Source organism: Buteo buteo, chromosome 1 (assembly GCF_964188355.1).
Source record: "Buteo buteo chromosome 1, bButBut1.hap1.1, whole genome shotgun sequence".
NCBI classification, from domain to species: Eukaryota; Metazoa; Chordata; class Aves; order Accipitriformes; family Accipitridae; genus Buteo; species Buteo buteo.
In genome coordinates this window covers 83,623,116-83,765,707 of record NC_134171.1, presented here as the reverse complement: position 1 = coordinate 83,765,707, position 142,592 = coordinate 83,623,116, and the positions used below count along the sequence as shown (strand labels likewise).

General features: G+C 46.0%; 2 protein-coding genes and 1 long non-coding RNA gene across 6 annotated transcripts; 1 reads left to right on the top strand and 2 right to left on the bottom strand.

Annotated features, from left to right (window-relative positions):
* Positions 1-76,844: 76,844 nt before the first annotated feature.
* SHROOM3 (shroom family member 3) lies at positions 76,845-129,238 on the top strand. 4 transcript variants are annotated; one of them, XM_075038885.1, is made up of 10 exons: positions 76,845-76,858; positions 95,050-95,178; positions 106,030-106,161; positions 109,187-112,448; positions 115,560-115,636; positions 119,164-120,081; positions 121,157-121,672; positions 122,528-122,678; positions 126,732-127,004; positions 127,660-129,238. In XM_075038885.1, the coding sequence occupies exons 3-10, from the start codon at positions 106,103-106,105 to the stop codon at positions 128,017-128,019; spliced, it is 5,616 nt and encodes a 1,871-aa protein (XP_074894986.1). In that variant the 5' UTR covers positions 76,845-76,858; positions 95,050-95,178; positions 106,030-106,102; the 3' UTR covers positions 128,020-129,238. The 4 variants fall into 4 exon arrangements, with proteins under 4 accessions (XP_074894986.1, XP_074894977.1, XP_074894967.1 ...); XM_075038876.1 differs by lacking the exon at positions 76,845-76,858 and adding an exon at positions 94,387-94,457 and having other exon boundaries at positions 121,154-121,672; XM_075038866.1 differs by lacking the exons at positions 76,845-76,858; positions 95,050-95,178 and having other exon boundaries at positions 105,924-106,161.
* Positions 127,916-135,512, bottom strand: LOC142036019 (uncharacterized). Its single transcript, XR_012652036.1, has 3 exons — positions 131,403-135,512; positions 129,246-129,510; positions 127,916-128,093 (listed from the first exon to the last, which is right to left on the bottom strand). It is a non-coding gene; the product is annotated as an uncharacterized LOC142036019 (long non-coding RNA).
* Positions 135,513-138,653: 3,141 nt separating this feature from the next.
* Positions 138,654-141,368, bottom strand: LOC142036011 (16 kDa beta-galactoside-binding lectin). The gene is made up of 4 exons (XM_075038897.1): positions 141,242-141,368; positions 139,649-139,728; positions 139,378-139,549; positions 138,654-138,861 (listed from the first exon to the last, which is right to left on the bottom strand). The coding sequence occupies exons 1-4, from the start codon at positions 141,248-141,250 to the stop codon at positions 138,715-138,717; spliced, it is 408 nt and encodes a 135-aa protein (XP_074894998.1). The 5' UTR covers positions 141,251-141,368; the 3' UTR covers positions 138,654-138,714.
* Positions 141,369-142,592: the final 1,224 nt, after the last annotated feature.

Genomic DNA, 142,592 nt, shown 5'->3' with positions numbered 1-142,592 from the left:
CTCATAGTACTTTAAAATCTGCAAGGAATTACATATACATGTAGTATTTTGGTGCCTAACTCCATACTGATTTCACCTGTGTGCGTTTAGGGACTTGGGCCTTTATTCTGCTCTGCATTTATTTCTTCTCTGTACTTCCAGAATTAAAGAAGCATTTATGAGACTATGAGAATATGAGATACTAGAGTATCTCAAAAGGCAGCAGACACCTAAACATGTTGTGAGCATTTGGGCAAAAGCCATTGTTTCAAACAATAGTTTTTAAACCAAAGCAGTAGGGTTGCAGATTTGCCAGAGTCTTAATTCTTTATTGGGCCAGGGAAAAACCATATTTGAAATTGTAATAAACCTGCAGGTTATCTGGCAGTATTTCAGTGTGCCATATCAGTCAAACCGGCATTTGTCTTCCAGTTCCAGAAATGTTATTGTGATGATGATGTGTGAAATGGAAACAAGACAATTAGTGTTTCAGACACGCCAAGCTGGCACTCAAACCAACTTACTCTAACTCAAAGGGAACAAATCTGACATGGAGACCATTCAGTGTAAATAGCAGCTACAAAAGAGCAGTATGCCTTTATTTTCTGATCACGGTAGGTTAACAACTGCTTGTTAGTCCCAAGGTGTTCTCTCCTTCCCCAAGTCCATTACTTTGGAAAAGAAATGGGCTTTTCCCTTATTACTCAAATTAAGGGTTTTGGTAATGAATCTCAGTAAGTGATGAAGCATGTATTACGAGCTATTACAACTTTACTGGCAAGTGCCTGGGCAAAATTGTATAGGGACTGTGAGCACAGGAATGGATGATAAGAGCCTTTTCATTTATTAGTCACTTCAGTTCACATCTGAAACTCAGCCAGCTGAAAAATAACCAGCTCTGGAGAATGGGCACATAGAGCAGGACACGGTCAGCTCATAGCTCGGTCATGACATCTGCATTTTACTACTTGTACTTTAGGAGGATATGCCAGGTTTAATGACTCCGGACAATGCTGGGAAAACATTCATTATATGCAGAAGTTTATTAGATTAACTGACTAGGAGACATTTTTTGGAGAAGTTCAGTGAGACACTGCCAATCCTGATACTTCACATTTTAAATTGCATATTAAGTGTTTTCAGTTTAACTACAAAAAATACATCACCAGTGGTTGGATGCTGAAGCTAAAAGATGATTAGAAACAAGGGGTAGCTTTTTATTTGTGAAGGGCCATTTATCAGTGGAACAATTTACCAAGCATCTACAACAGCAGCTTCTTAATCCTTGGAAATTTTAAACTGAAGGTGGGATTTTAACACACCCCCCCCAATGTTTCAGATTGGTTTATGCAGGAATTAATTAATCATGAACCTGTGTTACTATGCTGAATGTTCGCAACTGCTTTTTCTGGCAGCATCACCTAGAAATTTATCTCTTGGGGCTTATGGGGTTTACAAACTTGACTAACAAACTGCAGGAAAATTGTAGGAGTCATTTATGTTCTTGCAGAAGTTGTTACAAGCTCACAAAGCAAATGGGATAAGCCTATGACCACTTTCTCAGAGTCACAGAAGTTAAAATCTTAGAAAGGTGGTACTTCAAAGACTTTCTGTGGATATATTTTCAAGTGATTTGCACTCACAAGTGGTTTGTGCTTGCAAGATTTTCTAAGAGTTGCTCAGCACCCACCTTACTAGTACTTCTGGGCAGGCAAGTGGTTAGCTGTGAGAACTCAGCACCAGGATTCAGTGTTGAGTGCTGCCAGGTAAGGTTGGACTTTTTCTGACAAAACCTGTTGTAAAGTATTTGTTCATAGAAACTGAATAAGATTCTTTTCTGGCTTCCTACCATACCTCTAGCTATCTTGGGATTGATAATGTCTGCTCTCAGTATCTTGCAGAGAAGGGAAGGTAAGATCAGGAATCAAACTGTTAATCTGTTTGAGAGGTGAAATCAGAAACGTTTAAAAAAATTCTTATTGTACACTCACATTTAATTTATAAAACTATCTGTGCAGTGGCAAGGTGGCTGTATTTAGTGCTATGACTGTTACTGCTAAGAGAGCGTTTGCTCGCAGGAGAGCAGACGGGAGCATGATTTGCTCTCAGGAGCATCTTGCTCTAGGCAAAACCAAAGCACACAGCAAGAGACAATCCTGATCACAAAGAATATGTCACTTAACTGAAGGGATGGAAGAGAAAGCAGACACAGGAAGTAATGCTCTTTGGTTTGTAACAGAGCTCATTTGATACCAATTCCATCGTGTTAGCCTCTAGATGGTTCCGTTTCTTACAAAAAGTGTGTGTATTCAGGGATTTGGGCTAGACAAAGTTGCTGAAGGTTTTAACAGCTGGACTGTACTCTGGGTTTGCTGATATCTGAGACTTATTTATTTGTTTGAGGGCCAACAGAAATAGCTATGATTGCTTTTAACACCTTTTTAGCTGTCAGACCCTATCCGAGTTCTAGAAGTCTTCAAGACTTAAATCCCCTGTAGCCCATGGAAGTGGAGGAGGCAATATATATCTTCGATAGACTGATGGACTGGATAGTTGATGCTGTGAAGCATGTAAACTCCCACAGCCTGATAAGAGGAATATGTTCCTGTGGGGAGAGGAGTGCATTTGCAATCACATCCAAGAAAGCAGTTGGCAGATACTGATCAGCCACACAGCTGTCCTTGTACCAAGGTTACCCTTGCTGCTACTTGGAGTGGAGTGAGAAGGAGAGGATTTAAAACATTTTTGTTCATTAAAGTATGACAAAAGACCTTATTCTGCCCAGGCGTACAGCCCACAAAGCTGTTTAGGGACTGAAAGAATCAATTGAGGCGATCCAGCAGTAGCAGAACAAAAGATCTCGGCCAGTGTAATTAGCTAAGTACTACATGCTGTTCCTTCAGTCCCTACTTAGTTAATCAATCAGGACACTGAGTGATGATACGTATTTCAGGCAGACAGCTGAGTGAAAAACATCTCTTCTTCTCATAGGCAGGCTGAGATCGTTACTCTGGCCGGGATCACCTGGGCTCCTCTGAAAGCCACATCTGGGTTGTGGTGTTCATATGCATACATTTTATCAACAATTGCAACCAGCTTCCCAATAGCTGGACATCCAAAATGAAGGCAGTTCTCATGACAAATGGTGGCAACACAAGTGGCAAGTGTAGAGGACCGGTTTTGTAAGAGCTCTGTAGGCAGGGGATGTCCTGTGAAGTGAGGGGTGTCTCACTGGTTTATGCCAGCCGAGGTGCTGCCTGGGGGAGACTGATGGCAGCATGCTCTGTGCTGAAATGTAGTCACTTAAAAGGACCCTTTCTAAAAGGAGTGGGGAAAAAGGAACTGTTTCCTAAAAGGTGAGTTGGAGTGAGCTACCAGGAACAGATTTGGTCCTTCGGGGTGCAGCAGAAGCACTCAAAAACGTGGACTCCTTCAGTACTTAGATAGCAGAAAGCTGAGCGCTGTGGCACACATTGTCACGTGCCTCTGTTAGGCATTCAGGTAAACGTCACTGTGCAGCTGCACCAGCTATCCCATTGCAGCAGTCGTGAGCTAATGGCAGTGGAGAGCACAAGCATTATAAGAATCTTAATTCCTTGTCCTCAGAGCTGCTAGCTAAGCCAGGCAGACTCTGGTGCAATAAGGCCTATTAAAAGGCATCTCTTTGTCTTACAGATTTGGGGAGGAATTCTAGTAAGGAAGAGAGGAGGGCAATTTTATTATATCCAGCTTCTGATTCACCAAGACTGGGCTTCCTGAGTGAATTTCTAAGGCAAAGAAAAGATAAGCAAAAGGGCAGCCTGGAAGCTAAACCTGGAAGCTGAACATTGGGCTAGGACTGAGGAATGTCTCGGTTCAGTTTTGGGGTCAGTTGCAGGCTGTTCTGTGCAGTCAGCAAATCCCTCAATCTGCCCACACTTTCACCTGCGAAATGGACAGCATAGCACTCCATCCCTGTCTATGCTTTGCATGTTTTTTAGCTCTGTGAAGACATATACAAGCGTACTGTTGCAGCTGTGATTTTGGTAGGAATCTCTAGGACCCACTATTGTGCCAACAGTAAGTCAAGAGGTTACCACTGTCACTGTGCTGTTTTCATACATAGTGAGAAACTCCATATTTTGGCTATCCATGTGATTCAGGCATTAATCCTTGCCCTAGAAAGGGCCAAAATGCAGGAAAGAATCAAACTGCTAAGCCTCTGTTCCAATCTGGGGGTCTGTCTTGTCAGCAAAAGGGAGATTCAACAAGAAGAGGGTCAGATGGCTCTGGCCCTAATTCATCTTGAGGAACAGATGCTGGGATTTTTGCTGTAACCGTTGCTCTGTGCAGCTTTAAAAGGGCCAGCACTGTACATTTTTAGTTATTATGTTGGCAAGGGTGAGAGCAAACAGCAGCAGTTCAATAACAGTGTTCACAAAAGTCTCTGCTGGAACAGCTGGAAAGTCAGACTTGCAGCCCTAAGGTTTGTTGTCCCATTTCCCTGTGGTTTTGCTCTTCTCCTGCCAGGCCCTTTGAATGTGATCTGAAGCCTTTAAAGCTCATCCAAGCTTTTCACATGTTCAACACAGTCTGCTTTGATACTGACCTTACAGGGCCTGTTTTTAACTTACTAGGTTAAACGCATTCCCTCTGAGAGAGGATATCTTTAAAATTATTCCCACCACGAGATACCCTGCCATTGACCTAGTGGATGTGGGTCCAGGGTCACGTCACAGGCCTTGCTGCTCTCACTATGTAGTACCTTGCTCTCTGGGTAGTGCTGGTGGAGAAACATTGAAGGGCTGTGGTGGTGCTTGGTATGAAGAAAGCTGGGAAAAACCTTACCCAAGATTTAGATCATGATTTAGGTTCTGGAGGTTAATGCATAGGGTCATTGGCACAGCTGACAGCAGTAGTTAGTCTTGTGAATCACTGCTCACTGCTTCTTGGATTAAGCCCGGCCTAGCACGGACAGGGCTTGTTTTCTGAGGTAGTGGATCAGGCTGTTATAGAGACGGTGCTGCAAACATCGGGGTTCAAAGTGTGGATTTGCTTTAGATTTGGAAGCCTTGAGGAAGGGTTGCTTCTGGCCATCTTCAGTCACAGCAGAGTGAAATACCCATTTCAAGCCCTCTTACAGTGGAAGGGCTTTTCTTCTGAAAAATACTTCTGTATAGGCTTCATCCAAACCCTATTAAATGGAAAAGACATATACTGAATTTAGCAATGCTTGGTCAAGTCCCCAGAAGGATGTTAGTTAAACTAATTCCAAACAGCCTGAGCAGTGTCTGCCACAATATTTCTGCCCTGAGGTTTTGAGTGTACTTTTTGTTCTTTCCTCTTAGAACTTTTATGCAATCTTAAGTTTTCTGCAGCTTGTTTGACTCAAAGCTGTTGTTGTAAATTTGTTTGCCAGAAGGGACATTTTCATCATTCACAGGACCTATTTTTAAATTCCGCAAAGATTCCTTAAGTGAGAATGATATCCCAGAGAACTGTACAGGATGCTGTGGGTACAGCGGCTGATCTCCGGGACGCTGTGGAGCAACCTGGAGCTGAAACAATTGACCATATTCATTGAAGTGATGGTGAGACCGTAGGGAAATGTAATGTAGTTACCTTCACTGGAATTTGGCCAGTGTCCCAGCTACCACTAATGCCTCTGCTCTTACAGGAATGCCCTGGGATTTTCATTAATGTATGATTCAGCTTATAAAAACATGTGCCTGCTGCCTTAGCCCCTGGAGCTATGGCAATTAAAGAAATGCTATTTAGCCAATGTGTAACAACTGGCTTTAGCAGGCACATTCCCTTCCTTTCTAGTTATTTCTGCTCCCCTCCCCTTCTTTCTCCTCCCCATCCCCAAGATGCAAGAGTAAAGTTTCCAATGCATTGCATAAACAGCATGTGCAGTGAGCCCCTGTGCCCCATTCAGGTAGCATTCTGAGCGTACGGTCTTCACATAGCTGCATGGTCACAACAGCATGCTCTGTAAAATCAGTTGAATGAGTATCGGAGGGGAGCCATCTCTGAGAAGGCCTGAACCTGGCTGTCAGACTGACTTGCCTTCTGCCAGGGAATGAGGGCCCCGTGGATGCTCTTGACTGCTCCCATCGTGTGTGAAGCAGGAATACGATTTTTTGGTGCTTAAGACTGAAGCTAAGGAAATGGAAAAGGTTGTGCAATATATGGATATAAAGTGCTCCTTGTACCCCATCCAGCTAAGCCTATACGCATTCATACATCACCTTCTGTCTTTAATGCTGATACCTCCAGGACCCAGCACTACATCCAAGAAGAGAGAAGACCAGCAAATCAAATGGGCCTTCTCATGATGCAGGAGTTAGGTCACTTTTTGTGTGCTGCCCTAGTTTATGTATAAAACTGGAGTAAGCCTAGCAGTACTCATGGAAAACATGCCTTTGTAATCCAATTCTTTCCTGAGATCAAGGGCCTCTCACTGCTGATAGCCAAACAGGTCATTTCATATTGCCCTTGTTAGTGGGAATCTCGTAGTTGTTTGTCCTATCAGTTTATTTTCAATGACATTTTTGAAAACAGAAGAGCAGCAGAAAAAATGGGAGAACTGTGAGAAACCAGGAAATCGTACCAAGTGGAGGAGAAGGCAGGAAGGGAATACATGTTTTCAGCTTGTATTTGAGACACTTGTGGTGGACTTTTCCCTGGCACGTATGGCAGAATGAGAATTTGAAACCCTTACTCTAGAAAGGCATTTACGTGTCATACTGGTGGGTGTAAGCCCTGCATTTTAGATGCAGGGCAAGATGTAAATATAAGCATCCACAAAGTTAGCCGCCATCTGGACTGAATATTGAGGTTTGTGTTCACACAAAAAAAGTTTCAAAAGACAAGCTTAAGAGCAAGAGTTCTCTGGCATGCAGGAAGGAGGAAGGCAGTGGGCAGTGTGCCTACTGTTTTTACAGGTATGTTTACCTCATCCATCTCTACGGCACCTGACAGCAGCACTGGCTCTGAAAACTTGGACCTGCCTCAACCTGAACTGCAGCTAAATTCGTTTAGGTGTCCACTGCAGCTAAAAATAGTTTTGCCAAAAAGGGTTTGGCTTGATAAATGAATAAGCTTGGAAACACAGCAATAAATCCCCTTCCCTAAAAGAAGGCCTTGATAAAGTAGTTCCAGGAAAGATGTGGCTACTTCAGAGGATTCAGGCAGGGAGAGGCTAGGTGCTGTGCATATAAGTTAATGAACTTGAGTGCTGCTAGTACTGCTGGGACAAGGCAAAAGAAAGCAGAGCCTTACTGCCTGAGCTGTTAACTTGATTTTCTGGGGCATGATCTGGAATCTGAACTCCATGCTCAGCTCTGCTGCTGGTGATCCTGAACTAGCTAACTGCAAAGTCACCCCTGCACATCCATATGATCTGCAGCGGTTTGGGAAGCTTGTGTCTGCTGAGAGATCTGTTGAGCAGGGGAAAAGCTGCTGCCCTCTTGAGAGGATAAAGGCTGGACTTTAGGAAAACAGACAGTATACTTTATAAGGACTAGGAGCTCTTCCGATGCATCGTCTGTCGGGATACCTGTAAAAGAAACACAGAGAGCTGGCACTAGCATCTTTGCTTTTACTGTTGTGAGAGTGGCTTTAAGGAGTACCCTTCCCTGTCACCCACATCTGAAGGGATTTTTTTAAGGTAGAAGAGAACAAATGCACTTCCTCACACAGCCTAGCATTTTTTGCATTATTAGAGTCCACATCTGAAGTGTAAAATTAACAAGAAAGTTCCTGGATTGCTATGAAGTGCCTTGCTAATCACTGGCTAAGCCTGCTCTTACCATCTTACTTTCAAAATTGCTCCAGCATTTTCTTGAGCTGGTGGAAAAAACCCCTGCCTGTGCAGGTTGGAGACATTTAGGCTGACACATGGGCAGGGAACTCGGGGGTGCACTTGGCCTCTTGGACAGTAGTTAAAGAATTGACACAGAGCACAAAATGAATTCAGTGCTTATTAACATGAATGTTATCCAATGTTTAGTAGCCTAAGGTGCTTTCAGGACAAACTGATAGGGAACATACTCTGAGCCACAAGGTTAAGGGTACTATCAGCAAAAATGTTAGAGAGCTGCAGAGCAAAGACACCATGGAGATCATGGCTGGTGGAGCGGGAAGGATTGAAAGATGTCAGCCAGACAGGCTGAAGAGGTCAGGACCCGTTTTCTCTCATTTTGTAATTAGGCAGAGGATTGCAGCGTTCCCTGGTGAGTCTGACTGGGTTTTCAGTATCTAAATTAAGAAATAAGGTAAATGCCACTGTTTAACAGTTTATTCTTGCTTTTCCACACCATAAAATTTATTCATGCATCTGCCTTTGAACCTTTGGGATATTCACTCTGGCTTAAGTGCAGCAACTGCTCTACTTTCACAACAGTAATAAATGAATGGCCTTTCAAATTAATTTGCCGCTTGTGCCTAACTCACGTTACTGAAAACAGAACTACCCATAGGTTTGAAGGGTGAAATTCAGACTTAGGATTGAGCTAACAGGGTTTCATTCCTTTTCTCATTAACACTACATGAGCTGCTCTTTTAGCCCATCGTTAGAAAAGAATCCCTCACGGTTTGAGTTCCACCAGCTACAAACGACTTAGCAGCGCAGAGAAAAGCAGTTGTGCCTTGAATTTCGAACCGCCGCATGGTGGCAGCAGGGGACAAGGATAGTGACTGCAGGGTGAGGGATTTGAACAAACCGACCAAAGTTGTGTATCTCCCTCGTAGTTTATTGCTCCTTCTCCCAGCTGCTCCCAGTAAGACCACGAAGCCCTGCAAAACATCCACAAGGCCTGAGCAAGGACAGGCTTTTCAGTTCCCGTGCTCTCTTCCATTTGTATACCCTGGTAGAACCCTGTTTAGGAAAATGTTCGTGCACAGCTAAGACCGCACACTTTCACACGGGTTCGTGGTGTGTAGGTTCTCAAATGCTCAGCCAGCCTGTCCTGGCACAAAGTCATGCGATCATGTGCGTGTGCAAGTAGATCTGCACAGCAGTAGGTGGATGGTGGTCAGAAGTACACGGACACTTTGATCTTTAAGATATTTATTCTTCCTGTATGAAATCGAAACTGATTGCTCCACTCCCTCCTGTTTTTTCGATCATTTCTGCATATTTGATTGTGATTCTTTACTATTTGGGGTGTCAGAGAAAATACTGCCAGGGAATTCTTTTCATGGGTCGATATGAGGTGAGAAGACTCTCATAGATGATGCTGTGAAGTGCTCTTCACATGAACACCGGTCCTGCAGATGGCCATGCCTTTGTACGATGTGCTCCCATGCTCCAGTGCATGGGGGACCAGAAGCAATACATTCTGCTGCACAAATGTGCATTTTTTCAAAATAGCTGCTGCACTTGGATGTGTGGAGCTGACCATCTCAGAAGCAGCACTGAGGATCTCAGAGAAATAGTCTTCCTTTTATCTCCAAGAGGCTCTTTCTTCAAGAAAGTGCTAAAACACCCTGGAGGTGCACTGGGTAGAAGGGGGCAGGGAGGAAGGGTGACAAGCTGATCTGTAGGCAAGGAAAATTAATCTCCAGGGCTGTGAGCCTGGCATCTTTCAGGGGCACTAAATTCACTTGAGAAGACTTTTTAATAATTATAGAAGGCTGGGGGAATAAAGAAAGGGTTTGCCAAGTGTGATGTGATGACAATGGCTTGGACCATGAAATTCCTCTTTTGTACTGGCACCGTCACTCTAAGCTGCGCGCTGTTGCCATTATCTGGTCCGAGGAGAGTTCTTGCTGCGTTATTGTGGAGTGTGTGTGACCTGGCAGAGAGTCAAAATGCATCGAGCCGCCGTGCTGTGATGAACCAGCCCAGCGACTTCTGGAAAGTCCGTTAGCATTTCCTTCTCATTACCTAGGGACGCCAGCAGCACTGTCTTGCCCTAAAGGACACATCTCTTGATGTTGAGCTGTGTTTTAATTGCTGTTGGCTGCTCTAAGCTTCGATCTTCAAAGAGTCCCTAAAAATGTTGATGTCTGATTCTCATTAAAATGAGCGAGAAGTAAATATCTAAATCCCTTAGGCAGCTGTTGAATGCCTGGCAAAAGCTCCAGTCAGTTCATCAAGCATGGCTCTGCTGCATCACCTGTTTTTTTTCCTCTCAGATATAGACCATTTAGTGATTATAAGTTTGTATTAGTAGGCTCAGGGAGGAAGGAGGATCATGATGAAGACGGGAATATAGGACAAAAGAAAGAAAGGGAAATGGTAGCACAACGAGGGAGAGGACAACCACAGCAAATAGAGAAGAATGAAAACTATAGAGACAAGTGGGGAATGAGAAATAGAGATGGAAGGGCATCCAGTAGCAGTTCCTCTTGATTGTAGAAAAGGGAAAATCACCGTGAGAGAAAATGGTTTAATGCTGGGGACATGGTAGAAATATTAAAGGGGGGAGTCTCGTTTGGCATCAGTACAGCGTGACCTGGCAGTCAGAGTAGAGAGTGCAACTCCAGTGCTAATGTGTGATTCTTTCTGTGACCCTGGAAAAGTTACATAAACATTGCTTCTGTTTTTATTCCTCTCTAATTTAGGAACAATACTTCCTGCTGTCTTCCCATGGTGTTGAAAGGTCAAATTAACTAATGGAAAGAAAGTTCCTGGGGATCGTTACTACTGTTGTCATTACTATTATTATTGCTATTTATAACAGGTGTAATGGAATTGTTGCTATTGGGGAAGGGAAATATGGGAAAGAGAAGTGGCAAACCTCAAAAGCAGTAACGGGCCATGCTGAAGCCAAAGATCTGTCTCCAGGAGAGATAAGTGCTACCTGTTCCAGTAGCCAGAAAAAATCCAATAGTTTTAGGTTTACCTAATTTATGGAATTACCTGATTGCAGGGCAGGTTCTCTTGACATTTCTGTTTTGAATTCATGTGAGCAATGTGCCAAGACAGGAAGTTCACTGTCTAATCATGTGGTGAAAAAAAACCTCAACAACTGTATTTTGAGAGCCTGCTGGTTGTCTCCTTTCTTCTTCGAACTGATTACAGGTGCATACATCTCAGCTGTATTTTCTTACGTGGAAATATTTTTCACTTACCCCAAAAAGACACAATGCAAAGAAGGTCTCATGGCAGTTGATCACCCTGTCAAGCTACAACCTCTAGGTTATAAGTCATAACAGCAAGTATAGAAAAGTAATACAAAAGTCAGGGAAGACATGTAAAGCATCCTGTAAAAAAGGGCACAAGGCAGTGCTATGTAACAAGGGTTGAAAGGCAAGTTCCAAATGTCATTTGCTCCTTGTTTTTAGAACAGATGGAAGGGAGATTAAAGAAATAACTAGATTTCCTGCTATGGCAGTTCCTGTGATGCTAGGTTTGGCTTTCCCCAGGCTTGAAAAATTGTCCTTGGAGTAGGTCACAAATATAATTTTGCACATGCATCTCCAACTGGTTTGTTTTCCTAGATGGCAGTGACAGGAGGAGGGAGGGTACGTAAGGTCATGCTGAGAGAAGAGAGCATGCAAAGCAAAAGAAACTGCCAACAGCAAAAAAATAATAACATGTTCCTATGCCTATCCATCTGCACTCAGTGCAAAAGGTGACATTTCTTGAGGTGGGCCAGTCCTTGCACATTTTACATTGTGGTTTGTGAGCAAGCGTTGGTCCCTGACATCCCACGATTTGAAGGATACACTGCAACCACCAAGCAGGGCTGTTTGGAGATGGTATGGGGGGTCTGTACAGGTGCCTGTGGAAAGGATTAGGGAGCAGCTGATGTCATTGACTGAAAATCCTAGGGTTTGTAGGGTTCAGGCAGTCCCTTAACAGTACCTTACCTCAGTTTTATTAATTACAGCTGTTACCACAGGCCCATCTCCAGCTTTTTCTGGGGCATGGCACTGGGTGAGAAACATTAAACGCTAGGCTCAGTTCATCTCTGTGGGTAGGTAAAGCTGGTGCATGCTGCATTGGCTGCTGCCACAATGATCAGGATAGAGACAGTGAGGAGGATGATGAGTAGCACCCTGCACACCAGGAACACCATACGAAGAGGAGTGGCTGGGGAATGGGAGTGTGTGAGGAGACGTGGGTTTGCAAGTGATCTTCAATTGCTGTGCTCTTCCAAGCTGCCCTACTGCGATGGACTCAGTAGCCGTGCAGTAGCTTTGAGGCAGTGCTGTCTCGTGTGTTGGGTGGCCACATGTTTGATAGCCCCCTGCCTAGACTGTAATGGGCTCACTGTCTAAAAGTCATAGGAACTGTGTTTTTAATTATTGAAACCTTGTAAGAAATGTGAGAAAGGACTGTGAAGTCAGGGACAAGATGGCAAAGCAGCGTGAAAAGAGGAGTCCTGAGTGCGGAAACCTTGGGTGTGTTTTGGGCAGAGCAGAAGACCTTTCCAGCAGACTCTTTGACAAACAGCTATTTTTAACTCTTACATTGCAAAGCAAATATTAACTCTCAGACATGTGCAGTCACCGACTTTGTGTGCTCTGGAGAGGGGCGAGCTGTATCAGATACAACAGAGTAACAGGGAATGAGTTCTTGTAGCCCCTTGAGCTGATATAGCCCTGATAATCGCTGCAGACCAAAAGGTATCAAGTTAACGTCCTCCAGGCCCCAGTGTTTGTATCACCTGGTGATATACCCTCTGTGGCATTCATGGAATGGATTGTTTGCAAAAACCAAACAGCGAACAAAGAAGTAAGGCTCTCCGATTCCCACGTGTGCAGGTAGGGTGTATTCTGCAGGCAAGACTGCTGGGTTAAAAGCTGGCCTCATGCAGGAAACAGAGAAAGAGGAGGAGAAAGCAATCCCTCAAGTTTTAATGCTGCAAAAGGGTGAGCATTACGCTGCACCTGCACAGGCATCTCTTTTCTGTAGTTGCTCTGTCTGTGACTCAGGTGCACACTGATGCTTTTTTTCCTTGCCTTGCCCTGTTGCTGTGTGCTGTGAACAACAGGAGGGAAGGTAGGAAGAAGCATTAATGACATTTGAGATACTGGCTCCCCAGACACCTTGACATGGGACAGCAGGCAGCTGAGTGCTGGGAGAGCCAGGAAAGAAGCCATCTCCTGTCCTCTAACCACCTTTTTCCTGTCTCTCTGGGCTAGCAGGAGAAGGACTGTTTGCTGCCACTGTAAAGCATGTCAGAATGCTGTTTTGCAGTCGGTCCCCGGGCACATCACAGCTGGTTTTCTGCTGACTGAAAACGAGCTGATTTTTCCCGTCCTGCAGGTGCTCTTGCTTCTCCTTGCCTCTAGGTTCAGTCCGTATGTTGCAAATGTCACCATGTAGCTGAGAGCGGGCTTCGCTGCTGTCTTTCTGCTTGCTGTTGTCACAGCTTTTCCACACCTCTGTTTCCTGTCCCTCTGTTTGTCTAACCTGTCCATTTATACTGTAAGGCTTGGGGCAGCAACTGTCCGTGATAATGTGTTTGTACCATGCCTCTAAAAGAGGGACCTGATAAGGCTCTAGGCGTTACCGTAGAGCAAACACATGTTAGTTCCTTGTCTTGTATATGGTGGAGAGGGTGGAGAAAATTTATTGTTAGGTTTGCCTCTTGTTACAGAAAAGATCCTGAAGGCTTCTTGAAGGTCTGAATCAAAGCTGTAGCATCGGTCCATCTTTGTGCATTAGTTGAAAGAAGACTTGATTTCCCCTGCCCCTTCCACTTTTAAATGTAAAAATCTCTGTGGGAGCCTAACAGTTCTGTGCTTAAGAAGGTGGAAAATTATCTTAAGAGCTAAGCTGCCTTTCCTCCGCTGGCTTAGGAATTTAGAGTCACCAAGAGGAGTCAGATGCAAACTCATCCAAGTATGTCTTCTTATCTCTTGTAGCTGAAGCCAGCAATCTGTTTTCCATTCACTTCTTGCCACTTTTTGCTGAGGGGCTGACTGCTGAGATTAACCTTACTCCCAGGACAGGAAACAATCACGCAGGAAATGGAGAAGTGTGGAAGTGTTGGAGCCTGCAGGGTAGTCCTAGAAATGACCTTGAATCCTCACCACTTGTCAGTAACTTGTATCCACCCTGCATGGATCACAGTGGCATTTCTGCAGCTGGATTGCTGCTTCGGTGCCCACAGCCACTTCGCTTTGGTGTCTGCCCTCGGTAAATCCTACTGGAAAAGATCTTGACCCTTCAGGGAGCCTCTGTCTGCGCTGGCGCAGGAGCGCTCCAGTATATTGCCTGCACTCCCAGTTTCCAGATCATCCAGGTTTGGAGGCTGCGGGAAAGCAATCTGGCTACTCCTTTGCTCCTGGGCTGGGTTTTCCCCTGAAGTGGGAACAGCCAGGTGTGCAGCCAAGGCACCGTAAATGGCACAGGGTCAGTGATGCTCCCTGCTGTCCTGTGGTAGTGCAAGTGCAGGCAGGGAGAGAAGGGGCTCTAGAGAAGGGGTGGTGCTCAGTCATCAAGGGGTAGCAGGCTTCCATCTGGATCCGTAGCACTTGGCAGGGAAGAGGCAACACTTTGCTGCTGCTGCATGTGCTTCATTTTGGCTTTTGGGAATACCTGTAAAAGGTGAGGTCCTGGTCCCCTTTGTTATCAGAGGCTCTGTACCATTTTCGCTCAGCATCCTGTACAGATTCCAGTTTGGATAAATACAACTCGCTTGCCTGAAATCCTTCCTCTGAAAAAAACATGAGCAGTTCCTGCTCATTTCAGCTTTCATCAGCTCCAGCCTTAGGCACAGACAAAATAAGGATTGCCTCAGGCAGCAGAGCAGGGGAGCAGGAGAGGAATAAAGCCACGGGGACTAGGAGTGATTTCTCCAGACGTGTCTTGAAGGAAGCTCCTCTGCCCCGCTGAGGGATGGATGGCCTTTCTCACTGAGCAGCACCTACCTTTGGCCACCTGGATGTGGGGAAAGCAGCTTTGACAGCAGAAGTGTACCCTGGCAGTGGGGAGGGGAGAGGTAAGGGCCTGGGAGCTGGCTGTGCTCCTTGGTACCCCACTTTCCTTGGGGCTAGCTGTACCACTTCATCTGAAGCCAAGTGTACCTGGTGCTGGCAAAAGAGCTGAGAGAGGATGCCAAGCTCTTGTGCTTGTCTTGGCCTCCTCAACTACCTGGGGAGGGCACAGCACTGGGGAATGCTCTCTGCCACAGCCTTGACATTGAATTTTGCCACTTCTGAGAATCAAGGCAGCGTATTATATATATATCCTTAGAGGATGAGCTGATTGATACAGTGGAGGGGCAGGTGAGCTGATTTTGTCCTCACAGGTAGCAAATAAATGAATCTGTCCCCAGAGACACATACACGTGCGCACACACACACGGTGCAAAGAAGCCCTGAGCTGTCTGTGACAGTGGTGCAGCCCTGAGCTCGTGACTCTTCTCTGTATGGGGTCAAATACTGCTGAGTTTCTCTGATGTCGGCTACAATGCTAAAATCAGTGCTGGTGACTGTCACTGCTAACATGGTGAGTAGATGTCCCTCTAGACTTACAGTGGTGCCTCTCTGCTGTAGTATCTGGAAAATAAGCCTGGGGATGGCAGAAGTGTTAGAGTCGTGAATGGTAGGGGCTGGAGTTCTTGCTAGGTGTCTTGCTCCAAGCCAGGTAAGTGTATTCATTAACATGGTTCAGGCTGAGTGTGGGAGAAAATATGTTGTTTTGCCTGTGTTAAATAACAGATATTTTTTTTTGTACCAGAAAGATTTCTTAGCACTGCTAACCCTTCAAAACTGTGTAGTTTAACTTGTTCTACTGAATAAAGTTCAGCCTCTCAAGGCAAATTCATTCCATGTGAAGCTTCTATGACCACCTGGAATAAATTAGTCTCTCCACTACTATGCTTTGAACTTGGGAGCAGAAATGTTACTGTGGAACAATCCCGACCACTATGAGAAAAAAAATCTCTTCTTTGCTTCCCTGAAGAATAAAACAATAACTAATTTGGAAACACTTTCTTTGGCTTGGAGTAAATGTCAATAGCTAAATTCTCATGAGATGCATGTCTGCATCAGGGATGGGGAAATCCAGCAGAGACATGGCTCCATGGGGAGACCTTTGACTTAACTATTTTTTGATTGAATTGTCTTAACTGCTATGTCATGCTGGCACAGAGATTGGGGACAATGGAGAAGAATTTCTCTCTGCTGCATGGGAAACACTCGCTGCCCCCAAGTTGTGACATGGCATTAAGTCTGAATGAGGGGAGCACATATTCTCTGGAGTCATTCAGCAGCTCTGCAACTTTGTTTTTAGGCTTGAGAACCATCTCTGAACTCCACAGGGGCTTAAAAATCTCACATCTCCAACACGAAGCCTAAATCAATCAGCTGCTCAATGAGTTTACTGAGCAAGCCAAATTTGGTCCAGTGGGCCTCTGCATGCACTGTTTTGTACTGGGTGCAATATGTGACTGGTCTGGTGTGGCTCTATTAGGCCTAATAGTGGACAGGTAAATGAAAGACCCCAGTCTTACCTGTTCAGTGTTCCAGTCTGGGCACTGAGAATTGATTAAAACCTTGACTGTTGAATTTGGAAACAGATACAGTCAGTTTTCCTCTGTTTTCTCTCAAATGTGCAGCTGGCTTAACCCTTTCCCCCAAGTTGCACCAGTGCTAATGACCTCATGAGGGATAAGTAAGAGATGAACCCCAGTTTCACTGGAAATGGATTGTTCCACTGGAAAGAATGAAAATGGTTCCAGTAAAATATTTGAAAATGAGGTCTAAAGCAGAGAACATTTTTCTGTAATGCTCCTCCTGGACAAGTCACGAACTCCTTGCAGCAGAGAAAGCTACCTCTCTCAATTCCTTCGTGGAGCAAAATTCGTTCCTCTCTCACCCTGTCAGTTCCTGTAAAATCTTTTTCAGCAGCTCAGGAATTCTGGACAGCCATCTCCAGCAGTTCATTTGTGATGCTTCCCTTCCCATCATTATAATATCTGACACGAAAAGGGCAGTAGTTTGTCATTTCAATTGCTGCTGCTTCTATTAACACCCAGCTATGCTGACTTACTTTTTTTTCCAGAGCATCTCCCAGTGTCACCCAGCAGTCGTACTAACCTGCTGTGTGGCACAGCTCTCACTTGTGTAACTGCATACAGTGTGCATACATATTTGCTTGCTTGCTTTTATTTTATTGAGAAACTTCAGCAACTAAGTTTACAGTTTAGGAATCACATGTACCATTAATAATATAAAGGACACAAAGATAGAATAATCCATCTTAAAAGCTACAGAGAATTTGTTGTTACAAAAGCTCCTCAAAGAAAGGGAAGAGAAAAGAGGAATAAATAATGAAAACTTCTTTAAAATAATCAAGAAAGGATCTCAGTTAGACAGCATTCTCTGAACCTACAGTAACCATAGCGAACCAAACAAAAGACAGTAGTAATAAGTCTTATGTATCCTTGGTGATCTGCTTAAGCAACTTCTTGCTTTTACAGTAAGCCAAAAAAAGGGAGAACAGATGGGTTCAAAGTCTGCTGCAGGATCTATTGAATGACAAGAAGCCTCCTCTACTGCAAGAAAACGGACTGGAGTGTTAATGCAAAGCAGGACCAGGGGTGGCCTTTGGGATTTTCAGGAAGGGGCAGTGGGCATGGAAAGCTTTACTGCAGGAAAGACAACTGAAGGGACTTGAGTTTGCGTCAGCAAGAGTAGACTACTGAGGCATTTTGAAGTGGGTGTATTTGTATTTGTATTTGTATTGACCTATGCTAGGTTCTGTAGCTCACAGCAATTACATTTTTGGCGCAAGTGACTGTTGAGGGTGATTTGACAATGCTGTGGCTGCCCAAACTACTCCAGCACAACTTGCACACTTAAAACAACAGACTGTATTGCTGGCTCTGCCCTTGCTGACTGACAGCACTTAGAACGACTTGAGATTTAGGGAACAGTTGAAAACTTGCCTTCTCATTTCCTCTCGCTTGGGACCTGGTCCACAGAGTGAGACAGGTTGTTCAGAGAAGGTAACCACACGCAGTAGTGGCCTGCCTTCATATTATTTGCCTGCTGTGGTGCACGTAGATTTGCAAGCATCTTCCATCCTTAACTGCTCAGTGCATCACAGATGCAGCAGAGACCCATCGTTGACTTCGTTCAGCCTCGTCCAGTGAAGCAGGTGTTCATTTAAATAGGTTACATGTACGCTGAGGTTTGTTTGCTTTGCTGATAATTATTACACTGGGTAGAGATAGAACTTTGTGTTTATAGTGCAGCTTGTTTTGTTTGAATCATTCAGTCCTTTTCTTGAAATATCACCACTCCTTAAACACAAATATTTTCAGAGGCATTCAGAGAGAAGAAATGAACGTGGAGCATCTGAACCTTGCTTTGGGAGATAGTGCCTTGTTTCTGGACTTCTGGTGGAAACTTGGCAGTCTTTTTGCCTCTTTTGACTCTCTGAGTGGTAGTGCCATGTCACAGGCCTGTTGTGAATGTTTTCCTCCACGAATTTTAAGGAATTTGCATCCAGGGAGTCCCAACTGAATGGATGGCACAACTGTACCTAAGCAATACACAGATAAGGAGGCTAACAGATTATTAATACATGAGATAACTATGTAAACAAAAGATCAATCCATATTTCCATTTATATTCTCTCTAGGTACGTGAGTAATATGGTTTTGATGATGCCATCAAAAGCTTCTAATCACAAAAAGTAGGTCTTGTTTTAGGTCTTGCTTGTGGATAGTTTAAGTACACGGGAGCAAAGCAGATCATTCTCAGCCTCTGGAATTACTTGCAGATGACTTTGTACTCATGCTAGCAAACTTTCCTTAAAGGCGTTCTTTACTGTGGTACTGTGGCTGGCTACATGGCCTTACAAGCTGCAGTTTAAGAGCCTTTGGCATAGGCATAAGCTGGAACACATCAAGGTTTGAAGAAAGATTTCTTTAAGAGTTGTTCATAATGTTAGCAACCTTATTGGAAGTATTGTGGGGTTTAGTGTTTCTTTAAGGTCTTTGATTTCACATTATTTATAGAGGTGATTATGGAAGAATCCAAATTTCCATTTTCACTAAAAAGGAGGAGAAGAAGAAATGTCTAGCCCATGTGGTTGCAAAGAGAACCTTAAAACAGTGATCCTGTGGAGTGAAAAAACTAGGATACATAAATACAATTTAGATTATTAGAGGATGAAGGATATTTTTCCAAGAATGCCTTTTCTCCATTGTATGTGATCTAATGTAACAAACCAAAACCAAACAAAATCCTTTCTCTTGACTATATCACAAGTTTATCTAACCATAGTATCCCACTCTATTGTATTTCATTGAAATGACACCCACCTGTTTTCCTTTACAGCAGCAACAAACTGGAGCAATACTGCACTTTTAGTTTGTCATTTATTTATGCTGGAAGCAAGGTCTAATGTTTCATCTCTCACCCTTCCTGGTAATTGTGATACAAGGCTCTTTATATGAAGTCTCATTCCTGTGGTTTTTACCCATTCTTAAGAAGAAAAGAAAAAACTCATTCATCAGTGGAATGACTTCCTGGTAGGATGAATGACAATGATTTTTACCTACCTTTGTAGGGGGTTCAGAGCATTTATTAGCTAATGTTTGTGGAAGTCAGATTTTAAGGTTTAGAAGGTACATGAGCTGCAATACTATTTTTCAGAAGAACAGATCAGCTTTGCCTTTGAGAAATCACCATTCAACACTGAAACTAATGTTCTGGTAACAATCTGGGTAATACATCTATATGTGCTGAGTTACATGTCTGGGTTATGGCTCAATTACACTTTGCCTGGCATGACTTGAAATAAAAGTAACTTCCAGAAGTGTTTGTGCAATTTCACTGCTTAGAAAATGGTACTCCTGCAAATAGCAGCCCTTCCCCTGGCTGGATCAGAATCTTAATCCAATTCAGACACATTTATTTGTCTCAGTATGATGTCTGGGAAGGTGAAGGCCTGAAGGAAGAGGTTATACTTCTAATGTGCCATGAGATGTTATACTTAAGTGTGGGTTGCATGACAGTTGCTAACACAGGTCACAACTTCTGTTGAACAGGGACTGCCAGGTGCTTTGAATATCAGATTTTGTGGTGGTAAGTTTTGTAATAAAAGCTGTTATCAGTTGCAGTCTGAACCAGTGGCACTCCTGAGTCTCCAGAAACTAAGGATTTGCAGTGCATTAACCCGTATATAACCTGGCCCTCTGCTATGCTAGTATGCCTTTGCAGAGAGGTAGTGCATTAGTGTACAAGGCTGAGATTCAGAGATTCTGGGCCAAATTTTCTTGTCCTCTGCCTTGTCACTTATTTTTTTTGCAGACTTGGTGTATTTCTGCTGGCACACTGATGGAGAATCAATGTGCATGAAAAACTACACAGTGTATGTGATGGACCATGCAAAACAGAGGAAAGTGCCCTAGGATTCTCCTTCTAGCTTTGCCACTACATAGCCTTCACCAGGCTGCTTACTTTTTCATAAAATTAAAATAGTTGTCTACTTGCTTTAAATCCCTAGCTGAAAAACCCCACAGAGGTGCTGCATGTCATTAACTACATACACCTATGTGCATCTGCTTTGTTGCTGGCCAGTAAGCAAGAAGCTGTTGTTAATCAGCCAGCTGGATCACAAAGAGGAGCTTGAACAAAAAAATCACATCCAAGCTCTTCTAATCCCAGCTTTGCCCTTGGGCTTGTGCCTGGGTACTCTTATCAGGAGGCGTTCCATGGCTCTTTTGCTGGCTTTTACTGCTTCCAAATACCAAAGACTTTTCAGGCTTATTCAAAACAATGCTTCTTGGCAGAATTAATTTGGCTGCCAATCCCCAGCTTCCATCTATATGAAATGTAGGGGAGGCAAGCACAGACCTTTGAGGAAGCTGGCTGGCAAAGGGAGACAATGTTTCTTAGTCAGAGAGCTCAGGTTTGGGGCTGGTAGACCTAATTCCTTCAACAGAAATGCATGCTTAGCTCTGCATGTGATAGCCAAGCTGTGGCAAGCATGCCTCACCATTTCTTTCTCCTCTCTTTCCTGTGCAGATCGAGGAGGGAGGTAAAGCAGACTCCCTGCCTTCCAAGCTGCAGGCTGGTGACGAAGTGGTGAACATCAACGAGGTGGAACTGAGCAGCTCCAGGAGAGAGGCCATCTCCCTGGTTAAAGGGTCCTACAAGAAACTGAAGCTAGTCGTCCGCAGGTAGGCAAGATCCAACACTCCTTCCCTCCCTCTCTCCTGCCCTGCAGGGTGTCGCACCCATTCCCCTCACATCTCTGGCTGAAAGCCTATGACTTGGCCTGATCTTGGCAAAAGCCTTGTTTTAAGCACACAGGCATGAGCCCAAGGGCAAATGTTTGTTCTTTTCAGCCAACATTTCTATGACTTCTTTGTCACTGATAGGCCCAACCAAGCATGTGAAATACTTATCCAAATCTCTTCCACTGCTCCCCTGCCACATGACAATCCAGGATTCCTGTTCAGTGATTTACAAGCAGTCCCGTCTTCCTTCAAAGTGCTTGGGGCTCCCTGTGAAAGGGTGGCAGTTCTGTACGTAGCTCTTGCCTCATTTGCTGCATGTTATCACTGTTGCTGTGACAGCAGAAAGATTTCCACTGGCCTCAGCAAGATTTGGAGCTGTTTTGTGTTCTGCAGGTAAGCTATGGTGTGGCTGTGCTGACTATGAGCAGTCTTACCAATATTGTACCCAGGATGTGATCTAGGGGGAAGAGCAGCCACCTCATCTGCATCTATTAAGCCACAGCCTCTGTGCTATCACTGAATGAGTGCTCTCTCACATGTTCTGTGTCGCCTGTTTCCCTGGCTGTCAAAGGCCTTGTAAATGGTAATGAGTAGCGATGCCAGCGTGCTGGGTTTGATGGTGTGCTGAGCGTAACTCAGCTGACCAAATTGTGCCGATCCTCTTTGGTGACATGAATAACAAGTATGTTTGTCTTGGGGTGAGGACACAGAACTTGAATCTTGATGTGCATTTTGAATCAGAGGTGTTTGGATCTGGAATTGGGGGTGGGGTGTGTTTAAGACCTTAATAGAGACGCTTCCTGTATGTTTTTTTACTGTGGGCATGTGCAAACATTTTTTTCTGTGCCGGTTAGGTGGTAGCTGGTATCACTTTATGGAGTGCTCTGTCCTGAATTTCCACACTTAGCCAGAAAGGAATCTGGGGCAAGATCAGCATAGCAGAGGAGCTGTCATTAGCCAAACAAAAGGTGTCACCTTGGGTCGCTAAGTTGGAACAACTGACTGACATCTGAGCGGTGATGTCCGAGTAGGGCAGGTATGGACAGCTGACACCGTCCTGCTCCCTGCAGTATGTTTCGTGCTTTTGCTGGCTATATTCTGTTGTTTACTTAAAGCACCTTTAGGTACTGACAATGACTTTATGACAAACTCTGAATATTCATATACAGAACTGTTAGGTGGTTTGTGTAGCCATTGGGAGGATATTTGCAAAAGTAGTTCATTGCAATTTGAGTGTTTACCAAAAGTAAATGGCTTTTATTTAAGGCCTATGTAGATTGTAGTCCAACTGTATTGACTGAATAAAATGTTTAATTCAAACTAACTTAGCAAAATTGTGAGAAGAGAACCCTTCTGTCGCAGTTTAATTTCATTTTGCCGAGATGAACTATTAAAATAACTGGTTCTGTTTGGTGTAAATTGAGAATTGTTTCTGGTGTTTGATCTGTCCACCTAAGAGGTAAAAAGAAAAGGAAAGAAGAAAGGGTAGACAAGCAAAGCCTGGAGTCCCATTGCAGTTCTTTCATCACAGACTTTTTCCTCTCCACTTCACTTAGATATTTTCATTAGCAACATTTCTCTGGTGGAGACTAAAACCTGCTCATGTTGTGAAAAGCCCTTTTGCAGCCTACAAACTGGAAAAAGTACATTGGGAAGATCAATTCCTGTGTGTCTCAAACTGGACACCAGGATTGAATAAGCACTCTCTGCCTGGATACGTATGCGCACACACATACACACACGTGCACACATGCACATATATGTATGCATGAATATATGTCTTTATACACAGAGAAGTGATGTACTCAAGGTCAGCAGTGTCATAGCCAAGGCAAAATGCAGCAGTTCCTAATATTTCCTTGGGAGGTGCCTGACTCATGGGACCACATCTCTTAGAAAGCTTTGAGGCCTCTTTCTTCAAGCTAAAAGAGAAAATGAGCAACTTTTAAATTTCCTTGACTAGTTTTTCACAGACAGTAGGAATCATGAGAGGCAGAGCAATCCCAATGGGCCTCAATCACATGGTTCTCATTACGGTTGATGAGTTATTGAAAGAGGAGGTGATCCACCTCTGAAAAAATTGACAATCAGACAGCAGTGTTTTATGTTCCAAAATTACACATCACAGTGTAACTCAATAGTTTCTCTCTCCATTATTTTTAAGTTCCCAAGACCTTTTCACCTTTTCTTCTCCTTTTTAATGCAAGTATGCAAGAGTATTTGATGAGTATTATAATGAACTTGAAGAAAATTTGGTTTGGAGCCTTTCATGGTTTCATTTCATCACCACTAAAAAGATCAAGCATGTTAAGAGGTATTACATTCACATACTATTCCCTTGCCAAGGTACTTTAAGCCCTGCGTGCACATTTAAAGCTCAGTGACAATCCAGAAACTTAGAACTGCAAAACTGGAATTAAGAGCTAAGACCCCAGCCTTCAGTTCGGGTAATTTGACACAGTCCCGGCTGACCCTGCAGTCCTGGCATGAAAGCAGCAAAAGAACAAAAATGTGAGGTCCTGACTGCTTTGTGGGCAGTGGGTCACAAGTTTTTCTGTATTCTCTCCATCACCAAAGGTGGCAAGACTCAGCACTCTGGCCAGCTGGTGACAAGGTAGAAGTCTGATTTTGTCTCCAGTGCTAGAGGGAAAGTGGATGAGAAGGGATAAAAGAAGGATCCCAGAGGAGAATGGTGAGAAAGAGGAAGGCAGTGAGGGGAAAGTGATTTCTGCATTAAATAAAAGCTTCCAACAATACGAAATTAAATGAGGCAAGATAGAAAAGAAACAAATTAAGGAAAGCAGCTCAGTACAGAACCTGAGCCACATGGAGCCTTCATCTCAGCTAGGGGGATGCTGCTGGGCAGGCAGCACATCTGTGTGATGAAATGTGAACAAACAAAGGTTTACAAGCCAGACTTGAGTTAAAGCTACAGCACCAAGGATGTGGAGATTATCTTCACCCCAGATGTAATGAGTTTAGCCATTAAGACTGGTAAAGGAAGCACTAGTGTGCTTCCCACTTGGGATTGTTTTTTGTTGTGTGGACAAGAAGATGATGTTTTGCAGTACTACATCATCTGAAAATAAATTATATTTGGAGTGGATTAGGGTTGCTGGCTGCAAATACCAGCAGTTTGAAAACTCACTGACCAGTCATTTGTGACCTGAATTTTCAGTCTGTGATTTCAGTACTCATGAGAGCTCTTGCTTAGGGAGTGACACAAACTGACACTGACATGGACTTTACCCCTAAAAAGTCATATGGAAACAATAGCAAAGTCTGCTTGGTGTATGTGGTTTTGGTTCTTTCCAAAGCATATTCAAGGTCAGCGTGTTTTTGAAGGTTTGATTGTTTGTTTTTCAAATTAACAACTCAGGAGCTTTCTATAGCAGTGTGATAGTGACACCGGACATCTCAATGGACAGAAAGTGCAGATTTTTTTATTCAGATGTATTGTAGTGAGACCATCAAACAGAGGACCAACAGAATACATTTGTGTAGCCCATGAAGCATACTCAGATTGCTACCTGATCTTGGTTTTTATTTTAGGGCAAAGGTAAGCTTTTAGTACACGTGACAGCAGATTAAGCCTCTACTGTTAAATGATTTTTCATGGATGCTCTCTAGCTGCATTTTGTTTGTCTCATCCTCAGCTCAGGAGCCCTCAAGGGCAGTTTTCAAATGTTCAGCTTTCTCTGCTTCTTTAACAGCGCTGCTCCTATCTAACTTGTTTAAAAGGCTGTTCCTAAAGCCATTTCCTTTCTTTCCCCCCTTTCCTTGCTACCTCCCTGCACTTGTTTTGCCCATTCATTTCCAATACAATAGACTCAGACATGTATGTATTTGTTCATTCGTGTAGACCTCAGGTCTGTAACTGGTGTGCTGTGAGGAAGCTTGCTGATACTTCACACTTCATTGTGCTGAAGCCAGAATAAGCCAGAGTAAGAGCTACTCTGCATCTCAGAGAATTAGAAAGCCTTACTGGGTGTACTTTAGGTGCATTCTCCAGTCCCTGCTAAGTCGAGTTACAATTTCCTGCCTCACATACCCTGCTGCTAGTATCTTTTCTGTGCTTGCTGCTGGCAAGGTGGATTTAGCTTGGTGGTCCGCTCTAGTCCTTCTGCCATCTGATTCTTAAGATGCTTAGAATTGTGCAACAAAATTACCTGTTTTCTCCTTCCCTGATTTTTAATACAGGGCTTTTCAGGACACTGTCCTCTGCTGGCCCAGAAGAAAGCATATTCATTTCATTCTGATATATTTCATACCTAAGCAATCAGGCAAAAAGCATACTGCTGCTTGAGCATTCAGTCCTGCTAGACAGATCAAATTGCCACAGGTAAACAGAGTGAGCGAAGGGAACAGCCTTTAAAATTATCACTGGGCAAAGAGACAAGATAGCATTGCGCTACAGGGAAGAACAAGCAAGTATCGCTCCACTGGTGACAGGCTATAGGAGTGAGCCAAGAAGCTAGGTTCTCAGAAGAAAGGTCTCCACAAGTATTTCCCATTATAGTCTTCAGTATGTCTACATCACTGCTGGTGACAAATGTCTCTCACTGTGGGTATGAGCAGACCCAGTTCCATCAAGCCTGAGGAATCCACAGGCTGATGCTGGGGAGATCTTTTTGCTCATGGTTTGCCAATTTGGGAACATAGGTTTGAATCACTATGAGAAACTGGAGAGGCCAGTTTGTTTAATTTTGTAGCGGAAGGCTTGCCTACTATCCTCAGTAAACCACCTTAGATAGTTTTTGGTACTCAGTTGATCTTTAACCAGCTGGAGGAGACTGAGTGTTTGAAAGGTAAACCTATAAGCCACAGAAATAAGGCTTAGCTGTTTAATTGTGAAAAATGGGTTCTATTTTCCAACTTGTTTTTTTCTGTCATTTCCTCTCCAACTTCAGTGTCTAAGCAGAGTTGGGTGCAATTAAAAAAAGACCCAGGCCTTTTCAGTGCTATCAGTTTGATCTAATTGTGTCGTGCATGCTTGTATCGGCTGAAGATAAGGCTCAAAATGTGGGCATTGCCTTGTCTGCTTTACAGCGACCACAGTGGCCTACAGCAGTTGCCAAAAATAGACTTTTCCACAGGTCAGTAAGCAAGAATGGCTGTCAGAGCGTCACACTGTTTACATAGTTTTACATTCAACATGTTCGTAACAGCAGCAATTAGATCACTGAGGCATGATGGCAAATGTAGCTGTTCTGCGAATATCATGCTGAAGGGAACCACAGTCACAGGGACAACAACTCTCAGACACCCTTTCTAACACAAACACTGTTTGAACTAAGGCCTCCTACAAGCCATTCCTTAGAGTTGCTGTGGCATTCACTGTTGCCTGGTGCAGGGAGGGCAGAGGTGAAAACATGAAGTCATTCTTGTTGAGACGACAGTATGTTGTGAAGTGAGCTTGCCACGGGCAGTTTGGTCCATGTTCTTGGTGGGTGTAAAGCAGCTCCATTGACTTGAATGGAGTACAGATGGGTTACCTCAGGTCAGAATTTGGTCCTTCGATTCTTTATACTCTGGGATCCAGCATCAGTCTTGGTTAATGAATGCAAAGCTCTATTAAAATTTGCTAGTGGAACAGCAAGTAAAAATTTTCTGCGGAGAATTACCAATGTTTTAGGCCCTTACTCTACACGCTGACATGCAGGAGTCCTGCAGAGCTCTTCTGGGGTGTTGTTTTTAGGATTCAGGCCAGCACATAGGTTCTGACTTGGGATGTGAGGAGCTCTGATGGTGACCCTTCAAACCAGTGAGACCATGTGAAGTACTAATCTCAAACGAGCTGTGGTTTACAGCAAAACTGCATACCTCCAATACTCGCAACATGTGTGTTCCTAGCATATATTTGATCATAGAGGTATAAGTGACCATAAGAAGCTTGCTCAAGTATTATTTATGTGGTATATACAATATTATATCAAAGATGAAGTACATTCAGTTCCTATAGCATATAGTTGCCCTAACGTTTTGTTGCACTCTTGAGGCTCAAGGCACGCAAGCTTAGTGCTTCTGAGGCTACCACAGTAAAAGCCACCCCTCAGCCTTGCTCTTCTTCAAAGCCGCCCATGAGCAAAGCCTCTGCTCATGCAAATCGGCAGTAGCTTGAATGGAGATGTGATGTTTTGGGCTCGGTGCTAGCCACCACTATTGAGATAGATACTGCAATTACAGTATGTGGCTGCTGCTGCTCCTGATACCTGCTAACAGCTTTACTAACAGTTTTACCCATCCCAAGGGTATGCGTTTGCCCCGTTCTCATGGTATGTTTTATGTAGAGTGAAGGACATTTGACTGTGTCACCTCTCTCTTTCTGGGGCAGCTCTGTAGTGAGGTGTAAGTAAACAAAGAGATACAAACGTAGCAAAGATCTGTATTCAAGGCAGTTGGTTTTCTATTTTCAGTGTTAGTGGCTGGTGGTTTGTGTCTGCCCCAAGCTTAGCAGTGCCTGCAATTCTTTTCCACCTCAAAGAGCCTTAGACTAAAAATACAAGTCAAATAAAGGAGGAGTGGGGATAAGAAACATTATCCTCATTTTCCTGTTGTGCTAAAAACTGTACAAAAAGAAAGGATTAAGCTTATCCTTGGCTATAACCGTAATCTGCGTGTTCGTTTTCATGCTTCCCTACAGATTCCCTGCGTCACTTGGGTTATTCAGCTTATTCTCTTGGCACATCCCTGTCCCTGGCCCCCCTTGCCTGAATGATGAGACCTGGGGGAGATGCTGGGAGAAGTACGCTACAGCCCTGAGACCGGGACTGTCAGAGGGAAGCTGGCTAATTCAGGCGCTGAGCAGACTGAGGATTCACCCAGGGATGCATCCCCTGGAAACACTAGTCCTGTGGCAGATGAAAACCTGCTGCTAAGTGCCAGGGGCCATCTCACGCTTACGCAGACACTGCTGGGGCTGGCAGGACGTTGGATGTGTGGGTATATTTGTTCTGCTCTTATCCTCGTCTTGACATGTCTGCTTTTGGGTGCTGTCAGGGAGAAGATTCTGGGCTACATGGTTCTCCGCTCTGCCACAGTATGGCCAGTGTTATGTTTTCAGACAAATCTGGTTCTGATCAACTCATTTAAAGACCTCTGTGGCAAGACCAGGAATTAAACCCAGACATCCTGACTACTTAGACCTATGCCATAGCTACAAAGTTGTTCTTCTTTTGGCAGCAAATTGCTGTAACCAAGGCTTTAAAAAAAAAAAGGAAGAAAAAGTCTTCCACTCTACCTGATAAAATACACTATCGAAGTGTCAAAGTGTGGGAGGAAGATGTCAGTACGACTGAGGCTCAGAGCCCATGGAAATTGGTGGAAAGATTCCCACAGACTCAAAAAGGCTTTGGCTCAGACCCTCACTGTGCAGTGATTTCCCTCATTGACCAGGAGAAAATGGGCTATTCCTAGAGAGAGGGGAAGCTGCTGGCATTTTTACAAAAAGACAAGTGCCAACACAATTCTTCAAAGAACTCTGTGGACTAATCCTTCCCTCTTATGACACTAATGTAATTTTGTGTCGTATTTGACAGTGTGCCAAAAAATTGCATCGAATAAATCCAAGTTTTGTGAATGAAATTAATTAGAATAGGCATTGGCTCACACCCCACTCTGTAGCAGTGCAGAAGTGTGTTTCCAAAGAGCTGCTGTACGGTGCAGTTATTTTTTGTTCAGTGATGATGACTCGAGGAACAGGAGAAAGGAAAGTTTCATGCACTTAGAATTCTTAAGACTGACAGCTGAGAGGCCAAAACTGGCATTAACACTAGTAGGGGGCTGGCAGGGTGGTCTTGTGACTAGCACTGTTGCATGTTTGGTTGTGAACTCCTCCACAGCATTCCAGTGCGCCCCTGGTCTTGCCTCCTTGTCGGCTCCCTATCTGCCAGGTGTCACTGATGCTCTCTTGCGTGAGATCTTGGGGCAGGGAGGGGCTCTTTTAAAGTGCATCTTTTTAACACTCTAAAAAAATGAGCCTGCAGTTGGAGTCTTACATGAGGAGGCAGCTCCTCAGCTGATGCACATGGGTGCAACGAGCCAAAGCCCATCAGGGTGCTGACCCATTGTTTGTATGGTGTTTCTGAGGTCTGTACAGCCTATTCTCAGGTAAGTAAAGGCTTTAAAATTTGCTTGTGTTGGTTCAAACTGGTAAGTCTTTAACTATCTCAAACATCAGTATTTTCATTAGAGGAGTTTTCTTTGCACTCATCAAAATGTTTGCAGTTCCTATCTCATTAGGAAGGGTCAATGCAAAACACAGGCCAGACAGCTAAGAGGTGAACAGAATTTAATTTTGAAATCACTGGCAACAGGCTTACTGTCTAGGATTTAATTAGCTACAGCTTAGGACTGCCAGGCTTTTAGGAAATTTCCCACAGTGCATAATAAATGTAAAGAAGATCTAGATACAATTTTTGAAAAAAAGATTTAGGCCACTGATGGGGACAGTGGGAAAATGCCTTGGAAAAAAAAAATGCCAGCCACCATAATGTGTTATCCTATATGAGACATTAAAGACTGACCCCTCACCTGAAACTGCATTAGAAACACAGCAATTTCTTGCCACTGCCACTCTGCATTAGCTGCTTCTTTCACCGAGTGCATTTGGATTAGTTTGCCTTCTTCAGGCAATAATCAAATTGGGGTTTGATTTGTCAGAAAGTGACATTGGAAAAGCTGGGAAATCTCTGCCAGCACCATACAAAGTGCTTTTTAGGGTGTGAATCTCCTTCTTTTGGAATTTCCTGAGGATTAAGTTGGAGTTGGATCAGATCATGATAGTATGAAAACTCGAACAAACAAGCATGTGTTCTTCGACTGATCTGTGCCTCACTTCTCTATCTGTGACTGTGTCTAGGCTGACCTTTAGTCAATAGGGCAAATACCTGGACTTGCGTGAGGTTCTGGTTACCTGTACAGGTGCAAAGGACTGCAGGATGACAGCTTCACAAGGCAGCTGCAGGGGGAGAACTGAGAATGACTGAATTTCATCATCTTTATTGTAAGAAGCTGCAGCGGCATGGCTTTCATTTCAAGAGCTGACTATGAATATTGATTTATAAGGGGTTTGTTAGTTGCATGGCATTGGTATGTGCTGATGTATACGTATCCTTAGCTGGGTTAAATATTTTTTTTGCTCAGCTACACTAGTTTCCCAGGAATATAAAACACTTTCTCAGAAAATTTTCCATGCTTTTCCTGCTTGATCCAAGGTTTCCTGTGAAAGCAAGGTAGGGTCAGGAAAGGCTAATGAACACTAACATAATCCTACTGATATAAATTGAGGTTGTCTGGATTTACTTCAGTAAAACAGATGTTAGGGTGTAGTGGTCACTGTAACTACTTTACATTTTTTCATGAATGGGCTTGTATGGGTCATCCAAATCCCTTGGTATTGTTTCTCCCTTGTGGCTGGATAAATGGAATATCTCAGTCAAAAGAATAATGAAGAGCAGAAACTGCTCTTTGATACAGACAGTATCAAATGGTCTTTTATATGCATGAATCTTCCTGTTTGTAGTGAAAGGCAGCCTAACTCACTCACACAAATGCAGGTGGACAAAGAGTATTCACGTGTATGCACCTGGCCAAAACACTGGCTATGCCAATAGCTCTAGAATCTAGAACTTTTTTTCCAGTACCACTTTCTTCAGCTTTCTGCCTGCTTTGACTTTGACGTTAGAAGGGAGACAGGGTCGGTCTTCAGTACATGTATGTAAAACATTTTCATGGAGGTTATACCTGCATAAGTACACCATAACTTTTTCTTGTATTAAAGAATGCCTAAGCTAATTAGTATCGGAAATGCTCGTTAAAAAAAATACATCCTTCAGAAGCTGAAAAGAGCCAGTTAGCTCAGAGTTACCTCTTAGTCTTCTGTGTCTACCAGGCTTTTAAAAATTATTGCTATCGTGATGTGAAATTGCAAGAGGTGAATGGAGGCAGTCAGTGCCATTCCCTGTCCTAGGGAGACAGGCAACTCCTCCAGTATGCCGGTGTTTGGCCTGGGGCACTAGGTTCGGTTCCTCCTGCTGATAGATATTTTTATGTGGCATTACTCCTTATACTTGCCTCCCTCATAAAAGACAGGTACAGCTCTCCTGCCTGTAGGGTGTCAGGAAGTTAACGGCATTGAAGAGGATGATGCATTCAGACTCTTGAAGTAAAGGGGACATTGAAGTGGAGAAAGTGGTAAAAAGTATGGGTGAGACTGTGAATACCGTATGTTTTGATCTAACAGCCTGACTGGGGAAAAGAAATACTTGGAGTGAAATGGAAGTGAAATTGTGTGTTCTGTTTGGTCTGAAATGAAACATTTTGCTCCTGGTAGGAAAAGCATATTAATTTGATATACATAACATGTATTTAATGGATGTTTTCAGCATTTTCTTGGATGTTAAGGTAGCCTGGCTGGGTAGAGGGTAACTGAACCTCCCTGGTTGCATCAGGCTGAGATCCTCTGTATCACGATGGGTCCAGTGTGTTGAGGGCGATGTACTTTTCTGTGATATTTCCACGGACTTCGTACAGAGCCACATGTCCACAGCTTTCTCCTCTGCCAGGGCTCAGGCCTGGTGCTTTGGTGCAAGGGAAGAGGCAGCGGGACCCTCAGAGCTGCTGGTTGGCAGAGGGGAACCGTTGTGGGTGTCTTTTTCAACCCTGAACCTGCAGTCAAATTGCTGTGCCCTAACTGGTGGGCCAGTGAGCAACAGGGATTGATGTCCCTGCTACACCTCTCCACCGTGGTTTTTTATCCACCACCCTTACTCCCAATTACATTTTTGCAATAAATTTTGAGTGGTGAATTTTGAGAGAAATAACAAATAAATACTTCCTGGCAGCTGAAAACACTTCTTTATTGAATACAGTTTCTTTTCTCCTCTCTCCCCCAAAAGCCCACTGTTAATTATAACAGGGGGCCAACCACCAATCTGCAGGGAGTCAGGACAGAGCTGGCTGGCACTTTCACTCAGCAAATTTCCCCTTTCCTCACGGTCTCTGCTCCTGTCTGTCAGGCCTGCTGACGACTGCTTGGTAGGAGGGCGGTAATCTGAGCTGCCTCTGCTGAGTAAACCTCCTGCTTTTTACTGCGGGATTAGTCCTGAGGTGCCTCTGTGCACAGCACCTGTATCTGCAACTTGTTATCTTAATCGCTATGCTCCTGTTTCTCCACTTTCCGAGGCGGTAGTGCCATTCCCTCCTCGGAGGACTGCGCTCACCAAATGGCAGGCTGCCTCCGTCTCAAGGATGGGAATACCTGAGACTTGGTCTGGTGTCTCAAAAGGTAAGCAGCCTCTCAACAGCTACAGCAAAGCAAGCCGGGCACAGCTTTGTGCCTTCGGAGGCAGTAGGACCTTGCAGCAGGGCTTTGGGAGCAGGAGGACAGGAGTCATAAGGACCCTGTTGGTCCCAAACGTCATGAGCATCATAAACTTCAGAGCACATGAGGGTTCACGCAGTGCCATGCGGGATTTTTCAGCTGCTGTTTTAAGCGCGCTCGCAGCAAATGGGAAGCCAGTGCCACACCACTGCTCAGGTTCTGTCACTGTGAAGCTGTTGAGGGGTGTAAGCAAATCTATTGGGTTTTAGGCTAGAAAAGTGACAGAAGCTCTTAGGAGAGGTGAACTTTGGAGAGCCTCCGGAGTTGTTCAGCATGTTTAAGGCCATTCCCTCCCTTGGTGTCAAAGGGGGCTAATAATGCCATGCACTTGGGACACTGTGAGCGGAGGATCTGACTCATATACACAGCACGATGTGTCGGGTGCATTTTACAGTTTTATAGTCTGGAAGAGTCTCTGCTCAAGTAAGTGGCACTCTTTTTGGCCTTCACCTTTTATAAGTTGAGAGTTGTTTAAAGTGGGTGTCAAACCAGGCCAATGCTTTGCGTCAATGTTTAATACAGATGGGCTAGCCGTACAGTCTGGGATATATTGTTGTTTGACTAATGCAGTAACATTGCACATAGCAGAAAGAACGTGAAAGAGACTGATTCTTAGGAGATGGCAGTCAGTATAGCTCCAGTATAGGCCTGCACAAATTTACATTCACTGAAGACCTGTCATGTATTATACACACCTATACGCCCTTTTAAGTTAGTTGTGAATCATAAAACTAAGTTCATTGAACTTTGATTTTGATTATTTCCTGAGACATTAACTCCTTTAGTAAACCCATTAACTAATCTTTAAACTCATTACCTGCTTCACTGCTATTAGGATATCTTTAACTTTAGGTTTGTTTGGGGGGGGGGGGTGAATATGGGCCAAACCTTTAGCTGTGCGCTTTAGCTGAAATGGTTGTAACTCTGTGTTTTTTCTACAATGTGATGATCCAGTCTGTTTAGTGAAAGTTGGCAGTGCAGGTGAAAGCAAGTTGAACTGGTGCTCGTGGAATACTGGAGTCTGTGTCCCTGTCTATGTAAAATGGAGTAATTTTTGGGTGTAGATCATCTGCTTAAGAAAATCAACTTAAACCAGCCTGTTCTGAAGTACAGATGCAGCCACAACTTGTGAGTGCAGCACGCTGCCTTGCCTAATACGCACTCATTATTCCAATATTTGAAGAGCGGGGAGATTTTGACAATAAAACTAGAACTGCTACAGTAACAAATTCCCAGTCACTTTAGGTTGCCCCAGATTTCCTCCTTTTGCCTTGCCTGAGCCAGCTCCTTAAAACCAAATTCAGAGAAGCATCTGGCCAGGGAAAGACTGTGCCTGTGTTGTCAGCTTCAGTCCTTAGAGCACCCCACTGGCTTCTCACAAGCCAGCTGTCCCATCTGAGGAAGAAGTGTGCACAGTGAGCGCATGTATGTTCCTGCCTCCATATGTTTGCCTGCTCTCAGGAGCACACGCTTGCTTAAGTACATGCCGTCAGGGGCAAAACTAGTCAGCATGTGAGTAGCCCGAGAGATTGCTGAGGCAGTGGAGCTGACAGAGATCCACAGCAGGTAGGAAGAGGCTGTTTTACAGCACAGATCCCATCACCCTGAGGCATGGCCTGATGCCTGCATCAGTGGTCATGTCCCCAGGCTGCAGTGATGTGAGGAACCTCCTGTCCTTTGCTGGAGGACCCATGTACGTACACCGTGAGGCTGCAGGGAGCTCTGCAAAGGACAGCGTCAGCTGTTTCCCACTTGCATGTCTCCCATACTGTGACTCTCTCCTGAGGGGGACTGCAGGCAGGCAGTATTGCAAACGAAGCGTTCAGCTATAAATTAGTGTGGACAATCATGTATGGGCAAGGGATTAGCTTGGGTCCTAATCCACTACCTGCTTGAGTGATTTGACATCTCCTGTGGTCTTCATATCAGAGTGTAGATGAGCCAGACATGTATTTCTCTCTGTTCCTGGGATCAATTTGAGCAGAGTGATTCAGTGCTCTCTAGTATATAACGTGAAGAAAGGTGATGTACGTAGTATCTGAAATTTGAAGAGATGCCTGAATTAAAGAGATTTGGTGGTCACCTCCTTCAAGGGAATTGAAAAAAATCATCTAGGGGTGATGTTACTGTTTTCTCTGGTCTGCTTAATAGTCTCTTAAAGATAAGTCTTTCTGAAGCCTTCAAAGGGTTGAAGGCAATACCTCATAGAAACCCAAGTGGCTGAAGAAGTACCAGATATTAACATTTACCTCAGTTGCCAAAGCCCAGACATTTCTTTCTGCTTTTTAGAAATCACAGCCTGCGGGGACCATTTAGCAATAAATCGTAGCAACTTGGCTGTTATAGGGCAACCCGTGTGCATAGGCACTTCAGGGCTGTGCCAGCATCTCCTTTGTTCAATAAAAGTAACAGCAGGAATTTGATTAAAGACTGATAGAAAAGAGAGGGAGAGAGAGGGAGAAACATAGGAAAGATTAAAGAAAGAAAGAGCCACCTGGAAACTTCATTCCTCCTTTATTTCTAACTTAAGCTCATAAATACCAAATCTAAACCATTGTGTGTGTGAGAGGGAGGGAAAATTTCCTGCATGCCTGCACAGAAAAGGCTGCGCATGCAGTCGCACAAACTGACTTTTAGCAAAAGTCATACTCTTTTCTCAAACTTAATGCTTGCTCCTTGTCTGCATCAGAAGAAAAACAAACCAGAAAAAAAACTTTATCCCCTGGTGCTTTGGAAGGACAACATTTAGGAAGGTAAGGCAAGTCACAGCCATAAAGGAGAGTGCCGAAGGATTTTGGTTGAACCTGCTGATGAGCAGTGAGCACATTTCCCAGGCTGCCTTGGAGCAGCCCTGCAGCTCAGGACAATGCAAATAGCCAGCTGCACATGTCCAGTGCTGCTCTTCGTGGTTAGCCTACAGCATCTGCCGCTTTGTCTCCACCATTGTTGTAACCCCCCCCCCCCCGCCAAAAAAAAGAAGAAAAAAACAGTGACTCCAGCAGCCAAATGCAAATAAGCCCCAAAGAGCCCTCTTATGTGTGATCAGCAAGCAACAGGCAAATCACATTCAAATTCCTTACTGCAGAGCCAACACGTCTGTTGTTTGGGTTTAGGAGACCAGAACGGTACGATTAAGTGTCAAACGTGCGTGCAGGAGTGATGGTGGATTGACTTTTCTTTAGCCTGGTTGTGCCCTGGGAGGTGGGAAGACTTTGCTGTGCAGTCAGAGGCACGCTTTGATTTTCGGGCAGGATTCTGCAGGATGCAGAGACGAAGGCTGAGACCATGAACTCCCCAGCAGCGGGGACTTCTCGACAGGGTTTTGCATATTTTGGGGGCTCTTGCAGGTAATCTTGCCCTACACTAGACCAGATGGAGAAGCAAGGCAGAATGCTGTACCTGGAATTCATTGCTGCTGCTTCTGTTGTCTCTATTCTATACACCTGGATATCTCTGCTGCTTATATCATGCTTTTCCCCACCTGGTACTTCTCTTACTCCATCTTTACATTGTTTTCCCTCTGTGTACCTTCTCTCACACTTTTTAGCTGTTAATAGCAGCCATTAGACAGTGAATCCTTTCTGGCAGTGACCATGGCTCTGAATTGTGCTCCCCTAAAGTGTTTTGGATGTGATGATGTCCTCTGCAGCAAAGAGGATGTCTCTGCCTCCGTCCAGCCTTCCTCACCTCAAGTCGTTATCCTGAAGGCTGCTGCCTCCTCCATCCAGGGAGCAGAAAGATGCACAGCCCTGGTCTGGATTGGGCCCTTAAGGGGCTGTTTTCTCTCTCACCCTGATTCAGACCAGTGCAAGGATGCAGGAATCGACGGTGGCCAGGACTGAGCCTCCCGTTAACAAACCACTTTCTCCCAGTGACTCAAACTCTCCAAAGATGAAGTACTGAAATTGTATATCGCAACTCAGTTGTGGGAAAATGCAGGGATGGAGAGGGACGGCAAAAGGCAGAGGGGGCGGGAGGACTGAATGTCGGCCTGCTGCTTGCATCCCAGCCCCACAGCTTGGTGCAGGCACCTTGAGGAGAGAGGTCAGCGGGACGTCGAGGGGACGGGCCGCCCTATGCCGAATCCACGGGACCGGAGGTATGTGAGGAATGCGAATGGTATGCTTGAGTGGACAGCTTCAGAGCGAGGCGCGGGGATGGCTCTTGCTGCCATCTGTTGTGAACCCCGCAGGCCCATAGCAACAGCGTCTCAGGAATGGGGCTGCCTTTTTTTTTTTTTTTTTTCATAAAGAAATTCTTCCTTGCCCTCTTCCCCGCTCCTGCATATGCATACTCATGAATAAGCGGGAATGGGGCTGGGATTCCTGCTACAGAGTGATGTGTGCTAAAGGAGAAAAGGGTCTTTTAGAGCTCAGCTTGTATTTGGTTTGGGGAGGCGTTTTCCCTTCTGAGCCGTGACATTCTAGGAACATGAGCCGATGTGTAATTTATCGTTAATTGCCAAAATCTCCTTCTATTCGAATCAATAGTGGATCTGTATTTGCCATGAAGTATATTCAGTAAAGTGGCCAGTGGATATGTAGCCACCCAGTTGTCCTTCTTGGTAAAACAGAGACCACTTCTGTCTTATTATTACAGATGCCAAAGTTATGACTGGTGTAAATAACCCCAATGTATTGATTTGTTGTGCCTATCATTTCCCTCAGGCCCCAGAGCACTTCTGTTCTAGCTAAGGGGCTTTGCTGCATAGTGAAGTGGTAAACAGGATTCTCGGAGGTTATAGATGGCTCAGCATCACTGCTGTTACTGAGAGATGCAAATTTTATGCCAGGGAAGATTTTGCCACATAAGAACTCTGCCTCCTAAAGACAACAGTGTTGAGACGGCATGCTGTCGGGAAGGGTTAAACACTGAAAGAGCATTTATTCAGGCAGCAGGGGTAGGAACTGTCTGTCTGTCTGTCTGCCTGTCTGAGTGAATGGTTTTACTCCTTCCTTTCCGCTGGAAACTCACTTCTGAAATGCAGATTTCTCCCCACACCTTAACCTTTTTTCCTGCTGTCAAGTAACTGTGGCCTCATTCCTGCAATTTACTCAACCTCTGCTGTGACTCAGCAAAGTGGTTTGTTTTTAAGCAAGTGTTTTAATTCCTTTAAGACGTGGAATTTTATGTTGGCGTTTTACATGAGAGTTTCAAAAGGTTTGGGGGAAGACATTCAGAAGTTAAGGCTATTTAACTTTTCCAAACAGTATATTGATTTCTTTAGTATTTCTGTGCCTAACAGCCTGCAATAAGTACAGAAACTTGCAGAGAAGCCCCCATAGACAAGGTGGGGTCAGGGAACTGGCAAACTGAAAGAAACCTCTCAGGCGTTTCATGCCATTTGGGAAGAGATGTCACGCAAGAGGAGAGGGAAGGAAAAACAGCCGACACCCCCCTCAGTGCTCAAGGCTGTGTTTGAAGCTGGGCACACAGCTATAGTGGCTTGATCATAGGGAGGAGGGTATAATTTCAGCGAAAGCTGATAGGTACATGGTGGGGGTGAAACTCTCTCTATTACAGGTATTTATTATCACTTGACAGCTGTCAGTTTGCAGTAGGTGATTTACCTTCCTGTCAGCTCTCTGAGAACTAGGTATATTTGCCTAAGGTTGTAGAGAAGGGTAAAAATCCTGCTTTCAAGTGCAGGTATCATTTAACCGTGATAAGAAGGCAGGTAAAGCATTTCTTCTGCAAGACGGCTGTGGGGAACAGGGAAGTAAAGTCTTTCTGGTCCTACCAAGATGGGAAGAAACAAGTCATTAAAATCTGATACCTACTTGCTTTTAATGAGAGAAACACTGTTCAAAGAAATAATCTCAGCCCTATCACCACCGAACTATTTTCAGGAGCCATTAGCCTTTCACCTCCTCATATGTTTTTTCTTTTACTTTTGATCTCATTCAGGGAAATGGCAATGCTTCTGCAACAAGAGATTTGGGCTTTAGCTTTAATCAGGAGCTTACTCGGTTAGAACCGTGCTCTTCCAGCCTTTCCTTTCCAGTAAATGACCTGCAGAAGAGCTAGGGGAGTAAGGCATAGAAAACAATACTTGAAATCAAGCACTTCATGTCTTCGGTCATGTTTATTTCTTCAGTGAGCCAGTATGGACATTTTTATGGGTTCTGCAATGCTCCGTTCATCTTTAGTCTCTTCTTCCTCCCCAGAAACTCTTCTTCAGCAGCTGGGGACTGTGGTCTGTTTGTTGCCAGCTTGAACTACAGGCATGAGGCTGTGAGTCTTTCTGGCCTAGCTGGAAAAAGCAAAGAACAAGAGCAAGCTGTAAATGGACGTTGTGAGCTGCACTGAGTAGACACAAAATCTGACTCAATATAACTATACCTTTGCATTACGTTATACCTTTTGTTTCTTTGGTTTGCTGTATTGTCTACTTGTAAGCTGTTGTAATGTAGAATAAGATCCTTCATCCATGCACGGGCGCTCCCACAATGCCCAGCTGTAAGGAAAAGAAGTGAAGTTGGGTTGTTTTATTTTTGGACAGCGGGATCAGTGAAGGAAGGCTGTAGGTGACTAAGCGCTATTAAGGTTCAATCCCGTTCTCTCTCTTCAGTGTTTATTACAGAGCTTTGTACTTTGCACCATTCTGAAGAACATTTTTAAATGAAACCAGAAATGCAGGCTTGATTCTTCACTGAGACAAAGTGCGATTGCCAGTTCATGTGACGTACAATACCTGCTTTAAAGCTCCAGCTCCTGACCCAGGAGATTTGTGAAGCTATCTGCTTTTCTAGCTCTCATTATTCAAAGCCTAGGAGACAAGTCAAAATTCTGCATATACTACTTGTGACAAGTAGATGACTTTTAACCTGCTCATGTGATTTTGGAGGCCTATTCATGCTTTTACACCATTGGAGCAATAATGCCTCAGCATAATGTAACGGGCAGAGACTTTTTGTGATATTCAGGTTTCTCCTTCCTGTAAAGATCACTCATTCCCATCACGGCTCCTGGCACCACGTTACCCCTGAAAATCCAGCCCATGGCATCAAGAGAGCATCCATTCATGTCACAGTTTTGTGTGAGGCTGCTCCAGCAGAAATCCATCTTTTTGCAATATTACAGCAACATTTATCGTTGCATTATAATAACTTCTTTGGGGGTGGGGGAGGAAGGAAAATTAATCGCTTCCTTTGGCATCATTTCATTACGCTCTTCCACCCTGAAAAGCATCAAAGTTTTGAGAGGGGAGAGGAGAAATGTCTGCAGAAGAATAATTGTCTAATTAAGCCCCCTGCTGAAGAGGGAGTTCTCCCTCATTGTCAGTCTGTCCTTCTTCACACCACAAGGAGCTGGCCACAAAAGTTGTTAAACCATGAGAAAATTTAAAGCCTCCAATCTGCTCAGTTCTAGGAACAGCTACTGATTGGTTCAAGGAAGAGGCTATGGAAGTTGCCTGTTCCTTGCGTCTGACCTCCCCAGAAATGTTTCCCAATTCCTAGCTTGTAATACTGTAATACTGGACCAGCCTACTGATTCACCCAATTTGAGATCTTGCTTCAGCCGGTGGCCCGTAGAGGAGGTTCAGAAAACAGCCCCTTAACATACCTACTTGGACAAAACCCTTGTGACACGAAATGTCATGGTGACTCCACGTGAGGCTGACTCCAGCGTAGGAGAACTGCTGGTCCAAACTTCCAAGTCTTTCCTAGCTGATGCAGCTGGAGATGCTGGGGACCGTGATGATCACTAGGTCTGTGTTAGTCTTCCACTAGCAGCCTAGTCCCATCCAAGAGTTTACCCACCGTCTGTATTTAAACGCAGACACTGTGCCTCTAGCTTGAGATGAGACAACGAGCTGTCTGTATCCTCTGTCTCATGTTGCCCAGGAGTCCATTTCTCTATATAAAATTTAGCTGCTGTTGTTGCTGTTCCTGCACCACAGCAGGTGTCCAGAACCCTTAATGTTCTTGAATATTTTCCACCTCAGCCCTAACATGTAGCATTAGATGGTCTTTGATGCTCATTTTTTTTCCCTGCATTTGTTTAATTCAGACTGGGATCTGGTTTAATTCCAACTCAGTTTTATTTCAAAGTTATCCATCATTAGTACATGAGGAAAGTTTCTTTGCTGAAGACAAACGTGTGAAAAAGAATGTGAATTATAAATGACATAAAATATATACATGTTTATTTCAGTGCTGCTTGTCCTTATTTCTTCGTTTCTGTTTCTTCCTTTTCTCTATGGATATCAAAAAGCCAAAAAATGCCAAGAATGTCACATCCCATTGAAGTTACACTGACAGTATATTCAGAGCAATCCACAGCAACAGCTGTATTGCCCGTATATCTTCAAGCAGAAAATTGTACATCATCTCAGACAATGCGTCGCATTACAGACCTACACAAGGGCCACATTGCAGTCACGGTGGGAACCATCACTTGAGTCCCCTGGTTTGTTTGTGTGCACAAGAATCATGCTTATAATATTGCTGTAACATAGCACTTTGCATCTAATTTAAGCAATACTGGGGCTTTTGTTTGTCTTACAAGGTCTAACCTAAAGACAAAAGACGTAGTCCAGCCTGAAGTTTATGAGACATTACCAGACATTCATGTTCACACATACACGCTCCGTCAGAGGAATTTATGGCCATTACGATGTTCTCTAATGAGTACAAAATGAGACCGTTACATATTCACTTAATTAGTTTGACAGATTTTCATTTAAATATAAAAAGACTTCTAGTCTTTAGAGAACAAAAGGAGGGCTTTGTTTCCAGTGCAGTTTTTGACTCTGCTTTGCTAGAGCAGGAGGCTGGGGGTGACAACTGAAGGGAGACAATTTAGTGTGAATAATTCTCATCTTTTGATTTCATGTTGCGATTTCTTTGCTGCTTTTCCAGTTCCCCTGGAGCACCTTGAGGAGAGCTGTGTGATGGGGCCCTTTCAGTTTCGGCCAGGAAAGCCTGAGTGAGAGCTTGGTTTTTCCAAAGCATGATGGATGCTTTGAGATTTGGGGGGGGGGTGGGGTGGGGTGCGGGGGGAACTTTAAGAATATTAGAGAGCTGCTATGAGCTCCGAGTGAGCTTTAGTCCCTAAACATATTAGGTCACTCTCTCTCACTATTGGTCTAGTTCTTTGGCCTAATTTATGTCCCGTAGTATCAATGTAAGTAAGTGACTCCTTCTTTAATAGAAGTTGGGAACTAGCACTGTAAGCTTGCTTGCAGTTTTATTATGCCCTTATAAGAGCTCCATGCATTATGAAGGGTTCCAGAGTACAGCATGAGCCTTGACATGCAGCAGACAAGTAATGCTGGGACTTGATCTTTGTGGGAGCCCATTCATCTGTGCTCTTTAATTGAAAATGTTTTCTCAAATGCCTGCTTTTGAAGATTGGCTGTGATTCCATGTCTCATAGGATGAAGTGGGAGAGAGCACCATACTCTGGTTTCTTTGCATCCTGGAGCAAGCGGTATATTGGTGTGGACGCTGGAGCTCATAAGCTCTTTTCTCATCTTTGTAGCTGTCCCCTGAGAGCGTAAAAAAAAAGGTGAAGTTGCTGTGGGCTCACAGCCATCACCGTAACATGTGCTAGCCTGGACTCTTCTTGAGCCTTTCCGAAAAAAAACTAATGCAAGTACAGCTATCCCTATAGCTGTACAGATAACCTGCTGTAAGCTAAGTGGTGTGGAGTAGTCTCCAGTGTCTTTATCTGAGCACCTAGGCATCTCCTAGGCAGGGTCAGACAACACATTGGTAAATAAATGCCATTGTCTGAAGGTGTGTGTTAGTGACAGCAACTCTGTCACACTTGGAGTTACCCACATACCATAGGAGCAGGAAACATTTAGAGAAAATGTGCTGCAAAAACAGCTGCTATCCATGTGGAAAAATGCTGTTGTTTCGGCAGAAATCTCATTTTTAACCTGTTTCGGAAAGAGAGGTGTATTTTGTTCTTGGTTATCACTACAAAGGGGGAGAACTTGTAGGCTAACAAGTGACCTGTCTTCTTTCCCTCTCTGCCTGTCTTTACTCACTGCTGCCATCTCACTTCACACAGATGGATCATGTGCAGCCTGAGGTAGTAGAGCACTCTGAGTGCTCAGCAGCAGTGTGTCTCCCCACCTATTTTTTCTGCTCTGGATTTAGCAAAGAAAGTGTCTAATCCTTGTATTGTGGACTTGCAGATTTCCCCTTTGTCTCTCACTTACATGCAGGCATGATAGCATGAAAAGAGGCAGATAGTTGCCCAGACACACCCAGCTTTCTGCTTTTTATGGTATTTCCACAATAGGACAGCTCTGGCAGTCCAACATCTTTTGAGGGGGAAAAGACCCTTTGACCATATGACTCTGCAGACTTCTGTAGGCTGAGCAAGCAGTTCTGGCTGGCAAAACCTGCTTGCAGAAATGTCCGTTCAAATTTCAGAGACACAGGAGTTGGACAGTAGCGTCTTTAAACCTCCTCCTTAGTGTGATTGCACTCCCTATGATATTTTTCCATAAGGCTCAGTAGGACCGCGTGGGCTAAGGAACACAGCGGGTTCTACCTTAGCAGCATGTCTCCCACAAAGGTGTGTTTGGGCCAGAGAAAAAATAACACAGTGCATACATGCAAACGTGAGTGAAAGCAGCCTGAGAGAGAGAGGAAGCCACAAGGTAGGTCACAAAAACTGCTGCTGTGGAAGCCTCATATTTCCAATATGCCAAGGAAGATACTAGCAGAGGATTTTACTCTCACAACTCGAAGGAATCATTTGAGGTTGGTGTAGGCTAAGAGTAAATGGTCCCTTTTTATTGTGACACATTTCTGTGTGGGGACAAATGTGTTTGTGGAGTTACTTCATTGAAGAGGCGAGCCTAGCCTCAGGAAATTACACAGTTTGTGGCATGTTATTTAGCAAAAATATAAAGCGCGATCCTAGGTACCATCTGTTCTTTGTCCAGAGGGGAGCTGAAGGAATGTGTCCTTGCTCCTCGAGCTGTCAGTCTATGCCAGATATTGCAGTGGCTATTGATGGGAATACAATGACATTGTTTAGAGATGTTTTCACCTTAATAGCTTTAACCACTTGGAACAGCATAAACATTGCCACTGAAGCCATGCAGTATATGACCCCAGCTGCCCAGAGCACCGGCCACACTAACGCTTGTCACAGGCATCCCCTCGGTGGGTGTGCTCACTGCAGATAGTGGCACCCTAAGGCATGTTCTCCATTTGCACCAAACTTCTCCTATCTTCATAGGAGAGCCCGGGTGATGAATAGCAGGTTTTGTGATACCTTGGATGTTATCATGGGGCACCTTCAGATAACACTTAGTACCTCCTTTCCCAAGTCCTTTACTGGCTTTGTTTCTTCCCGACATAGCAACTAGTTAATCTTAAACAACCTGGGGCTGGGCCTGGCCCTAAACAATGTCTTCACTGAAGTTGCATAACAGAGACCATCTAAAATACAAATAATTTTTAAGGTTAATAATAGTATTTTAGCAACATATGAATGACCCTTTCTAAAAAGATCAGTGTTCCTTTTAACCTAGTGTTTTGTCTCTAGTGTCATTTAACAAAAGGAGCTTCAGAGTACACAGAATTGGCTCCTTTCAGTAAGGTGCCTGGCAAACAGTACCCCTTGGAGACTGATTCTTTGAGTCTTATTTCAGTCTTGCATTTTTTAGGATTTTTTCTCAATATCATCCTGCAGCAGCAAGTTCTGGCTCTCAGATACTTGGACATCAGAGAAAAAGAGGTGTTGGGTTTTTTTTATTTTAGTTATAGCGATTTCTCCTTGGAAAGGTTAGCAACAGGTATACCATCTTGCTCTGTACCTCTTTCCATGCCTTTTTCACATCTCTTCTATCTGCGGTCATTTGTCCTTCCATTTATTCATCTTTTTGTATTCCATATGCTCTATTGGCATCACTTCAGCTGTGGTTTTTGTTCCTAAATTTGTTGGAATAAGCAGCTTTTTCAGTGATTCATAAAGGAATACTTGCTTAATTTTGCTTCTATTTTTTAGAGGCTACATGCTGTTCTGGTCATCTCTGCATGATAAGCACTAAACATAACAAGTTCCAAGGACATTTCTGTACTTACTAGCAGGAATTCTTAGAAGTCAACATGAGGTGTCCCCCAAAGACCCATGTGTGCATCCAGCATATCCAAACCAAAACTCCTTGGATTATGGTAGATTTGGATTGCTTTAGGCTTGGATTACCTACCTCAGATCTGCCATCTAGTACAACAGATTAGTGCCCTTAAACGATTTAAAGCATTTCTTTGGTTCATAACTTGCCACCTGTGGGGCCACTCACCTTTGTGTAACCAGCCTATATCCTTACCAGAGCTGACAAAATTTGTTCCTGCACAGGGGTTACATGCTGGGAGCCAGGACTAAGTGCACAGCTACTTTATTTACACATCTAAGTGCCTCTTGGATGATGCTGGTAAATTCATGGACGCTTGAGGTTCCCTGTGACATTTTAAAAAACAGCTTTTATGCTAGAAGATCTTTTGCAAAATACATACCAGCTTAGCCGTCGTGACACTTGCCACACCTCCTTTTAACCATTTAGAGCTTGTGGGACAGTTGTCCTTTGTTTTACTATGAATGTCCCATCTCAGGACGTGCTTCCCATATATTGTGTCCAACTGAATGTAGGAAAAATTTTATTCAGGGGTCATGCATGCCCACACTCTGGAAATAGAGCTGTGAAATGTATAGAGAGCACAAGGCATTTTGCCACTTTCATGTGCTAAAACCTCAAAAGTGCCTGATGTTTATCCTCAGCTGCTAGCATACCTGTGAAGTCCCCCTGCCTTGTACTTCCAGGAGATTGCCAGGTTGGCTGCTAATGTCAGGTAAGAACTGACCTTTTCCCCGATCAAATGCAAACACAGCACTTTTCATGTTTCATTCGGGATTCAAACGCTTTTATTCCATATTGTTTAGCTCCATTTTCTTTGCCTGGCATAGGTTTTTTAAAATGATCTAACGAAAAGGAGTTTGGTCTTAATGATTAATTACTGCTATTGGAATTTGAACAGCTCTTGTTTTTCCAAGTTATTCTTATCAGAGAGACCATGCTTCTGGAAGAGGAACAGAGGCTGCTCCTTTTAGTAAAGCTGACAAAGCAGAAAATGATCAGCCAGCCCTTAACAAAATCATAACTTAACATTTACTTTGAGCCACAGTGGGAGAGACCCAGACTCATAAATCAACCTATTAAGCCTTCAGACATGAGTTTTTGGAACCTCCTAGGCATTTCTGTTTTCTGCTGCTGATAAGAAGCCTTTTAAGGGTGCAAGCTTCATGTTATCATTAAGGACAAGAGCAAGTGATGTTGCTCGAGGCCTGGAGTCAAGGCAGTGAGTGACCTTACCCCTCTAGGAACAAATACCAGTGACTTCAGCTCTGGATGTTTATTATGCATAAGCACAAACTGAAGTGAGGTATCAGTTTATTAGGAGGGAGAAGTTGTCGTGTCTGTGTAGAAGAGGTAGAATTCACTGAATTGTTTGAAGAAGGTACATTGAAGGAATCAGACCCTGTCAGAGCCAAGTAGGTGATTTCAGAGCAAACAAATGCATTCAGTGAATATAGCCTTTGCCCCCTCTCTTTAACAACATGGAAGAAGATGCCGATACTTCATAAAATTATCTCTTTTTTAAGAGAACTTGATCCTGATTGATACTCTGGACTAACCTTTTTCAGACCATGACTGTTTTTCAGGAACAACTAGCAGAGGTAGCAGTGTGCAGCGTAAGTAGCCAGAGGTGCTGGCTCGGTGTGTGTCCCAGGAGCTTAGCTTTGGTTGTGGTGTAGGACACAGCCTCTTAGATCTCTGCATGCTGCTGCTTCAACTTCTTGGAGAGACATGGGGACCATGACTTTGTCCCATTTTGCTTCCTGCATTACTAGCAAGGTGCGTACGGAGATGTCAGGAAATGTCTCTCCTCTCCCAATCTCTTTGAAGAAGGTTTCCAAGGGCTACGCCTCTCAGTGACCCTAGTGCTACTCGTGTGGACAGGAGCTCCATGCTGCCTTTTATTGCAGAGTCTGAAGGTTAAGCCTAGCCGGAGTGGCTGAGAGGGAAGAGTGATTCTGTCGCCTTTTTGCAGTTCATTTCTGCACCGTGGAGGAGAGGAGGCATTTTGGTGTGACTGAAATTGAGCCCTTCAATACGACCTGTGCGCAGTCTTAGTACATGTGCATATCTGGTGGTCTGCAAAGAGACAACAAGCCTTCATGTGAATGTTTAGGGGCAAAGAAAAATCCGAACCGTCAGCACTTAACATCATTTAAACTTGGGAGTAAGGCAGCTAGGATTATTCTTTGTTGTTAACCCAGCTCTAATCCCCTTGGAAGCTTAACGAAAGAATAATTAACCAGTATCTACTACTAAAAAATCAGCAGTATACCTCTTTCCTCATAGAAAATATTAAAATAAAGGCCTGTAGTTATATTGTGTAAAGTCTAATTACTAGGTGTACCATTTCAGACTCTTGTTGGATTGCTATAATGATGGGTAACTGTCTCCTCTTGGGGCAATTTTGTGCAACTTGCTGTTTTGCTTTGTGCAAGCATTGGCTAGAAGCAAAGAGACAGTGCACAGGCAGCTTAGTAATGCAAAGATATGCCGCTGGGCTGATCCTCCTATAGCAAATGGGATGGAAATCTTGTGACTTTGGTAAAGCGATATCCATTTAACCTACAGTGAAATGCTGGCCAGCATTCTTCCTTTTGTCCCACATTTTTCATCAGAATAACATAGGAGCTTAGTACTCAGGGAAAGCACTAGCCTCTTGGTCTTTGTCAGGTTGTGTGCCAAGGGAGAAATGCAAATGGTGGCTCCTCAAGAAAGAGGGAGATCTGTAAAAAATCCCATCACTCCCCAGTCAACGTCCATTACTCTGAAAAGGAACCCACTGCTCAGAAAAGCAGTTGCTTAGTACATAAACAGGCCTTTGATGATAAATGGGCCCTAGAGTTGCAGAGAAACCTATATCTTACTCAGTGAGCTGCCTGGCCTGCAAACTGGCAGTCTCTTTCTCCCCATGGAACAGGTCTTATATCAGCCTGAATTTTTTAGCAATGTGTTACTGACTCCTCTGTGTTTAGGCTGGAGCACCTGCAGAGCTGAACGGACAGTCTGGTCTCTGTGCCCTCTGCTCTCAGGCTGTGTGCTTGCACGGCTGGCTGGTAGAAGAGCAGTAGAATAGGAACCAGATTGTCACCACTGAGCAGAAAAGAGTTTTCTTCTTTATTTGGAGGTGTCAGGGAGAGAGGAGCTCAAATATTAGAGGGTCAGGATGCCTGGGTTGCATTTCTGCCTTTGCCGTATATTCACTGTGAGTTGAGAGGCAAGCTGTTTACTTTTGTGTATTTGCATTTCTCTGTCTGGGCAGTGTGTGTGACGGTCCTTCCTGAGGTGAGGGATGTTATGAGGCTTAATTACCATGTGCGAGGCACTTTGCAAAATACATTGCACCGCTGAAGGTATGAAATGGCAATTAAAAGGAAAAAATAAGGTCTTCCTCTTTCTAATTTTCAGAGGAATGTCTTTGTACTTTGACTTGGTTGCTGTAACCGCAGCCCAGGAGATTTTCTTGCTAAGTAGATGGTGAGAACTGCTTCTTAGTGAAAGAAAAATATCACCTTCCTCAGCCTCAGTCGCCCAAGAATGAGCCTTCTGAAGCTAAAAAAAGAAACTGATTCTTCATCGTTCTCCCTCTCATCCAGCCTGTGGGAGCCCGCAGGTCTATTCAGTCCCACATGCCCAGGAGCAGAAAGCCGCCGGTTATAGGGAAGGGCATGGAGGACACTGCTGTTGGTGAAGTAGTGTTCAAACTCCATGTAGCTGGAAGGATGCCATGATTGCAGTGCCGGGCAGGTAGTTGTGATGTCTCTCCAGGGCTTGGAAGATGGGGGCTCTGGTCACAGGGCCAGTATATGACCTTCACATTTCTGCTTCCCCATTGCCTAACTGGTCATTCCGTCTTTGTGGTGGGGCTGGTGCCATGAGCACTACAAACTTGGCTTGTACTTCCAGCACCTCTGAAAGTATGTGTAATAAACAGAGCACCCCAGGTACCTGTAGCTCTCCAAAAGTGTTAGAATCTATAGGATTTCTCAAGTACAGCTGACACTGTCTGTGGTCTGCTCCCTGCCATCCCAGTAGGTCATGGTATTGGCTGAAAGTCTTGCCTCTTAACTCAGGATCTCTGCTGAAAATCACTTTTATGCTTATAATTCTGGCATTTCCCTACCCCTGAAGATTCTGCAGTGCTTCAGCTCTCGCAGGGTTCACCAGAAATGAAGAACACATGACAAGGCACAGGAGGTACCACAAAGCAGTTCTGCCGCAGAGGAGAACCCAGGGAAACACAGCTTTGTACCTTCCTCTATGTACGTCTTTGTTTGTTTGAAGTTGAAGATAAAACATAAGCCACAGGGCTGGAAGCCATTTTACAGCTCACGGTGTGGGAATGGGCGTGTGTGGGTGTGGGCGTATGCATTGCTTCAGAGTAAACCAAAAGTAAGCCATATTTGTTTTGCACACTTGTTTAAGAGAACTGTGCTGGGAAAGAAATGGTGAGGAACAACAGGGAGTTTGGTTTTGCTCTGCAAATTGTCCATATGTCTTTTGGGGTATTTTGTTCGTTATGTGGTTTATGTACCTAAGTGCAGCTAGTCACTAAAAGCAGGTTGCAGGTCAGACTTGTCCTTCAATGAAAGTAGTGAAGCAAGAGCCTCTTCTCCTACACGTGCTGTTTAAGGAGGCAGCAGTAAGTGATGGGGTCTGACCCCGTCAGTTGTGCAGACTGAACAGAACTGAACAGCCTGAGCAGCTAATGGATCTGAAACACTGAGTTGGAACAGCTCTTGTAAACAGGTTTTCCTATAATACATTTGTTACTCCCAGCCTCTCCTAAGGGTGTTTCTGTGTCTTTACATCCCCTGTCTGCACCTGTGTGATGCAATGCCACACGATGACATTGCTACACAGCACATCCAGCCCACGAAGCGTGAGGGCCACCAGGAGACTGCTGGCAGTTCTTTCCAAGGGCTTTTGCCTCACTGACAAGGACAAATACTAGAGGAAAAGAAAGAGGAAAAACAAAGGGATGGACTGGGAAATGTGGAAAAGTCACAGCGGACAAAGGGACTGCAAAAATACCACCATGTATTTCTCAGCACAGTTTCCATTGCTAAGGCCTCTTCTCCTCCTTCTGCAGGTTTACATGGGCACCTTTTCCCCTCATGGCTGCAGTGAGACTAATCAGACAATAAGGATTACTCATGTGAGTAAAAGCTTGCAGGCCTGAACTGCCAAGTGTTGCCCACACTCATGTTTGCTCTTCCCAGCATTGACCGCACCCTGGGAGATGTGCAGAGGAGTATTTTCCAGGGCCCTGAACTTTTTAGCAGCAGTCGCAAGGTTAATTTGAGCTGTCTTATGACCTTCTGACCCACAACATGCTCTGGGGTGAAAGGTGCTTTGTTCCTTGTCCCAGTTTTGTCTGAGCCTCTGAGGAACGGACAGTCTGAGGAGCTAATGTGCTGTCCAGATAATGGAGAAAGGTCCAGCAATGTCAGCTTTACTTGGCGTTAATGACTGATCCTGAATTTCTGTTTTAGCAGATGGTAGGGTGGAGCAACTCCTTTGCAATGTCCTGTATCTTTTTTTTATAAATGGCTTGGTCAGCTTCATGACCTGGTTCCTATCCAGTGGATGCTTTGGATCAGCTCTAGTCCTGCAATGCTTTGTTGAGAAGAGGTAGCTGAAATGGGGGGATTAAGACAAGACATTTTTCAAATAACCGAACAATCCCCTGCATGTGAGTTGGAGGCAGTAAGGTGTGCTGGATACAGCACTGGCCTTGGAATCAGGACACTGGCTGCTAATTATTGCTAGTTGTTATCTACATGGCTGTATCTCGTACATGGGTTAGGAACCAACAGTGCTTGCTGCCATAAAAGCAGAGCAAAAGGCAGAGTCAGGCCCTCAGGCAGCAGAAATCTTCAAGTATGCCCTGTGGTATCAGGTAGTCCTCATCAACCCAAAGGGCGTTACGGCCATCAGTGCGGCACTGCAACCTTCAGGGCTGATTCAGCAGGTCACATTTATTTGTGACAGAAGTGCATTGCCTGTGAAGCTACAGCGTGGAGTTATTTGGCCCAAATACATTTATTTTATTAGTGACATTTGGTGTGAAGTTTTTGTGTTTGGAAAGTGCTGAGTGGCATAGCACTGTGGCTGGTCTGCGAGCTGCCTTGAAAGAGGCCATTGCAGTCTTGAACTCTTCAAGAGATTTGTCTCGTGAAATAGATGAGCTTTACCAAGTGCTTTCTGTCCTCTGTAAGACTCTTCTTGTTTCTCTTTCATGATAAGAAACAAATGTGGTGTTTGAATGTTTTTGTGATGATTGCACTTTTCATGTCATTTCCAAAGAACTAATTCACAAATAAATTCAGAGATGCCATTTTAATGTCCTCATTAAGTAGGAATGCAGCCCTTTTTGAATGTATGGTATCACTTGTGCCTACTAGGTGTGTGAGGTTAGTTCTCAAAGCAACGCTCAGGAGCAGAAAGTCATGTGGTTTCTTTCTCATGCATTTATGCACTGAGCTGCATTCTCTTAATCCCATCTGCATCAACAGATTGGTGTTATGGAAAAACAGTAATTTCTTTTGGGAAATCATTCCCAGCAGCAGGACAAGAAACAGCACTAGCTGTTACTGAGAACAGTTCTGAAAATTTAAATTTTTCAAAGTGTGCTGTTTGGTGACAAACATCAGGAGTTACAGTTCCATACTCGTCAGAGGTACTGTAACTGATCCTTGCAGCCTTCCTCTGCTCTACAGTGGTTATTTGTCTTTCCATTAGGTTCAGACATGTGAGACCCCATTCCACTCCCAGCTCTGCCACTCATCTTCAGGGTGGCACTGGATTTGTGCTTTACCTTTTCCTAAAGAAAAGACCTAAGAGCTAAGCATTATTTTTTCATAGTTAAGGTGTATGTAAGAGGATCTCACTTTAATTCAAAGTCATTAAAATATTTTCTGTCATGGAACTTAACAGGCAGACATCTTTCATCTGACTGACCCCTGGGGGGGGTATGCTTATAAGAGTTTGTAACAAATGGCTTTTTTAAAGAATGAATAAGTGTTCATAGTTACCATAAGCTGCCTAAGAATTCTGAAAGATCTTATCTTTTTAATGAAAATGGCTCTAGTGTAAATCTTATGCCAGCTCTGAGTTCATGCTGTCACATTTCAGGTTCTTTACCCATGTTTGCTCTTAGGGGCTAGCATTCAAAGATGGATTCACCAAAGATAAAATTTACTTGATGAGACAATTTTTATTTTTCAGTCACTGCCATCTCAGCTTCCCTCCAGGGAAATGAAGAGTACGGTACAATAGCTGCTGTGATTGCTTGCTGGCTGAACAAAGCCATCACAGTTCATGCTGGAGGGAGATGGTACATTGCTATGTTTTTGTAAGGCAGGAATGAGTAAAGTTTATAAGAGTATTCCAGGAAAAGCATTCACTGATTACCTTCAGGAAGATTTCACTGTAATTGTGCACAGCCGTGGTGCCCTTCCCAGTTCCTGAGCTCTGCCACTGGCTCTAGTGATTTCTCCTTCTCATTTAGGCAGATACCCAACATCTTCCGAGTTCCTTCCTCTGGAGAAATAGAGAGGAATGGGGTAGTGGCTGGAAAGAGGATCCTTGGGAATTGTCCCCACATCTTATGCACATGCCTCAAAAAAAAAAAAAAAAAGAAAGGCAACTACGTGGCTGCTAGCCCGTGTGTTTTAAGGTTAAGCCAAGCAGGACTCCTGATGTCTCAGGGCCCAATCTGTAAGAGCCATACATACTGGTCACCTACCTTTATCACCTGACACATTGGTGGGACTGGAGGGCGGTGGTGATGTCCGTTCCCTAAAAGCAGGGGCAGGATTTGTTCCTGAGGTCAAGGGACCAGCTTGCCTCTTTGCCAGATTGGAAGCACACCCTTTCCAACCAGTTTGTTAGCTCAATTATTTAGCAACCTGCTTTGTTTATGCTATAAAACCTGGCTCCTGCATTGAATGTGGATTGCCAGAGGGCACAGGAACAACAGAGTGAGTTGCTTTAAATCCTGTGCATAGACTACATCAAGCCTTAGAGATGTAAAGAGGAGGTTTCTCTCTAGCTGATTTATTCTCAGTCACATTCCTGTGACCCCAGTGGTGGAAACAGGCTGAGCAAATGGGGCAGAATACAGCTCGTGCAATGTGGTTAGAATAGCAAGAGCTCTGGAGCAAAGACCAAAACACATTCTGCACGGCTGGGGGCTTAAAGTCAGGCTCACAGACAATAGGGCCTTTAACTCCCTGCAGATCTTTCACCTGACATTGCCTTTAAACCCTTTTGGGCTCTAACAGAAATGGAGGTGAATTAGAGGGAGATTTTCCTTGAAACCTGAGCTAAAGAGTCTTGAGGATGTTAATACTCACCTTGGGCTCAGACCTGCAACATGCCTTTCATGGTGAGTCCCCATGAGTTCGGTGAGCTACTCCAGGCCTGGAGGTCATGAGGTTTTATTTACTCACTTTACTCACAAGTACTGACATAGTTAAAGGCAAGCCAAAAATGCATGATTTACACTTCAGTTTGGTGCTGACCTGTCCCAGAGTTTGGAAATTGCTCTACTCATAATTTCATTCCCTTTGTCACTTACTGAGGATCTCTGTAGGGCTGCTCAAGCAAAAGGGCATGTGTGTTGCCTGCAATCAGAAGTTTATAGTGCAATGTAAAGTGCAGGGAAATCACTTCAGAAATGCCTTTTGCATGCAATGCTATCGTGAAGGTGACCAGCAGACCTGCTAGGAAGGTTCACCAAAATAAGTGGTTCCCGAGTGACTCAGTCCCGTGCACTGTCAAATATTCTGATCTGATCCAGCAAAGCTTTTAAGATCATGATCAGCTTTAAGAATGTGAGTAGTTCCACTGAAATGATCTGGATTACCCCCATGCTGCTGCGAGGACAGCATGCGCAGCCTTGCGGGATCAAGCCCTTGGATAGAGAGGCCATGTGCTGGAAGAAGGGAGAGAGGTGACTGCTGGCACTCCTGTCACAGAGTAGCGCCCTGGAATTTAGGGCAAAAGCACATTGGACTTTTTTGTTTAATGCCAATGTGCCTCAAACTGTGCACACCAAGATCAACAAAGGAGGCTAAAACCTCTAACACCAGTTTCTCTTATTTGCTGATGGCTATGTCAGGCACAAAATCAAATTCTTTCTGGGTGTCAGGTAAGTCAAAGACTGCAGAGTGCCCCACAAGGGGATTCTTGGGGATTTATGTTCCATCAACAAGACGAGTGATAATTAAAGCCTGAATATTTCTGCTAAGCTGGGGAACAAAAAAGGACCATCTTAATTCCTTAAATTCCTCATGCCAGGCTGTAAAATATATTCCATTCATGCCTGTGTCTTGCTGCTTGTTCTTTCTGTGTCTCTTTCTTTAGTATTCAGCCACCTGTTTGTAACCAGTGTCCTGCAGGTTCTCAGGGTGGCTTTCTTCTCCCCTCTCTCTGCCCTTGGTCTTGTTGCTTTGACACTGAGGCCTTGTTGTCTGCGAGAGACAGTACATTAGAGCTCCCTGGCTTGCCCGGCTCCCATAACTTCATTCTTGGAAAGTTTCTGAGTTTCCCGGGTGATAAAACATGAGCAACATTTGCTCTGACCTGAATCATTTCTGAAGGCATTCAGCCCTGTTTTGTTATGAAGGTTACTCAGGGTGGGTGGTGGGGCATGAGAATTCCCAGTGATGGCAATTCCTGAGAAGTGTCAGAAAGTCGCTGCCCGCACCTTTTACGCTGCAGGATTGTTTTGATTAGTTTTTTAGTGTATGCTGAAAAATACATCTGACAAGCTCGAGGGTGAGAGACACCCGCAGAACAAATCAGCACATTAAAAGATTGGCTGTCGCTACCTTTCCCCCAGCTGTCACCAAAAGGAAAAAAAAAAAAAGGAGGAAAGGAAAAAAAAATCCAAGCCCCAGCTCTGTATATACAGCACCTATCAAACTGTCACAGATCACTGCTATTATAGCTTGGGTTAGAATAATATAATAGTGGAGTGTTTGCTAGACTTGTAAAAACCTCCAGTTATTCACTGGAGACCAAACTAATGAATCAAGCAGAACAGTGTTTAAAACTGTTAAAAAACCTATAAAATGACAAAAAAACCCACCCAGTAAATAGCTCTGGAATGTTGTGGGTTGACTGCACAGGATTTTTTTTTAATTTGCTCTGCATTATTTATCCCCTTAAAATTAATACCGTATGCATGATGGGTGGCTCAGGGCTTTACAGAGACTTAGAGAGAAAGTTCGCTAACAGTTCTCAAGCAATTACTTTGGAGTCTGATTCTGTTCTCATTTATTCTGGAGTAAATGGGAAATAACTGTGTGCACCGCATGTCTATTTCCTTTGATATAGTATATGCCAGGGAATAACAAGACCTTGAATGTCTGGCCTTTGCAAAAAGAGATCCAGGCCAGTCCAAATACTCTCAGTCATTTCATCTAGTTTTTACTACATTTCTTGTGCAGAAGGATCTTCTGCTAGCATCAATGCGTTGGCTTCAGTGATGACATGCTGCATGTCTGCTCCCAGCCCCGGTTCACAAGACCAGCATCACTTCTGGTTGAAATGAAAAAACTTCAGTTTTGAACTTCGGAAATATTCAGTCACAGGTCCAAACGTTTTAAGAAGACCCCACATTTCCTTAATGGCTTAAATACAATACTGGAACTGAACCAAAGCCCTAGTTCTGAAAACCCTCAGACTTGGAGGTGGGCTGTTTTCCTTGATGAGGCTCTGAGAACATGCACTTTCACATTTTTATTCTTGTAAACATTATTTCTCTATAACCAACAGTAAATCAATAGTAACATTGGTGGGTCTGGCAGTCCAGAACCCAGCCAGCAAAACAAGACACCACAGCTGGATCTCTGTGACAGATCTATAAAAACTGTTCCCTCAACCCTTTTGGGGGGAAAAAAAAAAAAAGACATGGAAATTTGGAGACTAAAAATCAAAATATTTCCATTCTAGTTGACTCGCTCTTCCATTCTCTTTAGAAGCCTGGATTTCATGATGGGATGTTATGTCACACATTTCATCACAGTTTATCTGCCTGGAGAGAAGAGGTAGGCAGGCTGTCATGAGAGATGTTGCCTGACCAAACGTGGTAACTGAACAGCAATCTTCACAGGACAGTGCGGTGTCATTTCCCAGTCCCATGACAGCAGTCGGATGGCACTGGCTTTCTTCATGACAATAATCATCATTTTCTGCTCAAAAAAAAGCATTTACTTTTTAGCTTGAACAATCATTTCCTCTTAGAAACACATGAAAACTTTGAAACAGGATCATTTAGCAGCCAGGCTCCCGTCATACATATTGACTTTGCCTTTTGTGAACCTTACCAGCACATTGGCAGCTCCTGCCAGCGTGGCCGAAGGTCATTCTGCAGCATCTCTGCCATCAGGAAACAGGAAAGTTCATAGCTAATATTACGCCAAATTAACAGACAGGGTTTTAATGCAACATCAGTTACATATGAATACTTCTGGAAAGAGTCATGGTCCTGCTTTAAGCAAAGCTCTTGGGCATGCACTTCAGGTTAACATAAGTACAAGTGCTTTCTTGTGTTGTGTCTTGGAAGTGATGAATGCCTAGCTGCCTTAATTTTTCCCTGAATTTGCTTTAAACATGAAAAACCTTGGCTGTGACAGGTAACTTGGAACCTTTTCCTGCATAAATTTTGTCACAATGGCAGTAAGGCAGACTGAAGAAAGCCACCAAAGAAATCTTAGCAGGAGTTTTAAGCTATAATACCCAATGAACTTGTGAAAAGCTTATTCGATGTGACATTGTGAAGCTTCACATTTCATTATTAACCTCTCCAAGAGGTGAAGGAGTTTGTGGAGATCTATCAGTATCACTGTTTTAAACAAAATACATCATCCAGGTAGACGGTTCTGCAGGAGAAAGATTTATGTGAGATCTAGTGACCAAAGAAAACTCTGGCAAGTTGCTTGCCACTGAGATGCCCTCCTTTCAGAAATCATTTTGCCTCCAACGAATCAGGATTTTACTGTGCCACTGACGGAAGGAAGTAGAATGCTAGATGGGAACCTTTGTGCCCTCTCGGCAAACATTTGATTTTCTTTTAGAAGCAAAACCACGATTTTCCATCTGGTCATGATTTGTGGGACTGCTGAACCCAATTTGCTGAGTGGATCCCCGTATGAAGAAAGTTGGGTTGTGGTCCTTTTCAGTCAGACAGACACCTCAGCCACCTGCATTCAGGAAAGCACGTAAGCCTCTCCGTCACACCAAGCCTGTGTGTGTCTTATTATAGTGGACTTCAGACCATGCTGCAAATTAAGCATGTGCACAGAATGTAGGGACGTGCTCAACAGCCAGTGCCGGCTTCAAGCACCCCCCCAAATTAGGGTTCAAAAGTAGAAGCTGATAGTTCTTTCCATGTTCAGGGTGACAGGGTGTCGGAGGAGGTTGATAAGAAAGATCATGCTCCTGTCCTGTGCTGCATCAAAATTAGAAATGGAACTTATCTACACAAGGATCCTGAGTGCTGGATGAGAGAGTAAACTATTTTGCATGTAGAATAACTGAGTGAAAAGTTGTGTTATAAGCATGCCCGTTTTTCTTTAGAAGTATGGAGGTTCTCAGCTATCACAAATTGCATAATTTGAGTTTCCCTCAAAGTTTTCCGTTTATCAAGTCATTCAGTCAGTATCTTTGGTGAAATCGTCCAGGAGGAGCTGTTTCTGCAGTGAGTCCTATGTATGTGAAAACCCAGTGAGCAAGGTGGAAGGTGTTTCTGAGGGACTTATGCCCAGCTGGAAGAAGCTTGTCACCCAAGGCCTGCTGGGTGTCAGCCTGCAGGCAGTGATCTGCCCTGTATTCAGAATCCTTTTGCTTTAGGATTAAAAGTAAGGGGGTGGCTGAAAGTTTTTTAATTAATGCAGCTTTCTTAAATAGCTGGCCAGAGTTTCTGGACAATTTGTGTCTTCTGTTTGGTCAGGTAACTCGAATGCTATCACTATTTGTAATAACCCATGCTTTATCTGTTAAGCAATAGAAAGGTTTCAGCTGGGTGTAAAACACTGATAAAGGTGCTCACTGATGTATTTGCCTAAGTAGGATGTATTTCTAAAAAAGAGATGTCACAGCATTTATAAGAGATCGTGTTCTCTTTTTCTTACCACAAGAAGTGTCTGAATCACAGCCTGACCATGTTTTCTGCAGGCAGAATAATTCAGATTAAGAAGCTAAATGCAGCTCTTTTGTTGCAATAGCAGGAAGTTTACATTGCCTTAAAATGTTCTGCTGCCTTCCCTGTGGTTGGAGTGCTTTTGCTTCGATCATTGTTAACTGGCTTTATTTAATTCCTTGGAGTCACACAATGCATTGCCTTGTCATGTCATGTGTATCAAGATCCACACTTTATTCTCAGCATCACGGTTACCTTTGCAACTGCTTCTTACTTGACGTCATAAGGGTTTCTCTACTATAATAGAAATGATGGCTTGACGAACTTTGGAGGATGGCATGTGCTCAGAAATGCCCGATAATAGCATCACCCTGCCCACTTACCTGAATTGAAGCCAGTAGCAGAGATAGATCCTGCTTTTCCTCTGACGTTTTATGGGAGCTTGCAAATTCTGACCACGGAGCAAGAATTAGAGGATGTCTCATTTCCCTTTTGGGAGTACCATTGGCAAGGGCTTATATTCAAGATTTGAGATGGGAATGAATACCCTGCCATTTCTGCCCTGTCGTATCTTATTGTTTAATTACAGCATTACACAGAGCTCCCGTGGGGTCTCATGAGTGCGTGGACAGGTGATGTTAATCCAATCAAGACAAATTCCAAGGCAAAATCTTTTAGCGCCCTCAGGAGGGGCATTGGAGGAGAGCCCATGCAGCGATCCATCTTGTTGTGAAGTACTAGCAAGGCCGGGGTTGGCATCCACAGTGATCTTTAATCCAGGGTGTAGCTGCTTTCAGCGTTAGCAGCTTCAGAGATGTATATGATGAGGAGGGAGGAACCATACTTGGATAATTTGACAGAGAAACTGGCTACCTGGCAGTCTAGTGACCATATGTAATTAAAAACATTCCTGTCTCCAGCACAAGGCTTGTGAACCTGTCCTGGCTGTCTGTAATTAGAGATGTTGAGTAGATATATTGGTTTTGGAGTGAGATTATTGGTACTTTCCTTGCTTCTGGTCCTCCTGTTTAATGGTGGCATGTTCTTTGGGACGTCCGGAGGAGTTCAGTATCAGAAGTGATGAGGGAAAGAGCAGAGCAGGAAACGGTGTGAACAGGTTGAAGATCAAAGGAGAGCACTGCTCTGCTGCTTGTGTACTTGTCTAAGCTTGTGTAAAGAAAACATTTTGAATTTCAGCACATCGTTAATGAAGCTCGAGGTAGACTGATCTCCTGTTACTAATACAGTAAGAAGACATAGACCTCTTGCATGGCGAGGGGAAAATAACCATAAATTTAGCAAATCCACACTGTACCAGGACAGTGAGAGGGCAGGGCAGAGCTCGCTTGGGAAAATTAACATGTTCCTCCCAGAAGAAACTTCCGCCAGAGCAAGCACAGCAGATTACGGTAAACTGGTGGATTACAGCGAGCTCCCACGCCGAACCTGTAATGACCTTGTGCCTTCATTGTGCTCAGCCCTGCTTCCCATCCCAGCCCTGACCTACAGACCAAGCTTTCAATCAAATGGGATCCTTATCTTTTTCTTTCTTTTCCAAAACTGTGTGAATGGCTGAGCAGGACTCTTTGAAGTCAGTGAGGTCTGCAAACTGCTCTGTGCTTTTGAAACTCAGGCCATGAATTTAGGCACCTGCTTTTTAAAGATCTTTATCTATGAATTTAGCAGTGCTTCAGGCTCCCTATCTATGTGACAGGTCAAATAATTCCTGCTTTCTTCAGGATCTGAAACAGGGGGACTGGGGCAAAAATGACCCTATCTTGTAGGAAAATCTTATTTAACTTAATGTGGATGCATACATGATGGACCTAACTGAGCCACTATCTTTCAGAATATAGTAAGGAATGAAATCCTTTTCATAAATGTTTTATAGTACCCTCTATGAGAAAATTAATAATTTAATTTCATAGGATGGCACAAAATATGCGCAGAAGCCTTATCATGTGTGATTCAGTAAAGTGACCTTTTCTCGTAAGGTTTTCCTTGTCTGCCTTTTTTTGGGTTTCTTTTTCTCTGCGGTTTCTCTGTCATTTCTTTCTGGGTTCCCGTATTAATTTCTTCGTACTGCTCCCTGCCTTCTTCATCTCTTTCTCTTCCCCTCTGGGGCAGCTGAGAAGCAGCAGCAGAGGAGGAGAGGGACCCATGTGACAACAGCTTTTCCCCAGTCGTCAGCCCTGCAGTATCACTCCATACAGGGAAGCAAAGGACCTTCCTAGGACTGGTTCTCATTGCTAGAGGAGAAAAGGCAGTATCTGAAGAGGCAGCATCTGAGCCAGGAAAGACCAGGCTATTACCCAACCGCAGCCTTTAGTTGCCAATGTAAGGGCTGGGTTGAGAGCACCTGTAGGTGTGGTTGTGAAACCGGCAGTAAAATTTGTTTCCAATCTCTCTTCTTATTAGAGACCACACAGGGTAACTGATCAAAACCAGAAAAGATGTAAGAACTGCTGGTATTGCCAGTTTCTTTTTATTATCATTTATCAAGGAGCTGTGAAACTGAAATAGGAGCTTTTATAGTTATTTATAAGAACATTTCAGGCTCTGACTAAAGTGTCCGTATGGGGCTGGGATAAATCATCACTCCTTTGTGCAAGTCTGTGAGGCAGCGCTGATCTGTTTGAGCTTTCACAGCTCAGGATCACTAAAACATGGGGGCCTGCCATTAGCTTCATAGCAGATGGCAGTGCTTTTCTAAGGGGTAACAAACAATTCAACTTTTCCATCTTGCATCCCTTCCGCTCTCCCGTCCCTGTTTTAGTCACCTTGCTCTCCTTTACTTGTGTCTCATCAGCTCAGTGCCTGCAGCAATGGCAATTACTGCAATGTGAGCATACAAGAAGCTATGGCTGTCTGCTGGCAAGTGGAGCTCTGTCATTATTACTGCCTGCCTGTTAAAAGGGTGAGCAAGGCTGGCTCCTTCTCTCTTCCTGGCCTACCTTCCCGTGCGCTGCCTCGCCTTCCCCATCACAACCTGCAGCGCTGATGGTGAAGGTACTTTACCCTCCTCGCTGAGAACAGCTCCCTGGCAGAGCTCACGATGCAGTCAAATCTGCATGCACTTAAGAAGATCCTGGCCTTCTGGACCGCATCGCGACGGTGCGTACCCCAGCTCTGCAGGTTTGATGAGCTTGTGCAATTTTTACAGTCGATTTGGCGTTTTACACCCCGCTTGGGCACACCGGATCTTTTGCGAAGCATTCCCTGGCAGGCCTTTCACTGTGGCTTCCTCATCTATCATGAAAACTTTTGCCCCCTTTGGTGACAGCTGAAGGCACGTCACTGCTACTTGTTTTGTCTATCTTGTTTTGTGAGGGATTGGACGCTCAGAGACATGGTGAGCTGGGACACTGAATTTTGCTGTCACCACTCATTCTGTTCCGTGTCGTTTTCTTCTTCTCTTAAGCATGGACCTGTATAGGTCAACACAGCTGAATCTTTTATGCTGATACAACCAGCTGTGCATAGGAAATGGTATTTTTCTGTGATGCAGTTGCAGCCTACATCAGGCCCACTAGCAGCAGCCTGTGAATGGTGCTGTCAATGGGCTGGTTTGTTTTCTTCATTTGTCTCGTGCTCAGTCCCTGCCAAGACTCTATACTGTCTCCGTATTGTGACAATGTATGTTTCTGTTGTTGAATGTATGGTTAGAGATGATGACCAGTTGATTGGAATAGCATCACATCACGCTGGAAGCTTGATCGCAGGTGAGCATTGTGTCATTCAGACAAGTCCTGTGTTCGCTTGGTTTGCGTGTTTGATCAACAGTCATATGAAGTGCATAATATTTGCTCCTTTTCTGTTGGTTTGTTTATGCAGGGTCTGGGTATGAGATTCAGTAGTTAGTTGAAGTACTAGAGACTGCAGAGAGATCTGTTTTCCAGACCCAACACTGAATTTGCAATCTTCCAGACTCGATTCTAGAAAACAATCTGCTTTGCCTTTGCACTGATGCAGAAATGACCATGGTGGCACTGAGTATTTTCACCCAACAGGAGTTAGGACCTAACCATACCAGGTGTGGAGCCACCTTGCTTTATAGCAACAACGTATCTTATAATTTAATCTTGACCTTATAAAATTACAGGACACCTTTCTTTTCTGCCAGGGCGCTCTGCCTGCCAGTGTCACCATACTTAGTGCAAATTGCTCTGAGATATTTTGTAGGGTGGACTCTCTCTTCTTGAGAGTGGATTGAGGGCACGGGCTCGTTTTCAGTGGCTGCTGATCAGCTGTTAATTGGTTGGTCTTTCAGAGCTCTGTTGTCACATAGTCTTGAATTACTGTGTGATTCCTGAAGACATCACTGTTCAAGTGATTACTTTTCTTGGGTTACAAATGTTTGGAAATTAAAATATAACTGGCTTGGCTTTTCAGAAATACTGAATATCTATGACAATCCTAGGGAAATCATCATGAGTTGCAGCTTAGGCACACTTAAACCTAGGTAATTTTATTTAGATGTCTAAGATTTTAGGGGTTTTACCCAACTCTAGATTAAGTCATTCTGTACCACTTAGAGATTCAAGTGTTTCTTGTTTGTTATTTACTTCAAGTGTGAAGTGTGAATTCCTCTACTAGGCCTCTTCCAATGTAAATAAACCGCAATTTCTTTTAGTGATGGAAGCTAACAAGAGTTTAATTGTATGACAGCACAGGGCAACTGACATCATGGTATCACAGCATCGGTGTTGCGATGCTGAGCGGCTCCCCGGGCGGCTGTAGCAGAGGGCTTTTCCCTCTGTCAAAGCCGTCAGACCACAGGGCTGAGTAACAGATGGGAAATGGCAGGGGAGGTTCAGAAAGCGCCGTCACAAAACATCTGAAAAAGTCCATCAGCACAAAGTGCCAAGACCAGTAACTGCTCCTTAGAGGTTGGTGCTAAAGGAAACAGGTTCTTGCCACTGAACTGAGCCTTGGCCTTTTTTTGCAGGGTGTTAGCCACATCCTTATTATTTTCCTTTGCCAGTCTTGAGGTCACACCTTCCACCTGTGGATGAAACAGCCCAGGAAGGATAGTTGCTCGATGGCAACCATGTAATGCTGAACACCTCCACCATGTTCGTGGGGCCAGCTCTTCCACAGGTTGCCTGGGAAGAACAGAAGGAAATTGTTTCCAGCCATGCCTTGTTGTACCACCTGGGGTAGCGTTGGTGGGAAGAAAGCCTCCAAGCCAGGCGTCACCAAGTAATGCTGACCTAATTAGGAGCAGAAATAAACCCTTATATATACACATGTTGCAAGTGACATTTGGCACTTTCCAAATTCTCCATCTCTCAGTCTGGAGAAATAGCTGAACAAATTCTGTTCACCGTAATTTCAGCAATAACGTGCAACCACAAGATTTATAAATGACATTGTATTGATAAGCACAGGGGAAGGCTTTTTAGACCTGTTGACTTGCACATAGTGACTCGATTCATACAGTGGAAGCAAAACTTTATCCAACTGTAAAAGTGAATGTAGGCACTTAAAATTCTAGTCGGAGGGTTTTGAAAGTTAAAAAAATAAAGGTTAATTTAAGTGTGCCTTTACATATGTGGTAAGTGTGGTTGTCATTTCAGGAAGTAATTGGTAAGATGTCTCATGGAGGACTAATAACAGGGTAGAGCAGGCAGAGTCATCGTTCTGTGAAATAGCTCTGTGTCCTCAGAGCGGGTATAAACAGTAACTACCAGCAGTGCAGGACACAGACTTACCACAGGCTTGTTCCTGTTTATTACAAATAGGTAACCCACAGGATTCTTGTTCTTGGGAGAGGCTGAAATGAGCTCAGCCTATTCTGAGGCAGAGCAAGAAGACTTTCCTAAGGGATCTCATAGGATAACAAATTAATTTCATCAGCATCTTGAAAATGTCTCAGACCAAGCTCATTGCTAGAGAGCAGACCAGAGTAATGTGTTTCAGTGGTTCTGTGGAGCTGGTCAGTGGCATGTCAAGTCTTTTACAAGAACGTACTTGGCCTACAAACTTGGTAATGGTAATTTACAGATCTGCATCCACCTTTGCTAGCTTAGAGGTTTTCAATTCTGTGGCTTGTAGCTGTGTTGCGCTCCCATTGCTAAATTATTTGTAGTTGAGGTTCCCTTTTTGGTTTTATTGGTTTGCACAGTGGTTACTTGTGAAACAGCATGTGAAAGAAATTGAATTATTCTTCTTACCAAGACTTTGAGGGATACCAAGCATATTTTGGCATCCAGACCTATTAAATTCAGGCAAGCCTTAGGCACTTGTCTTTCCCTATTGATTAGATAATATTCCTCGTTTCAGGAAACAAATTCTAGTTGACTTTAGCCCTTGTCACAGAGATAGGATCCGTGCATACGTGGGGCAACTGCGATCACAGCTCCCATATTTTGACAGAATTAGATCTAAATCAGAAGCTTCACACTCCTGATACCTTTTGAAGAGTTCTTTGTTTTCTCTCACACCATTCAAACCTCTTGTCTCTGTTTTTGGGTGACTTCATGGTGACCCTGCGGACCCGGTGGTCAGGGTGCTGGGATCCTGCCAAAAGGTACAGAAGGGGTGGGGACCTCAGCATCATGAGCTTACGTCAGAGTTGTGCAAGCTGTGTTTAATTGCAGATTACTAGGTGATAAGAGTGAGTGCTCCTTACTTGCTATTAAATTAGATTACACACCTCTTAGTGAGTTTGATGGAGAGGGCGGAAGAGATGGCAGCAGCAAAAACATGCTTATAAAGTAGAACAACTCTTAGGCAGAGCAAACCAAGAGGGCATGTTACATGTGCAACATGACACGGTGTGTATAATAAATCTGAAACTGACTCCACAGAGGCTGTGATGCAGTTAGGAAGATGGCTATATTAGATAAAGCTTCAGAAGTTTTCATCAGCAGGACACAGGCAGTGGACTCAAAGTGGGTTTATAAGAGGCAGCTTTGCTTGTGGGCAGCTCGCTCTGTGACTGCCCTAAATGAGCAGCTGTGACTTAAAACAGTCAGAGGCGCAGCACTGTGTTTGATGGGGCTGTTAGCAGACCTGTATCCTTCCTCTCCTTGAAGATGTTGTAAGGGCAAATGCATAAGGATGGGATGGACATATTTTCTGTGCTCTGGTGGCTCTGCCTTTCTCTACCACTTTCCCTGAGTTTTGTCAGTAATTCAGTGTAAATTACCGCTCATGGAAACAGCGAGCATCAACAGAAAGCCACCTCTCATTAAATTTTGGGCTACTGACTTCACATAGGAATGCAAGCAAAACCTCCATTTGTTTCTTAAACCTTTATAAAGCCATTAAAGTAGGAGTGACCACTGACCTAGAAATACGGCAGCTGCATCTCTGGCAATTGCTAAAATAGCCTCTCGGTGACCTAGTTTCTCCTAGCAGTGAGCATCACGCTGCACAAGCGTGAATCCTTCCTAGTAAACTAATCAACAAATGCTTCTTGCCACTGAGGTTTTGGAGAGTGCAACCTCATTTGCAACAATGAAGTGGTAAAATGGGAGGAACCATAAGGCTTATAACTGCTTGGAAAAATCTGGCTTTAGATAAACCTCAAAGGCAAGAAACATTCAGTCGTGAGGGAAATTTTTCAAAGTGTCTGAACAGCTGCTTCAGATTTGAATGACCAAGTCCCTGCTTTCAGACACAGCCCAAATTACACAGGACCCGCTAAAATTGTGAACTTCTGAGTTGCTGGATGTTTTGGGAAATGTGACCTTGTATCTGTTGTTTAATCCCAGAGCTGCTGTGCAGTTTGCTCTTCCAACCACACAAATATTACAAGGGAGTGTATACTGTAGGCTTTCAAGATGCAAAATCCAAATAAAACACTACCCTGATTTTCAGACCTTGGGGGAATTTCTCAGTGTTTCCTCCGTCTTAGGCTGCAGTTTGCAGAAGTGACGGAGCGTGGAGTAGAGCAGAAGTTGATAGCCTGCCTGCTGTGCAAGCCCTGTCTGTCTGTACATGGATGTCTCTGATTTCCATTCTGCATCTTTGTTAGCCTTGGTAATAGCCTTCCTTTTTTACACATAGCTATTAGCCTGACCTTATCTCTGTAGTTAACAATATGATACATTAGACATGCACTTACGAAGCCCCTGAAGAAGCTGTCCAACCTAACCAGCACACAACAGGTTAGGGAATATTAAATGTAAGCCCTTGGGAACTCTCTCCTATAAGCTTATTTTGTTTTAATTATCTTTCTTGCTTTCCCATTTTGGTTTATGCAGAGCAACAGTGACATCCATTGGCCTATTAAGCTAATCAAAAGTACTGTACACACAACATGTATTTACTCAAGGTGGAGGCCTCCGGCTCTATGGTTTCTCATTTAAAGAGCAACTGCTTGCTCTCCAAAACAACAGCCTCTCTCCTCCTATAGCAACCTGTTTGCATCCTTGTTTCAGATAGTCACTGATTCTTCACTCCTGCTAGGATGCTTAAAACATACTTTTAAAGACGTAGCTTAAAGCTAGGATTCCCTTTTCACGAGAGATACCAAGGCATATAGAGGCAAAGCTGCAGTTACCCTGGAAGCAGAATTGTGGCAGCTCAGAGCTGGTCTGGTGACCTTGCTACGCGTGCCTTATGCATGAGAGATTATAAAATGCTGAATTCTTTGACTAATTTTCAGCACTGCATAACCAACCCAGGTAGGCAAAAGTTAAAGTAATTTTGCTTCAGCTTATTTGCTGGTGATAATATGTTAAATTTCAATTCCAAAAATAAAAATGTTTTATTTTAAAAGCTGCAGCCTTTCTTGGAGACAAGAAGGTTTAGAAGGATCATAGAAGAGAGAATTGAGAGAGACTAGGACATGTGGTGGAAGAACTGACAGCCGGAGAGTTGTAAAAAAAAAAACAGTGAATGAAAGACACAAAGTCTGAAATAGAGGATTCGGTGACAAGAACCAAACCAAACCAAATTATTAATCTCAGAGGGAAAGCTGGCGGATTCTGATTTCATTCCAAAAAACCTGAAAACAGTTCAATTTATTTTTAACCTTGTAAGTGAATCAGTAGATGTTTCCCGCAGACATTTCATTGAACAGAACCAGTGTCTATAGTAAATTTTTGACCAGCTATAGTTACAATCCCATTTCAAGGTCAAACAACCCGTCTCTGAAAGGGAGTCTATGTGAGAAGGAGGATTGAATTCATAAGCCTGTGGGCCCATTTTCGGTGCCCCATAGCACAGTGCAGCTATTGCAATTTGTATCTGCAATGAGGTGCAGCCTTTCCCTTGTGACTGGGACAACTGGAACTTTACCCAGCAAGGTCAGCACAGGGGTTTTCCCTTCCAGCATTACCAGAGACAGAGGGAAAAAGAAGTTATGCTGATTCATGCCATCTGATTTGGAGCCTAGTTCATAGCTCTTAATTAGGAAGGAAATTGTAAGTAAGTGCTGCACATCCTTCTTTGGAGCAATCTTAACTGAGGGGAGCTGGAGGTACTCAGCATAAGGTGTTCCATCCATTTCAGCAGCTTTGGATCAGGCATCATGTCCACAGCACCTGAGAAGAGGGATCTTCGGTTTATGTAGATGATAATTTCAAGCGGGAGAGCCCACAAAACATTTCCAGGTGATGCTCAGTGTTTTGGAGAATTTCAGACTGCACTTTGTGGATGTGTGCATAGTGAGCAGGAGGGAAACTCATGAAGAAGCTTTGCCTCCTATCCCTCCAAACTGCAACAGGCTGGAAATGCTTTTGTCCAGCTTATGTGATTTTAGCCCTTAGAGGATCTTTCCTTTACTTGCATGTCTCTGCTTTGCCACTTTGTACGGTCTCACAGCTTGCAAATCATTCTGCTGGATATTTTAGATACTGCCATCTTACACAGATCAATCCAGGCAGTCTGTTCCCTTTCGATACCCTATTTTTGCCCTGCCTGACTTTGGGGACTTCTCTGCAGAGATTTGCTGATGCTTTCCTTGCTTTCCCACCTCCCTCTGAAGTGCTTTCATGCCTCTCTATGGATGCTTGTCTGTAGCTAATGCCAGTGCACCGTTGCTATGCTTTCATGGACTGAAAGCAGAGCACATCATTTCTTTTTTCAGCTCTCTTACTCATTCTCTGGCTGATTGCTCTCTTTCTCACACACAGCTGCTTTGCAGGTCAGCTACATACAGCTTTTGGGATTGCAGGGGCTGATCTTCCCAAGCCATTACCAAACGGTGGAATTTCCCTGGGTGTTGACTTTCTGATGCCTGTTGAGTTCCTTTTCTCATTCCTGCAGTATGCGGTTTCACAGGGAGTGGCTGTCTGTTGGCTCAAGTTTCTTTGACTATACTTTGTATACATTTTCCATGATCAGGGAGGAAGACGGAGCACAGGGTAAAATCCTGCTGTTTGCGGATAACAACGGATAACATTGTTGTGCTAACAGACATTTGCATAAGAGATATGAAAATGGCCCCATTCATACCCTTCTGTGACAGCGCTGGGTCTTGTAACTGCTTTGAAATTTGAGGTGTGTTGTTGCTCAATTGCATAAGGCAACCGGCATTGCCACAGCTTTCCGCAGGCTGCAAGTGCACTGGACTTACCTGTCCTGGGTCAGCCTGCCAGCAGTGGGAGGATAAGGACAGCATTCCTGCCACTGCTGCAAAGCTCCCGGCATCCTGGGGGAAACTATAGACTGCTTATGGGTGTCTCGTCTACAGATTTCAAAAGATGGAAGGGAAAATACCATATTTGCGCTCCAGAGCAGGCTTAGCCCTGTTCTCACCCATAAAGTAGGGATGATTTAGTGAAAAAAAAAAATAAAAATCCAAATGCCTTTTGGTAACAAATAAGCCCAAAGGTGGTCTTCTTTCTAGAGAAAATATTGACATTTCATTGAAAAACAGAATACCCCAAAAGTGGAATTGCATATATAGCACCATGCACGGCAAAGACTGCACCAACCAGTTTTTATACCTGTGAGACCTGCATTTATTCAGTCTTTCCGGTGAAGACAAACAGGGTTATCATTCTCAAGTGTGCTTGTAGCCTGCAATGAAAGGAAGGCTTTCTTTCCCATTGCTAAGAGGAACCAGGGCTGATGCTCTCCTATCACATAGGGACCTTGTTCTGTCTGCTTGTCCCTAATTAATAACATCCTGTGCTGATTACTGGTGTCACACAGTAGCTTCCAGTACTGCCCACTCAGGTACTTCATTTTGCTTGTGCTGCTACTCCAAACTGGCAAAATGCAGTAGATTTGAGGCAGCAAGGAAGCTTTAATTTAGAAAATTATCTCTTACATGGAATTCTGCTAGGACCTATTTTAAGACTTGCATGGGTGTCTAAGGTGGCACGATGTGGCCCATTTCTCTGCCCTGCCTGGGATACCCCCATGGTTATAGTAGGAATGAGTCCCTGCCGCGGGCTTTCATGACTCTGCCCTAGCGAAGGGGAACTAGATGTTTTCTCATTTGCTGAGCTCCCAGTGTTTCCGTGCTCTCATTCACTGGAGCTGTTTGCACGTTTTCAGCAAATAATGCTTTATTACTGTCTTGGTGAAAGGAGGAAGGCAAAATTTAAAAAAAAAACAAAAGAGAGAGAGAGAACATCTTGTGAACCTGCTGTTCTCAGATCTCTCCGATAAGGACAGTTCCAAGTGCGTGAGAAGTTTCCTACTTCAAGATTTATTTACTTCTGAAAGAAAAGCCACCTTCATCTCATTATTTTATTTTCAATACAGGTTTTAATTTGGTGAGAAAATATCTTCCCCATAAAGAACCTATTCTGCCTCATTAACTCCTATAAAAAGCATCCCCCCCAAGCTTGAAATGTTAAAAGAAGCATAAATTAAGGCTAAGTTTGTTGTTTGCTGCTTTAATCAACAAACAACCTTAAAAGGGACCCACAAAAGCTTCTGTAAACTAAATTTATTAGTGAGCAGGAAAACAGGCCTTCAGCTGCAACCTCCTCCCCTTCACAGCCCCCTGAATTTGGAGGGGGGTGGGTTTTTGGAGTGACTGGTTTTGTTTACAGTGTCTTACTCTCTTAGGCAGGTTGTTGTGGTCCCATGGATCTCTGTCAGACTTTTGTGATGCAGCTGAACTGAAGTGACTTGGGACAGAGTCTGTTAATTAGGTCTTCAAAGGCGCCTCCTTTTTTTTCTCTGCTGTACAAATGTCCTTTTTTCCTCTTCTTTTCCCTAAATCTGCTTGTCAGTGGCTCAGAAGGAAAGAGGAGGTTTCTCACAGCAAGAGAAAACTGCCATTCTATCTGCTTTCCTTTCACCTCTCCAGGATGCTAGAGGAAAAGTAGATGCACATCTGTTTTCTGCCCTTTTCCTCACCTTGATACATTTAAGAAGTCTTCCTCTGTTTCCTCTTTATGCTATTATCATTATCATCATTTATAACGTAGGGATATCTCTGCTCACAGAGTGGTGCTCACAGTGACTGCAGTACCAAGAACTGGAGAAAAGCTTAGGGACATAATCTAGAAAGTTTCAGTGCAGAGGGCAGGACAGTTGGATAAAAACATTAAGAATTAACTTTCCTGAGCCAGCACATGTGAATATGTAATTTCTTTCCGAATTCCCCGTGACGTAACAGTGAGCTTCTCTACAAACCTCTTGCATTCAGATTCATTTCAATCTTAAACTAATTTTTCACTGGTTTCATTTTGGAGGAGCCACCATGAGAAAATTTAATAATGGATTTTGTTCATTGCTGCAGTGTTTGGACTTCCTTGCTTCTTAATTTTTTTCACAGCAATCTTAAGTTCAGTCTGAGATACGCAGTGTAAGAGAGATCCAAGAAAAATCACTTGGGTTCACTGGAAAAAATGGCATTGACCCATTAGAGAGCGGTTTCTGATATTTATCTGAACACCTCCTCACCTTCCAGGAGTTAATTTGAATTGGAGGTGAGCCAAGATGGGGAGTTTCTCTAAACTTCCCCCAGCCTTATGGGCTTGGATTCAAGCAGTCCTGGCTCTGAGCAACTTGTGGTTCAGGTTTGCAAGATCGAAAGGCAACTGGGCACGTTTTGCAAAACCTGAACCTCCTCTGGAGTTTTGCTCTCCTCTGATTGATAGCCCTGGCTCCAGCCCCTCCTTGCTCTCGCTCTTCATGGTCTGTGGGTAGGTCAGCGTTGCAAACAACTCCTCAAAGGAAATCATCCTTCTTCAATGCAGCCCATGTCTTATTTCAAAAACTCATTTCCTCTGTCCATCCCACGCCTTCCCTTCCTCTACCAGCAAACGTGACACAGGTCTCGCATTTCGCACCAGCTGCCTGAGCAAATGCACAAACTGGTCCAAATTTACTGTAGCCTGGCATCTGCATTGGCCAGCAAGCCAGCGACATAAATCACAAGCACAAGACAGTTTCCTTTTGGGGCATTTGATGTTGTCCTTTCATCCTTCAAAATAAGATCTTTTTTCCATTTCTGTGAACCAGCTGTAGCCCAGTTTTGTGTCCAGCAGTTCATGTTGCGAGAAACAAGAGGACGGGGAGGCAGAGGAGCACAGCATGATGGGGGGCGTGGGGATCTGGGGTTCTGTGCTTTTCCAATGCCATGCCGCTCTTCCAATGCCATCGCCGGGGCACGTGGGCATGCGGTGCTCCCTTGCCTTGCAGGAGACATCGCAGCTTTATTTAAACAGGAAGAAGGAAGTTTTCTCAGTTATCCAGTGCCCTGGGAGCATGCTGTTCATTGAGCGTGGCAGTACCTGGGATCCAGGCACCCGGGAGCATGGGGCCACGGAGGTGGAGAAAAGGAGCACCAGCTCCCACTGGCTCTGGCACTGTTGAGCATTGCTGTGATGCAGGGCCCAGGTGCATCAGGGTGAATACAGCCTCCCAAAAAATGCACTTGGCATTCATGTTTTCTGTGATACCTGGGCTTTCTCACTCTGCCAGTTAGCCTATATCTTTCTTTAATTTGCTGCTGGTCCTCTGACGAGTCCCTTAATATTTATTTCCCTTTGGATTTTTTGCTGTTCATTTGGGCATTTGGAGGGGGTTTTGTGGCCACTAGAAAAAAGCAAAAGAGAAAAAAACTCCCAGATTAATAGTCTGAGTCCTTTGTTTCCCCACAGCACAGTTATTCCTGTCATCTCTGGTGAAATACATGGGGAAGAGGAGGTATACGGAGTTATTCATGGCATCAGATTGAAAAATGTGCTCAAGTGCTTTGCAGGTCTAGGGCAGTTGTACCCACTTACCACGTACATGCATTGATCCTCCTAATACGCAATGGCCTCAGCTCGAGGAAATATGCTGTGTTTATTCTTCCATCTCCATTACCAAGTCCATCAGTGACATGAACTGAAGCAGGTAATAGCTTGAAAGCCTCCATGACCCTTAGAAATGCCCCTAGTCTGCATTTGACAAGGTGTGCAGCTGGTGTTGTGTGGTCTGCTGACCAGAATGCTTGATTTTATTTCAAAGTGGCCACTGACAGTGAACGAATTTATGGCACACAAAGTGGGCTGCTGTAACCTGACCCTCAAATCATCACGACCATAGGTCGACGCTCCCATTACCATCCAGAGCTCTAGTTGTGATGGCTCCTGCAACTGGCTTCCAACAATTATTTGCCAGAATGGTGCAAACATAGCCCTAGGGCGTCTTCATCTACTCCCAAAGGCATACACAGTAAATGCATGTCAAGGTGGTGTGTACACAAGTTTTTCTTAGGCTATCTCCCTCTGCTCCAGATCCAGCTGACAGGCTGCAGGGCTGACGACAGCAGTGTATACACTAGCTGTTCACTGTCATGTGGGAGCTAAAATGAAATTGCCTGCCTGCTTCTGATCTGACTCCCACCATTGCCAGGTGGGAAAGGGCAGTGAGAAGGGCAAGGTCTTCACTGCACCCGTTGAACACGTACTCATATCCATCTCTGCCATATTTCACTCAGCTTCTAATGCAAATTGCTACAGTTGGGAGAAACATGTCAGAAAGCCATCTGGGCGCTGCAGAGTCCAGCTCTACTTTCTTCAGTTTTTCTTTTAAGTCAAAGGACATATGTTTTCAAAGGCAGAGAAATCATGCTTTGTTATACCTTTGAGAAATCATGCTTTGTTACGTATATTCTTTCATTTGTTTGTATGGAAGGGCTTTTCTTTCTAGAAGAAGCACTGAAGGGCTCAGCATTTAGCCTGGTCCCTGCCAGAAAAAGGTATGCAGGTAGTTCACTGGGAGCTGAGCTGTGCTGGAGAGGTGGCCCTGCTCTGCACGCTGGCCTGCACGCCGACTGCCTTGTGACGCAGCAGCTGCTTAAGTACATACAGGACAGCATGCCACCCAGGGCTGCTCCAACTGAACCGTGAAAAACCACTTTTCCATTGAAGCAGGATCAGGAGAGAATTGCACAAAGGCCAAAGTCCAATTTTCCAAGCTGGCACTTCACGGAAGGACCAGTTATCACCCGGCAAGATGTGAACATAGCTTTAGATGTGAGCAGAATGGGTTTAGCTGTGTAAGGCCGGTGAGGCATCCTAGCTAGGGCACTGCCACCACCACTCAGCAGAGCACTGGTCCAGTGATGGTACAGGGGGTCAGCACACTCCCCTACAGCCTGGTTGTATCCTGCAGGAGAATGGTCCGTGTGTTCTAGAAAGATATTGCCGCCTAACCCAAAATAGAAGTAGCATTGCTGATGTAGGAAAGACACAAGGTGAGCTGTGGACACTGAGAACCTCCTAGATGTGGCTGTCCATCAGCCAGAGCTACCTGCAGCACCTCCGCTCCCCAGCGTGGATGTTTGCCTGACCCACGCCTGTTTAGTCTAGAAGGAAAGCTGCGGTCATCGCTCCAGGGTGGTACGGCTGGAAGTTGTGTTGAAGGTTTCCTTTTGTCAGCACTACGTGCTTGTTATGATCCCTCATAGTTAATTCCCACTTGGACTAGCTGCCTGTCATCTGCCTCAGGGTGAGTACCTGTGCTATCATAAGTACATAATGCTTAAATAAATACTCCAAGGCTATGGGGAGCCTCAGGTTTATGCTACGGGTGGTAATTTTTTGTTGTTGTTTTTATCACAGAAGGACAAATGCTCATGAGCTTTTATGATTACATCCCCAAAAGGACTTTGTTTCATTGCCTGGTAACTTCTGAGAAACTGTTTACCACGCAGTATCTCTCAGAGTTGCTGGCCAAGATGCAAAGTACACTTGAAGTGTTTAAAATCTCAATAAAACCGTCTGGAATCATTTCATGAAGCAAATTATTGTCCATCTGGCTCCTGATGGAATGATCCTGAACAGGTGGCATACAGTCCATGTGCTGGTGTGGGAAAATACAGCGTTCCACGTAGCTTTCCAGTCAGAGAGAGAAATCACGCCCAGGAGAGGTGATAGCAGAAGTCACGCCTTTAACTGAATGACGTTTGTAAGCAGGAGCTCTGCTGGCAGCAGATAGCCGTGCGGGCTTGTGGATAAAGCGATCGGCTTTTTAGCTGGGCGATGGGTGTGTTTGGTTCAGATCAGAAAGGGACCCTTGCCTGGAAAGGGAACCGGAGGGCAGGTGTCACCTGAGTAATCTTTCCTCATCATTATTACCAGGCTGTTTAATCCTGTTTCCAAAACCTGACTTTTCATGTCGTAAGATAGCAATTAGAGCTGTTTAAATTATTAACCCATTTTGATGGCGCATCCCCTTCGGCACAAGCATGGGAGGAGTATGTTGTTGTCCCCCAGTGGAAATCTGACTGTGATGGCCATGCTAACTGTGTAGCATGCTCAAAGTCATCACAAACCGGGGCTGTATCCAGGTGTGTGATAGCATGCCAATATTTTTCATTAGGAAGCACAAGTGAAAAAAATACAGGAAATGGTACTTACTCTGCTGTGAGAGTTGCCGCTTCATGACAGCTTTCATAATTAAGACTCACAGCTAACGCTTACTGCCTTTATAACGTCACCTCAAGTGTTTCTTCTGCATCTCACATGCTGGTTTATCACGGGCTCTATGATTTATGCATCTTCTTAAACATTAAGCATTTTAGGCTGGTGATTATGAGTTAGCAGACAGAGAAAGAGACGTCAACATGAAAAGTAGCACTGGCTGAACATAATTTAACCTGATAGAGATGCACCTGTGCAAAAAGCCATTAAGCCACTTTTGTTATTTTTGGGGAGTAGAATATTTTAGTTCAAATAAGACCGACAGGAACCATTTTAGGCTAAGACAGAATAAGTTACTTATGAACTGAAATAAAACTATCCATGTAAACTTTTATGATAGCTTAACGGTAGTGAGTAAACGGCTTCACGGAAGCCTCTTTCTTCTAAAGAGCACATTGGGGAGTGGGATTCTTTCCCACTTGAATTAAGGGCACATCCCTTTTCCTCCCTCTATAAAATATTAATTTCTTCCTCCATAAAATAGGGATACTTTTGGACAGCCTTCAGACATTCCCGGATAAAAGATCCATTATGGGCCAGATACTTGTGTTGTGAAGGGCAGCTTTTCCAGCATCTCCTTTGCTCACTTCTTTGCGGTCAAAAAGTATTTTCTTCCCTTCAGTGAATATGCATGATGTTCCCCCGCAGACTTGCCATCTTCCTTCTGCACGGCCCTCTGGTGCTCCCAGCAGCTTGCAGAAGAGTTTGAGTTAAGTGGTATTAAAGTCCGTAGTGTCAGGAGCGGGTCTTTATTCACATCCGTGTGCAAATCCAAAGAACAAGGGTGAACATGGAGCCACCTTTTGAGAGGAAACAGCTACCGGATAAAAACCCAGGAGTCCTAAAGGAGGATACAGGGCAGAAAGGGAGAGAGGAAGGTGTTAGGCATCAAAAGGACAGGAAGGTGGATGGCAAGTGGCAGGGAGGGAAAGCAGAAACTGATTCCATTTCACCTGCAAAATCTGTCAGCACTGGGAACGGGAAAGTGAAATCCTGCAGTCTTCAGCCAGGAAGACTACCATGACATGAAGTCTGGCCACTTTAATTCCTAGACGTAAATCAGCTCGGCTCAGTAGTGGCACTGTGCTGGTTTTACACCAGCCAAGAATAGGGCATTAGAAGTACAAATTTCTGCTTAAAACTTTAACTCCTTCCCCTGTGCGTAACACAAATCATTTCATGGCTTGAAAGTTTTTTTTCAGTTATTCACAGCAAATACAAGAAATGAGAAGGGCTTATTTATCTTGTCTCTGCCTGTCATCTTCCTTCGTGAGATGTAACAGTTCAGCTTCATGTAGCTTTTAAATTAATACAGCTCTTTTGCTGATTAAATGTCCTCTATGAAACAAACCTAGTAGGTGACAGCAGACGCTGTTAAAGCCACCCCTCGCATTAACATGGCTTGCAGTGGCTGGTGAGACTCGCTCTTGAGGGCTGCGATAGCGCGGGATCAGCGTGCCATCAGAAGCACCCACAATGCAGCCCAGCGGCCTCCGATTTACAGGATGGTGGGACTGGATGTTTACCGGGACAGGTCAGGGAAAGGATGGCAGCGCTTTGGAGAGAGCCCAGTTCTCCGAGGTCTGCGCACCACGACCGGACGGGAGCTCAGGCCGAGTTCACGCCGGTGGCACAGGCCCAGAGGAGCCGTGCGGGGAGGGAGAGCTCGGTACCCAGCCAATTTTTGCAGCGTGGGACTGCCGATTTTCAGCCCAGCCAGCCATCGCGGCCGTAAAAAGCGCAAGGCAGCATGAGTCGGTCCCCCTTCGCTGAGGACCGATGCCCTTTTCGGCCGCATCTGGCTGAGGCCGTGGCGACGGGTGGCCGGGCCGTGCGGCTGCGGTCGGTTTCAGCGGCAAGATGCGGTGGGCAGAGCCGCGGGCTGCCCCTCGGCCTCGGATCCTCGCCCCAGCACCCCGCGCTGGGTGCCGAGGGGAGGCGGCGAGCCCCGGGGGGATCCCCGCCCCAACAGCCCGCAGCCTTCCTGCGGCCTCCCCCCGCTCCTCGCAAGGCCGCTTCTCCCCCGAGGCAACCCCGGGCCGGGCCGGCGGGGCGGTGCTGGGGGCGGGCTGCCCGCCGCGGCACCTGCCGGGGGCGGCCGGAGGAGCCGCCGCCGGGCTCCGGCGCCCTCGCCCGGCGCGGCTGTGAGCGCCGCACCGCCGCCGGGAGCTGCCGGCGCCCCGGGGCACGGTGAGTGCGACCGCTGCCCGGACCGGGGAGCAGCGGGCTGGCGGCGGGGGACGCCCGGCGGCGGCCGGGGTACGTGGGGAACGGGCTCCGGGGCGGTGCACGGCGGCCGGGGATGCGCGGGGAGCGGGCTGCAGCGGGGGCGGCGGGTCGCGGCACGGGTGCTGCGGGCGGCGTGGGGGACGGAGAGCGGGGTGCCCGGGGTGCGGGGGGGGACGCACGATCTCCCGCTGCGAGGATAAGGGGAGCCGGGGGCGGGCAGGGCAGGGCGGGCTAACAAAGGGCGGCGGCCCCGGAGCCCGGCTGGCACCGGCGGAGCCGGCCCGGGGAGGGCGGTCGGGGGCGGCCGCCCCCTCCCGTTCCAGGTGCTGTCTTTTCCTTCGGGGCTTTTTTGGAGCCTCTGGATGCGGGGAGGGAAGGGGTGTAGGATCAGACCCCGGCGTGCCGCGCTTCCCTCTGCCCACACGTGAAAGCTCGTTATTCGGAGGGGTTCTGCAGGTGTGATTTAAACCCCGTCTTTTTGCTCTGATTGCACGCACGCCTCTAGGACCACGGTGTTTGAAGGGTCCCTTCACAGTACTTTCTCTAGAGGAAATTGCTGGGCACCTGAACAGCAGGAGGTTTCTCGTTTGCGTGCGCCTCGTGGCTGCTGCATGTTTTAGTAAGTAGTGTTCTTGGAGGTGGTTCTGCTGGCAGGCACCTTGCAATGAGATACTGGGACAGAAGCTGAGAAGTTTTATCACCTGGCTGGAATGACCCACAGACCTCCTTAAAAGGGCTAAGAACAGAATTATTTTCAAACGTAACATTATCAGCCAGCATCTTTCTTTGTAAATTTGGGAGGGCCGTGACCCACAGACCTCATTTACCCATTTGCCTTCACTCCAACTTTCTCCTCAGTTTCTTCTGCCCAGAAAGTCCAGGGGTCTGTTTTTCACATTCCCTGCTATAAGGCCTTTTAAAGACTGACCTCTGCATGTTCTTCTGCCTATACCCAGCCTTAAATTTCCTATCCGTTCAGTGCTCCCTGCCCATTAGGTGACACCAGCAGCACACATTGAAGCATGTGCATTTTTCATCCCAAGCCGCAGTCATGTTTTGCCGTCTTTTGCCCAGCAAGCCAGAGGGGGGGGCGGTGTGTGAATCTCAGCAGCCCAGTGTATTTTCTCAGCAGTGGAGGCCTGACTCAGGTCCTGGTGGGTGCTCGTCGAGATTTTCCTTGACTCCAGCAGGTGCAATGTTAGGGAAAAATCAATGCCCTAAAACTCCTTTAACTAAGAGAGGTGAAGTCCAGGCCAGCCTGCAGTTTGGAGAGAGAGGGGTGCTCCTGCAGGCCCATAATATGGGGATTTAGAGGATTGAAAGTTCGTTGGCCCATATTGAATGGTGCTTGGCACCTGTGGTTCTTAAATCGAAGAGGGAAGTTCAGTTTGACTGAAATAAGGAATACTGTAATTTTTATGGGAAAGTTCAGGCTGACATTTAATAATCACAGAGGCTTTTCTTCCAGAGATCAGCAGGCCAGAAGTTTAGCTATAAAACTCTGCTAAGAAGCCAACAACTACGTACACAGTCAGCTCCAGCCTCCTTGGCATTGCTCTGCAGAGAGGGCTGCTACTGTGGCAGGTGGGAGTCTTGCCTCTGGGAGACAGGCAAGCTGTGATTCTGCAGCAGCCAAGAGCCTCATCAAATGTCCCTGTGTTCAGTAGATGGCAAACAAGCAGACCCCGGATTTTTTGTGAGAAGAAAAGCAGTGTGATGTATAGCCCTTCTCCCTCTGCATAGTGGTCTAGCTCTTGGCAGCAATGAGAGAAAAGCTGTGCTCCTTGCAGTAGGATGCAGTCGTTGTCGGTGAGTGGATTGACTCCAGAAGGGTGCTGCGGGAACAGCAGCGATGGGGAAAACATCCTTTCTGCATTTGTTTAGTTACTTTAATGGTAAGCCTTCTGGGTGAGCATTTGTTCTTCACTGTGGTGTTTGCAGAGCATCTGGCACAGTGGGGCCTGGTCCATTCCTGGGCTTCCTCACCTCAATGGCAGTATAAGTAAATAAATAAGCAGGATATGACATCAAACTGAGTATTTTATAATGCCACTCTTCCCTAGCCCTGAGTGATTCCCACCAGAATTGCTAGCTTGGCTAACATTTGTTTAGACAAAGAGTTATCATGATCGGCACTGGGTGTTTGGTAACCATGGCTTAGTGTCTGGCCTTTGGAAATCCAGGTGAAGACTGCAGTGCCTCTGCTGCTGGAATGATGTTATGGGTGTAGGAGAAGGGGTGAAGGCTGAACCCTTGTTTGGAGGGCCTTGATGCAACAACGCCCACTCAATTTTAAACCTGGGTAGCCTGACTTGACCCTTTCAGCAGAACTGATGTGATGAGTTCTTGGTGCTCACAGTGGCAAGGTGGCTGACTTTAATGGATGTGGGAATAGAGAATGGCTTATGGTCAGCAGGATCAGGCCCACAGTAGCCACACTACTCACAGCCTATCAGATGCTCGAGTTGCTGGGAAGGAAAACCTGTTATCGACGTGGAAATGGAATGAAGCTGATTTTTGCTAGCTGCAGACCTAGCCGCAAATCTGTGATAGGTCAAACGTTTGAAATTAAGTACTAATTGCCCTTTACAAATGCTTATTCATGAATGTCCCCAAGTGGAAGCTTATTTGTGCTCTGGATTCCTGTAAGAGTGCAGTTGGGAGTCTTGAGTCTTGCCACACAAAGACTACCTTTATATCACCGGGCATACAAGCAAGCTGCACAGTGGGGATAAAGCGTATTGCCCTGAATGAACAATACGTAGAGCTCGGCTAAACTCCTGTAAACCAGGGCAGAGACAATGACAGTGTTTCCCTAATTCTTGTACCAGTTTTAGACAAGCCCTGACTCCACTCCAAAAGTAGGATTTCACAGCCTCCCGCTGTCTCAGCCATCCTGTCTGACAGCCTCCGGGATGGCACCGTCCCTCATTTTGACAGTGGCAATCAAGCAGAGAGTGGGTCACCCTTCTCCTGTCACTGCGGCTGCCTCTCTCTTGTGGATGCAACAGGGATGTTTCCCAAGGGTCATCTGTCCTGTAGAGGAGACCGAGAAGGATGCAAACTGTTGATTTGCATGCTTGTCTTCGCAAGCATTTCCCTTTTCTTGGCAAGTGCTGTGTTGAAAATAGGTGATTCACTCCAAAGAACCCAGAGTTGCAAGAGGATATAAATATCTAAAACTTTGTGATACCTAAGTGGAAAGAAGAGACACATAAGAAAAGACTGTGTATGTTTGAAAGTGATGATTTAGGGGGGTTGTTACCAAGTTTAACTTGAGTGAAAAGCTTGGCTAACCGTGATGTGATGCACGCTTGCCTGTATTCAGATGCGAGCCATTTCTCTAATCCTTTACATTCTAGTTGCACCAGTGCTTGAAGTAGTGGCACTGTTCTCTGGGTCTAAAGAAACATGAAGAATTTCAGTCATCAGTTGTTCCTGATGGAAGAGGGTTGGGTGGGTTTTCTGATGTAGCAGTAACTGCTGTATTGGCTCAGTTCTAGTGGTAGGGAGAAGGATCAGAAGGGTAAATTTGTGCCTTTGAAAGAGGAATGTGATGAAAATGAAACCAGCCCACTTCACCCTGATTAGATTTCATCATGTTGTGACTTCAGAATGCCTTCAGCATCCTGGCAACAGGGCAAAGATTTGAGAAACGTCCAAAAATTAAAAGGACACAGTTCCTATGGATTATCAGTGTATCTGTTCTTTTAAAAAATCTCATCTTTACTATTCTTTCAGCAACCTAAAACGGCGTTGAAGAAAAGTATTCGGGCAGACAATAAAAATAGCCAGGCCAAGTGCTCTCCAGCAGTGACCTGATCCCGTCTCGTGTGTTACGGAGGGCACAGATTCCTTTGCAGTTACAAACAGGCTCCAGGCTGGAGACAGACTCCATTTCAGACTAATTTAAGTAAAGTACGTGATGATAACTGATGGCCAGTGCACAGTACAGTTATAGTGGGGACAGGGCCCCAGGGCCCCCCGTGCAAGATGGCCGCATCCTAATCGTGCTATGGCAGCTTAAGTTTCCCTGGATAGATGGGAGCAAATATGTGCTGTAAGGCATGGCTCTAAAAACTAAGCTACCGCCGTGATGGAAAGATCAAGCCTGGAGTATATTTGTCTTAATATTGTGTTTTCCCATCTAGGCAGGGAGAAGGAAACTGTATTGTTATGCAGCTCACAAGTTCTTTTTAAGCGGATTTCCCAACAATTTGTCTGTTAAGGGTATGTATTGATCCTGGCCGTTCCAGGCAGATGATTAGATCCCTGGTGCAGAGGATGAGGAATAGGGCAGCAAGCACTAAAGAGAAACAAGAAAATGCAGGGGTAAAAGAAGGCCGAGCAACAGCATATAAACAGAACCAAAATTTAGCCTGTGTCTCAAGCGAGGGGCAAATATAATCCACGTATCTTCACTGAGCTACATAAATTGCAAGACCTGGCACCATCATTGTGTTTCACCCAGCGTGAACTTGTTTTTGTGATGAGGTGCAGAGGAAAGCTGGGTCTGTTTCTGGGCTCTGGCACAGGCACCTTCAGCAGGGTCATCTGGCAGAAGTTAAGCTGGGCTGGTTCCCTTCCTTGGTTTGCTGTGCAGCTGCACAAATGGTGCTGTTAGCACACTCGACGAGACGGTGTATACCACCACCAAGGGGCAGGAATGATCCACAGGGAGAAGGAGAAGCTGCAATATTTTAAGTGGCTCTTGCAGCCAAGGAGTTTGCCTTGTGAAATCATTGTTTTATTTGTTTGTCTTCCTGTGCAGACATCTTTTGCCTGGAAGCTTTCTTACACCATGCTGATTTGAGTGCTTAATGAACTGCAGTCCAGACCTCAGGATGGTGCTGCTCTGTGTCAGGGAAGAGAGCAGCTAAGCCAGCAAAGCCTGTCCGGACCAGAGTGAGGTGTGTGTTGAGAGGTAGACTGAAAGGAAAAGATTTTATGGGGCCTGGTGGGTTTCTTGTGAAGGATGCCAAACCTTCAGACTGGAAACTGTGGGCTATCACTGTGCGAAGAAAAAAAGGAGCTTAGTTTCTAAGTGGCTAATGAGTTTACTACCTTGTTTCTGTCAAGGGGTTTGCAGAGGTGATGCTGATTAATGTCATGTCCTTTCCCCAAGGCTATCCCCTTCCTCTTCCATCTCACCAGGCTCAGTCTGACACCATTTATTAGGCTACTTGTCCCTGATTCGTGAGAAATAAATATTGACACTGATGGCTTCTTAATAGGATTTGGGTTTGCTGTTCACTCTGTGAAAGAGTTTGGCACTTGTGACTCAAATGATAATTTGTGTTTGGGACTGGCTCCACCGAGACTTAATTTTGGAGGTGTTTTTTTTTTTTCAGTGAGGATGGTCACAGCATGTCCTGTGTATGAGGAGAGACTGAGACTGGGGATATGTATTGCTCCCCTTTTTCCTATTGACACGCAGAGCAGAGATTTCCAGACTGTGACTACAGATCACCGCATGTCCCTAGCAAAGATGCAGCTTCTTTTAAGAGGGTGCTGGTGTTCACAGTGGTGAATAACAATTTTTCACGTGAGCTGTCTTTCATTAACTTGTAAATGGCTGCCTTCTGCTTAGCTGTGAAAGACCTCAAGTCAGACTGCCAGTTGGCACTGCAGTGCGTGGTCATCTCCTCCATAGTGTCTTAATCTGCTTGGAGCTGCTCTAAGGAAAAGTAGTTCATACTGTTTCAAACAGAGTGGTTTTGGGTGGATTTTTAAGATGTGTCTTAAGTGACTTCTGAGGAAAGCCCCATTAAAGGCTGATAGGGATTTAGGATAAGTGGGGTGTTCTGGGTTTCCCAAGAGCTGTGAAAGGTTCTTTATCTACAGAGGAGTAGCACCTTCATGTTCCTGGGAACCCAGCAGGATTTGAGATATTTCCCTGGAAATCAAAGCCATATGGTGATCTGTAGTGTAATGTCTCTTAACTGTTCCTGGAGGTGCTTTGCCCCATTGGTACTCAAGGGCAGCATCACCAGGGAAGACCCTGATGTCATCCAGGTGAGTGTATGAGCATCCCCTGGCCTCTGCGGGTGCTAATCCAGCCCTGCAGCGCACGCAGTACAACATCTGAACTCCCAACTTCAGATCTTGCTTTGAGCCGGAGGAATGATTTGGGTATGGACTCAGGATCGTCAGACCAAAACACAGTAGACAAGGTGATGGGGAACAGTTTTCCTTTTGGCAGGGCGCACAGAAGAGCTCCCACACATAGGGCTGTGTACAGGAAAGATGCTCGTAGTATCCTTTCAGCAGGAGGATGGCAGAGGTCTATTTATGCTCCTAAATGGCCTGAAATTTCTACATTCCCCAGTCCTGTGGCTGAAAGAAAAATGTTCATGACTCTTTACTCTTAGCAGTTGTTCACATATCAGTGATGATGTTACTGTTTCTAATGCAGGCTGTATAAGACTTCATCATGTAGAGAGAGATAAGTTAACTATTTACTTAGCTGTGCCGTGCAAAGACAGGCGGCATCCTACCAGGGGCTGAGACCTGGCTGCTGGCAACTGCGAAGGTTTTTGTGGCTCCGGTGTTTGTTTCTCATCCATCTCCGCTTGGTGCTAACCATGAGACTTGAGCCCACTTGTCTTTTCCACCCTTACAATGCTTCCCCAGCCTGCTGAAACTGGAATAATTGCTTTATTGTCACTTACAGTCCTCCCTATTCTTCACCTCCCTCCCGCTTCTTTTTTAAAACCGGCAGCTTTGTGCACGTCCCCCAAGCCTACCCCTCACCGCTGGCGGCAGGAATGTGCGGTGGGGCCGCCTTGCACGCCGGCACCGGGCTCGGGGTGGCCGGCCCCCCACCGCCCCACACTCCAGCTGCCTTCGCAGGGCAGGGGTAGGTGGTGGGCCCTTGCCTTTGTTGGAGGAGCCGCAGGTGCTGGGGGCCTCCGTTGCTGCTGGGAGGGAGTGGAGTCGGGAAGGCCGGTTCCTCCTTTGAGGTGGTTTGTGTGAGCACAGTGGGGATGCACTGGGGCATAGCACCAGGCGAGAGGGGCCAAGGGTTCCTCTCTCATCTGATGTGTCTTGTCATGGCTGCAGTCCTCATCCTTTTCCAAACTCTTGTCAGGTAGCTCTCATCTCTGCCGGACTGGCAGATGCTAAAAATAATTTGACTGACAAACAGATATTTATTTATTTTTTAGCTTAGCAGCCAGCATTTCTGTATCTCGCCTTGGGCACTCTCATCAGAAGTCAAAGAATCACAAAATGCTCAGAGGGCAGAGCCTTAGCTTGCGCACACTGTTGTAACTCGAATGGCTTCACTTCCATGGGCTGTGCTGCCCACATTGATTTATAGCTGCGTTTGTAGCTGAAGTTATAAAAAAGCTGTGATAGCAGTGCTGCAGAGGCACAGTAACCACAGCAAACTCACTGAACTCTTTAAAAATAAAAATGCAAGGAGGCGATCAGCCAAACTGCAACTCTGCTGTATTCAACAGGCTTTTGTTTGCCCTGTGCTTATATCCCACTCTGTGGACTCTGTAAGTACCTGAAAAGCTCAAGTCTTTCTGCTGTTGCCAGGCTATTTTTGTGCCCTCCCTGGACCGGTACATTGGTTTTCCACTGGAATTGTCCAGTTAACATGGTGCGGTGGAGGTATGATGAACCAATGGCAGCATTTCTTGCCTCAGGGGTAGATGAACAACTAATAGGCATAGCTGCATCCTGTAGTAACCGTATTTTTCTCTTTGCTTTTCTATACTACAGTCCCTGAGAGCTACAGGTGTCTGAACGCCGTGCAAAATGATACTGCAGGTGCTGCAGAGATTGTGTTTTGCAAAGCATCTGGCCAAATCCTTATCTCCTTACTCAATCTATACTCATTTCTCACGTGAGCGAATCTTCTGCTGAAATCCTGAGGAAATAAATGGATGCTGTGTTGAGCAAGGGATTCAGGAATTTGTCCAGGAAGAGGTGGGTGAGTGGGATGGAGAAGCAGCTCATAAGATGTAGCTCATATTCTGGGGATTAGGCATTGCTACACCTGTCGAGGTGATTTAGGCCTGTAAAATGCACTCCACCCCTCAAGTTACTGCAATTAAAATCTAGCATACCAGGAAACACTGCAAAATAATCAGGTTAGAGAGCAGAGAGACAACTCAGCTGCAGACTTGAGTTGGTTCTTGATGCTGAACGTCCACCATGCCTGTGACAAATGTGAATATGAGGCTTTCTTCTGCCCCCTCTGAATAGATGCTCAGGTTGTAACTCGCTCAGTACCAACCACTGAGACCAGTTTTTAAAAAATAGCTGAGTTACTGTTCCAGCACTTAAGTAACATCCATATTTTCAAAGGAGAGCTGCTAGGGTAAAAGTTCAGGATGAGTTCCTTAAAGTGCAATGTGTATGCAAGCCAGGAAGAGAGATCCAGCTGTGCTGGCGGAAGAGATTAATGTCCTCGCTTGCTGATCAGTGCCAGAGATCTCATCCATCTGCCACTGGAATGGTTCGTGTAAGCACTGCCTTAATCTTTAGCTTTAAACCATTTAAATTGTTGGTCTGAACTGACCTAGTTTGTTTTGCCTTTAACATATTAGGCAGTGCTCACGCAAACCACTGCACCAGCAGATCGAGTCTGGCCCCAGCTGCTACATGCTGTTGGAAAAGGTTCCTGGTGAGGGCTAGTCTTGCCTTTCAGGTCTCGGGTCTGCACCCCATGGCCAGGTCCCAGGTGGGACACGTCTTGCCTGACATTCAGACTCCTCCTTAGGACGGCCCTTTTGTATCTGGAAAATATCACTGTTCTGAAGGGTGAGTGTAAAAACAGGAATCCTGGGAAAATATCTTCTGCTTATTGAATCTCTCTCTGTGAACATAGCTATTTTTTCAGCATAGAGGGCTTGTAGTCTTTTCCCATGGAATCATTTTAATTCTTTAATCCTAAGGTGGAAACCAGTCCTTATTTTATATGAGTATGACTTTTGCTTCCTTCTTGTGGCTGCCTTTCTTCGTAGGAGCTGCAGTTATTTTTTGTCATTTACACTTGTCTTTTAGAGCTGGTTTGTGCTTTGTTTTGTGTTATGTAAGAAAAGTTAAATGTTGTAATTTATACAAAATTACTTTTGATCAGCATGGTTCAGTGTTGGGATACCCCAGAACCTGTAAGGATAACGTTACTATTTTACCTGTGTGCGGTAGTCGTGTTCCTTAAAGGGACAGAGGTGTTAATGATCCTTCTGCTTGTGTGAGCTCTGCAGTACATCGTCTTCATTTCAGGCACCTCTTACTAACAGATCTGAGCACTTCTGCACCTCAGAGAGAGTTGATCACAGTCCTTTATGGCCAGGTCTGAAAGATTATTCCTAGTGGCCTCCTGGTCCTGAACAGCCTGTGAAGGGGGGTGATGCTCTGATTCCCCAAGCAAATCCCACAGCGTCCCCAAAGGCCGGTGTGACTTGATGTCTCTGAAAAAAACTCAAAGGGATTTGCAGTAATGGTCAAGAGCAAGTCTATAGATAGTCTTGTTAGTCCTGGGGTAGAATAGAATGACAATGTCATTCCTCTGTATTTTTACTTTTGTTTTAACTCAATAAGTAGCTAGACCTGTTTTCTAAGGGGGTTAAAACTCTCTGAGTACAAGGTGCAGGAAAGCATTTCACTTACAAGTAGAGTCGGGGTGCAGGGCGGATTGCACTCTGCTCTTTTGTGGTGGTACCATTTGACAGACCAAGACAGTTGTAACCTCTCAAGTCTCACCTCCTGAGAAGGTGAGATCTCCCCTGAGCAGGCAGGGTGCTGCTGAAGTCGGTGCTAATTTACACCAGCTGAACGTGAGAGTCCTTTACTTCCATTGAACTACATCCTGAATTTCTACTTTACAGAATTAAGCCACAATCCCAGAAAGATTTGGGCCAGAGCTGCACAGAGCACACTTTACCCATGTGGGAACACCAGTAGGCTGAAAAGGCTCCTGAGCTTGATGGGTAGAGCAAAATCATGGCCAGCGACAAACCCACCTTGTGCACAGACAACCACAGCAGTAAAAGCCCAGCTATGCGCAGCGTTGGTGCTGCAGCGCTGGGCACTTGGAATTATTATAGGAATAATTATTTCTATAATAAAACGAATGACCTTTTATTATATATCAAGTGTGTACAACCCAGGAGTTGTGGACTCCAGTGCCTGAACAGGCAGGCTCTCTGGGTGGTACTGTGGCACAAACAGTAAGCTATAATTGAGTATAACCGTAAAATTCTATTACCAAAAGCCAGGAATTGACTAGGGATAAAAGCTAATTTCTCAGCCCTACAGCTTCTTCCTTCCAGCTAGGGTCCAGGTCTTTTTGGCAGGACCACGCAGGGAACCGTGCACTCTGACCGCTGGCTCAGCAGCACAAGAAAGGACTCTGGTCTTCAGGGCTGCGTGCCCAGCTGCCTGCCTGCACGCTGAATTCACACGCGCTGTCTGAGGGTGAACTACTCATGCAAAGCAGGGGAAGGCCCACATTTCAAAAAGCGTTGATTTAGGGTGTCTTTAAAAGGGTGGCAGTCTCTGGGGTGAGGTCTGGGTGCAGTGGAATGCCTATTGTCAAACCTAAAGACCGAAGTGAAATGCTACATATTGTGGACCCAAATGCAGCTGGCACAAACCAAAAATGTGCATGTGAGTGCCTTTCTAAGTACCCAGTAATCCTCCAGGGCAAAACGAGGATTAGGTCTCTCTCACAGACAAAGAGGGAGTTCATTTTCTCAAAGATCCCTCGGCCAATACCAAATGAAGTGAGGAGCCCAAATGAATGCGAATACTCCTTTCAGATCTCTGCTTGCAAACAGGTATGGCGCCGAAGCAGCTTGTTTGTGCGTTTGTGTGGGTCTGTGCAAACACAGCGTGGCCAGATTGTGGGATTGAGGTCAGGTCAAATAAAACCCATCCATTTTCACAGAAAATGGAAAGCCAGAAAAACATCGGACAAGTAGGACTAGACGGTATTGCACAGTCAAAATGCGGTCTCCTTTCTCCAGACTTTTTCTTGGTGGGCCTGAAGGTCAGCACTCATTGAAGTTGTTTAAGTTGCAGTTGCGTAAGTGAAGAGCCCTCCTAGAAGGAAAGCTGTGAGTCTGAATTAATTCCAAGTGACTTCTTGGCCTCTGTGTTTCTTTGCCCTGAAATACGACATGCTCAGCATGACCGTGTATGAGCTGTGAGATTGAAAGTGATGGGTGCTTGAATGTGAGATGTATCCATCTAAAGTTTGCCATCCCAAGACAGCTCCATAATTTCTTAGCCTTTTAATTTGCCTTCAAGCAATGGCCTGTGCGTTTAGAAAAGCACAAGCTGCCTTTGCACTGTTCCTGGAAGATTTCTTCTTTTCTCTTTTGCTGATTGGCTTATGGCATGAAGATCAGCTCTAGTAATCCTGCCTTAACAGATATCAGCATGGATGTGCCCGTGATACGTACAGAAAAAAAAAGTATTAAATAGTCCTGTTTCTTAGAAGCAGCAGCCAGCATCTCTCTGAATGGATTTGGGTTGTGTGGGTTTTTTTCCCTGAGCTTTACTGACCCATCTGAATCCAAGGTGTGGATATTATTGTTTCTACCTAAGTCTTGGATCTTGCTGCAGAACTCTGGGAAGAAGACCTACTTTGGTCCCAAGATTCATGTGCTCCGTGAGCCTTACTGAGATTTCAAAACCTGTCTTGCTCTGCATTAGGATGAAAAAGTCCTTCCAGCGGTTTTCACAGGTGGAGCCTGTTGCATTTTGAGGTGTCCATGAAATGGCCTTGAATTCCTTATCTGCCTTATTAGACTGTGGACTTGAACCTGGCTCTTCCCCATCTCGGGTGAGTGTCCTAAGGGGCAGGCTAGAGATTTTACCCAGGAACTGAGAGACTTTTCCCAGCAAAAGTTTTAGTCCACACTGCATGCTCTCCAAGGAGAAGTTTCAGTTCAATTTACGAGAATTTTTCTGAGGAAAAAATGTTTTGTCCTCGTATGTCCAGCTGGTCCTGGCTCTTTGTCTGGCTTGGGGGTCCTGTTAGCACAGACTAATGAATCTGTGCGGGTATTGCTGCTGCCAGCTAAGAGCCACATGTGCTCTGTCCAGGAGAGGACCTGGGCCTTTGTGCTGTGACACACAGAGCACTTCCACTTCAGCTAAAGGAGATTCTGTGAGCATGACAGATATGTGGATTAGGGGCTATTTCTGGACCAGCCACAGGAGGTAACAAAATAAGAAATACGTAAGCAATCCAGTCTTTTCACTTCAGGCGGAGCAGGAGGATCTACAAAGCAGCATGCCCACTGGCGAGTGCAAGGTTGGTGCCTGGGATGAGCATGGTCTCCCTCCCCTTCTGCAGCCCTGCCCGGGGGGAGCCATCTCCTTAACAGCATGGAGGAGGCAGGAAGGCTTGCTGTTTGCCAAGAGATGGAGGATTGTTGTGGAGGCGGCGTTTTCATTCACAAGGAGACGTAATTCCAGTTCATCAGCTGCTGAGAGCTTGCCCGTCGCCTGTGGGATGAGGATAGCCATAGGTGAAGCTGCCGAACTCTCCTTATGTCACTTGGCTGAGCTGGGGATCTCAGGATGCCCTGTGACATTGTGTAACATGGGGTGCTATGAGGATAAAACAGCAGCCTTAATGCCTTCGTCTCCCTCCTTGCAGAGTTGTCAGAGCCAAGTTCCGCTTTGTTGCTGCTTCTCCTTATTTTTGTGTCTGTGCTGTGCTGTTGGCTGTTTCTGTAGTGGAGCAGGGTTGCCTCTTACATTCTGATTTAAGACCAAGGGAAAAAATATCAGGAAATGCCTACAAATTGCTGTAGAACTTGGAAGACGAGTTCCTTGCTTTAATCTCAATTTCAGAAGCGTCAGCATGTGAGCAGTTATTTTTCTAGGAAAGCTTTTAATTCTGATAGTGGTTATAAACACTCCTGTCGATCCCGAATGATTTAAAAATCAGAATTTAAGCTCCATCCTCTCCTCTAGGAATAACACTGGGCTTAGAAGTAATGAGACATTAAAAATTGCTAAACCTATTAACATTTGATCCTCTGGGACTTAGGTCTTCTATTACCATGGCAGCAAACCTGGCATTAGTTTAAAATAAGTAATCGTGACTCCAAGAGGTGGAACCATTAGAAAAATACCCATTTTGAAAAATTAAAAAAAAAGACTTTAATAATTTTTAAGCATAGTTCCCGGGTGCTGTTTATGGATGATCTCAGCCATATCCTAGACTCATACCTGGAACTACAGACAGCTAAGCAGAAAAGCAGAGTATAGGATGGTAGTGCAGACAGAAGTGTAAGGCTGATGTGCTGGAAAAAAAATGCTATGTGCAGACAAAACTTCAGAAGTTTGGTTTTGTACAGCTTCCCTGTGTACAATCTCTCTCCTCTTTGGGAATTGTAGCCAGGCAGCTGAGCTCACACCACAGCGTTTCCTCAATGAGAGCAATGATTTATGCTACTTCCATTACTCAGGGAACTATTTCTATGAAACATGGCGTTTAATTCATTGAGAACAGTATCTCTGCAGACGCTGGCTGAAATTGGTCAGCTGGTTCAGACATAAGTGTTGGGAGATCTGCTGGGCAGAGGCACGCACGCCCACTAATTATTGTCTAGGCTTGATTTAGGAAACCAATCTGTACTGGAATGTGAAGATTATTAATAAGGATAAGGAAGACTGAAGAAAGTGAGAAAGAAGACCCAAAAGCCCAAAAGGCTAAGATTAATGGTATGAAACGTTTCAAGTATGCAGGTAACAGGAGGTCAGCGCAGGAGACAGATAAGGCAGCCAGAGTAGGTCAGAGTCGTCTACGGTCAGAAGCAAAGGATCTCCCTAAAACAGCGAATTAGTTCTGTGGGGATTGTGGAGGCTTGGCAAGGACATGAGACATCGGATGGCAGCAACAGGCAAACGAGTCTTGTAGGGAGTTGATTAATATAAAATAAGGCCACCCGCGCTTTCTTGAAGAGCTCTGAAGAGGGTGGTAAAAAATAGGGAAACGTTTTGCAGATGTTCGCTTCAGAAAAGGCAGCGCTGGCTGTGCAGAGGAGATACTGCCGCGTGGATCAAGAGGCACTGCCTCTTCCTTTTGGTGGCTGGTGCCCTCTGCACAAGGCAGAGGCAACCAAGCTGTGGGGCAGTGAAAATTCTCAGGAGCAGGCTTTTCTTAAAAAAAGGCTTAAATCTGTAGTACTATATTCTTTCGCTGTTTGTCGAGCAAGAATCAAGAAAAAATCATAACTGGCCATATTTTTAGATGACAGCAAAGCTAAGCAGGGTGTCTTTGTACAGTTACTCATTAGCATGTATGGTATTAAATGCCAAAGGCACCATGGAAGCAGCAAGTATAAATAACAATTCATAATTAAACACGAACTTTGCAGAAAAGGAAAGATTTCAGAGGCAGCTGCCAGCCTCAGGTGGGAGGTAAAGGAGTTTTAAATAGACTATGCGAGGTTTCCTGTCTCCCACTTGCGAGCTTTAGAAACAACATGATAACAAAAAGAACAACTGCAGGCCACTCCTTGCCAGGGATACTTTTTAGCTATGCAATTGTGAGGCACTTTGCGACGTCCCGAAATAAAGTGCAGCCCCGAACTCAAAGAGCATCCCAGCGGGCTGGGTGCTGTTGCAGAGAGCCATCACGCTGTGCCGTCCTGGGGGCAGCTCGAGCTTTAGGACAACGGTCGCTCTAAGGAGGAGGCGTGAGTGGTGACAGTCAGGACGCAAGGTAGGCCCTCAACGTCTTTGCACTAGGGTGGCCGTTTCCACGTTACGATTGAAGAAGTATCTTTGCAGAGATTAGCATGCTCCTGATTGTTAGACTGAGATGCCTTAGAAAACGATTTAGAAATGTCTTTAGAAAATCTTCTGGGATAAGCAGTCAGGTCGCTTGACTGAGTGTGAGGCAGAAAGCTGCAAGGGGAGGAAGGGTGCTGGGTTTGTGGGTCCTGTTTGGGGGCCGTCTCCACCTCTGCAGCTGCAGCCCTGATACTGGCCTCAGGTATTTTCCGTGGTCAGCCAGCTGTGCTCTCGCCAGTGGTACCCCTGCATGGGTATCGTCCTCTCCGGCAAACCATCCGGCGGTGGCCGCTGCTGAAGAGCTGCTGTGCTCCGTCCCTGGTGTGTGTGTGCTTCGCTGGTGGAAGGATCCTCATCTCTTGTGTTCCCCACTGGGCTTGATTAATGGTGTTATTTATAGACTGGCTGATTAGTTTTCAATGTCTTATTGAGCCCGCCATTCCACACAGAGCTCAGTAATTATAGTTTTTTAAGAGGCTCGGGAAAAACTCCGTTGCATTTCCTTCTTACCCCCGAACAACAACCCCAGAGCCCATGCAGACACTAATTAACGTTTCTTTGTCTCTGTGAGGTAAACCCCAAAGTTATGCATGCTGGCAAGCACGGGTTTCTCACTGTGCGAGGGGGAACACCCAAGCTGCTTACCCTCCCGCTGCTTGTAGCTGCCGATTGTGAGGGTCGGATCTGTGTGGATCCATGTGGGAACGCTTGGAAGTAACTTACTCGGAAAGCTCTGCTTCCAGCAGGTTTTAGAGTCTGTGTTGTCTCTTGCTTTCTTCACATGTTTCAAAAGCTGTTCTAAAAAAAAAAAAAAAAAAAATGACGCTAAGTGCTGAAAGATCACCAAGCTGTGCTGACTGGGAAACTGTAGGCACTTACTCCTTTATATCAGTTTCTCAGGCTGCTGATTACTCTTTTTAATGTATTTGGCACAGGGGCAATTTCCAAGTCCTAAATATTGTTATTGGCTACTTTGGAGATAGCTGACCGGAGAGAAGACATGAACAGCTTTACTCACTGCAGGCGGACAGCTATCGTGTAGCCTGGGAGAGCCAAAGCCTGCTACTTATGAAACGAATAGGGAAGTTATGACTGAGCATTGCCGGAGGTGTGTTAGGAAAGTTCATTGCTGATCCAAGGCATCTCCTATGAACATGGCAAAGATCTTCTACTGTGTCAGTAGATCCTTTCAAACAGGTTGAAACAGCACTCTGAGGATTGTCTCAAAGAAATCGCCTTGACTTTGTACGTGTTTCGGTGTTGTGATGAGAGTTACAGCGCCGTGGCAGTTGGCAGCACTTTGGGACATCCAGATGCCTTTTCCAAAAGGGCTCAGCACCTGCATTGCCCCTCAAAATCAGCAGGAGACACAGGCATCGGCACTTCTGCAAATAAGGCTGCTAGGCCAGCCCCCAGTAGTGACCTCCGGTTCTGACTCATGCAAGGGTTACCCCGAATTTGAGGTATGGTCACAGCCAAGGGCCTCTTCTCCCCTTTAAACTAAGGTAATGTCAGGTAGACTGTATCTTCTCTTCATGGCTCCATTAGCAAACCGAGGAGGTGTAAGGGATGGTAGTTCCCTGCGTGGGAAATGAGGCCTGAGTAGGGAGGTCAGGATTTGCTCCGGAGTTAAGACAAGTGCCTCTGCTGAGATCCTTTCCCCTCTAATGGGATCCTGCCACAACGCTGTCAGCGAGACACCTCATTAGGCTTTAGCATGATATGCAGCAGCCTCGCCACGAATTTGAGCTGTGCTTAAATGCTCCCAGGGGCTTTGTGGGGCTCCTTATCACAGAAATCTCTCAGGGGCAGAGTTGTGGGGGCAGAAGTGCAGTTCTTCGTGGCTGGGACCATCTCGCCAGTGTTTCCATCCAAAGCCTTAAACAGAGGACTTTGTCCTCTAAACGCTACAGCTGGAAATACATTTTGCTTATGAAATTGTATACCTATTTGTATATATAAATTGTTTATGTACAGTCTTTTAAATCCTTATCTGTAGCAGGCCTTCTGGCCTTTCTCTATCTTGCAGTGAAATCTCCTCTAAAAATTAGTAATTTTTCCTGGTAAACTTGGTAAGCAAAGAGAATTGGAGCAGTTAACGGTACTGGCACTTCACAGGGCTGCAGTAACGGAGGTTGTGCTCCTGGTATATAGCAAGGCTGGTGCAGGAGCAGGGAGGGGGATCTTTCTAGTTTGATGAGAGACTCGACATGGTCTCGGAGGAGAGGGGTGGCAGAGACAAAGCAGAACGGGGTTTGGCACATGGAAAGAAAAGGCAGCTAAGGCAGGATTTGGGGTAAAATTTGGATGAAGATAAGCAGGGCGAGCAAAAAGGCCATTCCAGACCAGTCGCTTTCCCTAATCTAGGTGAAAGTGCTGCTGCGCTTCCCTGGTATATCTCATCCGCAATGTGAGGCTTAACATTCCTGCCTGGCACGTGGGGGCTTGGGGAGGGAGCGTGGGGGAGGACCGAGCCGGACACAAAGACGGCTGGCCTCTCACCGGAATGGCATCCAAGCCATCTCAGCTATCCAAAGCCCCAGATGCCGGCATGTGCGCTCAGCCTGCAGCCCGCTAAGCACACAACAAGAGGCAATTACAGCGCACCTCGGGCCACGGCCTGCTGCGGGCCGAGGGAGGCACGGAGGGGGTCCTTTCAGACGCGCTTTTATTCAGCGTGGGGGTTCCTTGAGCAAGCAGAAATTTCAAATCTCTCCTGCATTTCAGTGCTAAAAATGGGAGCAAGTGGGAATACTGGATTGTTTCACGCTCTCCTGTGCCTCAGGGAAGGAAGGAGCTGAAGTGATGGTTATACGATGTTTGTGTGACTTCTGCATGCGTGTGATGAAGCAGGGTAAATATTTGTTTGCTAACTTTGTGGAAATATCAGTAGAGGGGGGGATAGGCTTCTCTTTTGTGCTCTCACTGCGTGGACCTTTGTCTTAGCTTTTCTCTTGTGTGTTCGGAGCATTCCCTGAGCTCTCGTGAGGTGGTTACGTGTGGAAAGGGCATATCCCACAGTGGAACCCCTGAACTCCACACTTAGGGATTTAGAGTCCCAAAATGCAGATGTAGGATAATGAGTTTTGTGCCGTGGATGCTGCAGCTGATCTCACTCCCGTGTGCTGAGAAGCAGTGCTGCGGTATTGTGCAGCTCCTCCAAAACAGTTGTGAGGGCCACTTGCAGGGGCTGAGCACTGCCTAGGTATAAAGGAGAGCAAAATCTCACTCTTATAGGCTGCCTGGGCAACGACATAGAGAAGAAAAGGGATACACGTGGCTTTCTGTGACATTTTCTTTGCACTTTAAAAAAAATAGACTGATGCCCCTGCCTTGCCCCCTGGGTCTGTGTATTGCCTTCTTTCGTAAAATCCTTATTAAATTGGGATTCAAGGGCTGATTTTTTTGTGTGTCAATGTTTACATCGCCTTGGTTTCTTTTGACAGGGACACACATGCAGCAAAGGGATGTACCGACCTGTCTCCCAGCCCACTCAGTCTGAACCGCGTGACCACTGACTTTCAGCCCAGCAAAACCACATGGTCGGGAGGAGTTAAGTTACGGCTGAAGACCAGGTTAGAATGCGTGTATCAGTGTCCCTATCTGCTGTGTGTGTCTTGTGGCCGCTGTTCCTCGAGAGTGGCTGGCAAACTCCACTTCCCTCTTGTGGGAGTGAGGGCAGCAGTAATGCTGGAGTGGAGCAGCGTGCATCCCCAGCATCTGCGGCGTTAGGCAGTGGAAGAGGTCCAGGACAGTTCCTTAACCTCATGCCCACCTTTTCCCAAGGCTTCCTTGCCCTCAGCACAGTGCCAGAGAAATGAACTCACCATTTTGGGCCTTGAGTCAAGCATCAGCGTTGCTGGACGTCAGTAACGCCTACATAGGGCTGCATATAAAATAGTTACTGCTTTGGCTGCCGATATGCCTGGGGGTGACTCACTGAGAAGGAGTCTGGGAAGAGGTGTCCTTTCTCCTCAGAAACTTTTGTCAGTGGTGGTAAAGATCATCAGAGATGCTGGATCAAAATATCTCCACAGAAGTGAAGTAAGCCTGCTGTGGCTCCCCAGCTTTAGGTGCCTGGCTTCTTTGGAGTCTGTGAGTTTCAGTGGTAGTTTGGTAATCATGACAGCACTGCTGAGTGCCTATCTGCATTTTTAAATGATTAAATGTCTTCAGAAGTCAGTTTCCTGAATTGCCCTGGATGGGCCAGTGTTGTGGCAGAGCCTGATCTCCTTCCTTTGTCCATGCAGTTTAGGACTAAATCCTACAGCATTTACTCAGGCAGAGCTTTTGCTGGCATCAAAAGAGCGTTTTACATCAGTCAGATGGTAATCTGGATGACCTCATAGATTTTTGTGTCTCAGTCTTCTGAGATTTGCACCATGAAGTCAAAGCAGTGACTTTTATTGGCAACATTGCATTCAGGCCAGACCTTGACTTGAAGTCAAGAAGCTACACTGATTTCCTATAGCTGGAGGAAATGTGGCCCGGTGCCTGTTAGTGAGCAGCTGAGAAGGGAATGTGACATGTGAAGTCACGTTCTGATCTTATCAGCAAGGATGCACTTCTGGAGCAAACTCACTGACCTTAGTGGAGTTGCTCCAGCTTTTAGCCACTGCAAACAGTTACAGATGCTGACCCTGCACAGCCTGGGTGGCTGCAAAAGGAGGAGAAAGAGCTCCGCTTTTCCGCCAGTGTTCATGTGCGTAACCTCACTAAATTTGTATTGCTTTCCTCCAGGTGAGGATTTGTACCGTAAATTATATCTGTCTCAGAGCAGATTTTAGAGGCTGAAATCTCTCCTCAAGCTGGTTTTATCAGGAAGAGATTTATCTCCGACTGGGGTGTGGGACTCTGCAGTTCCTGAGGTGTGTGACCCACAGCAAATTTGGGAAAGGAGCTCCCATGCATCCACCACCTTCCTATAGCAATGAGTTATTCAGCATATGCCCTCTGTAAATCCCGCTTGCCTGTTGATCTAGTAGCAGATCTTCACAGAAGCTCCAAACTTTAGCGTTTCACTTGTTTTAATTTGTCTTTGGAGGCAGAGCCAGTGTTTTGCTTTACTTTTCCGGCAGTGTCGGAGGCTGTGTCTGCATATCTCAGTTTAACTCGGGCTGAAGCTTTGATTACAAACAGGAAGTTGCTTTAATGTATAAGAATTTGAGTGTGGGAGGGTGTTTCAGACTCGGCGGCTTTCACTTTGGCCATAGCACCGGCTGCAGTTCCCCTGCTTGTTTACTTTCCGCAGACTCACCCTGGGCAATGAAGGCGATGGGCTGTCGGCAGTCCCGATCGGTTTCTGAAATTTGGGGTGATGAATGAATGTCCTTAGTCAAAGGGGAAATCCAGAGCTCAGGGCCAGTTTCTCAGGTGTTGCAGTTGAGCATCTGTGGAAAGGAGCAGCACAGCACCAGTCTGCAGTTCACCTTCCCGAGTGTACACTCAAGGATTGCTCACTGAACCTTGCCTCATTTCCTCCACTGCGCAAAATAAACAAGGCCAGGGTGGTATTGCCAGCCAGTGCAGCCACGTTACTACGGCTCTACCGGTCAGTAAAGGGCAATCTGAGATGAGAAGGAGGGAGGAATTAGTTCTAGAAATCCAGATGCCTGGGTGCCTTTCACCAAGAAAATGTTTATTACCAAAGTGATTAAAAGTTTTCCTGAGGGAGAGGACAGGTTCGTTAGCCATTCTGTGGCTTGAATTGTGTTAGATCACTGCAGATTTGCTATTGCACTCATGCCACTGGTCTAAATTCCAGTGATATACTCCAGGATGGCCACCTGTCCCACCCACTCCCTGCAGGAACAGTGGGAAAGTGAATTCCCAGCTAGGAGTACATCATGAGTTCACCTGACTAGCTAAAAGTTTAAACTCCCCTTGGTACCCTTTGCCTTTTTTTCCCTTGCAAGGCCAGCAAGGGAAGTCTCAGCAAGCAGTCTGTTTGTGAACAGATATCCCCCCCCCCAAATGCATGTATATACATACATACATACATACATACATACATACATAAAGCACACCGCACCTAAAGGACCACCTTCTTCTCTGCCGTTTGTCATTTTTACATTAGCATTTTGGTGTTGAGTTTATTGGCGTTGCCTGAATCAGAGGAGAACCCAACTACTGTCTGAAACGCTTGCCCTGAAAATCCCCTTGGTTACCTGCCGTGACTCATTGTCCGTGTTACATTTGGGTAATCAGGCTCACAGGGCAGAGTTTCTGCTGCCAGCCACTGAGTTCCTCCTAAGCACTGAACGAGACTAGGAAAACACATTCCTTCCATTGTTTCTGAGTCTCTCCTGTTGCAAGTTGCTGTGTGTTTGATATCAGGGTGCGAAAGAATCTAAGCTATGCTTGTTTTTCTGTCTTTTTAACTAATTTACTGACTGAAGAAGAATGAGGAAAAATTATTTGAATTAAACCCGTTGGGCCAATTCATCAATACAGATAAATCAATGGAGCTCTGTGACTTCTGCAAAGCCATAGGCAGAGGAAGCCACTGTAGGGTCTGGCTGCTGAGATTTTCTGCCCATGCTCCGAGAGGTGATGTGAATGCCTGGAGAAGACAGGAAATAATAGGGCCCTTCTCAAAGACTGTAAGTCAGTCAGCTGTCTCTTTTCCATGTCTGTTCTTTCCTCTTCTTTTTTCAGAGAAGGAAACAGAGTAAAATTGTAGCAAGAAGAAAGTTGCAGAGGGTCCAGTGCTCACCAGCTCCTCATTCTAGCTGACACATGCTCTAAGTACCAGGCAGAAGGCTGTCTTGGCTTCCACATGTCTAAGCCGCAGTCCTGTGTGAACGGTGCAGATGGACTATCCTGGCAGCAAGTACTTTCTCAAAACAGAGATCTGAAATACTCTTTACTTTGCATTTTAAATCATACTTATCATGTTGCTGCGTAACGCTTTCCTTAAAAAAGAAAGATGTCAGGAGATCCCAGTAGGACAAGTACTTGAATCCAGTAATCAACAAGAATGATGCTTGTATACATCACCTCTCACACTAATAACCAAAGCCCCACTATTCCTATTCAAGCCTGTTGTCTGGTTAGTGTCAGGGAGTGTCAGTGGGACCCTTTCTTTGTGTAGGGCAAAATCGTCAATCTAAATATTGCCTGACAGACATATGCTTGGGCAAAGGGAAAATGAAGCGGCAGCACATGGTCCAGTTCCTAGCACTGCACTCTGCGGTAGGCCTGTTGGGTGATTTTATGTAAGTCACTTCACCTCTCGAGGCCTTTGTTTCCTTTTCTGGAAAATGGATAAATGCCCCTTTCTTGGATAAGACAGCCTGGGGGTTACCAAAGAAATGTGATAAGACAGAGGTGTGACATGCAAGACCAATAATCATTAATTACAATGTTTGACTGTTCCTAAGTTCAGCTAAGGAGCGACTGTTGCTCACAGCTGCCATCACCTCTGAGTGATCCCAGCACTTCCTTCTGCAGCCAGGGGCAGAGAGCGTTTCTTTCAAGAAAAGCCCTCTTGGGTCTCCTGCAAACTGTGGGAAATTTTGCCGTAGCGTTTGACGCTTTCATGTATCCTTAGCCATCCACACCTTGTCCCTTACCAGAGGCAGTATGATGAACATTGTGCCCTTGGTAATTCCCGTCCAAAAAATAATCTTTTTGCACCATTTTTCTCTGCCTGCTTTTGGTGTCAGGGAGAGAAGAGGAGGAAGAGAGACAGGCTGTTTCCTGCATGTGGAGTTGAGAAGAACGGTAGAAAAAATCCCTGTGTGCATCCACATACGTAGTTGTTATCTTTGCTCTCACACAGGGCTTTTCTTTCCGGTCTTATGGTGGGGAGTTTTTCTCAAAGACTTGGCGACGGTAATGGTAGGAAATCTGAGCAGAAGCCTCTGATTCTCTGCTTCCTTGCTGCAGAGAGACTTCAGGGAGCTCAGTACCTGTCTCCCAGTTCTGACGTGGCACTCAGGGCCTGGTCTGATGCAACCCAGACATCCCAAGTGATGCTCGTCAAAGGGAAAAAACAAATAATGTCTGACATGTCAGCTGGAAACAACACGCAGGCACGACATCTGCCTATACCACTGGGAAAGGGCACGGAGAGAGAAATGAGGCTGGACTGGTCTGGAGTAGGGCTCTGAACTTGTCTGGGGTATTTTTCTCAAGGTTTTTTCTTTTTTTTATTTAAGACTGAGAATACTAAAAACTGTGAGGTACTCTGAAGGGATTCTCTGGGTGGGGAGTTGTCCGCTAGAAGTTGCAGAGATTAACATATTGTGGAAAAGAAGGTTCTGTCCTGGTATGAGAATATTCACACATTTCACCTAAGTGTTCTGAAGCGAGGGGTTTTTCAGTGTGTTTTTTACTTACAGAAAGTTTTAATCTGAGCATAAAGAGGGGTGGGGGGTGCAACTCTCCCTTTCCTTTATAGGTGAGGAGACGCTCTTGCCCAAGATCTGTGACATGAAATGTCATTTCATATACTTCAAGTCTTTCTAATGAGTCGTCCTTCTTTTTATTCAAAATTGTGAAGGGACAGAGCTCACTCTAGATCTCTCCTGCCCCAGGATTTACCAGAAGGGCCCTGTGAGCCTAAAAAGACAGATTCAGTGAAAGACACATCAAGCTGACGCCATTATGGTCCAACTTCTTTCTAATTGGCCTCGTCTGTTATGCTTATTTTTAGAACCATGACTGAACCTTAATTAAGAGTGACATTGCTTTGAGTAGATTGTGGCCTCGCTCTGTCGAAATCCTAATAGGCTTCTGAGTGCTTTAGTTTTTCCTTCATCTCTTCCTTAATAGCTAGGCATAGGGACTGCAGCAGCGCATTAGGATGTCTGTAGAACATATCCTTGTTATGCTAGCACTCCTTTTAGATGTGGCCATCTTGGAGACAGGTCCGCACCGGTGAAAATTCAGATCGTTGTTTATGCTTTCTGTTGATGCAGTTACACAGTCGCCCTGGGAGGGTACACATGAATTGCTATGATCAAGATCTCTCCGTATAGAAAGAGCCTACTGCATTGTGCAGTGGGGTATGGCTCAGGACATACTTCCTCTGCCACATACTTTTTGTTAGTTTAGAAGTAGCACTAGCTTGAAATCTTAATTACTGTGAGGATGACATGGTAAGGATGGACAGCTGCCTTCTCGGCTTTCTCTCTTGTGACTCAGTGCCTGGGATCAGATCCGAGAGGCACAAGCTTTGCACTTGTGTCCAAATCTTTCTTCTTTTCTATAGGAGGAGGGTCTCCACTGCAGGGACACCGTCCCTTCCCACCTCCCCAGATGAGTGGGCCAGGCAATGGCTATCCCTTCCAGCTCCGGCAACCTCCCACACAGCCACCTGGGCCACACGACTGCTGGGGAAAGCACATCCACAGGGATTGCGGTTGTCTGTGATGGCACAGAGTGACCCTCTTGGCCTTAGGTCTCTTCTCTATGTCTACCCATCTTTCCTGGGCATGTTAACACCAGCAGCTAGTCAAAACCATCCCTGCACGTCATGGAGAATGTGTCCCAGTGACTACTGCTCCTGCCCAGATCCGCGGGTGGATTCTGCTCCTTGGGGAGAGATGCTTTTCTTGAAAGGTTTTGCCACCTTTGTCTTAAGCGTTCCCCATCTCTGCTGAGGAGGGTTTTGAAGCTTGCTGGGACAGAGGAAAAATGAGCACAAGGTCAGTGGTAGAAGAAGAATTGTTCGCAAATGGTCTCTATTCAGCCTTCTTGGACGATGTGTTTGACAGATGTGAGACTGATGGAAACAACTCCCTGCAAGCTCTGTGGGTGTGTTGCAGTAGAAATAGATCAGTTTATTGGGGCATTGATGACTCTGAGTTGCTAATTGATAGGCCACAACATCCCCTCCCTGCCTTTCACTCACTAGTTTTCTAAAAGGCTGAGTTACATCCTGTTGTTGTCTGCAAGGATAAAATTCAGTCTGTTTCCTAAGAGAAGGTGCTTTCCTTGTGAAATCCCTCTCTTCCAGCTTCAGCAGCTTCCTTCGATACTCTCACACTACGTCTTATCTGCACAGCAAGTACATCCCATAATGTGCCCCAGGATCCTGCTCCGTGAAAGACCAGGATATGGCATGTGAGGGGGGGACCTTCGTCCTTCCTGCTTCTCATCCCAACGTAGAAACCGGTCCCATAAATTGGGCGTAATGACAGTCATCCACCTGCAGTTTTTGTTGTCGCGGCAGCAGCGGTCGGTATCGCTGTATTGCTGTGCAGTTTGGCCTCAGCCAAAGTGTGCCGCTGGCTGCTGGCAACCTGGACACTGCTGTCAGAAACCTGGAGCAGGTGAGTCTGCAGGGGTTATTTGAACATCTTTCCTTTCCTTTCCTTTCCTTTCCTTTCCCTTTCCCTTTCCCTTTCCCTTTCCCTTTCCCTTTCCCTTTCCCTTTCCCTTTCCCTTTCCCTTTCCCTTTCCCTTTCCCCTTCCCCTTCCCCTTCCCCTTCCCCTTCCCCTTCCCCTTCCCCTTCCCCTTCCCCTTCCCCTTCCCCTTCCCCTTCCCCTTCCCCTTTTTTTCTTTTTCTTTTTCTTTTTCTTTTTCTTTTTCTTTTTCTTTTTCTTTTTCTTTTCTCCCCACCCCCCCCCCAAACTGCTCCACTTTGAGGTTTAGGAAAAGGGAAACTTTTCTAGGCAAATGTAGAAAAAATGAAAATGGCACTTTGAAGAAGCTAGATTGTTTGCTTTGGTTAAAGATGGGCCTTTTTATAGAGAAGTATCTGTGCGCTCTTGGAGGACACTGGGCTGGAGTACATTTGAATTGCAAAGTGCTCTGGTTGTGCATGTACTGTGGCATCGGTGGGGAACACTATGTAAAGAACAGAAATTAGACTGAATACATTGTTCTGTATGGTTTTATTTTGTAACCTTGGGAAAAAGATAAGTCAACCTTTAAGTTATCCTGTGAAGAAAGCTTCAGATGGTTGTTCTTTAGATGCTGATTCATTTGTAGAGTTAGTGCCAAGGTATCTTTATAAAGTCCCATTACTGTTTTGCATACAAAGCATAAAAATAATCTACAGACATTACAGAGAAGAATATGCTCAGCGTTTCCTAATAAGAGAGAGCTACAGAGCTATTAATGGTAAAGGGCCTCAGAAATGTCAGCATGGTCCTTGCAGGCCAGACCGCATCAAGCCTTTGCCAGACTGTGTTAGAGGAGACTGCTAATGTGCCGGTCACGTTTCTGTCTGAAAATGCTGTGACTAGTATAGCAACAAGTAGCACCCAGATAACAGCAGCTGGACAAGATTAAAGACTATTCTTTTCCCTTTGGTTTTCCAATTTACGGTGTGAATTTGGCAGTATCTGGTATGTAATCAGTGTTACGGCTGCCGCGGAGCCTATTTAGATGCCAGCGTTGCATCAAGGTCCGCTGACTTCTCTGGGTATCTTCACTCCAAGGCATTTGTCATGATGCCAATCCGACCCGGATGCCCAGGTTATCTGATCACTGGGGGTGTCCATGAGGAACGGGGAGTGTCTTTTTCAGCCTTGGCATTTACAACAGAGGGATCACTTTCTCCATTATCTCAAGTGGAGAATTTTTTAGTAATAAGATTGTCCAGATGCTTTTGCAAGTGCAGCCCTTGAGGAACTAGTATAAAGGCTAAGGGAGTGAGGTCATTTTGTTGTTGTTATTGTTGTTGTTATTATTACAGTTCTGTGTTTTGAAATGCTACAGCCTCCTGGAACAAAGTGTCAGCTGTTGCTCCTGGTTTTGTTGAAGGCAACTAAGCTACACTTAATTTATACCAGTTCAAGATCTAATGATTTATTTGTCTTCACTCAAGTCCGGAATTAGCTGCTCCATTTGCAAGTTTCATTGCTCAGCCAGTTTGTCTGGGATGAATCAGGATCTGACGTTGTGGGCCTCACAAAAACAGTTCTGCCCCACTTGCCAAAAAGAGTTTAATCTTGCACTGGTTTTTATTGCTTCCTGAAAGTTGTGCTCTGCGTTAAAGCAAGCGTAACCAAAAGCTCGCAAAATCGGTAAAATTGGCAGATTAACCATGGTCAGCACCCGCTCCATCTGTAATGGGAGATAGCTGTTCTCCTTTAGACACTGTGGTGCTTACTGTCATATTGCAGTTCACTTCTGGTCCTCTTCCCTAATTAGGCAGTAATGATTATAAACTAAGCTTAAGGAAGTAGAGTGAAGCAAGGTGCTATTTTCAGGTGTTACAGAAGGCTGAAGCTGGGAACTTTTTGGTGTTCCCTGAACGCCCACACACCGGCACCGGCAGCATTGATTGTGCCTTTCTTTTACAACCTCAGAGCTCTGTCTCAAGGAAAGTCTTTCAGTTGATTCAGTAACGAATGGATGAGGCCCCCTGTTCTCTGCCTTTCGGTGCACATGTGTGTGCAGAGACCCTCCATACTTCCATTCTGCCGCCTCCTTGGAGATCACCTGCGTGAGTCTGCAACATGAGCTGGAGATCATGTGTACCGCAGCGCTTCCTTTCCTGGCTTAAGCTTGGCTAAGATTCGGTTACCCTTAATCCATGTTTCCAGGATCAGGTAGGTGTGGAAACAATGCAAGGCTATCCCGCACTGAACTGGTACGGCATGTCTTCTGGCTTAAATTCACAGCTTCGCTGTCCATGTGTTGTATTATTACAAGGATATCAACCAAAGGGGTTTAAAATACCTGTGGCTCAGAAGACTGGCTACACAGCTCCCTTGCAGCTTTTTACTGATCAAATCAAGGGGTAACGTGCTTTGCTTGTGATCATTCAGTGTGCTTTCCCAAGCAAAAAAAATAATGCTGGGGGCTCGTACTACTCGAAAGTACAAAGAGTCTTTAAATCTCTGCAATGGAAAAGGCAAGAATGTGGGTTATTCTTAATGACCACTTTTGTCAACTTCCCATCCGGCAGCGTTCAGCTTCCTTGTTTCTCTGGGCAAGGAGCTTAACAAAAGAGCTCTGTTTTAAACACACCTACACGTGTAATGGTAAAATGGTGCTCAGTTCAGCTCACTCTCTGTAAACCTCCAGTTCAGCTTTCCTTAAGACAGTCCTGTCACAACAAATGTTAAAAGGAAAAGAATGTCCCTTTTTCTTTCTTCTTTTAGCTGATGATGAGAGAATGAGGTGTGCTGCTGAAATCTGTATGGAAAAACTACTGGTGAAATGGTTCTACCTCTCACTTTCTGCCAATGTTTTTCCATGTCGTAGGACATCAGCCAGTGCCAATGTTAACTTGTGTTAGTAAAGGATCTGACCCTAACAATCATTTTTTACTTTGTACATTTTCCTGTATCATTTCTTTGCATTATCTTAGGCGGTACTAGGAGAGTCCTTTTTTGGTGTCTGGTTTACATCTGCAGAGGGCATTTTAATCTATTTACTGACTTACTCAGGACATGCTGTACTGTGAAATTTTCAGCGAGACAAGGATGCGTCATATCTTGCATTTATGCTTTATAGGTAGTCAAAGTTGTCCTGCAGGCTGTCACATTTGGGACTTCAGTGGTACACAGGTCCAGTGCTGCTCTTCGTTCCCACAGGAAGAGTTAGAAACTGTGGAGATGAGTGCTAGAGCAGGGGGAGAGATCCCCCATGGAAAGCAGAGGGAGGATTAAGGACAAGCCCAAAGGCTGGGATGAAGGAGAGTCTGTGTGGCATGTTCAGGGTACTTGATCGCTAATCCCCTGGTTTAACTTTCCATTGCGCCATTATGTGCTTTAAATAAGGTTGTCGGTGTTTTTTTTCTCCTGAGAGCTGATGGAGGCCTTCCTTAGTGTTGGTGACTGAAGCAACCGAAGGCCAACCGTGCCGTGCCCGGGGACGCACCCAGGCTCACATGCTGCAGGGGGACAGCTGGCCGGCTGCAAGGCCCTGGGGGATGCGAAGGACGCACACTGCTGGCACTTGGTTGTCACGTCTCTTCCTGCATTTTTACCAGTGCTGAGGAGAGATCAAAACAGCATTGTGCAGGCTTCCACCCCCTCATGGTATTTGATTCTTTAGATGACTTTACCAGCCGTCACTTCAAAACGAAGGGAACCTTTTGAGAAACGCGCTCCTTCAGCATCCGTAAGAATCACATGCAGCCACCCTGCTTGGTGCATTGTGTGGGAGTCCACACGCAGCCCAGCCTGCAAACTGATCCCTGTGAATGGGCGCCCGGGCTCATTCCCAAGGGGTAAGGCTTCTGGCTGGGAGGTACGGAGGAAGACCCTCCGCATTCAGTGACAACCCCCTTGTCTGCCCATGCCTGTTGCCTTGCAACTATGAGGGGGAGCATGTTGTGTGATTTTTGGGAACGGTGCATGACTACTGCTTGGTTCGCTTGGAAGAGACAAGAACGTAGCAGTGAAACAGAAGTGAGCACGAGCAATTTTAAATGTGGCTGTTGGTGTTACTTCACTTTCACCTTCCTTGGAAGAGCTGGCCTGTTGCTGATGTGCAAAATCCTTCTGCTTTTACCTAGGCGGAGTGAAACTCCAGGCCGACCTCACTCCTGGCATTCAACCAAACTTGTGGAGAACCAACCCGATCCCAGCATGATGCAAATATCTCAGGGTACGCTTGGCACCCCCTGGCACCAGTCCTACCACTCCAGGTAAGCGCTACACAGCTGTGGTCCTGTGCTGCATAGGCAGAGATGTAAAGCAGTGTGCGTTTTTAATTTAGTATCATTTGCCCTGTTTTCATATCTCTCTCATGGCTGTAGAAATCAGGCTCCCAAGCTAGCATGCCTCTAAGCTAGTCCCCCAGTCCTATGTCCTTCCTTGTTTCCAGTGTCATGCTGGCTTCAGGGATGCTCTGCCTCATGCCCAAGGAAGTGTCTTGATGGTACTGAGTACAAGATCAGGGCCTAAATGTAGACCACAGGAGTGGAGGAAGGGGACAAAAGATGTGATAGAAAAATGTTATCAGTCACCTCCCTACAGCTGGACAGGTTTACAAACAGCCAGGGTTAGGATTAGAGTTAGGAGGGCTTCAGTTCCTGTTTGGTTACCCAGATAAAGTGGCCGTGTTTTCCTCCTTTAAGTGCTCTGTGAGTTGATTAACAGCTAGGAAATGAATTGCTTTAGAAATCCCCCTTCCTGCCAAGATGGGAGCCCACTGTCAGGACGTTAATGCAGCTTTCTGTGGATCCGGATGCAGGAGCTGGAGTCCTGCTCTGCATCCTGCAGGCTGCCCCCATGTAGAAACAGAGCATGGTTGTTTCCCCAGCCAAGGAAAAGAAATCTGAAGTCAAAGTTAGCCTATTAAAAAAAAGGAAGAAAAGGGTGTAGGTAGCAGGGCAGCTGTGCCTGTCAGCATAACTGAGCTGCTCTCAGGAGCAGCCGTAAGTAGTGCATCACTGACGACACTCCCAGGGTGAGAAGTTCAGCAAGGAATTTCTTGGTTTTGGCAATTACTTTCTACAGGGGTCAGCTTTATCATAACTGTATGTGCATGGCTGTTTCTCTAAGAAGTTAGGGCAGTGGTTTATCAGTCCCCAAAAGACTAAACTAGTAACCATAGTGCTGTTAAAAGAAGGTGGTATGAGGCACCTCTGGTTTTGGCCATGGACCGTGGCCGAGGCAGATTGGAAGCAGTGATAAGATCCCAGTGCGCTGGGGCTGTTTCTGTGAGGCTACACAGTGTGGTGAGTACAGAGAGGAGAGATGCCCAGGGCAGACGTACCCCTCAGCTACCTTGAGCAGCCCCAAAAGGTACTTGGTGGTAGGCTTTGAGGGGGGCAAGTTTAAAGTCTGCCCTTGGAGGATTTTCCCTGGAAAGGCAGAAGGGTTTCAGGAGCAGGAAACTCTGCTTATAGCCACTGGGATTTAAACATCATTTCTTCTACAGGCGAAACTAAGCCTTGGCAGAGGGGAGGGAAAAGGAAAGAGAGCATTAAAAGAATTGAGGAGATGGTTGCAGAAAAATTGTATGTTCATCTCTGGCCTTCAGCACAGATCATGCTGTAGCATATTCATTTCTCACCGAGGGGCTTTGCTTCCCAGCCACAGGTCCTGGCAGAGCCTTTGGCAGCGAAGCTCTGTCTCCTGGGTGCTTGAAGAGGAGCACGGGGAACATCTAGTGGCCAGCTGGCCAGGGCTGCACTGGGCATTGCCAGGGAGATATTTATTTGAAACTAAAATAGCGTGGTGCATTTAAATGGGTAAACCAGCTTTATCCTGAGATTTGCCATATCTCTTTCTGCCTGTCTCTGTGTTCCTCTGCATCTCTCTGCAGAGCTGCTGCTTTTTCCCATCGCGAGCAGTCTTCCTTCTGCTTTTCCTCGTCCTTAGCAGCGCTCTCCCCGCTGTCTGTCCTTTGGGATTGTCAGTGTTAATCCAGCAGGGTAGAACTGACTGTGGCTGGGATATGATCTGGAGCAAGCTTTAGGCTTTTCAGCAGATGCTTTTTAGGGAGGGGGTTACCGAACACACCTGCTGCCTTTTGATTCCCAGAGCTGCTGTGCATCCCCAGCTCCCCCGCTGCATGGAGCAGGTTTGGTTTTGTTATCCCAGTGGAGCAAAGCACACAGAAATGGAGCTTGTTTTTCCCGGTGCCAGTTGAGGCTGCAGCTTGCACCCCGGCAGACCCAGGCTCCTCTCCGTTCCTGCTTCCAGCTCTGAGCCTTGCCCTGCCACCCTTTGCGTGGGACCGAAGTCTTTCCTTTCCTGGTGCTTTCCTGTGGCTGTGCCAGGACAGTGCATGTAGTTGCACAGGGAACTAGAAAAAGCAATGTCGAAGGGAGGGGAGCTGGGAACAGAGGGAAGAAGAGTGAAGTCCTGAGGCTACGCTCCCCAATCCTCAGTGTATTTGCTTGAATCTGGGAGGAGAGATTAGCCAGGGGAAACTCCACATAAATTTGTGATATCCCCTTATGAGATGTGAAAAGAACTGTGGCCGGCACAAGGACCTCCCTTCCCACTGATAGTAAGATCTTGAATATCCTTCTTTTGAACACATCTCTGGTGGCCACAAGTCCTCTTTTGACACACGTGTATCTCAGAGCAGGTGCCAAGGTGTACCTGCACCTGCTCGGCTACATGAAGAGGCGGCTGTGAAGACTTCCTGGGGCATTCTCAAACTGTTTCTATTGTTGCACTCCCGCTTGCCTCCACGCACAAACACGTGCATCTTTTCTCTGTCTTGTCAGTTTAGTTTTCTCGCAGCAAACAAACTATCCTTAGGACAGCTGAATTTCCAGGAAGCCTGCCAGGGCATAGTCTTCATCTCCATAAAAAGAAATGAAATGGGAAAAAAAGAAAGAGATTAGATTCCCCCCAGAACGCCTCTTGTGCTCCTCTCCTCCTCCTCAGTGGCGTCAGCGCTCATTCAGCTTTCCAAGTGCTTAGGATAGGTTTGATGGGTGGGGTTGATCCTCCCTGGCTCCAGAGATGCACTGTCTTTCTGTCTGTGTTTCCTTCCCACCCTTCTGTGGTAAATAAGAGCCATGTGTTGCAATGTCAAGCAGTTCCTCTTTGTGAACTGGGATGACTGCAGATGGGATGGAGTAAGGCCCAAATATGGGTTTTCATCTGCACTTCTCAAAACTAAACATCTTGCTTCTGAGCTCACTTATAAGTTGTTGTGCCTCTCCTCTGCTGACAGTGGGTTTTTACTCTTCTCTCGCTCTTCCCCAGCTCCTCAACCAGCGATCTCTCTGGCTATGAGCATGGCTATCTGAGGAGAAGTCCTGATCAGTACAGTTCCCGGGGCAGCATGGAGAGCTTGGACCACTCCTCCCCTGGCTATCACCCTTGCCACCTGTCCCCGGCCAAATCCACCAACAGCATCGACCAGCTCTCCCACTTCCACAGCAAGAGAGACTCTGCCTACAGCTCCTTCTCCACCAACTCTAGCATCCCCGAGTATCCCGCTCCTCCATTCAGCAAGGAGCACTCCTGCTCTACAGACAGCATGCAGTCCCGAGGTGGCCTGCAGGAGGGCATGAGGCAAGCTGACATCAGGTATGTCAAGACAGTCTACGACGCCCAGCGAGGGATCTCTGAGGAGTATGAGGTGCAGTCCTCTGCCTTGCTTCCAAGTTGTGAGGCCCGGGCTTCACTGGATGGTCGCAGCCACAGCAGGCTCCACGGCTTCAGCCGGCACAACGCAGCCCCCTCCTGGGCGCAGCCAGGCCAGTGCTCCTCGGACAGCAAGAGCCAGCCCCCCAAGGGACCTCCCTTGCCTCCCACTCGCAGCGACAGCTACGCAGCCATTAGGCATCACGAGAGGCCCAGCTCATGCACTGGCCTTGATCTGAACAAGCCTGGTCGAACCCAGGCGAAAGGGGCCTGGCCTCCGCTTGTCAGCACTCTATCCCAGGGTCCGCTGCTGAAAACCCCCTTCGGAGAAGGGCATCTGCACACTGTGGTGGAGAAGAGCCCAGAGAGCAGCCCCACCATGAAGCCCAAGCAGAGCTATTCCCAGCCAGCCCAGCCGGGGCAGCCCCTGCTGCCTACTGGTGTCTACCCAGTACCTTCCCCAGAGCCGCACTATGCCCAGGTGCCCCAGCCTTCTGCAAGCAATAACGGGATGCTTTATCCAGCTCTGGCCAAAGAAAGCGGGTACTCACCGCCTCTTCCAGTCTCTTATGACAAGGCCGTAGCCAGCAGCACCCTGGGCTTTGATGAGAATGGAAGCCAAAGCACTACAAACCGATCAACCATCTTCTACCAGCCCCCAGCAGCTGAGAGAAAGCACGATGCTGCAGCAAAACTTCTCCAGCAGAAACCTCCTAGCGCGGCAGGCCCCGAAGTCTGCCTGACCACGTCGAGAAAGGAGGAGTTGTTACCTCTCTACAAGGTAGCACACAGCAACCGAGAGACTGCAGGTACTGCGCAGGCCTCCAAACACAGTCTTCATGCTCCACAGCCCCATCTGAGGGATGCTAGTGAGAGAAAAACCCATTACCAGCCCAAAGAGGACTGGACAGCTGAATCCCAGGAGGACAAAAATGGCAACGCACAGATAAATGAGAGAGACGCTGCTGCTCACCACCAGTGGGGTCACAGCAGGGCCAAGCAGTATGGCTTCTCTTCCTTGCAGAACATCCCAGAGAGCTCCAGGAGACAAAGCAGCTCCGAAGTAAAAGAGATGCAACCAGGCGAGGGTTATTCCAACACCAAACTGTCCTTCTTGAACAGCAGCAATAAAGAGGAGAAGGATCACAGGGGACAGGGGCAGAAACAGTGGAGTGACATGGACCCACAGGCCTTTGCGAGGCAGGAGGAGGAGGGCACGAGCGTGAGTCCGTTCCATGCTGCCGAGCCAGAGTGCGAAGAGCCCCCTTCTCCGCAGCACCCAAAGACCTCTGATTTTGGGAGGAGCCGGCTCAGCTCTAGCAGCACCCAAAGCTTTCCCTATGGCAAACCAGATGCTGGCAAGCCCCGCTGCTCGGTGCTGGAGAAGGTCAGCAAGTTTGAACAGCGAGAGCAAAGCACTCACTGGCCCCAGAGCGCTGGCGTTCCCAGCTTCGGCCAGCACTACGGGCCAAGCAGGACGAGCCAGGCCTCCAGCACGAGGTGCTCTCTGCACAGCCTGGAGGACATGCGGAGCAAGCTCCGGGAGCCTGGCCAGCTGCCCAGTGAGCCAGGCAGGGTCTCCAGCCCCTCCGTCAGGAACGGGAAGCTGGAAGAGGCTGACTGGCGCCCCATAGAGTTGCAGATGGCGGCTTCGGTGAAGCAGGCAAGACCCAGCGAATACTACAGCCTGTGTCCTGAAAATGAGGTGCAAATAAGGGCGGCTCAGCTACCGAGGAGTAAAAGCACATTCCAGCTGGGAGGTGAGCCTGAGAAGGAGATCCTCTGGAAGGATAACGTCCAGGATGCCCACGGGTCACAGCTGGACACACCATTTAACAGGGCCTACAGGAACAGCATTAAAGATGCTCAGTCCAGGGTGTTGAGGGCTACTTCCTTCCGTCGCATCAGCCCCCCGTTTGGGAGCGCACCCAAGAGGACGACCCAGAGGCCTGCCTCGGCCCACGTGGGCATGAGGAGCACGGCGGCGTCTCCCCATACCCCGAAGGAGAGGCACAGTATCACACCGACGGAAGGCAGCCTCTCCACCCTGGACTACACCAAGACACAGCACATCTTGCGCATCGGGGGTCGAAAGCGGCTGACAGCAGAGCAGAAGAAGCGGTCTTACTCGGAGCCGGAGAAGATGAACGAGGTGGGCATCTCTGATGGGGAGCCATCACCTTTCTCCTTCCAGAAGAGGAGCATCCATTTTGTCTTCCCAGAGAATACGGTGGCTGACCGGCGTAAGATCTTCGAAAGGGATGGCAAAGCTTCTTCCACAGCCAGCCTCTCCAAGCCGGAGCTCAAGCAACTCCAGCAGAACGCCCTCGCCGACTACATCGAGCGCAAAACAGGGAGACGGCCATCCTCACAAGATGTCGGACTGCTGAGGGAGCGCTCCCACAGCTCCTACCTACAGGCAGGTGGCCCAGACAGCCAGAGCCTTTCCTCTGCCTCCAGCATGAATTCCCTCCAGGACCAGAACCTTTACCGACGGAGAGAGTCCATAGAGCGGATATCCAGGACGGGGCGGATATCTTCCACGCTTCCTCCTGGCCTGATGGGCTGCTTCGATATGAGCGGAGATGAGAAGAAGACAGGGCACCAAGACAGCTTGGTCACAAGCCAACCGAAAACAGAGAGGTGCCGGGACTACAGAGCCAAAACGGAGCTCACCAAAGGCACGCAGACAGACCCTCTGGGCATGCAGGGCCAGCCTCACTACAGGAAGCAGGAGCAGGTCTTTGAAACACACTCCACCACCAGGAAATCTGGGAAATCGGTGTCTGTGGAAGACTTGCTCGATAGGTACGACAATCAGACAGTCCCTGTGCACGTACGTTCCAGATCGTCTCCCACGGCGGATAAGAAACACCAGGTATGTGCAAACTGGATCATGTGTGCAGGCAGGCAGGGCTCTCTGAACCAGGGAATGAGGGGGGATGTTGGAGGGCAGGCTGATGTTCAGTCATGGCAATTACTCCATTGGTTAGAGAGAGGTTAAGTGCAGATTGAGATGGAGACAGTTTATTGCGTTTCAATTACCAGGATGCTGTTTTAAATGCTTGCTGGTGGGGTACTGCTTCTGTTCAGCTTTCTTACTGTCGGGGCTATTTCAGGGATTTCATTGATGCTGGGATTTCAGTGCATATGCTGGTAGTGTGCGTGTGTTCTTGCTGCTCTGGACATCCCATCTGAGGTGTCCTGATCTTACCTGTCAGCATCACTGGAGGAGCACCGAGTACCTTTCTGGTGGGGTGTACCATTAAGGTGGTGATATGCTGTTGCTGCTTTCTGCCTTAGTCCGCTTTCCTGGTGCAAAGTAGAGAAGACTAAAGGCTGCTTGAAATTGCTCTGGCTCCCACTGTGCCTGACAGTGCTGGGAAATGTTCAGCGGACGAACTGCCAAGTAACCATTATGTTTTGCCTCCAAGCCCTGGAGGGAAACATTGCAGAGAAAACTTAGTGGAGACCCTGGCCACTCTTTCCATGTCCCCTGCTTGGCGGTTGGGAACATTGCACTGATGTCACAAATAGGGAATTTGACTGACTCTGATGATGGTAAATAGTAGAAACAGGCTAACTACTTAAAGAACAACTGCCCAGGCCAGCTCTTCAGCTGGCTGACATCTGTTCAGACCTATTTAGGTAACTGCAACTGGTAGAGCCGCACGGGTTTACAACAGTGACGGGTCTGCTGCCCAATCCCCGTTTCCATGCCAGGCTCCATTCATCACAGGGAGAGGGAGGAAACAACCAAAATGTGTGGACAGGCTCCTTGCTCCAAATAGGTTCAGTGTTTGGGCAGTCTCACGTATTTACAGGGCAGCTGAGATCCAGGACATCTGCTTCGACTCTTGCACTTGCCACTGGCCCAGAACAGATTATCTAGCTGTAACAAAGTGGTACTGGGTCAGGTAACGTAAAGGAGACTCTGGGCAGCGTCTTGGAAACAGGCCAAACTGGGGTGCAGGGGAAGGAGCTGTCCTCCCAAACTCGTCATGTGCTTCATTCTAAATGTCCTCCCTCGACAGACCTCAGATCCCACGCTATGTTTTTAAATAGAGAGAATTAAAAAAAGCAGCTTGTGAATATCAAGTGACCAGAACGCATTTCCATAACCACCGCTGTCTCATCCCATCATCGGTATTTTTCCACACCAGCCAGGCATCACGCTCATCTGTGCAATTTTGTCACACTTGCTGATCATGAAGTCTTGCATTCAGTAAGAGGACAGTCCTTAAGAAAGAGTTAGGGTAAAGGCCAAGCTGCGACTCTTTCTCTGTTTCCCGGAACAGTCAGAGCGGCATCAAAAACAGGCAGCCAGAAAGAGAAAAATCACTAAAATGCACTTTTCAATGACAGGTTGGACAACGAGCAGCCCTAGTTCATTTTTACCCAGCCCACTCTCTCGGGCAGGGGACATACAGGGCAGTTCTTGAGATCTTTATTTCCCCCTTGTTGGCTCATTTTTAATCTTGCATACATTCAGCAGGCAAACCAGAGTTTCTGCCTGCTGGAAGCTGACTCGAGGAAGACAATGAACAGCACTGCAGACCTGCTTACAATGTCTTAGTTCAAATATAGAAGAGGGGAGAGCCCTTACTGCTGTTACCCAGAGTGATTTAGCTTTATCCAGTTCTGGAATGAGGATTTAGTCCCATAGGCAGCAAGGCACTTGTGAAGATCCTGTTCTTAAAGCCTAATTGAAGAAAGCATGTTTGACTTCCAACATAGACACCAATCCGTAAGTGTCTGTTTGAAAGGGAAGTATATGTTTAAGTGCTCACTTAATTAGGTTTGTTTCTGATCTGTCTCCAATACAAAACCAGAGCTACAAAAGTGGGGGACAAAGCCAAAGCAACAGGGTGATTTTTTTTAATTATTTATTTTTTTGGCCTTTTCAGATTTTTTGTGGGAAATGTTTATTACCAGTTTAGCAGCAGACTTCTCTGCCTCACTGTATGTTTTTCAGGGCCTTGTGTACAGTGTCTAATGTTCCCTTCGGGCTGCATATAAATCACATTGCAATGTCACTGTAGGAATTTGTTTAAAGATATAAAGAAATTGATAGCCATGTGGAATTATTAGCTCTCAGTCTTCAGAACGCATTCTCAGCCTTCCTTCCTCTCTGCTTTTTTGGTCTGTCTCAGCCTGCATATTTCCCAGCTCCCAGACTCCTAAATCAAGATCTGCACTTATCGTCCCTCTGCAACAACACTGACCAAAAAAGCAGATTACTAAGAGTGTGGAGTAAGGGGGCACTGAAATGCTCTCTGCTGGAAAGATCGTACAGGAGAAAATACCAACCTCTTCAAAAGCAGGCTGAGCATTTGCTTTCATGTCTCATAACAGGCTGGTGTTCTATGGTGGGAGCTCTAGGGCAGAGAGAGTCAGATTTACAAAGGTATTTCAGCTGCAAAACTTATCTGGTTTTAGATGACATTAATGCCTAAAGACGGTAGTTCCTGCGCTTTGGTTTTCAAAAGAATCAAGTGCCAAACTTAGCGATGTTTTTCAGCACCTCTGCCTGTTGCTGGAGTTTCCAACCTTGGTGACATTCAACATCTCTGCAGCGTCTCCATCCTGTTTTGGCACTGAGTTTGGGCACAGATTGTTCACTGTTTAGGTTCCCCGGTTAAGGCTGCTTCAGTGATGTCCCAGCTTCTTGCTTGCATGTAAAACAGAGGTGAACACCCAGGTCCCACTGATACCCTTTAGCATGTTTTTAGAAGAGGCAAGGACTTGCTGAGAGGTTTTAAAAAACCATTGCTCTGAATAAGTCTGCCTGTCGGCCCACAATCCATCCAGAAAAAGGCAGACAAGTCCTCTAAGCAGGAGTAGGGTACTGGGGAGCAGTACGCCACACTAGAGTTTTCCTCCCATCTGTATATGGCACATGCTATGGTCTCTTCTTGCTAGGAAGCATCAGTGTTTTGTTATTCTGTTTTGCTTTCCACTCGCTGCTAATACTGTCTTTGTACTCCAGGACCTGCTGAGAAGGGAAGGCAGTGAGTTTGGCCCCATGGTGAGAGATCCTTTCTATGTGGTCAGCGCAGGAACCAGGTACGTATATGTTAATGTCCACTTTGTTACTGCAGGATCAGCTCTTGCCATCCTGCTGCCAGCAGCAGTTGTCATGTGTTTATGTAAACGGATGGATCATGACAAACTAGAGAAAACGTCTGCACGGACACAGTTCTGGGTGTGTTGCGTCCAGGAGAATTAGGAGGAGTACATTGCTGTGAGCTTTTTTTTTTTCACTATAGATATTAATTCACTATCAAGTCCTCCTCATGTCATCTTGGAGCATGTTTCTGCAGCAAATTTCCAGTTACGTAACTTCCAAAATGTGTTTGATCTGCTGTTAGAACTCGCATCTAGATGCTGTCATAACTTAAGGATTCTAAAGGAAAAAATACCTTGATGTCCCGCTCTGTCTGGTTTTCTCCGGTCCAGGATGCTGCCTCCCCAAAAGCAAGTGAACATTTGCATGGACTAAAACAGGGAGATTTCATTTATCTTGCTGAATTGGGAGCTTGTGTTTAGGCTGCTTTCCTTTGTGCAGGCAGGATATTTTTGCTCAGCAACAGGGGAGAGAGAAATGTTTTTAAAAATAGAAAAGTGTGATCATAAAAATCATAATATTAGGACTTATGTAACTGTCCACTTAGCAGTGGATTGTTTTGAAGTTAACTAGAACTGAAGTTGATCTTGCTGTATTTACATTTAAATAATAAATAAGATGTTTGCCCTAAGCTCCGAGTGCCCAAACAGCTAACTCGTATTACAGTAAAAACCATCAAGAGGGACTAAAAGAATTATTCACAAAGGAGCTCTGTTTCTCACAAACTTGCAGTAAATGTCAACCCGCTCTGTTGTCACAGTGGGAGTTAACACTGCTGTCTCCAAAGGTTTCACCATGCAGCTCTGGGTCAGGAAGCCACAGCTAGAAGTAGAGAAAGGCTCCTAGTCTAGCTGGATCTTACTTCTGACTGGCTGGCTGGTTTTGCCCCTAAGAAGACATAAATGTTGTTTTAGAGGGACTCAATCTGCCTTCAGGCACATCCTTTTATGATTATTTAAAACACACCCGTTTACTTTGATTCAGTGTAACTTTTTCCTTTTTTTTCCTAAGAGAACAATACAGCTGTTTTAGTTCCTCCTGCCTCCCCATTTCTTCTAGAGATGGTATTTCATCATTCTCCTCAATAACTACTTGCAGCTTCCTTTTTTTTTTTCCCCAACCTATTTTCCAAGTAGCGGGATTGAACACCCAGACTGAAAACAAGTTTATTGGGGCACGAAATGTAGGTTTCTCATTTTCACGCTTTACTGCACAAAGATTATTGGTATTAACAGTTTTATGATGTCTCTGCTGCGTAGGCATCCTGCATGCTCTGCAAGGACATTTCTTCTGGGAGATGTGAGGTTGCTTTCCCTTCTTGATCAGAACTGGATTTCCCAAAAGATAGAACAAGGGAATGGGAGAAGACAGGAAAAAGTCCTTGACTCTGAGGACACAGGGTCCCACTACACAGGCTGCAAACCACTCCCCACGCGCCTCAGCTGCTGAGTGATTTTTCTTATGTTACTGCACGTGAAATGACCTGAAAGAGAACCGGCATGAGTTTTGGAAGCCAGAGGGCTCTCTGATCATTCACTGCTGAAGCCGGTAGAAGTTTTACATTTGACTCTCAGTGAGAACAAGGTCTGAATCCTCTGCAGACTGAAAGGGACAGGTAGACCAGGACCTTACCCAAGTGTCAATGATTCACAGAAGGAGTTCCACTATTAGGATACTGTTGAATGTTCACCTACCCCAGTGTGAGTGAGTATTTCACGGTCTGATTCATGTGGGATTATTGTAGCATCTTTAATCTATCCCTTAAGAGATGCGGTCTTTGTCTGTCCTGTGATTGTCAGCCCAAAATAGCTGGTTTTCTAGATGGTCCTCTCACATCTAACCATCACCATCCTATCACTGTCTGTAGCATAGTCCATGCGTGGGCCTTTCAGGGAAGGCAACAGCAGGCAGTAGGAATTACGCTTCTAGGTTTCCTTGGGATACAGCTGCTTAATGTGCTGGAGAGGAGATGGGACCATCCCTACCACCTCTCTTGCTCAAGGAGGAAAACTGTCACATGGTGAAGTTACAGAAACCCTGGTCAGCAGTCACTTGGTCCGGTCACACGTGCTCTGTGACTCACGCCCCATGCTTACGCCGCTCTCCAGGTGTCATCAATAGCTGTCTCGTAAGCAGTGTTGGAAGCGGTTGTTGCTCCACCAGTTTTAGAATCCACAGTTGCTTCCACAGTAGGAGAGATCTTTCAATTAGAGAATTACCATCTGGCATTTCTGACAAACACTGAGCGTCTGAAAAGAATACACATTGCTACTGTCCAGGAACCACAGACAATACCAAGAGCAGTCTGTCTGGGAAGTTTCCCCACCCCCAGGGCAAAGGCTGCCAAATTCTATTCTCAATTACACCAGAATAAAGCCAGAAGGACCCCTGTTTTTGACAGAGCTATTCTTAATTTGTACCAGTACATCTGAGAGCAAATTTGGGGCCCAAGTCTCAAGCATCACAGATTAGCAGTGTCACATTATTTGAACGATGCATCTCAAGAACAGAAAATACATTGGCAGTAGAGCTTTATTGTATTTTATTGTTTATGGTATGGCCTCATGTTTTTAGGCCATCTTCTCTTGCATCTGCTAGCACTATTATTACTGCTCATTTTGGTTTCCAGCTGAATAGCTGTACGGGCAAGTAGGTTTGGCTATGTATTCTGAGGAGGATCCTCACTTCAAAGGCCAGGCACTGTTTCTCAGACTCACATGAGAACATCTTTAAAGACCTGGAAGGAATAATTTTATCTGCTGCCTTTGCAGCCTTAACATCCGTTTGCAGTTGAAGTGTATTGTCTTTGGTTTTTGTAACACCTGCCTATCTGAGTGGAGCTCTTTTTTCTAACAGGATTCCAAGATTGTAAGAGCTTTTTTAATTTTTCTCTGCCGTCAAAATAGAGCATTTTTTGGCCTCACTTCATTCTCGGAGACAGTTGAATCATTTTAATAGCACCTTTCCAAAAGGAGCAGATAATGTGGGGATTTTTGGCCCATAAAGCTGAAATTCTTAAAATTATCGGCAATTGAGAGTGGAGTTTGATGGTAGATAATGTCAAGTAGTCTATATTACAGCAGTTGCTGCTAGCCCCATGTGTAACAAACAAAATTCAAAGGAAGGCTGGAAAGGAAGCCAGGCACTTAGGTTTCCCTAAGATTTTTTTCTATTAAGTTATTGCTGTGATGCTTACTACATGTATGCCCGTGTGTGTGTGATCTAGCACACACTGAAAATGATGGGAGATGGTCAGTGGGAATGGATTTGGCTCTGTGTCCCTAGCATTAGTAGACTGTATTTTACTACCAGTTTCAAAGCACAATTGCACCTCACCTAGATCAGCAAGCACTGACCCAGGCCTCTGATACGGTTGCATAATTTGCTCATTAAGGAGGTGCACAATAGCTTTCCTTGCTCATTGATTAATTATTAATCTTATCATGGTCTGTCTCTTGGTATTTAGGTCTTTCAGCAAGAAAGAAAGAAGCCACTCAGAAAAAATGGCATTCACAAGTTATTATCCCCATCCTCGCCACAGCAGCGAGGTTGTTACCGGGTCTGCCATGCTGACCGAGAACCACAAGCTCTCAGAACTTTCCAGGCCAGATAGTAGGACTTCTGCATTTGTCCCATCCCCAACAGAGGCAAGGAGTCACTATCCTGAGCAAAAGCAAGGTTTTAAACCCTTGTTCCTTAACCTTACTCCTTCTGGATCTGACCAGTCCTCCCCTAATACACCCACCCAGACTCCCTCAGACTTCCAGAGTGCAGGTGATGGCCAGGGTCTGAGACAGCACCATGCCAAACGAGATGCTGTTCCCCCTGAGGGCAACGGTAATATTCAGGCACAGTGTTTGGATGGTGTCCAGGATAGATCCCCTGAAACTCCCGCGGAAGAAATGATGTGGAGAAGGAAAGCTGGGCTGCTTCACAGATCCCTCCCGCCCAAAGTGGTGTGGGCTCATTCGGTCAAAGACAACAGCTACCCAAGGGCTACGGTGTCTCCTCCAGCGGCTGGGCCAAAGTTCTTCCAGAGATGGCAGTCCCTGCCGACACAGAGCAGCACTTCTTCTGACCCAGAGACTCCTCCTCCTCAGGGGACAACCCATCTCCGAATCTCGGAGTCGGGCCTGCAGCTCACGCCCCCGCCATTGCTGCAGGACGATGAAGACGACGAGGTGTTTTTCATGCCTGCCCAGCCCGGTGTCATTGCTTCACCGTTGTCACCCCCACTGCCATCCCGTCCTCTTCCTGAGCTGAGCTCTTGCACTTCTGCAAATGGCACGGAGGAATTCCCACCTACTCCCCCACCGGTGGCGCTTGAGGGGAATGGGGCAGCTGGAGACAAATCCACCAGGCTCACAGAGGAGGCCAAAGTGAGGTAAGGGGGGGCTGTAACGCTGCGTCTCGGGCTTTGTAGGGCCATATACAGTAAGATATGCAGGGCTCCAGACAAATGTGACTGAGCTCCGCGTGCCGTGATGACCCACCCACAGCTGCTAGCTGAACGGGAGGCTTGCAGTAGAGTGAGGAGAGGGACAGACAGACAGACTCGCTGCCACTAGGCTTTGCTGGCTGCCAAGAGTGTTGTCAAATGATGTGGCCAGGGCAGGGCAGAAAGCAAGAAGGCAAAAAGCTTTGTGGCCCATAAGCAGATGCACTGACAGGTGCTTAGCCAGCAAGGCAAAGGAGGTTATGGGTGAGAAACTATCCTGGTCTTGTTCTTCCTGCAGTTACCATATAGATTTCAGTGGGGTTGCTTCTTACTCGCACTAGCTTGAAGAGTTAAAATGGCTGCTGACTCCTTCCAGTTACTGGTTTTTGAGAGAGAACTATGAAAATCCATGATGGTTTTTCCAAACAATTAGAGTTTCCCAGAATACATGTTAGACCTGGCACAGAATAATGCTGTTACGAAACAGTGACCATCTGCCAAGAAGTAACAACACAAATATGTCACAGTCACACTCTATAGTGAATTTTTTCCTGAAGGATAGGACTTTGGGCTAGGTGCCCGGCTGGTTTAACTCGGCACAGCTTCCCTCGCTCCCAAGGAGCTGCTCTGATTTCCATCCGGGAAAAATCTGTCCAGGGCTGTGGTAGTGATTAGCTTTTCCAACACAAAGAAGACAAATGAGTATAGGCTGCTCGGGATGGTACTCCCAGGTGGTGAGACGCAATGTCCCCAACTTGTGAGCAGAAAGCCAAGTGACTCGTCCCTCACTAGTCCTTCCTGTGTTGGAATAACAAAACAGCAGTGTCCAGGTTGAGGGGACAATATGCTTCTGGTGCCAGGAGCTTCATACTGTGGGCCTTTCCATGTTGAAATGAGAAGAAAGACACAAGAATAAGTGAAAGAAGGAAAACTTACTTGTCTTAGGCCTTCACTATGTGTTCACAATGGTCCTGTGTGGCAAGTTTATCTTCATCTCACAGAATTTTTCTGTCCATAGCAGCTTCAAAAGCTTTCCCAAAGCCCCGGCCGAGAGGGAGATAACAGGGTTGGGCACCAGTATCGGTGAAAATAATTGGCCCCTCTCACCGCCTGCATCAAAGAGGACTAGCTCTCCGTCTGCTGTGGATAAGCAGCACCCATTACCTGCTTCTACTGAAGGGCCTCCAAGTGCTGATAGACAGCCCATAACTCAACCTGAAGGTAACCACAGGGAGCCAGCAGTCATTACCGGAGAGTCAGAAAATGGCAGCCTGGACTCCGGGATACTCAGCGCAGCACCTCCAGTGAAAACAAAGAAAAAGACCCCAGAGGATATTAAGTCAGAGGCTCTAGCAAAAGAAATTGTCCATAAAGACAAGTCTTTGGCTGATATCCTGGACCCAGATTCCAAAATGAAGACAACCATGGACTTAATGGAAGGGCTTTTCCCCAGTGGAACCAGCTTGCTGAAGGAGAGCAACATGAAAAGGAAGATGACGCAGAAGAAAGTTAGCAGGACAGCAGTCGAAGATGACATGTAAGCACTGCTTGTTTGGGTGGTGGGCTAATGTCGCAGCAGAACTCGCTGCTTGCTTGCTTTTAAGGACAAGCCTGTCCTGATTTTTTCTGTATCTGTATAGGTGAATGCTGGCAGAGAGTGAGTTTCTCCATTCCCAGGCGTGAGGACTGGCGGGGCATTTCTGAATGCCCTTTCTCATGAGCTTGGCTGTATGTGCAGCCTTTAAGCTTACCTCTCTGGGCTGTGTAGAAAATAATGCTGAGCTTGGTAACAGGGCAGGAAATAAACCATCTGTGGAGATGTTGTTTGATTTTGCTATGTTAATCGTTGTAATTGGAAGCAATTCAGTCTAAAGTATGGTAACAGATATATGAGAGTAAAATCAGGACCAAAACAGTGGCAGACAGAAAGATAATGAGGCCAAATTTTGGAAGGAGGGATGGGGGTGCCTTCTTATTACAGGAGGGTGCAGAGATCAGCCCAAGTCCTCCAGTGTTTTTCTTTTAAGACAGAGACTCCCAAGTGACGGCTGGAGAGCCATACAGAAATAAGTTGTAATGCACCATGCCACATAAGATGGTCTGTCTATCCATCACGAGCTGAGCTGTGCTGATTTACCTTCAGCAAGGATCTGATCCTGTAGAGAATTGTTAACCAGTCAACATTTTAACAGACCAGCTGTGCTGTTCTGTGCAGGGGCGAGATATGAAAGCAGTCGACATGCACCCTCTGATGGCAGGAATTGGCCATTTCCTTTGTGGTTAATAACACTGGAAAGGTACCAAAGAGAGAGTGCTGGAAAACCATGGATTTAGGCATGGGAAAAGGTCACGGCCAGACTGAACTTCTCCTTTTTTTTTCCCTGTGGTGTAGGAGAGAAGAAAAGGAAGCTCCGGTAACCCTGGTCACCTGTCCTGCTTATTACAGCGTTTCAGCACCCAAAGCAGAACTGCTGAATAAAATCAAGGACTTGCCAGAAGAAGTAGGTGAGGAAGAGGAGCTGCTAGACATCAATGAGAAGAAGGTAAATTCAGCACACACCACCATTTGCTGGTTACATTCCTGAAATAATAATAAGCCCTAAAATGAAGTGCATTTCTATTTGATGTCAGCTTTTGGCAGTCCCAAGTTGTGTGGGGGCTGGGTGCATTGAGGCCAGCTGTGAAGCTCCGTTAGGGTGACCCAGATTGAAAGAAGAGAGCTAATCTGAGTACTCACTGCAAATTTGAGTACAGATCTTGCACAACCGTGAGGTGGGCCTGTGTTATGCCAAATGCTGAACGTACAGGTTGTAAGAGGCAGTCCCCGTCCCGTAGCAAGGAAGGGAAAAGGAAGGTGAAGTGACTTGAGCAAGGACAGCTTGGGTTAGAAATAGGAACAGAGTCCAGCTGGTGACTGCACTGTCTTAGTGCATGAGGTTTCACCCTAGGATTTTCCTCTTCAGTGAAGCCAGTTCACCCATTTTACCTGCTGTCTGCACTCACTGCCTCCAAAGAAACATTGGTTACCCTTCCCCCCACACACTTTATTGTTTCACTGACCTGCTGAAAGCTATGTGCACATCAGCAGCTCAGTCAGCATGACCTCGGTGTGATGACTTGGGTGGGAGAAGAGCAGGGCAGGAGAGGAGGAAATATTTTCCTCTGTTATTGCGGCTACATTTCACTGAGGAATGGCACCTGCAGTTCTTGCTGTAGGCTTGGGTGCTCTGTCTTCCAGGGCTTTTGCAGGGCCTTCTAATTTGCTCAGGTGGTTGTCTCACATTGGTTACCTTGTAATTACAGACATGTTGCGAAGCTCACAAATCCCAAGGAGCCACAGGCAGATACTCGCCTGTCTGTGCCTCCCTTCACACACCTACTACCTTCCTATCAAAAGTTGCTGTGCCTGCCCGCCTGTAACTTTAAAAGTTCCTACATTGGACTGAACAACGTAGCACAGCCCATATTTCATGCTGTTTGTACAACAGCAGAGTTTAAACATACTGGAGGATACAAATATTTGTGCAAGTCCCATATGCTGTAAATACAGTACTTAATTCTTCCTGCACTGAAATCAGGCATGGATTTAAAGAAAGGCTCCCAAACTCAGCCTCTCTGTCAAAGTGCAGAGAATTCACGTGTCTCTGGCACAACTCCACATTTTCTCTGGGTCTTCATCCCCATGCGAAGTGTAAGAAGGCAGAGAGAAGTCATGAGGCTGAGTGATGTTTGCGGCCCTGACTTGGAGAGCTCACCTCTCTTTTTCATATTGCCTTACTGTTTCTGTTCTCAGCTTTCATCTGCTAAGCAAAATCTGTTCCGTACCAGGCTTTAGTACAGCGACAGCTAGAATGGGACCTCCATCAAAGTGCTCTATAACACAAATTATGAGTGCTAAGTGAGTAGATTAGCCCTATTTTGTGGAGCGTTTGAGGTGCAAGTAGGACCCCGTCAAGTCTTTAAGAGCTGTCACACCGTGCCACTGGAATAGGTTAGAGACAGTCGCCGTGCCTGCCATCTCTTATTTCTGTGGTCCTACACAGATTCTGGGTAGCAAGTCTACACAGATAGATCATGCATGTGTTGCTAATCAAAAGCATTTGCCTAAGGCCTTTGTCTGCTGCTTTAATTATCTGGCCCGAGCCATTGGTTGTAGAGCACCCAGCTTCAAAGGTAATCGCAGCCCCTGCCATGTCTGTAGCATTTGATTGATTCTTGGGGTGCTGTTCACTTCAAAACCGTCTGACTGCTTATACCAGGTAGGGAGTGATTAAACAAGACGAGGGTGCTGCTCCAAGGAGTCAGTGGACATGCTGCAAGCATCTGACAGGCTTGCAAGTAGATGTGAGCCTGCGACGGACGACAAGTCCCAGGCCTCAAAGGTTACATTTGCATGGAAAAACAGAAATAGATGGGAGCGATTAGGCCCAGACAGCAAGATCTTCCTGGCATGTTTGTTCAAGGTCTGTGTGAAAGAACATTTGTATAGGCATTATTTGAGAAGGCAGCTACTCTGAGAGGTCATTTGGATAAACCAAGCTCATTTCCATTGTAAGTACGCAAAGGAGCTATATTGGTTGGCATTTGGGATCACAGGAGAGTCACTGATTAATGAACACAAAGCAAGTATTTTGCAGTCCCTGTCCAGCTCCCATGTCTTCAGGACAAAGGTACATCCCTCCCAGCAGTCAGGTAGCCTCCTGCTATGGTTAGAGGGCAGGTCTGCACCTTGAGCAAAGCTCCCAGAGCAGGGAGGAACAGCTGCCAGTTCTGAGCAGCTCGGTCCTCCTGAAAACCTGTTGAGGTTAATGCTCGACTTTGTGTCCAGCCCATAGAGTCCTGCTGTAGAGTTCCCCCTGCCGGCATCGTACTCATTGAAAACGGATCCCTTCTTTTGCCCCTTAGGATTTGGTCCAGCAATCAACTGGTCAGGACCTCGGATCTTTCTTTTGAAGGTGGCATTAGCATCACAGGCAGAGGGAAGGGCAACTGTTGGTTCTTGTCTCTGGGTACTACCTGTCCTACTGAAGGGAGAATCCAAGTAAAGGAGATTTGGTTGTCCCTTATCCTGGCAGGTGGGATTTGCTCTCCTCTCGCCCTGAACTACCCTGCTAACAAACGGCATGACTTAGAAGTCATTCCAGCATAAGCCTGATGACGTTAGTTTTAAGAGAATATTATGCACATTTTATTCAGTCTTTGCATATATGTGAAAGCTGACAGTAGGCTGTAGTGCAGCCACCAAACCATGTGCTCCAGAGGATGCACGCAAAGTGTACCATCTAGTGGTGTCTGGCTAAACAGTGCTGTTAACTTCCTGGCTGCGAAACCAGCCTTTTAAACCCCACTCTGACTGGCCACCCCTGGGGATAAGGGCCAATTCAGAGCAACCCCCAGCCTGACCTGGGTTTGAAGGTCCTTTCTCCTTTGAAGGAGACTGCCTTCCTACTTGAAGTGACCGTCAGTTTTGATGGAAAGAAGATTTTGAGAGAATATTTTCAGGCAACCTTGTGATTTACTTCTATTTCATCCTGCAGTGTTTGCATGCAGGGTAGATTAACATACATGTAATGGTGCCCCAGCAGTGCATAAACTGAAGAGACTGAAAATACCCAACCCCTGTATGAAGAGCTTTTCCTGCTCTCTGTGCTCTCAGTTCTGAGTAAACAGAAGCAAGAATTGCACGCCCCAGGCCAGAGACTTCTGCTTTTGCATATGTCTTTCCCCTAAATCCTAACTGAAATGAGGATCTGCAGCACATGTGCAGCACTGCTGTTTCTGGAGTAACTGAACCCTGGGGGCCTCCTTTTCTTCAGCAGTGAAATAGTTGCCAGCATTTTCACAAAATGGGTGTGTGCTCTCCATGTCTTTGCCCCGTCAGTAAGTAAATTTAGAGCATCTTTGGTGTAAATGCTCACTTGATGCCTCTCTGCATGAGGCAGCGCCTGCACAGGCAGGTAGTTTTGGTCACAGTTGAATTTCAGGCTTGCATCTCAACACTGAGGCGGCCAAGTAAGGAGCAGTCAGTAGTTTAGGGTACTATAGGAGGGGAAAATACATAGCAATTCCTTCTTTCTTGCTAAGCCATATGGAACTAGTAAGGGTCAGCTTAGCCTCCTGTCATGCCATTAATACAGCTTAAAGTCATTTTTCTGCCAGTTGTTTTGTACAGTTCTGGGTCATAAAGTACAACATCCAAACAAGCAATTTCAGGCTGGGGCAGGGAGTGGGGAATATGCAGATGTGACTGTAGCTCTTTTCACTTGGAGACTTTACAGAACCTACAACCTACATCCTTCACATGTAGGTAGCTGGGTATCAGAACATGGTACACCAAATCAGATGTCTCTTTTATAAATGTTCATTGATGGTAGAACAAATATATCTTCATGCAATCTGATCGGGTATTCGGATTATCACCTAGATGTGGAATTTCAGAGTTTTCTCTGTTTCCTCCTTAATGTTGTCTTTGTCAGCTGTTGCTGGCTTGACCCTGCTCCTCAGGAACTGTAGCCATATCCTCTTGTTGTCGTCATCCGTATGACCAGTGTGATCGTGGTAATGACCGATGTGGCAATGTGTTTCCCTTCTGACAGGCTGAGCTCATCGGGAGCTTGACCCACAAACTGGAAATCCTGAAGGAAGCCAAGGAGGGTCTGCTTGCAGACATTAAGATGAATAATGCTCTTGGAGAGGAGGTGGAGCTGTTGATCAGCAAGCTATGCAAACCTAACGAGTTTGACAAGTACAAGATGTTCATTGGTGATTTGGATAAGGTGGTGAACCTCTTGCTCTCCCTCTCGGGACGCCTGGCCCGCGTAGAGAACGTTCTGAGTAGTCTGGGGGAAAATGCCAACAGTGAAGAGCGGGTATGTATCTGCACAGCCATAGCGTCTTGGCCTTTTTCAGGGTGCGGGACAGCTGCAGTCACAAGAATGTGCTTGTTTGTATAAGCTAGGACCTCCAAAGGCTCACAGGAAGGCAGGTGTCTTAGTGCTTATGTATAAGCAGTAGCAAACGTGGTTCTGTCTCTAGGAATCTTGGTCCTGGTTTGTAAAAATGCCTCAGATCCTGCGGCTTTTGTCTCGAAACAGAATGGCCATGTTCAGGACGGCATGTCTGTGACCCACGGCTGAGGAAAGGCTGTATGGTGTTGTGCGTCGTGGAACAACCCACTGCCTTTTACCTCAGTTGAAGCTGCATTTTAACATTCTTTGGGTGGTTGTGAGAGGCAAAGCCAGATTTTCCTGGTAGTCATTGCTTTCAAGCAAATTTTACTGACTTTCTTGGAGCACTTTCTGCCCTCCATTGACTAGAACAGTCAGAGTCTGATTCAGTGGGATTCACATTCAGTCCATAACGAGGAATTCACCCTCCTCCCCCAGGCTTTTGACGGTCTGTCTGGGGGCGTAGCAGCCATCCCGCCTCCCTGAGAGGTGGCAAACGTGGTGTCGGGAGGAAGGAGAGGGGGAATCGGTGAGTTTGGTGCTGCTGATACTGAAGCGCTCTCTCGTGTGTGTGCAGAGTTCGCTGAACGAGAAGAGGAAACTGCTGGCTGGCCAGCACGAAGATGCCCGGGAACTGAAGGAAAACCTTGACCGTCGAGAACGGGTGGTCTTGGAAATCCTGGGCAACTACCTCTCTGAGGAACAGCTCCAGGATTACCAGCACTTTGTAAAGATGAAGTCCGCACTCCTCATAGAGCAGCGAGAGCTAGACGATAAAATCAAACTGGGTCAGGAACAGCTCAAGTGCCTGATGGAAAGCCTCCCCACAGACTTCACGCCCAGGGATGCAACAGCAGCAGCTGCCCTAGCTGCAGCACTTGCTACCTCTGCCGGGGTCGGTGGTAAAACACCTCCAGCAGTCTCTTCCTCACTCTAACCTGTCCCAGGTGGACCTGGGATACAGTCCTCCTGCCTGAGTCTGTTTAATCCAAGTACTTGGCAGATGGTTCTCTACAAAGACAGTGAACAGAGACAGGTTTAAAACAAGATTTTAATGAAGGAAAAAAATAGCAATAATAAAGGTTTTATTTTCCTTTCCTTCCACCTCTGCTTCCTGGAAACTTAAATCAGTGTGGAGGGAAATCTCCTCCTTCCAGAGATGAGGAAGAGTCTCACAACAATTAAACACATTACCTTTAATAAAAAACATGACTTCCTCTCTTCCCTCCCTTTCCTGCCTACCTGGCACCTCATTAAATAATGAAGGATCTAAAAGAATGAAGCCTTAAAAATAAAACCAACCCATTCTACTGAACATTATTGATATTTATATTTTTTAAAGAACAAGACAGAACGTGTAAGTTTTTGTACATACTCTAATCAGTTACTTGATTCTACTTTGTTCTGTATGTAGAAAAGACATTTAATTTTGTATTTTGTGAAAACCTTAACAAAAAGAGGGAACCCCAAAGATAGTCATGCATTAGCTTGGAACATCTCTTCGTGGTTTTTTTGCTGTTGTTGTTGTTTTTTAATATAATAAAGGGCTACCAGAAGATGCTTCAACCTGTTTCAACACATGCTAAATATGCCATTAAGTGGCCTTGTGAAGGAGATTTTGACCAGGAAAATACAATATCTCCTATCCTGGATCTTGTGGTACTCTGATTCTGGAGTTTAAACACACCTTTATGAGAACCTGCATCTCAGGAGTCCGAGTTAGCATGAAGTAACAAACTCGGGTCTGGACTTACTGTGGGAGCGTGGCAGGAGCCTGTCTTTGTTTTGAACAATCTAACTCGTGATCTGTGTTACTGTTGCAGGCTGAATGCATTTCTGTGAGATGTGAGAGGGATCTCTAGTGACATTATTTATAGGCCTGTTTTTGTGAAGGGATGATGTACACTAGGATGTTTTTCATACAGCAATACCTCATTTGTCTGAGCCCGCTTCATCAGAAATTATTTTACAAGCTAGAAGAGGCATTAACTTGAAATCCGATATTCTCTTCCTACCCACAGAAATCATGCACGTGTAATGATAATGTTGTGCACCCTGCTTAGACAGACAAAAGCCTACCATAAAGACTATTGGATTATTTCCGAGTCAGGGCAACCTGTAGTAACTAAATGTGCTTGACTGAACTTCACCGTATCAACTTACCAAGTGCTGGATGATTGCTGCCACTTTGCAGTCGGCAAAGCAGATTGGGGCAGACTTCCTTCTTCTGTACGGAATGTGCTTTCCTCTCTAACGAGCTGCATCACTGTTTAAACAAAATGGCTAGAAGTTGCATGAACAGATTACCACTGTGGCTGACGAGCCAGATTTGGGTCACCTCTCTTCTAACCTTGAAGAGATAGCCTGTTGCAGCAGTGATTCAAGCTTCTCCTTTCTCCAGGGTCTTGCACTGTTTGTCCCAACATATCTTGCCACCAGGACCAGAACATAGATTTTAGACATGTAGTTTTTAAGTCCATTTGTTTTGAATTTCAACTTTAGCATGTGACTGAAAATTACACTATTTATGGCTTTCAGTGCTGATTTTAAAGCCCCCTTTTTTTTAGTAGTTCACATCATAGCTCTTCTACAGGCAGCTTGGCAGATTAAAGAAAATGCCAATGCCCTTCTGTCATATCAAGCATCAATTCTCCAATACCCAAAAGAAAATCTACCTGGGCTTGTAATGCTTTTAGAAGCAGCAAGCCAATTACTTGTGATGACAGCAAACGCATCCTTTTTTTTACTTCTGAGCTTGAACGCTACTCAGGCTCATACATCATTTCATGAGAACCCTAAGCAGGGGAACTGATTTTTATGTCTTAATAGCTGAATCAAAAACAAAACTGGAGGGAAAAGAATAATTGTTTGAGTGGAGTTTCAGGAAAACAGTGGGGGGAGCTGTTTCAAGCCAATCAAAACATTTAATTTGTCTTAAAAAAAAAAAATCTATGCAGTACTTCACTTTAGTTTATTATATTTAAAAGTTGTTTTAATTTAGATTTTTTTTTGCAGCCACCCTTCCATCCTACGCTTACCAAAACAAATCAAAAAGACTTGGCAAATATAGCAGGCCTTTGTGAACAGCCTGAGACCGGCCAACAGTACATTTTCCATTCAGTCAGTTCTTTCCTGAAAAAGAAAGTCCTGCAATCTACCCTCAGGTCAGGAAGAGACTTCCATCCAAATAGGGTCTGCGTGTTTGCTTCCAGGAACCAGCACTGACTTCAGGGGGAGCACCTTGGGCTGCGCACGCTGCAAAGTCCAGCTGCCTTCGCCCACAGGGGATGCATGATTGATGGCAATCGCCACTCTGCCTGCTGGCATTATGCTGCAAGTCAAGTGTTTCCAAGTGGTGGGCAGTCGGCCAGCCTTGTGGTGGTGGTGTATCAGGCTTTACTAAATAGTGTGTAAAACAGTTTCTTTTGTCGGGTTTCCAGCTAAAAATTTTGAGGTTAAGGGTTCACGGTGGTTTACAGGAAATTCAGATGTTTGGCATGGCTCTGCGGTCCAGCAAGTTTGGGGGTTGATGATGAAAGTCCTATGTGTGCTCTCACTGGACACACAACATCAGCTAATGAGGCGAGAGATAGTTACTTACATTTTTATAGCAACTTAGCTCTTCAGTTAAAAAATGAGTCAAAGCCTGTACTTCTGTTGTAAGCGCTGGTTAAGCTTATCATGAGGAAAACTGTCTTTGGACAACTTTTTTTTCAAAAATTGCTTTCCTAACTGCAAGGTTTGCTGAGTTTGGTAGGAGCACATCTTGACATGTATTTAAAGGTACTTGGAACATTGGCCAAGCCAGTAGATTTACTTCTCAGTGCCTTTGGCAAAAAGGGGAACCTATTCATTGCTCCTTATCCCACCTTGCTTTTCTCTTGTGTTTTTAAAACTAGAGTATAATGGAAACTCATTTCCCAGAGTGATGATGTGATTTCGTGGGCCAGGAATACCACGGACAGAATTTTACACTTATTGTCTAGTCCTCATAAACTTACTGAAACAATCTGAATTTTGGGTCTGGCTACGCGAGCTTTTTAGACCTGAACCTGAAGCTATGTGGCTGCAGTGGAGAAAGCCAGTAAGACAGATACAGTAAGCATGATTTGCATCGCTAGCCAATCCCCAAAATGCAGTGTATTCTACATCCCAGAGCTTGGGTATTTCCCCTTGCAACTGCAGCACGTTAAAAACAAATGATTCAAAACACGTCTTGCAGTAAACAGTGGTTCTCAACAGGTGGGCATTTTTGCTAAAAATGAGCTTTATTTTTATAATTGAAACATCTGTTTGGGATATTGGAATGGAATACCCTACCTCCCACCCTTCCGTGGGGACAGCGGCACTGGCTGAGTTTGCCAGCCAGCCTGGGTGGCCTCCCTCTGTAGGTGACGGTGGGTGAGACTCCTCCCCAAGTCCGTTCAGAGTACCTGAGTCAAGTGCCTTCTCCAAAGCAGTCTCCAGAAAAGTCCATCGACTGTCGAAGGATCCTGCAACAGCTACCTGGCACGTTCAGCTGGCTACAGTCGACGCCTTGCACGGGGTGAAGTGCGCAGTCCCACTTCACTAGCTTGAAGAAGTATCCTAGTAAGGACAAAGTAATTGTTACACTTTTGACATACGTTGCCAGTTCAAAGTAAAAGCTAGCTGTACAAAAGCAACGGGGTGCCTCATTGCCTGTCACGTTACATTGTGTTCGCACATTACAGTTAGGAATATAGCATTTTTCCTGAGTCAGCATTCCTTAAATTGTTATCTTCAATTTCCGGCCAGTTTCTGAGGGACCTCTCAGGAAAAAGGCAGATGTAAATCATGGTTCCACAGCGTCCTGCTCAGGCTGTAGCCTTGGCGCTAGAGAGCTGGGGTCCACTTTTCCTGGGCTTTGAAAGTAATCAAACTGCACTGCTGTCATAGCACCCAGACCCAGCACAGGGGAACAGAAAAAGATGGAGGCATGCACTTGCACCATGATGCTGTCTGTTGCACAGGACATTGAAGCAGGACTTTTAAACCTAGCTCTCGGTAAGTCCTCACATGCTTTTACCAACATGCTGTGCGTACAGTCTGCTCTGCAGTGCTGTGCCACGTGATGTAAGCACCGTGAAAATCTAGTCATCCGACCTACAATTTGCTTTTTTTCATCAGAGCCCTTGGGCAATAGATGGTCGCAAGGAATTCACATCAGATGCTTTCCTCAAGACTAAATCTAGTAAAGAGTGTTCACATGCTAGGGTCTGTTGGTTGTAAGTTTATACACAAGATCTTTTGAGAAGGTTACCTATAAAATCGGTCAAACACAGAACACAAGAATAGTTTATGCATCAGGCCTGATCCATCATCTCTACAACTCAGCCACTGTCGTGATTGTTTAGACTGGTAATTAAGAGAAGCAAGCAAATCAAACTGGATATCATTTCATACTCACTCCACACAAATCCTGAGCAGTGACTTGTCATTTGCAAAATGAGAAACAGAGCGAGCTTTTTATAGGACAGCCCATGCTTTAAATCAGTACGAGCAAACTAGGGGCATATGTAGAGACCTGATCCCCAGGTTTCTCCATGCCTTATTCAGCCATCCACCAAGCCAGCGTTTACATCTGGGCTTGATTCATGTAACAGCTGTTTCTTTCTTTATATCCTTTCCAGAGGGGATGTATGCTGACCGTGACATGGCGTTATGGTTTGGCTGTGTTCCTACAGGACTGTTGCTCGTGCCTCTGCACATAAACTAAGTATCATACGCCTCTTGTGTATTGCAGGGTTTTTCTAGTAACGTGTTACCGAACAAACATTGTTTGTGTTGTGCAACTGACAGTATTTTTGTGGCCAGAGTGGTCTCAGTCTAGGAGACAGTCCTTTCCCGCCTGGTTTGGCCAGACTCTGCTGTCCCTCTTCAACACAAACTGCAGAAATAGGCTGAATTCATGGCGTCAATTAGTCCAGAGGGTGCTTGCCGGATGCTTACATGCATGCATCTTATGCTGTTGCTTATGTGCATACGGTAACACAACCTGTCCAGCTGTAGTTCTGGCTTTTGTGCAACTTGCTGTGCGTTAGTGCTAAAAATCCTTGCAAAAATCTGCTTTCTTGTTGCCCGTTACAAGATGGCGGGAAGCTGGAGCTGGCCAGGCTCAGCACCCTCCGCTGGGCTTGTGGGGGGTGTCAGCACAGCTCTGCACGGATTGGGATTTGGAATTAGGAAAAAGGGCTCATTTTCCACTAGATAGAAAAGAAGACATCGTACACGTGAGACAGGCAGCTTTTTCCTCTGTGATTTGCTGCTTGAGACCATGTGTTTCTGCTAGGGTTGCTCTGAGAGCAGATAACCTTCAAACGAAACAAGAAAAGCCAGCAGTGCTTCTCTCGTTCATGTTCGTTTTAACATTAAATGAATTTTTAGGACTGAAATGCAAAAAACCCAGACACGTAATTCAGCTGGGGAGAATAAAAGCTAGTGAAAGCGTGAGCAAACACTGAGGAACTGAGGAAAGGGCTTACGAGGGACCTGCTTTTGCACAGCTTGTGCCACAGGTGTTTTGCTGAGCTAAAACAAGATTGTGATTAAAAAAAGGATCCGGGCAAGCTTAGAAAGAATGGCATTTGCAAACGCAAAGCTATTGCAGGCAGTTTTGGAGGAGAAAGTGGCTTTCTGCAGCAGTTTCTCTTGGGTCTCCAAGCTGGTTCTGTGGCGGGCGCCATTTTACCTCACGGAGGGGCTGGGTGGGGCCGCCCCAACCGCCTCGCCATCTGTCGCGCGCTGCTGAAGGGAGCACTGTGCAGCAGGGGGGACACCGCTCCGGCACTCTTCCCTCACCAAAAGCTCCAAAAATGGCAGCAGGCCTTGCTGCCCACCCCTCCAGGTGTGTTTTTACAGCTAGCACCTGTGGGGTAATCAGGGCTAACGAGGAACAGCGGGGCTCGGGGGCAGCCAGCGAGGAGCCCACACACAGGGCACTGCAGGAGGATGTGCACCTCAGCCTGAAGCATGTTGAGAAAAAGTGAGTATTTATATATTTTTATACATTTTTTTGCTCACGTGGGAAGGCTTTGCAGCTTGCGCCTGCTTGCACCCACCGTGGAGCAGCTAGGTTGGGGTTGAGGGGGAAAAACATCCCAGTTTGTTAGAAAGCATTTGCTTTGGAGGTTTGGTTTCCACAGGGGTGTCCTCAGAGGAGAGGCCCCAGCACGTGGGTATGTTAGGGTGCACTCATCCAGCAGATCTCAGCATGGCTTGCAGGCCCAGTGGTGTCCCCCCATCGCATGGCAGGATTTGCCCTCATCCCTTGGCTCCTGTGCACAGGCAGCTCACCACGGTCTGTACCTGTCTGACCACAAGCACCTGGTATCCCATGCCAGCAACACCCAGCATTGTGCTCAGACCTCCCATCGTGCTACAAGAACAGGGAATTGTGTAGTGAAGCTTTCTTGTGCTCTGCACCAGAATAGGGGACCAGTTACCAGGTAACACAGCTTATGGTTTGATGCTGAGTTTCCAAATCTAAGTGACAGAAGCTTGCTTTGGGTTATAAATGTTGAAACTGGGGCCAAGGGAGCGGCAGGTGAGGAGACAAAGGAAGAACATGACTGTCAGCACACTGAGTGCTCTTGCAAAGCTGGCTGGTGGTCACCTTGTCATTTTGTACAACAGTTGTTGGTTAATTTCTTATGCCTATTGTTTGGAAGAAATTGTCTTGAACCATTTTGCTTGTAAATTCCACTGCGAAGTGACCCAGCTGGCTTCCCATGCCCCACTACAACCTGGATTGCCCATCAGCTTCCCTAGCACTCTCCTTCCACACAGTGCACATACTTAAACCATGCACAGTTTCTGGGTGCACAGTGTCCTGCAGCTGTCTTTTGAGGCTGTGCTGAACAGTGTCACACGCATGCTTGCATAGCTACAGAGTCACTTGGATGGCCTATTTCTGTCAAGTGAAGTTAATGTGAATTGCTCAGGGAAAAGTTATTTTTTGAGACAAAGCTGCTGGTCTGTCTTAGCCATCACTGCACTTCTAGGTCCTGCATCTACTCTTTCCCAACTGATCTCTTCTGCAATTGGGTATTTATTCTCTTCCTAGACATGAGGTGGTAACATACGTCACTTAAATTGTGTTAACAGAATCATTTAGGTTGGAAAAGACCCTTAAGATCATCAAGTTCTACCATAACCTAACACTGCTAAGTCCACCACTAAACTATGTCCCTAAGCACCACATCTACAAGTCTTTTAAATATCTCCAGGGATAGTGACTCAACCAGTCTGTTCCCAGGCCAGCCTTGTTCCAATGCTTGACAACCGTGAAGAAATTTTTCTTAATATCCAATCTAAATCTCCATGTTACAACACAAAGCCTCACAGCCGTTTTCCAGAGTTTTCACGGTCCAATTTTCCCTCGCCATGAGGCTGTAAGGAAATAAAGTAGTGCACCTTTGATACCTGGTGAACAGCCAGAGATGGAGGCTGAGTACAGATTAACAAACTTGCAGGATTCAGCAAATGCATCCCTCTCAGCAGAGATCAGTGTTGTAGTGGTGGTGTTCCCCTCCCACCTCAGTCTGTGTTCAGGCAACCTAGGGGCAGATTCTTCCTGCAGGCTCTTGGCTCCTGTTGGGATATGTTGCTGGACTGCAAGACTGACTACGCACTATACAGGATTTAAATAAAAAAAAAAAAGAAAACCCACACCCTTAGGCCATGCTGTGGTGCTTTCTGCTCCTCCCCAAAGCAAGCAGGGCTCAAGGTCCTCCCAGAAATACTGACAAGCTGAGTTCACCACACACTTCCAGGAGAGCATACTTGGCAGGGACCAGCCCTGCTTTTACATTCACTGTGACCCTCTGCCTGCAGCAGGGCTTAGTATTCTTACTTTCCCAATTGCTCTAGCAGAAGAGAAATCTTGCCATCACTCTAGGAGCCAGCCAGGGCACTCTGCATCTACCCTGCCTGTTTACCAGTGTCACTTATAGGAACAGGATTATTTATAGCTCTGGGACATGGGAGAGCACAACTCAAGAGGCAGGAAGTGCTGGCAAAGGCATGCTTCCTTCCTACCCTTTCTCCTGTTTTGTGGTCTCCTTAGTGGTAACTGCCAGTTTTACAAAGCAGGATAAGCCTAATTGACTCTTGTGGAAAATACAAGAGGGGGGTAGCCGCCATGAAGGGACTGTTTGTGCCCTGAGCATAGCAGTCAGGAGGAACACTTGTGGCTAACCTACCTAGAAATCAGGACTGCCAGCTTCACAGGCAAAAATGACATCAGCTTTACTCTTGTCACTGAGTGACATACACCTCATCTGATCAGGGCAGCCGGGAACACAGACAGCAGAGAGACCAGCCATAAGCTCTCCTGTGCCTCTGCAACATAAGGACCTTGTACTTTTTAAGTGCTTGTACACTTCATTTATCTTACCTTCAGTCAGATAATGTAACACAGGGATAGAGGGGGAAACAAGAGGAAAGCCATCCCTTTTTCCCTAACCCCCCACCCCAAGTACACATAGCCTTCAAAAACACAGTCTCAAGACTTACCTGACAAAGCAAAGCATCAGCAAGACTTGTCTCATCCTTTGCCTAGTAAACACATCTTATCCTGTAAATAGTGTAGTATATGCAGGACAGGAATTATAAGCACCATTATCTGTGCCCCTGTAAGTGTCAAATGAGATAGTCCTGCAGCATAGCTGAGCTCCTGCCATGCAGGGTGCATGCTATCTCTGTCCTATTCCCACACAGGAGACAAGTTACAGCAACCTCTTCCCCACCCTCCCAGCAGGTACATAGTGGGAACTTCTGCTAAACTTTGACAGTGCAGCAGAGCCCTTTTGTGTGTTCTGCAGACACACATACCTCCCCAGAGGGGCAGGTGCCCAGAAACCCTCCTGCTTACTTGCACACCAAGTCCCTTGCTATGACTAGCTGCATCAGCTCTGGAAAATAAACAGGAAGAGTCCTGTCTATCCACAGTCACCACATCTCTGCCCACAGGGTGACTGGCAAGACATAGCTACAACTTACACCCTTCTGGCAGAGCTGCAAGAAGGCCTCCATAACAAAGGTTATCAGACAGCAGAGAGAAAAGGACATCAGTAAAGTAGGAGGGTCCCCCCTCCAAGGCACACACACACACACCCCCCCCCATCACTCATGGGGATGCCCAGCTCTGGGGCAGCTGCTGCAGTACAGATCTGGACAGTGTTATTGCCATGCAGCAATTGTGCTGACAAGAAGGCAAGAGGCTTACAGCCTATCAGCCTCCCCATGAAAAGCCTTCAAATGGATGAAATACTCTGCACACTGGTATTGCCCCTACCCAAGCACCTGGCCCAACTGCTCAGCTGTTCAGAGGAGCAGCAAATGCAGCCCTAGTGTACAACAGCCCTGCTGAGAGAGATTAGCCAACAGGAGTCACATTCCACCACTTCAGCAGCATTTGGCCAAGGAAGACCTCACCAGCACAGTCAGTTACCAGCTGAGCTGCACTGGGGCAGCAGTGTTGTAGCTTCAGCAGTCGCAGAGCCAGCCCCCGAACCTGGGCACCCTGCCCAGGCTCCCAGCTCTCCCCAGCACACAACTCCTTTACCTTTCATCAGGTCTTCAAATGCTGCAGCGGTCCCAACTCCAACCCTGTCTTGGGTAGTCATGGCTAGTAGGCAGCTGGGGAATAGCAGTAGCAGACACACTCCAAGGCATTGCAGGAGCAGAGCAAGAGGTTGTTAGAAGAGACTGTTTTACTAAGCTTTTCTTTTTCGTCTGCCTAACTGCAACTAGTTGTGCTTGGTGCGCTCAGGATTTAATACATCTGGTAACCTTGTTCAATACAGCCCTCAGGCTGCATCTGGCACTTAGCAGCCAAGTGTTACACATGCTGACCCACAGGCTGTTACATGGCTTGTCACCCATTCCTGACATTGTTGCTAAGCCACTGGCTTCATGGTACAGCCTGATACTGGGTCTCTGACAGTCCCAAGACCTCAGTTCATGAAGCAGCACAGACAGCCGGGATCCTCTCAAGACCTCAGGCCTAAGCTTTCTTTCAGGCTTCACCTTTCACTCCATGTCTTCTCCCTTGGCCAGTGCAGTTAGCCTGACTTACCTGCTTTTCTCTCCTCCTTAAGTACACCGTGCCAGCCTGCAATGCACCCAACTGCTGAGCATGTTCTTGGAAAGCAAAGCTATTTGCAAGAGCACAAGCCATGCCCTGTTCCCTGTCGGTCCCCATCCCAAGCAAGGAGATGTGAGCAGCACTACTTCATCAGAGATGGCACAATGCATGCCCAATATACTCTTGTTTGAGCTTCCCTGTCTGGAACTAGTCCCAGAGTTTAGAAGCCAAACAGCCAGGGACAACTCAGTGCAGCAAACGGGGTCAAGGGAGCAACTACTGCTAAGGTAGCTTTATTCACAATAAATCACACTTTGCCTGGCATGTAGTCTAACTCAGTACCACCTGCAAGGCCACAGTGTAAGTAGGCACATAGATGGATACCTACCCCTTCCCACTGCCCATCCCTGTAGCACACCCAGGAGCAGGCAGATTAGAGCAGAAAATAGCAGAAGAAGCAGCCATTGCAAGTTTGGGTTTATTTCACTATGCAGGGGGGAGAAAACAAAACAAACCAAGCTATAGCTATTCGCTGAACTTAATGGCTTTGACTTTAAAGTCACCCTCCACAGCCAGGTATTCAATTTTCTCCATGCCCAGCCGATTAGGGAACTGGAACTCCACCTCAGCCACCTTCACTGTTGCCTCCGTTTCATTGAAGGAGATGCAAATCTGTAGAGAGCCACAAGAAGGAAGGGTAACACATCACAGATCACAAGCCTCACCCCCCCACTACCTCCAGTCTGGGTGCAGGACAGATGAGGTGGCTGCTGGTGTCAAGACCACACTTGCTAGCTCAGCCTCCTCCCTGCCCAGCAGGGGCATGGAGGGCAAGAAGCTTGTTTGCTCTGCCCCAAGGTCAGCTCCATGCCTCTGCAATGAAGGGATGAGACAGACCTGGTCTGAATCTCAGGTCAGTGTTTTAATTAATTGCTCTTACTTGTGTGGCTTGCAAAGGAAGGCCAGAGTGGAGCATTTAACACATCTGAGCTGTTGGGCATTGGCTTGAGCAGAGCACACCTAGACAGTTGGTTGCCTTTAGCTGCGCAACTCTTCCCCTGTTGCTTATTCCCCTTTCCATACCTGCTCCTTCTCCACCACAGAGGTACAAGGCAGCATTAAAAAGCTGTGCCCTTGGCCCTTTAGTGCTCCATGCCCAGGGCCTTGCACACCCCCCCGGGGCCTCACCTCAATCTTGTCACCGTGCTGGAAGGGAAAGTCAGCCTTCCTGTCCTCCTCACCCCACACACCATCCTCCTTCGAATTGCACACAATGGTGTTGACATCCCCGTGACAGTTGAAGCGAGGGTTGAAATGCAGCATGAGGGTGGCGCTGTCCTTCCCTACATTCACAGCAAACCTGGGGAAACAGAGAGACCGTGCAAAGGAGGTGTCTGCTCAGGAGGAGCTCAGGCTTCCCCCAGCCCCACGTCAATCTATTCACCATCTCCTTACTCACCCTTTGGCATCAGACAGGATCTTCCCTTTGACCTTGATGCACTCACCAGGCTGGATGTCCAGCTGAGTAACAACCAGTCCCTGCAGGGCCAAACCAGAGGAGTTTGTCTGTCCGTCTAGTCTATCCTGAGGCAAGCCTACCAGCCCTGCTTGGGCCAAGACACAAACCAGCTCTGGCAGACCCAAACACATTCATGATTTCGTGCTAGAGGAAGGGTTGAGTCAGGCCTGTCTCAGCCCTCAGCCAGGGAATCCTAGTTGACTGCCACCACCCTCTTGGGGTCTCCCACTGCACTAAGCAACATAAGCTGACAAGGAGGCCATTCAAGCCAGTGTAACAAGAGTAGGGTACATGCACTAATTTACCAGCTGCTACAGAAGATATCCTTGCAAGCAAGCTTGCACCTTCAAGTCAGCAGTGCCCAGAGCCATTGGCATAGGATTAACCTTAGTTATGAAGCTTTTCTAACACTAGGTCTCACCCCTTCCCTAGGAGGGTCTCCAAGTGACAGGAGCCACCAGAAAAAGTCTCTTGTCTTGACTTAAAGCAGCCTACACAGAAAGAGAGGGTCGGGGAACCCACTTCTGGCTGCAGCCCCGTAAAGCAGAACAAACCCCCCAGGAAGCTCCCCATGCAGGGAAGAGGGCTTGATCCTTTCCTCAGAGCCAGGTTATTCACTCCCCCAGCCACATACCCCCAAAATAGCGCTTAACATCACCAGCCTCCCTCAGCTAAGAGGAAGATGCTGTTTGGTGAGGTCAGGCATAACTCAAATCATGCTTTGCTGCCTGTGCTCCAGGCCCAAGTGCAACGATGCTGAGCTCCACTTAACCATATGCCAAATGAAGCAGGGAGACTAATTTCAAACTAGTTACATTGTTTACTTGGGCTAGTTCTTGCCTGGCTTGTGCAGGCCCATGTCCAGCAGCTGCAGGCTGCTGTGGAGCCCGCTACTCCCATAGGACTGCCACCCAGCCCCAGTGGTACTTGTCCTCACGCCTACTCCCTGCTCTGCCCATGCACAGACAGCTAAGGTCGGAGTTCCCCCAGTCGTTAAACCTCTTATTGTCACAGCACTAATGCTATCTTCTGGCTCCATTTCTAGTGCAGTGCTGGAGCACAGCCTGAAACACAGCCTCAGTGGCCAGGGGGTCTTTTGAGGAAAGGAAAGTGAGGGGGGCAGGGGTAGGTTGGAGTATGCTGCCATCCTGCTTTTCTCTGCTATTGCATTGTTTGTCCAGCCCTGTACCCAAAAGGCATTTTTCCAGTAGGAAAATACAAAGTTTAAGGAAAAAAAAAGTATAAAAGGTATTCAAACTGTAGAGTTAAAAATGGTCCCACGCTTTCAGAGTATTCAAGGATGAAAACATGCATTAGAACAGCTTCCCCACTTAAACAACAGGCTAGAGAAGAGGAGGAGAAGAAAAACGGCTGGTCAGCCCTGACTATTCCTCCCACAGCCCCCTATCAGTCCAGCATTTCCGCTCAGCTAGTCCTTGTCTCCTCCTACCTCTGGCACCAAGCCCGAACCCCACAGGCAGCCAAACCCTCGCCCTGCTTGGCACACCGGTCCAGCTCGAAGACGGCACTCACTTGCTCCATGGCTGCAGCCCCCAGCGGCAGGACACCCCCGAGCCCCTGCTCCACACACGCGTGTGACTCAGCGCTCCGCTCCCGCAGCTTAAATCCCTGGGGCAGGGCCGTCACGTGACGGGGGGGGATGCGAAGAAGGGGATCGATCGCAGCTGTCGGGGGCTGCAGCTTTCCCAGCCAGTTAAAGGGGGCAGAGGAAGATACCTCCCGAGAGCGTTCTCTGCGGGCGGGATGTGGAGGATTTTAAAAGCTAGCGGTTGTTTGCTTCTGCGTGATCCTGGAAGTCCTTACTGTAAGCTCTCTTCGCTGCTGCGCGCTCTGTGTTGGCTCTTATCGCGGGTGGCTCTGCGCCTGCAGCGAGGTGGCTGCTTTTTGTTAAGCGATCCCTGTCTAAAATCAGGGTTGGAGTCCTCGGGTTACTGCTGCGGAGTGATCGCCTCTGAGAATATGTGTGTGTGCATCCCCCCAGCCCAGCCTGAGGCCTGCAAGGAGCCTGGGCTGACAGGAGCCCCTGGGTACGCATCATCGCTGCTTGCAGTTAAATGAAACGCAAAGGTTTGCTGTATTCTATGCCAGCATTTAAAAAGTGTCTGAAAGTTAAGGTTGTTTGTGTCGGGCACTACTAGACGTGAGAATTCAGGCTGCAGCTTTTGAAATGTAGCATGATCTTGCTGGTTGCATTCCAGTTGCAAAAGATTCCAGAGGGAAAAGAGAAATGCTTTGTTACTGGAGGAAGAGGCCAGGCAGGGCTGAGCGCAGCCAGCAAGAAAGGAGGCTGCTTTCCCAGCTAGTCTCTTAAGGCCTGCTTTTCCCCTTTCCTATGTCCCTTAAAAGCACACAGCATGACTGCCCCGAGGGTCTTTGCAGGGCAGGGAGGTGAAGATGGGAGCAGCTGCAGTGCTTTGTGGGTCTGTGTGACTGGATCAGCTGGGTGCCACTTGTAGCTTTGGATTGGCTTTAGCAGGGTGCTTGGGCCTCTGTGCCTCAGTTTCCCTCATACACGAAGTGACATTAATGACATGCAGCTTCACAATCCCCCTTGTAAAGCTTCAGTCAGAGCTGCTTTATAAAGGCAGCATGCTACTTGTTGGTTAAGCCATGACGAGCCTGTGAGATACCTATCTGTGGATAACTTTAGGAAGCGCTGCACAGGGCAGCTTGTGAAACAGCGCAGGAATTTATGGCTAGGCAACAGGAGGAAACATGCTGTCCTGCAGGAGGCTGCTGGAACTTTGTTAGAGCGTGCTCGCTGTTATACGAACAGCATCCTGACTCCTGACACCATCCTTTGCCTCAGATACCCCCACACCCATTTCTGACCAGTCATGTAGCATTTCAGCATCCCGTATGA

Bases quoted from the DNA above. Each gene is read 5' to 3' on its own strand.
- SHROOM3 (XM_075038860.1), top strand. From the start codon at position 106,001: ATGTGCAAAATCCTTCTGCTTTTACCTAGGCGGAGTGAAACTCCAGGC. The intron at 121,673-122,527 runs GTAAGCACTGCT...CCTGTGGTGTAG, and splicing joins ACAGCAGTCGAAGATGACAT to GAGAGAAGAAAAGGAAGCTC. The intron at 122,679-126,731 runs GTAAATTCAGCA...CCCTTCTGACAG, and splicing joins TAGACATCAATGAGAAGAAG to GCTGAGCTCATCGGGAGCTT.
- LOC142036011 (XM_075038897.1), bottom strand. The intron at 139,550-139,648 runs GTGAGTAAGGAG...CTGTTTCCCCAG, and splicing joins ATCCTGTCTGATGCCAAAGG to GTTTGCTGTGAATGTAGGGA. The intron at 138,862-139,377 runs GTGAGGCCCCGG...GGCTCTCTACAG, and splicing joins AGCACGGTGACAAGATTGAG to ATTTGCATCTCCTTCAATGA.